The sequence below is a fragment of the Rissa tridactyla genome, chromosome 1 (genome assembly GCF_028500815.1).
Source record: "Rissa tridactyla isolate bRisTri1 chromosome 1, bRisTri1.patW.cur.20221130, whole genome shotgun sequence".
NCBI classification, from domain to species: domain Eukaryota; kingdom Metazoa; phylum Chordata; class Aves; order Charadriiformes; family Laridae; genus Rissa; species Rissa tridactyla.
In genome coordinates, this window is record NC_071466.1 from 195,390,347 (window position 1) to 195,534,525 (window position 144,179).

The 144,179-nt window shown below is 38.2% G+C and overlaps 1 protein-coding gene across 9 annotated transcripts; it reads right to left on the reverse strand.

Annotated features, from left to right (window-relative positions):
- Positions 1 to 15,871: 15,871 nt before the first annotated feature.
- On the reverse strand, positions 15,872 to 110,923 carry POT1 (protection of telomeres 1). 9 transcript variants are annotated; one of them, XR_008466382.1, is made up of 23 exons: positions 110,799 to 110,923; positions 109,444 to 109,528; positions 102,247 to 102,380; positions 97,867 to 97,939; positions 96,375 to 96,466; positions 89,970 to 90,080; positions 87,691 to 87,738; positions 86,720 to 86,834; positions 74,976 to 75,106; positions 65,880 to 66,170; positions 61,794 to 61,949; positions 55,711 to 55,871; positions 54,863 to 54,951; positions 53,706 to 53,750; positions 53,098 to 53,254; positions 49,874 to 50,079; positions 46,971 to 47,106; positions 45,164 to 45,258; positions 43,462 to 43,553; positions 40,021 to 40,126; positions 38,585 to 39,011; positions 36,596 to 36,717; positions 33,501 to 33,959 (listed from the first exon to the last, which is right to left on the reverse strand). XR_008466382.1 is itself a non-coding variant. In XM_054201154.1 (21 exons), exons 3-21 carry the CDS (start codon positions 102,367 to 102,369, stop codon positions 38,899 to 38,901), a joined length of 2,340 nt encoding a protein of 779 aa, XP_054057129.1. In that variant the 5' UTR covers positions 102,370 to 102,380; positions 109,444 to 109,528; positions 110,618 to 110,639; the 3' UTR covers positions 36,750 to 38,898. The 9 variants fall into 9 exon arrangements, 8 of the variants coding, with proteins under 8 accessions (XP_054057148.1, XP_054057164.1, XP_054057173.1 ...); XM_054201154.1 differs by lacking the exons at positions 33,501 to 33,959; positions 36,596 to 36,717; positions 110,799 to 110,923 and adding an exon at positions 110,618 to 110,639 and having other exon boundaries at positions 36,750 to 39,011; XM_054201145.1 differs by lacking the exons at positions 33,501 to 33,959; positions 36,596 to 36,717; positions 110,799 to 110,923 and adding an exon at positions 110,172 to 110,601 and having other exon boundaries at positions 36,750 to 39,011.
- Positions 110,924 to 144,179: the final 33,256 nt, after the last annotated feature.

Sequence of the window (144,179 nt, forward strand, 5' to 3'; positions counted from 1 at the left end):
GTCACTGATCCTTTAATGGTGAGAGAAGAACTGAATCGTGCACAGGTTTTCCAGTCTCAGCATTCCGCCTGCTTTGCAATAGAGAAAAGTGATTTCTAAACACAAAAAACTCCCATAAATTATTATCCTTTGCTTATATTTTGTCACATTTCTCTTCATTAAGTATTTAGCTTGTTACGAAGAGCGGCACATGCAAAAAACCTGGATTTTGTAGCTTGTGGCCATATAACCACCGTGCCTGGAACGGCAGAGCTTGTTGTATTTATGTAGAGGTGATGGAAGTCTTCTTCTGGGCTTTTGTCTTGCTAAAACATTTACATCAAAGGGAAACAGAGGAATGATATTTCCTAGAGCTTTCTTATCTCACTGAGATGTGGTTTTGTGTAGAGTTAGGTGTAAATGCACCCCACCATAATTTCCTAATTCTGCCAGTCTAAAAAGGCCCTATTTTGCTGTCTTTAAAAACAATTAATTTGCCATTACGGTAGTCCCCTGTTTAGTATTGCTGCCCTGTCAGGTGCTGAAAGTTACCGTCTGAAGGTTGCATTTTCCCAGTTTCTTTGATCTCAAATATTTAATTGAAATTTTGCTGCAGTCCATATAATTTTTGAGTTGTTTTTTTTTTTTTTGGGGGGGTGGGTGGAGGGGGTGTGTTGTTGGGTTCTGTTTAAGGGGGCAGTCCGTATGTCTTGTGTCTTTCAAATAATGTTGGTACTTCTTATGATAAGATCTTCCTTTAGGATAAAGCTCCCTGTCTGTCATATTCTGATACAGCCTCCAGTGCAGTCAGGCTTTCACAACTCATAGTGTGCTTCTCTTCTAAAGGAGTCGTACATGTTTTGACAGTCTTTCTACCAACTCATGCAGCAGCCTAGAAATAGTCTCACAAACCACAAACAGACATTTATAACACATTAAAAAAAAAAAAGAATTTTTCTCTGTTAGATGAGGGAACTAAAATTCAGAGATGTTTTTGCTGCCAAAATCTATAAAAGGAAAACCAATAAACATATTCCTATATGAAAAAATATAAAACGATGGAATTTGGAAGGTTTCCAAATACATTCATTTTTTTTTTTTGTTGGTCTTCTACGACATTTCAACTATGATAAAGAAATAAATAGGCTTTAAATGCCTGCAGTGTTGGTTTTTTGACTTGTCCAATGTTCGTTACGTGGGTAAGTGATGCTCTTAGCCTGACCACGTTACTGTGTTGTAGCAAGAAGGCCTTACTGCTGTCCTTTTCAGCTCTCCTCAGGGATCATATTCAACAGGTCATCAATGAAGAAGAAAAGGAGTAAATTTCCCAAAATAACTTATATTCTGTTGGGTTTTTAAACTACGGTGTTCTCGGCTACCTTACACTCCACTCTCCTTCCTTGTTTAGGCAAATGTAATAGGACAAGATTTTTCCTATAGAAAAGAGACTGATTTGTTTATGCTGTCTTTTTACATCTCACTGGGTTTTGATGTGTATTTTCTTGCCATAAAAATCTGAGTTCAGAGAGAACATAAACATTTCTGTGATGCGGTGTCATTGGAATTTTTATTTCAGACAGATCAAAATCCCCTAATCAATAGAAGGACTTTTGTTGTTGCTTATATGGTTGGGTCGGGCTCTGTAATAATAAATAAATGTTGAAAAGTTTGAAATTGAAATTCAAAAAGGAATTCAAATTTTAATGATAATATTGGGAATTTCCTGTAATTGATATTCTGATTCTGCATTTATTGATGTCCATTAGGAAAGCTTATGGTGGCTCCTGAGTATAGGTTGCTATTCCTGTCTAGTTTCCCATTTTAAATTATAATACTTTTCCTTTTAACCTTTCTTTTTTGCTGAAGTTTGAGTTCCGTTTTAAAGGGCAAGCATCAGTGCTCCCACCACATAGTCCAAATAGATTTGTTGTTTAAGTTGTCCTTGTTTTGAAAGGTAAGTACCAGCAAACCTCTATTACTATTAGTAATAAAGAAACAAGTGATCTATCTTACATGGAAAACTAAAATGTGGTTGATACTTGCATTACTGCTTTTCTGTCCTATTTTATCCAAAAAGCAGAAAATATGTAGAATATCCAACAACATTGATCATTGGAGAGAGATGTCATCAATACTTTTTTAAGGTGAATTACTTGGGTAGTAAGTTCTATTTATACAATGTGGAGCTCTGGGAAAGAGCGTCTATTATTAGTGAGTATCCTTGATAGACCATGGATTAAGACAATGAGGGTGAAGCCACGTGTGTCATGTCCCTCCACGTCAAATCGTTCTATTTCAGACTCTCATGTCAGCATCATCCCTTTTACCTGTGATCATCTTCACAAGTTTCTGTGCAGAAAGTGCTCAAACAGATAAGAGGTCTCAATGATCTACAGTACTAGAGGTGAGATGCAAAGACTGTTTGTTTTTAATTTGCCTGGCTATGAAATTCAGATAAAAGCTTTCCTTTTTAAAAGTTTATCCAAGATTTTCATTCTGTAATCAGTAAGAAATCTAGAAGGGCGATAAGAGTCTTATGGACACAGGTTAAACCTTTATACAATTTTAAAAAGGTAGCTGGTTTCAGCTTTCAACCGAACAGTGATTTTTCTAAAGTGTCCACCACGGTGAAATTCTTTTGATCACTGCATTTCAGAGATTTCTTAGATAATTGTTTGTTTGGTTGGTTTTTTTGGTGGTTTTTTTTTGGTTTTGTTGGGTTTTGGTTTTTGCTATCTATACGAAATATTTTTTCCTATATTTACCAGAGGCCTTTTGCTTGCCCCATGCAGAAAAATGGCCATGGGCCTTCTCCCTTTCTTGATCTCCAAGACTCCCTATGTCAGCTCATGTGGTTTGGAACTATAAACTCTAAAAAGCTCAAAATAGTATTCAGAGCTTCAAGTCACTCTGCCCTTGCGATGCAGATAATCACCAGGAACATTGCTCCAGTTAGTCATTTCTTGCCCTGGTTTGTTATTTAATGCAAAACTGAAGTTCAAGGGAAATTAAGACCTGAACTGTGGTGATTTCTAAGTTGTGGTCCATGAACTAAGGAAGATCTGGGAGGCCATAGCAAAGGTTTCACAGCTGGTGTGGAGAACCTGATGGATGAATGAAAGCTCCACCATTTCCAGTTGAAGCTGTACTGAGAAATTCCAAAGAGTTGGCAGTAGTTCATAGATCCAAAAGGTTTCGGAAGCGCTGCTGTCCTTGGGATGGCCCGGGTTGCCCAGCATAGCAGCACCTCCTCCAACCCCGCCTACAGTCCAGCCTGGACTGGGAGATAACATAAATCTCAGAGTGGCAGAGGCAGTCAAATGACATCTCAGTTGTTGGTTTTAAATAACCAGTGCAGCTATAAAAAGAAATTAAGAAAATGAAGGGAAGGGGAGCTGAGAAAGACTCTGAAGGACAAAGAGGGACAGAAGTCAAGGTGTTTGACAGAAAAAAAAAAGTCACGAGTGAGGAAGAAGGTATCCTCTTGAGAGAACATGAGTAAAAGAACAGCTTAAGGAATAAAATGGAGGAGGAGACCCTACGGCGTAGAGGCTGCCTCATCCCTTGAAAGCACGGAGCAGACAACTTCAGATTATTTGTCCCTAGCCCCTGTTGTTACCTCCCAGTGTCATGGTTGCCGTCTCTCCGTCTCTCGCTCCTGTGTGCATCTCAAAATTTTTCTCTAGTTCGGAATGCTAAAGTGTATTTCACAGAATCATGGAATCATTTAATTTTAAACACTTAAAACCCCACGTTTCCTCTATACACAGAGGATTTTCTCCCTTCTGGTGCCACATTAAACTACTAAATATGCAGACAAAACATACATTAGCTTTTGTGTCTGACGAAGTGCGCTCCAAACCCTCACACGTGGTGCTGCCCTTCGTTCCTGAGGGTAAGTGAAGGCCATTACTTTGCCTATACAAGATAACTGTTTTTCTGCTGTGGACCGTCCCTTCTCCAATGCAGTAGCTTGCTGCTGTCTTCTTGGTTTTAAAGTTGGACCTTAGTTTGTTCTTTTCTGCCACTTTAAAGTTACTCCAACTGTAATTTCACCTGCAGAGCTCATTTACATGCTGTTTTCCTTTTCTTCCAGCTTATTAATGAAGTTATTAAAACGAGAAACGACTTTATACCTTGCAGGAGACCCACCACATCCTTCCCCACAACTTCGTGCAATCCTCTGCCATTTCTCATCAGCCAGTGTTTGTGATCCTTCAACCTGTTTTCAATTTACATGGCAGCGCTCACGTCCAAAGCAATTTGAATTCATTTTGGGAGATTTAGTGAGACACTGTATTAAATCCTTTATTAAAATCATGCTGTGTATCTTTCATCCAGGATTTCTGCAGCTCTATCAAAAAAGCAATCACGTTTCCTTGGCACGACATGTTCCTTATGAACCCGTGCTGCTTATTGCTTACCGTTCCATTATCCTTTGAATGTTTAGAGGAGTGTTTTGGGGTTGGAGTTTTTTCCGCTTATTTTCTTTTTCCCCTCAGCAATTGTTCAGTTCTTTCGCATTACAGAATATGCTTGAAATTAGACTCCTTGTTTAAGAAACCACTCATCTTCCCTTTACTGATGTTTGAGGCTATACTTGCTATGCTATATGACTTCTCAGAAATAATTTTTGAGGGCTTAGTGTTTTCAGTGTGCACTCAGGGATGCCTTTAACCTGGACTAATTGGCTGGATACAACTGTTTTTCTTACCTGTGTGCTATCAATAGCAGTTTTTTATTTCATGTTTTCTGTCAAACCCGCTTTCAATAAGAACAAATAACAAATACATGTATCTGGGAATCATGAGTTTTGCCCACCTCTCTTCTACCAAAGCAGCCCTACTTTTGGGCTATGTTTGCATTTATTTTTTTAATAATATCTTCTAACAATCCCCTTTGGTATCATTAACTTGTTCTTGGCTTTATCCTGAAAGCCATTGAGCACTTTGACCGTGGTCTAATGAAATTGTAAGAATATATTTATTTTTCATCGCTGAAATCATCATGCAGCTTTTTTGGGGGGAATATTCGTACATACAGGTTAAGCACAAGGTTTAATGCTTTGCTGTTGCTCATGCAGGTCTCCTTCTACAGTTCATCTTTTCCCTGGATGCTAGCCCACTCTGTATATTTTGTTTGCTTTCTTCTTCATAAGTAAATACATCACCCTGGGGAGAAGAGTTATTTAAAACTGTATGATATATTTCATACACATTCTCCCTTTCATGTCATCTTTGTTCTCAGTAAAGCACAGACCCAGAGCGTGTTAAAGTTGGTAAGATTATTCCAATTCACTGCAATGAATTTGGATCGCACTCTTAGTTGTCAAATTGCATATTTTGTTTTTATTTGGGCTCCTCTTATCTATTGTTTTGTTGTGTCTTGTTTTTTCCTTCTCCTTTATTTTTTTCCTCTCTCCCACTTCAATATCCCATGATAAATTGATAGTTTCTGAAGGTTAACAATGAATAGGGAGATCTACTAACTGCATCTCAGCAGATGGAGGTTATATTTTGTATTTTTTCATGTTAAGCCCTTGTAAGGGATGTGTCTGTTACCTCTTTTAGATGTAGCTTGATCTTCTGCATTAGCATAATTTTCCATACTTGTTTTAAAGACTGAAATTCTTGCCTTCTATAACACAGTTCCAATTTGCCAGCATCTCTTAATGAGGACATGGTATAAAGTCATTGGTAATGTCAGCAGGTCATTGAGGAGAAGAGGCCGTCAGGGATGCCAGCTCTTCTGTCGCTGGTCTTATGAATCATAGACGTCCTGGACCACACAAGGCTTCTGAGGGCGTTGGTAAAAGCTGCTTGTGGTCATGTTATATTAGGCTGTGCTTTTCCTACCTAAATTGCATCAGCACTCATGTCTGTTTAGGTGGAAACCTCAGCTTGCTGCATGAGCTAGTATGATTCCATTAAAATGATCGGTGATTACCCTAATTTAAGCAAGCACCATTGTTACCAGAATGTCTCTGTCAAATGAAATATCACGAGGAGGCACTTGTTAGCCATGCCCATTAATACATTCCAGGATGCTTTTTACAAGACTGAGGATATCTTGACACTGAGAGCGCAGTCATTTCCCATACCAGAAATGTCTTCACTTGAGTGGTGGGTGAATGACTTGTACAGTGGGACAAATTTTTGGCTGTGGTTGTTCTTTGCTAAGTAAATTGTCTTTTAGCTACATTGATTCTAAAGCTTCTAAAAACTGCTTTGGGGTTCAGGGACGCTTGCAGAAATAGTGCTCTGGACTGTTATCCGCAGCCCTTTTTCCTCCTGAGGGATGTCACAGAGCCATCCTAGATGGTGTTCGGCAACCAGCAATTTTCTTAAATCAGGAAAATCTCACTTGCCTTGTTTTAGCTGCTTTTTAATAGTTGTACTTCATAGCGTAAAGGGACCAGAAGAAAAGGTCAAGGATCCAGTTTGGTCGCTGTAAAGAGCTTTAGAAATGTGTCATTGACCTGCCAAAGAACTTAATTCCATGGGATCCTGAACAACAGAGAACGCTATATGTTTTCCAGAAGGAAAATATATTATTGGCTGGAAGAGATGATTAAAAATGTTTTAAAAAAATTATAATTCAAAATCCACCAAGTAATCTGGAATCCCCTTTTAAATAACTCCGGTTTGAAAGAAAGCTAATGGCATTTATTTTTCTTTCTAGCTTTACTTACAGGCTGTAAATTAAGAATTATTATAGTCTAATCACGAAATGAATGTTATCTGTTTTGATATGCTTATTTCTTTGTTCTTAGCAGCCGCTGTCAAACTGTATTTCATTTGGGTGCTGGCAAAATGTTGGCTTACTGTAGAGCGAACGACAGACACGCTCCATGTGTAACACACGTGCACCGTGGAGTCTGAGCCTGGCTGAATGGCACCTCACTGTGAGCTAAGGCTTCTGTCACGTCCCCTCCAACATTACAACGGTAAGGGACAGAATTTGAAAAATACATTCAATTAATATTTTAAATAGGAAAGGGCTGTGCTTTTATGTTCGTGAAGATCCTTCCTTCTGTTTTTGAGACTGAGCCTCTCTGAAAAGCACTCACAGTTCAGCTCGAGTCACCCACTTGAGCTTTGCTTAAAACGAGGGGCTGCTCTTTTTAACCACTTGCAGGGAAGGCTTTAGCTGGAGCCGGGAAACGGAGCACAACCCGAGCTGCCAGCTTGTTAGCGTGAGAATCCCGCCTTCATTGAAGTCTTCGGATTAATGACTTCAGACAGACAGATGTGAGACTCCAGGGTCATGTGTGGGGGAAGGGGTTTCTTGTCGGAGGGCCCTGGAGTGTTCTTGGTGGCGAGTAGTTGCTTTATTCCCTGAAAAACACAGGGTGGTGAATGAGCAACTGTGAAGGAAGGCCGGGAAAATGGAAGGGAAAATATAAATATTGCAGGTATCTTTGTGCCGGGAAGGAATGTACAGCGGCAACTCCGAGTCCGTCCAAGAAAACCTCGTGCCTTCTTTACGTTCACTGTATAAATCTTAAGCCAAAATGAGTTCCCATCATCTAAGTATAGTAATGTTACCACTGCATCGTTGCTAATGGAAGTGATTTGAGTTTCCCATGAGCCAGCATTGCAGGAGAACAGATATTTCTTTGGGGTAGAAGATTTTATAAAACACCAGATCTGTCATGGCAAATCCATCAAGATTATCCCCTGCACACTAGCTTTCCTGCTATGCTATCAAAAGTAAATAATATCAAATAAAATCTGAACATCTTCATCAAGCACTTATAAATTAGGGGATCCCTCTGGGGCACAAGTCACAGTATGTGCTTTTTACAATAAAATATTTACATATTCTGTGACATCCGTATAGTAGAAGAGAGTATAATCTTGAATAGCATTTGGAATGCAACTGTGCACATAGAAGAGCAAACAGAAAGTTACACAGTATTTCATAGAGTGCTTATAAAATTATTATGGGAGTATAGAAATGCACAGCACTGATATCCTGAAATCCATGTAATAGGGTTTTTGTACAGATTTTTGATAGTCCAATTTAATACTAATTACATTTTTATAACACTGTATGTTGTAAACGCACATACGCACACGTACTGTTCCACACAAACACGTGCTCTGTCATACACTTACTAAAGTGTGTACGTCACACTTTCCATTTTATGTTGTATGTTAATGTTAAAACCAAGAAAGCACAGGCATATTTTCAGTCTAAATTCATAACACTGGGAATGGATAAATGGGAACAGATGTGATGTAGAAGGAATTTTATTCTGGAGGGCTGTCATAACAGATTTAAGCTATCCATCTGACTTCATATTCAATGGTAGAAACTTTCGACAGTGGGTGGTGTATGAGCACAGAGGCACACCAGTTTAGAGCGCAGCGAGTAGTTCTTAAATATAGCCAACGTAAAGCCCTGTGAAAGCTTTAGAAATAATATGCAGCAGCTGATGCAAAAAAATTGCTGGGTGGACATAATGTGTCACAATGGCCCATCACATTGAGATAATGTACAGCTGCAATGACGTCAGCTGCCCTATCAAGAGTCCTGTGACCGCATCTTGGAACAATGCAACTGAACAAAAATAATAAAAAAGGCTCTGTTAGCATATGCAGTGTGGCGATAGGTTGGGGACTTCTGAGCACCCTCTTGAAGTGTGTGACCTTTGCCAAGAACACGGATTTTCTCAGGTTTGGGGTTGAATAACTCTTGACGCATTCAGTTAACAGTATCTTTCAAAATTTCCCATGGAGCAGGCCCTGCAGCTACAAGGCCAGAAAAATATGTCTTGCATCATCAGCATAATGGTAATACTCTGTCCTGTGTTCAGTAATGATCTCACCAAGAGACTTCGTATTTACAGCATGGGAAATGGGAAAGGAAAAGAGCCTTGAAGGGTGCCACATTTCAAATTCCTTTACTGTGACACATAATTACCCAGCAGAGCCAGTTATCTCCCATTTTTTAGACAGCTGGAAAAGGAAGGATGCTCTTATGGGTAAGACCTTGGGAGATACAAGCTCGATAGCTGGCTCTAAGAGACTTTTTTTAGTGTGCCCTTGAGCAAGTGCTTCAACTGGCCGCTATTTGGTACCCCTTATTTACAAGACGATCACTATTTCTGTTCTTTTAATTGTCTTGATATTTCTAGGCCCTTGGGGATGTCACTGGGTTGCAGCAAAACATCTATAAAGTGTCAAACACATGATGTTCCAGTGCTATTTGGACCTGTGTGCACTACCAAGCTGCAAATAATGAACAGCGAATAAGACTTCTGGAGAACAGCTTTAGAAACACCAGCCATTTTCTCTGGTTGCTAAAATGAAATTTTATGGATTTAAAAATTCCAGGAAAATCTAAAAAATACGAAGATATTTTAGGGATATAACAGTAATGACACCTATAAATAATGCCGCCCTTAAATTTAATTCCAGAGTTTTTCTATCTTCCTAGAAACTGGCAAATCTGAGTAGGATTATTTGCTTCAGGCAGAATTTTCAGGCTATTTTCTTGGAAAGTTTCTGGGTAGACCGTGAAGGAAACAATCTATTGTTTGATCACTGTGAAATGCTGACACCTGTTTCCTTTGGAAGCTTTCAAGCAGAAGCTTGAAATGTTTTGCAAAAGGGCAGAGAAAGAGGAGGTTCCCTTTCACTGTTTCCTTGAAATGTTATTCCACTCGAGCTGGTTTTTCTCTCTGCGAGATGCCTGGTGCGCACCCTGTTTTGCCTGCAGATGCTCCAGCACTCTGACCCAGACACACACATGCCGGTGCCGATGTCTGTGCGCTGAACATTCACCACCCCGAGGGAACAGCACCAAATCAGGACTTTTCTCTGAAATTTCTCATCCCAGTTGCTGGTGCCATGAAGATGTATGTAGCTGCAGACACAGTGAGCAAAAGGAAGGAAATTCCTTCTTCTACCATTCATGTTGTTACTAATCTCCCTGTTCTAACCAGAGATCAGAAAAGAATTAGAAAAGAATTTCAGCATCAGGAAAGGAAGGAAGACAGGAGTTTTGCAGGGGAGGCACCTAGGGGGTAAGGAACGGAATAGAAGGGGACATGGGAGAGGGTGAAGTTGAGGGAGTGAAAACTCATGAGTCTGGAGGAGGGGGAAATGGGGCAGGAGACTGGGAGCTGACAGACAAAAGAGGAGATGGAGAAGGCCTGGATGGGGTGGGAAGAGGCTGGGCAAAACCCTCTAGAATCAGGAGCTGAGCTCAAGAATCCTGAATCTCAGCAACATTTTGCTGTCCAAAACATTTCTCTTAAATCCCCTTTTAATGGGAATCCTTTACAGAGGATATTGGCCTTCTATGGCTGCCACCCACCCATCAAAGGCCAGAGAACTGTGCCAGGAGCCCAGGATCTCCTGTCAAGGGTCTGTCAGGGGAATCCCCCCTCCCTATTCCAAGCATTTTAGTGTCTTAAAAATACTGTGGACAGTACTCAGAGAATTTAAAAGTTGCATGCTCAGAAAATATTTGAAAGAAGACTACTTCCACCACTCTTAACCACCTGCTGCCTGAGCATTATTGGGCTGCTTAATATATTTACAGAGTGGGGAGAAAAACTAACTTGGCTTATTTTGCCAGCAGCCTCCCATGTTTCTCAAACTCTCTGACGCAGAGATTTGAAAAGTCTCTTTCCAAACTGGATGCACACTAAAATGTGCTCTTCCAGCAAGAGCAAACTACCTAAATGATGACTGTCCATCCATGGGTTTACCTGGCCGTATGTCCCAACAGTCCATTTCTTAGGGGAAGTCACTTCTGGAGCTCAGAAGAAGAATCCTGACCTTTCTAAAAGAGACCCACTTTGGACATGAGGCTAGTTTCTAGCCCTCACATAGTCTTACAAAGCTTTGCCTGGCAGCAGCCACACGTGTTCATATATTTCAGAGTTCTGAAGAAACATTTGAAGTGAATGTGTCTTTTAAGCATGAGCAAGATGGAGCCAAGTTTAGCACTCCTAACTTTGGCCAAGTTTTGTTCAGGCAAGGGCAGAATTTCTGGGATTGTAAGTAATGATGGGATTGTAAGTTTTCAGGCTTGCTTGAACCAAAGCCTGTTCAACTGATTTTGCTTCAGCTTTCCAGACTTTCTCATGGAGACAGACCATGTGGATCTGAAGTGCCAAGGGAGCTTGAGAGAAAGCTCTGAGCAATGCAGGAGACAAGCTTGAACGAAAGCCACGTGTCATAGTTAACAAGAACTGTTACAACATACACGGGATGTTTAACACAAATGCAAAATGTAGTGGAGGGGCAAACACACCTGTCCTGAATGGAATACGTTCAGGAGGAAGGTATGGCGGTGTAGTTCATCACTTGCTACTCACAGACAGGGAAATCATCAGAAGATGGCAAAGAAGTGGGGCCAGGACACCACTTCTCTGTCACCAACACAGGAAAAGGGAGCTGGGACAGAGGGGACCCGACATGGAGGGGAAGTAAGAAGAGAAAAAAAAAATATGCTGCAGTCCTGTGCAAAACTTATACCAAACTACAGGAGACAAACAGGAGCTCCTGAGTCTTCCCCCACCCCACGCCTCTGTGGCATCCTCACTCTCTATTCAGCTCTCTGAATTGCACAAGAAAGACCCAAGTATTTTTGCTAAAAAGGTTTACACAGAAAATGCTCCACTGAGAAATGATTCCAGCCGAACATATCGGTTGCAGCCCTCCACAGATACAGAAGTATTCCAGAGGTGAATCACTTGGTTTGGATTATTTACTATCAGTGTGCCAGTGGCAAGAGCCTGGTCTGGGCTTTCGCTGCACAAGAGGGAAGAGAGGAGCAGGAAGAGTCCTTGCCCCCACAGCTTGTGGGCCATGAATACCTGCTGCAAGCGGGCCGCAAGAGACCCCCCCAGGGGCAACTGGCAGCTGTCTCGGAGCACAGCTGTCCCTAGAGGACCTCATCAGTGCAGCAGAGCTGCAGACACACTGCAGAAGCAGCCTGGGCTCTTCTCTCTTGCTGGTGTAAGGGCAGGACCTTGAGGCGCTGTAGGCTCATGGCAGGGCTGCATTTGGAGTCCTCCCCTGGCGCACACAAGCACGCACACACGCACAGGGACACATGCTGTCTTGGGTACCCTGCCTCTGACATACCCTGTCGGGGATTTACTCTGTGTGCCTGCTGGTAGTGACAGCAAAAGTATCAGTCACCAAAGACAGGGGAGGAAGGGATGCGGGTGAAATCGGAAGAGGTGATGCCAGTGAGCATCGCATCACCAGTAATGCGCAGGCTGTTCTGTGCAGCCTGCTGAAACCGCGAAGGCTCAATTAGCATCTTCTCCCAAAGGACTGGCAGCTCCTCTAGCCCCATGCCTGCTGCGTACAGTGAATACACGCTGAAATGGCTTGTAAGTCATGTGACATATAAGATCTTGCCCTTTCTGAGCAAAGTGCCTCTCCATCTCAGCCATATATGCTGCTAAAGATCTTTTTCTTGAGTCTCTGTGGTTGGTGTTCATGGAGTGAAAGAGCGGGGAGTGGTGTTGGCTGTCAGCACGAAGGAGAAGCAGCAGGACCTTGGCTGCTACAAGAGGCGTTTAAAAACCTGAATGCTGACACCTCTACAGCACTTCCCTGAAACTATATGCTGGATAAAATAATGGAAGCCCTGTTAGGATTTTGCAGACCAGCCGGTTAAGTGAGTGACCACCCTGTCAATCATTATTGTGTCTGAATACCACTTCTTGATGTGTTTCTATCCACGTGTTCTAGAGTGCCTTTTATATCAGACTGACATGGACTAACAGCTTGGTAGATTATCAGAGCAAGCAGACAACAATTGAGAAAATTATTGGTGCCTATTAATAAGAGAATGCTGACTATTATGCTAATTGTGTATTCACAAAAGAGCCAGAGGGCAAATATATTGTACCTTCACCACAAAACAAAGTGTTTCAGATGATGTTATTACTGATTACATTTTAATTCATACTTTTCAGAACACTTGCGCTTTTTTACTTTTCTGCTTGACAGTAAATGTCTAAAAATATATTTGGTGATGCTTCCTGGTACCAGCCGTGCAGGGTCTGCAGTAATTTGTTGTCCCAGAGAGTCATTCTCATGGTGGACAGCACAGCTCAGTGTGGCAGGACTTTTAGGAACGGTAATGTCGTTTCGTTAATATGTGCCCAATGCTTTATTATTTAAGGACTCTGCCGACCACACACAAACACACACACAGAGTTATGAATGCTGCATTGTCCCTGTAGAAATGTGTCTGTCGTATTTCTGCTAACTGTGACATTTTGTGTCACTCATGGGTGCCGGAACATGTCTCTGTATAAGGGAGACACCAACTTTCTAGTTTTTCTTGCTGGTTTCCCAGGCTGCTTATAATCAAAATAAGTGTAGGAGCACCTTTTTTCTCTCCTGTTACCAGATTATTGCTGTTTCTGACATCTTAACATAGAGGAAGACTAGAGAAAGCAATCTTGTCCTAAGCCGCCATGGTGGGGTACCAGTATAGCACCCTCTTCTCTAGAGCTGGGGACTAGAGAAACACCTTCAAAAAACCTCATTTTCCAGCAATGAGGCGACTTAATTAACAACTGTCTCCAGCAGTTATTTGTGTAGCTCATTTCTAAAATTCTCCAGCACAGATCTCCCAGCCTCTGTGGGAACAGCCTTGGAAAACGCAGGATTTTTGCTTTACACTGAGATGTCAAATAAACCTGTGTTGTATGGCTTAAAAGTTAAGACCAAGGAAGGAGAGCAGTCCCGAGAGAAAATAATACATTTGCAGAAAACTCTTTCCACCTTACACGCATTTTCCTCTGAGGCTACAATAAGTTGAAAAGAGATGACCTCTCTCTTAACAAGCAATCAAGGATGTTCAAGGGTTACTGGAAGATACTCCTACTTGCTGATCAAGCTGTTGAATTTTCTACCTGACATGATTTGGCATGATTGAAAATAGAAGTAACGAAAAGAAGTCTGACATAAAATTTCTATTAAAATGTGAAAGGGGGAGCAACACATTCTTCTCTTTCCCTGGGATCACAGCAATTAATTCACAAAGTTTTTTTAAATCCCACAGCAGCTTGGTCAGAATGAGAGTGAGTTTTTAGCCATTTCTGCTGAGATGTGCTTTAAAAAGAGAAATGATGTTTCATGGGATACTTTGGCAGTTCTAAAAAAATACACTCACCTCAATGCAAGACTGATGAGGTTTGAGTACCATTAGCAATAACCATCTCCAAATATCCTCTAAGGATGCTACCGTTATTACCATCGAAAACTCAGCAATCCTGCTGTAGCAGCATAAAAATTAAACTGATGAGCTGCAACTTCAGTATTTAACAATAAGATGTCAAGCGAACTATTCAAATATGCTGCCGTGTAGCAATTCATAGCTGTAACTAACGGAGAATGCAACAACAAGTATTAGAGAGATTAGTGAGAAGCATGCAGTGTGAATGCTGGGGAGGGCATAACGGATGGCAGAAGAAACGAAGCAGCAAAGATAGATAATTACTGAAGGGACAAGAGATTTTAGTAGGTCTGAAGTTGACAGGTAGTAAAGCGTTAAACGTCTGATCCAAAATGATTCAAGTTGATGACACTGTAGTAGCAGCAGGCAATTTTTTCTGTTACATTCTAACGGGTAAGGTGCTTGGCCAGGAAGATGCGCTTCCAGACCAGCACAGCTTTTTTCTTCTCTTGTGTAGTCAGGAATGTAGGAGTTACAGGAACAAAAAGGAAGGAAGAAAGAGCGGCTCCAGAAATGAGGGCTTAGACAATCATCTTTTGCATCACAGGTTAGTGACTAGTACCTTCCATGGGGAAATAAAAGCCAATGTTCATATCCCTCCTTGAAGTCATTCAGACACCTGTCTCCTGCCTACCTTGCGTCCCAGGGCTAGGACTTTCCTGGGAAGGAAGCGAACACGGCTCCCACCTCTGCTCCCCAGGGCATTTCTGCACTTTACATGACCTGCTCACTGAGGAGCAACCCCGAGCCGCCAGGTGAAAACCTGTGTGTAGAAGCCTGCTGGTGACCGAGCAGTAGTCAAGCAGTGTTCTGCCTCTCCATCCACTAGCAGGAGGAAGCGCTTCTTGAGCGCTATTGGCAACAGAAATCTTAATGTGAATGGAAAAGGAAAATTATTCCGGATGGACTGTATGAGATACTTTGTCAGCTGCACTCCAAAATGGGGAGCTGCAATCCTGGCAGTCCACAAACCTTAGGAATGACAGAGCTCTGCTGAGCTCCTGGTGTTCTCCTGAGGACCTGAAGGCTCCATTCAAAGATTCATGTATTTTTTTCTTGCTTCAACTCAGGCCAGTACCTCTTCACTCTGAATAGGCATTTTCCAGAGCCAGAAAAACACACAAAAACAAGACAAGGATTTGGCTGATCAGACACTTGATCTGACTCTTGTTTGTTGTTGATACTATTTTTCATTGCCTCCAGGCTATTTTTCCTGCTCTTACTCAGGCAAATAACTACGAGTGAAATCAGAGTCAAGCTGTTCAAGTTTAGCCAAAAGGACAAGTTTTTGCAATCATATTTAGTTATTTGTCCATCTCGTGGACCCCAAAACCGATGTATGCATACAATTATTTATCGTATTGCTGCTACTGCTTTGACCGACAGGAGGGAATAAATGGAGTTTCATGCCAAGATCAAAAAAAAAAGGGTCCAGACATACGTATTAGCTGGCTTTGAAGCTCCCAAAGCTCCTTTTTCTGAGCCAAGATAAAATACAATACAAAAGTGAAATGCAGAGTTTTTTGCAGTATATTTATCATAAAACTGAGTGAATTACAGTGATACTTGCAGAAAAATACTGTACCAAGAATGGCACATAAATATAACTTTTAAAATGCAAATATTGATCATGAATCTGTCTTATAAGAATATAACACTTTCTTTTTCTTTTACTCAGTAAAGGTCTTAAAATGTAAGGCTGTATCAAAATTATTTGTATATAGGTAATAAATAGTATTAGGTGGTGAACAATGTTTGGTTCCAAGGCAGAAGGAAGGAATGGCTATTTCTCGAGCCTGAAGAACCTCTCTGTGTAATAACGAGCACAATTCCCATGTTTTTCTTCAACATCAGTGTTTTCAATATAGACATAAATTGAACTTTAAAGATGATTTTGCAGGCAATTTATACCAGTGTTTGTAGTTGTTTCTGCAGGAGCAGAATTTGCACAGAAATAAAAAGTCTATTAACATCCGCAAGTACAATTTCCCAAGACAGAAAAAGGATAGAGAAGAGGAGGACACCATTCAAAATTATGATAATCACTGTCAAAATTGTTCTTTCTCTATATTCCATAACAACCATCAGTCAGTATGAAAGTGAATATGTTTTTTATTACAATTTTCTTTCCTCCAATTTGTGTCCAAGTAGGCTTGATAAGATAAACCGGTGGGCTTCTGGCACTCACATTCCCCTTTTGGAAGCTAAAGAGAAAGAAAAAGCAGATTAATTAAAAAAAAAGTAAAATGTTAACATTACAGAGCAAAAATGAGAACAGAGCAAGATACATTTCCGCCCTACTAGTTTCAACAGTGTGTCCATAATTAGAAATTGTAGTGGTTCTATGAACTTGAGTCACGTTTGGTTTTTTGCTTGACCTTTTGCAGGCAGAGGCAGGTGAGGGAATATCCAGTCCCCTATGAACATGTTATACTAATGAACACAATCTTGGGAAGGGAAGGCAGGGGTTGAGGAGATGCTATAAACCCTAAGAAGTTATTTTCCATTCTCTGGCCTCCCATCCAGAGGGTGTTCAGTGCTTTTCAGAAAGTGTTTAACCAACATAATCAATCCTATTGTGATTTTTCAATTTAGAGTGCAAGTGATTAACTGATGTTGCTAGTTAATGTAGCGGATATGTTTCTGTATATGTTTTACCTGTGTGGTTTAGGCTGTGTTGAAATAGCATCAATTTGCTGTGTTAACTGTTATGCAGCATAAATAGGGCCTTTACAGAAATTTGAATTGGGAACTAAACGAAAGGAGGCAGAGGTAATTCCAGCCGTCAGTATTTCCAAATTATTTTCTTTTAATGCATACTTCTCCCATTTTAAATACTAGCTTGGGGCTACATATGGGTAAAACAGGAAATGATTTTTGACTCAGATCTTAGTCGCCCAGGTACCACACAGGTGGACGAACTGATGTACGCACATACAGAGCGCAGAGTATTGCCGGCGTTCTCACTTGCACAGAAGGCTCTTGCTGTCTGCCCTGCAAGAAACGCCTGTAATTTGTCCAAAGACTTGTGTGCTACTGATACTACAAAGACATTACCAATATCCAAACAGCTTCTCCTTCAGCGCTTTGTGCTGAAACTTGTAGTTTAAGGGCCCTTAGTGTGGGGGACAGACCGGCTGAGAGTGCACAAAGCTGGGATGGAAATCCTTTGCCAGATGCCAACAAATAGCCAGGATTTGGTAGAAGAATTACATTTACTTTAACTTTATATTTTATTTACATTGTCAAAAAAAAGATTGTGGCATTAACACCATCAAATGTGTGCAGACACATTTACCTAGAGAAGGACCAGAAGGCTCAGCTAAATATTCCTTCCTCCCCAGATGAGGTGGGGATGTAGTTAAGCAAAGCAAGTGGCTGGAACGTGCTGCTAGGCTGAAGGTCTGTGGGAAAAATCGTTTCCTCTGTTCTTATCAGCTCCCTTTATCTGTTTCAATCTTGGAGACAGAACAAAACATGTTTCACGGGCATCCCTAGACAATCCTGCATAGCTACACTTGCTGTTTCTCTTTAGCACACTGAATGATTTTACACATCCACCTCCTAAAATATGTAGGGAATAGCTCCCTCCCCTGCAAAACAGAAGGTATTGCTGCAAGCCATAGAGGACCAAGCTCGTACCTATTCCTTAATTGTTAAAGGGAAAATCAGCCTCTTCAATTGGATTGCAGTGGTAAATTGCACTTGCTGATCCATTCGTACAGTAATTCCTATATTTAGAGTGTGCAATTTGTGAATTACAGTCAGACATCTAGGTTGTAAATTCATTTACAAATATAATAAGATTCTTTAAGAAACACAATAGAAACAGCTCATTAAGGAAATCCTTCACTAAGAATAAACAAACTTTGCATGTTAGACTTCTCTGATTGGAGGGCTTATACATTCTTCCAATAAAAAGAAGATAAAAGAAGCATCTGTTTCACAGTCAGCATGTTGACAGCATAATAGTGTAAGAATACGAATACTACAAGAACTGCAGATGCTGGGTCAGTCCATCTATCATAATATCTTGCCTCAAAAAGTATTTGATGTCCAGTGCTTCAAGAACAGTGTAAGACTAGCATATACAGAGAGCAATCTTTCCCTAAAAAAAACCCAAAGCCCCAAAACCCCCCACTTCACTGCAAGATCAGGGCTTGATGCTTTAGAGTTCATTTTGATGAATTCCAGTGTGTCATGTGTTTGCAAGAAAATGTATGAAGTAGTTGAACAGATTATGCATCCTCTGTAAGAGGTATAGCCTAAGAAGTAAATGAATGGGGTTACCAAAGATTAGAAGTGTTTTAGATAATATTTTCTGCTTGCATTTGCTTAACTGGTGTTTGGAAATATCCATACTAATTGGGACTCCTGGGTGCAAGAGCAATACAAATAAATATAATGTCAGCACTGATCAAAGTCCCTCTCTTCCCCTAGTGTTACGATTAGAAGTATGAAATTACAAGAAACATTCGAATGGATTTCAAAAAATTGAAACAATATCTACAACAAGAAACTTCTATGTTGTTATCCATCAAATTTGTAAAGGTATTTTAATGCTCAGCAAAAGGCACCAAGGCAGATTCAGACCAGCAGCTGAGAAGAGCCTGTTTCTAGAGGTTTGCTGGTCAGAATCTGGCAACTCTGTTTCTGTCTGACCCTTATGTCACAACATATTTCCATGTCTCTTTTTGTAAGGTACATCTGATTTTGGACTCTGCTGATGTTAATAAACGTAGCATTAAGAGTCCATTTCTCCTCCCACAGGCATTGATTACACTGTAAGTAGCACACAGCTAAATTCAGGTCCCCAGCATGTGGTCTGGGGTGGCCAGGAAAGAGGTAAGGTACTAGCCAACTGCTTACCTAGAACTATTCTAGCTCAGTTGTATTCTTGAGCCAGCCTTAGTCCCTCATACCAGCGACCTTCCCAGGATTACAAAATTAAATGAGAAGACTTTAATTTTGAGCGTACTCCACTGACATCTAGGGAAGTTTCACCATTAGCTTCAAATAACACCAGGATGAAGATCCTAAACAGCCAGAGCCCTGGGGTAAAAGGGCAGGTCTGTCCGTGTGGCACGAACAACTGCTCACCCCAGAATCAATAAAGGTCCCCGTCTGGTGTAGAGTGAGTGGAAGGAGTGAGACACTTGGATTTTAAAACTGAACAAAAAAGTTTCTCAGTTGACCTCAGTTAGAAATGAATATTATGTTTGTCAGATCCTAGTTATATTGCAGGCCCACAGTTGCAGAACAGATTATAAACCTTGCTATAGAGCACCTACTGAAGTGTCCATTATTTTTGCTCCCACTAACGTATTCCTTTTGATTCTGAAAGTATGATTGTAAAGAAGCATTTCTTTACCTTTAGAAATTTAAATGCTGGTTCTCATAACATCCTCCTCAGAGTTACACAAGTGGGAACTGAGTCTGCTGTATTGAAAACACTTAATAAATAGCAATTTAAGACCCTTTTGTTTTATTTTCTAAAGAGAATCTTCACAGTATTTATACACATCATTCTCAACGTATGCTTAATAACAAATAATGTGCAACCCACGAGTACTCAAAAAGTAGATGCAAACATATGCTATTTTAATAAGTAGCCACTAAAACTGTGTGTCAAATATGAATGTCATATTGTTTTCCAACATCTGATCTGCAAAATACCAGGGCATGCTTAGAGCAAAAGCAAACTGATAAGCTGCTTGGTTTTGACCACAATGTATGGTACCAGAGTCCTTGTGAAATCCTCACTCTTGCAATTGGTAAAACATACAAATTTACGGAGAAGCTGGCAGAAGGAAACTGAGTATTTTAAGAACAATTAAAACATGGTGATGAGCTAACAGGTTTCACCTCTATTCTCATTTCCATGAGAAGTGGCTAGGTGCAGGATATAAAGCACTTCAGGTCTCCACCTGTCACTGCTGACATGTAACATTCTCTGAATTTTCTTTGCTTCCTGATGAATCTTCCCAGATGACAAAGATGCAATAGGAATTAAGATCTGATCACAGTCATTACCAAATCATTACTGGAATAAGAGAAGTAAACCTGGCAGAATTTGTAACATGGAGTTCTTGATGCACTGTTCTTTGTTTCCTTTTCTTTTTTCTTCCAGCAAATATTTTTAAACCCTCAATTACTTTTTGGTGTTGTTGGTACAATTTTGCTGGGTTGCACAGCATATTTCTGGAGTCCAATTTGTCAGCTGCATTAAAGGGCATAACCTTTCTGAGATTGATTATGCTGTCCCGCTTTCTTTCAAACGACACACTGGCCCACAGCTGAGGACAGTAGGTAAATATATAAATATATATACAGTTTGCAGTGCTGCATATCTGGTCTTTCAAAGATATCCTTCTGGCAAAGACAAAATGGTGAGAACAGTTACTGATACAAGAAGCCAAACCCATTTTATAATTCAAAGGAAGACTTTTTTAAGAAGATTGAATAGATGGATGGCCATTTAGCTTATTAACTGTTGAATAAATACAAAATAGTCCTGTAAAAATTTTCATTAAGAACGCTATCTTCTTTTGCATTATAAGGCTAAATGGTAAACTATAATGGAATACGCTGACAGTTACGAGGAGCAGCTGAGGTCCCTTAGTTTGTTCAGCTTGGAGAAGAGAAGGGTGAGGGGTGACCTCATGGGAGTCTACAGCTTCCTCAAGGAGGACAGTGGAGGGGGAGGTGCTGATCTCCTCTCTCTGGGGAACAGCTTTAGGACATGAGTAAATGGAATGGAGCTGCCTCAGGGGAAGTTCAGATTGAACATTAGGAACAGATTCTTCACTGGGAGGGTGGTCGGTCACTGGGACAGGCTCCCCAGGGAAGAGATCACGCCACCAAGCCTGTCAAGAGTTCAAGGAGTGCCTGGACGATGCTCTTAGTCATATGGCTTATTTTTAGGTATTCCTGCAAGGAGCAGGAAGTTGGACTCATGGGTCCCTTCCAATTCAAGGTATTCTATGTTTGTAAGCAATGTGAGCTAAAGGAACAGTTGGTACACTCATCACAAATTTACAAGGGGAACTGTAAACTCTCAAACTTTTTCAGGTTTTCTCCAGATGTAATTGCAAGACAATTTCAAGTCAATTAACTGTAAAAATTTGATAAGATATAGCCCTGTCTCTCCCATCTGACAAAAGCTGAGGAAGAATATAAGAAACAGCGCTGATGAATAACATCCTTTGATGTGCCTTAGTGGTTTAGGGATGTGCTGTGTCAGAGAGTTCATATTTCTAATTAGTCAAGAGTAGCCTGGAAGTAGGAACTGCTAAGCAATTAACTGTGGGCATATATTCCATCAGGAGCTAAGCCCAGGCAAGCTTTTGGTGAAATCCAGCCCTTCTTGAAATTAAAAGCAAAACACACTTATTGATTTTGGCAGCATCAGCAATGTATTGACTGCATTATTTACCAGTTCATCAGCCATTTTGTCCTCGATCTGTTTGCTTTTCTCATCTTCAATGCATCCAGTGTGAAATTCTCCCATTTCATGCTAGAAAGGTGGCGTGACCAGTGGCTTTTCAATCCACAAGAGGAAAATGCTCAGAGTGTCAACTGATAGTGTAAAATCATGGTTGAATTCATCTAGTGTCTCCTGCAGTGAGGTGGTGTGGTTGCAGTGGGGTGACACCAACCTTGGCTGCGAAGAAATCTTCATTGCTTGTGGCCTTTCGAACTGAAAAAAGTTAAAACCAAAAGGAACATGGTGTACTTAAGAACAATGTCACCTCTGGTGCATGGCCTGAGAAACCGTTCCCTGTGACACTGAGTAACCTAAGGACCCTGAGCTGGGCATAAAAGGACTGGTGGGCTTGTGTCGTGACTGCATTCAACTACAAGTCCTCTTGTAGTTGTTTTGTTGATGGCAATATCCAGAAAGTTCCTAAAGGTTTGAAGGAAAAGTGAAATGTGTTATAGATTTTTCATAGTCTTTGCACTAGGAAAAGAGTTATGTGCAACATTAAGCTTAAATTGATTTTCAGTGTTTGAGCATTAGCCTGGAGAGTGGGTCTAATTAGCATCTACAGTTATTTAAATAACAGTATTGAATGCTTGGGTTGCAACAGTTCCCATCTTGGTTTAGAATTGTATTTTGTTATGGAAACTCTTGTTGTGCTTCTGAGAGGTGAATTTACTGGGGAACTTTAAACATCGAATAAAATTTGCTTTTGTTATTTAAACTGTGATAGTTTTGCCCAAGTACTCAGCTTAGAAACAAGCAATGAAAACAGAGGCTGAGCCACTGAAAAACTCGGCTGCCAAAAACCACATCTCATGGGAACCATAAATCTCTATTTATAAAGGGCTTAAATTTGCCATGATCCTTTGTCAATAAACTTGGTCTTTGGATGTCTTTTCCACCAGCTTTGAGCAAAGCAGGCAGAAAACTGGCCTGAGTGGTACCTGTAGATCATCAGGAAACAAATCCGCGGTAGTCTAAATCACTCCTTTCTTCATCATAGAAGCATAGAATGCGTTGGGTTGGAAGGGACATTTAAAGATCATCTAGTCCAATCCCCTGCAGTAAGCAGGGACATCTTTAACTAGATCAGATTGCTCAGAGCCTCATCAAGCCTGGCCTTGAATGTCTCCAGGGATGGGGCCTCCACCACCCCTCTGGGCAACCTGTTCCAGTGCCTCGCCACCCTCCTTGTAAAGAACTTCATCCTAATGTCTAATCTAAACCTGCCCTGCTCTCGTTTAAAACCTTCTGTAAAGAAGGCTTTTTTGGAACAGAAAAACTGTGAAGATGGGGCCTGGGAGGGCTGTGGGTCTCTATGTTCACCCAAGAAACCAGTCCCACGGGACCTGGCACATGTTAAATGAACCAGTCGAATCAAAGAAGAGAGACACCTGTCTCACCCTGCGTTGCACTCCTTGGCCACTTTCCTTTAGAAAAAAATTGTGCCTGGCTATTACATGCTCCTTTCCTTTCAGAGTAAGGAAACAAGACAGATTTATAACTAAATATGTATGACAGACTTCTCACCTACTCCTTTAGCTTCTGGCTACCCTCAGTTCCCATCAAGGGCACGTTAAGCACAGGAGTGATAGCACCTTGCAAATGTGCGTAAGAAAGAGTATTCAGGGGTTGCAATTCAACAGAAGCAGTGACAGAGCTTCGGTGCAGGGTAACACCAGGGATGTCACGCATTTTCCTTATGTTGTGGTTACATTTACTTTCTGTACGAGTCATATTTAGATTTTTTTTTTTTTCTCTCCACAAATCACTATGGAATTATAATGGTAGAAAAGTGTAATTTCAGCCTCTATATTTTGAGTGATGTTCCTCTAATTCCCAGTCACTTAATTAAGGTCTGACATGGCTCAGCTATTCTTTACACTTACAGTGGTTTGCCATCTGGGCTCCACTAATAAATAAGCACTTTAATGGCTGAACCACTTAATAAACTTTCTGTGAGAGAGGAGGGAAATCAAGTCAATTCTTTCATTATGAAAATACGCTGTGCCATCTAATTGTTCAAAAGCAGATGTCACTCAAATTCAATTAAGCTGTTTAATAACCTGTGTGCTTATTAATAACTTGACTGAAGGTCTGACACAGTTAAAGTAAATACAAATGGCTGGTAAGATTTTAGCTTCTCACGTTTCTGCTTTTTGCTACTTCCTCAAAATATCCGCTTCGGTCTGTGTTGTTTTCTTATGACACATGACAAATTTGCACTGTCTGCTCTGAAATCAGGGTTTATGCAAATTGTTAACAAACATATTTTTCTTATTTTCTCTTCTAAATGTGTAGTGTTGGTCTCACAAAGAATGTGTCAAATGACTCAAATGTGAGGCAATCATGAGTATTGTTGGTTAGATAGACAGCAAAGCTCCCCAAGAAAGATCTTTGGTGATTTAGCTTTTTTTTTTGTTAGTGACAGATTGGAAGAGCTATCAAGGCTGCTTTTTCTCTGTAAACAATTTCTTATAATATGCCAAGTTTTAGAACATGTTAATGAAATCTACATATAAGTTCCTCCTGTGTTATTAAGAAAAAGACATGCAATATTCACTGACTATTAAAAAGTTACTCAGCACTTCAGTTTTTACAGTGTGCTTCCCTCTTCCTTGTTTCCCTCATCCTCCTGACTTTTTTAATTAGCTGATTATTGCTTAGTCCTCATTACTTAGACAAAATCCAGAATGGATTACCTCCGTTACAAACTTAAACCCGTGTTGCAGATTTCCTGGCCACATATGGGTTGTGAGGTGGCTCACCCAGTCTTTCCCAACACAAATACGAAGTTGTGTTAATTAGATGTAGGTCATCCTGGCTACGCAGTGGTACTGACTTAAAGAAATTCCGCCGAGGCCGTGCCTCCCACAATAACGTGCACATGCTAACTGCTGGCGTGCTGCATAACTCGACCTCACAGCATTCACTGCCCAAGTCCTTTTCTTGACCTTGCCATGGGCAGCAAGGTCAGTTACAGCTGGTCAAAGCAAACATTTGTTGAAAAGGTCTAGGCATAGCTAACCCTGCCTGGGGGTGGGAGAAGGACTAGACGGCCTTTTAAAATATGATTTTCTACTGGATCCTATGCAAGTATCTATTTATTACAAGCAAATGAAGTTTTTCAGACGTGCTAATAATTCTGAAACGGTGACTCAAAACCAAAAAGAAATGCTGAAGTAAACCCTAATGCAGATGCTGTGGATGGATGGCTTCCTGCTAAGGGGCGAGAAGCCTGTCCTTCAGACATTCATCTCAGCTCAAGGCTCTCTTGATTTCCAGACTCCATGATGGGAAGCAGATAACCTGGGAGCCCTGGAGGCGCAGAGCCATCCACATTGTGATGCAGCCCTAGAGCAACAGACCCTGGAAAACAAGGCTCTTCAGCACCTGGTGCTGCCAGGCAGCTGGCAAGACCCCAGCTGGGCATTGTCTGTGTTCCAGCAGAAGGGTTTGAATGGGATGTGTTGCTGCAAAATATTTGCATTTAGACTTAGTTGTCAATTTCTATTTTACAAAGCAATTTTTAGCCTGCTTTTGCCACATCACAGCCCATGTTTTGCTGGGTCAACAACCCGCAGCAGCACTTCTGCTGTCCATTTCTCTATCCTTGAAGGAATATGGGGCTACCTGGAAAGCACTGCTCCACCTTCTAACTCTGAAATGTGGCCATGTGTTTCACAAAACAGCCAAAGGTACTTTTTTTTTTAACTAGCTGTAAACAGTTTGGACTGGAACTCACCTCATTTGTGCTTTCCCATGTTCGTAAGTCATCCATTTGTGTTAGAAGTAGGTAAATTTATTTCCCTATCAATGTACTAAAAGCAAACTTGTAATTGTGAGGACTCTACAGTTCAGACATGGCTAAAACTTGAGATGTAGAAAATGTTTTAAGTTCCTCTGGTGGAAAATACAGATGTTTTTTTAATTCAGAAACAAGAAAGGGCACAGCCAAACCTAACTCACTTGACAAATAAGTACCAGAGATTTACTAGAAACTCTTCTGAACAGCTAGAAAATGCAACAAAATTAAGACCAATAAATCCAGTGACTCCATCACTGTATAACATTTTCCTTCACCTTCTCACCTCTACGGCTACAGTCATCGGCTGCAATTCACAAGCTTTTTTGGAAGGTCAATCACAAGCACATAAAATATAATGTTATTCTCTTTTCTTCCATCTCTTCTTTTTTCTCAATTTTGTACAGTTTATACTTCAGTCAGCTTGTCTGGTGTTTAGCCAATACAATCCCATTGTATTATTCCAGGATACAGATGCTCCTTAAGAAAGTTGTTTTTCTTTCCTTGGTTATGTTCTCCTTATGTGTACTCACTTCACTCATCTGGGTGAAGTCTCTCACTTATATGGATTCATCTGGGTGAAATCTTGCTCTGCCTACTTCAGAGTTCAATGTCACAAGGGTCTTTTCCCAGGGCAAGGCTACTCACATCTTAAAAAAGATGATGCTCTTTGCACTAAGTGCTGTAATTATTCAGCAGAAGAATCAGACTTTCACTTGGGGTATTTCAGAGGAAAATGTAAATGTGTCCTACCAGTGCTCAGAGCTGAATGAAATCCATGTTGGCATGGTTAGTACAGTTCTGAGCTTGGTCAGATCGTTCACAGAATCACAGAATGGTAGGGTTGGAAGGGACCTCTGGAGATCATCTAGTCCAACCCCCCTGCCAGAGCAGGGACACCTACACAGGTTGCATAGGAATGCGTCCAGGCGGGTTTTGAATGTCTGCAGAGATGGAGACTCCATCACCTCTCTGGGCAGCCTGTTCTAGTGCTCTGCCACCCTCAAAGTAAAGAAGTTCCTCCTCATGTTTAGGTGGAACTTCCTATGTTCAAGTCTGTGCCTTGTGCCAAGTTATCTCTTGTCCTGTCGCTGGGCACCACCGAAAAAAGCCTGGCCCCATCCTCCTGACACCCACCCTTTAAGTATTGATAAGCATTGATAAGATCCCCCCTCAGTCGTCTTTTTTCCAGACTAAGACGATTCAAATCCCTCAGCCTTTCTTCAGAAGAGCGGCGTTCCAGTCCCCTAATCATCTTTGTAGCCCTTTGCTGCAACCCAGCTTTTCACTGTACTAACATCCTCCTGTGGCTTTTGGCCAGCTCAGAGTAAGGGGGGTGTATAGCCTGTGAAGCACTGTAAAACACACTGTTTTTTCAGTCTGAAGAGAAGGGCTGATATTATCTAAGAATATTATTTCTGAAAATCACTCTGAAATTAAGAGACAATTTTGAAACTTTAATAGATCTCTCAACTTCATCCAATAAAAAAAGATGTTAAGAACCTACCAAGAGTTAAAACAGAAAAGAAGTACAAATACTTTGTGGAACACTACCCAAGGATTGCCCTGTCTACTTAGTCTTTCTAGACATATTTAAACGTCACTACAGGCTCATCAGCAAATCCAGCTTAAGAAGTTACCTCCACCATTTCTGTTATTTATTCCCACTCCTTCTTAGTTCTGGTAACCCAACTTTTTGTGTGACTGTTTCCACAGCTGCACTTGTGGAATAACATAGAATAAAGTGATTGCTTTCTAAAATTTCTTTTTAAGGAAATTTTGGTTTAGAGCAAGACATTTAAAAATTGTTTGGAGAGCTGCCATGCTCAAATCCAGAGGATATGAAAAACTTTTGGAGAGGAGATGTAGGAGAACACAGCTGGACACAAATATAAATCTGGAAGTGGATTTGCTGCCAATAAAATAGCAGCTTGTGTGGAGAGAAAGCTTCTTCTCCCTAACTAGTCATTCACTGTAATTTAAAAATTGGAAATTCTCAGTTAAACTCTCTTTCTATAAGGTTTTGATGGGGAAATTCTCAAAGTTCAGAAACGATTTGTAGAACAGGACACCAAGGAAGAGCTACCAGGCTCTTAATGGCCTCTAGAAGCAAGAAATAATACATCAGTTTCTGCTGATGAATGAACCCAAGACTTATTAAAGATGAAACCTCTTTCTCTGCATATTGTCAGGATAACCCTACCTAAATAAAAGTAGGTAAGGAAAAAAAGTCACATTTTCTATTCAACAATGAAGGAAAGTGCACAGATCTTCTAAGTGCTATTTTGCCTTTCACTGTTCAGCAAAGGAGAGAAGAGGAAGAGGTAGAAAGAAATAAGTTTCAATATGAAAAAGCTAGAAGTCAGAGGATAAGGACTAGGCTCAATAAAGAACTTCAGCCCCTCAAGATTAGCCCGATATAAACACTTGCATTCCCACAATCTCAACTCAAAATGACTCGTGGAGCGCTCGCAGCCAGCTGATGAGAATCAGGTTATAGGTGACCTCCTGCTCTCCTCGTGTGGGACAAAGAGGGTCCGCATCTCTGTTCTCTGGACTGTTTCTGGGTTTTATGTAGTAGTTGTCCAATAGAGATGCATGCATAGTACTAAACTTCTTATTGAACTTAACTGTAAAATATTTGTGTTCCTGTCTGCAGATCAACATCTGAATACAAGTGTTTTCTCGGAAATTCAGTATCAGGATGTTGAGGGACTCTCTAGCACAGCTTTGCTTTTGGCCTACGTGAGAACTCTGTTTTTGTGTGGACCAAATTTTCCCTTTATATTGGTGATAATTTTCAGAAGACAGTTCTTAAGGTATATTGTATGTATCTTATGATATTGTAGAAATTAATTCAGCAATTTCAGTGCTGAATCTCTTGTGAACATCTGTCATCATCAGGAGAAACACCTTAGCTGGTTGTGATGTCATGATGTCCAACCTGCCTTGGCAAAAGCACGGTCTAGGCAAGAAGGCCCAGCACCCTGTCCAGCTGAATCTTAAAAGTGTCCAATGTTGGAGAATCCTCCACTTCCCTGCAGAGGTTATTCCAATGGCTGATTGTTCTCATTGTGAAAAATTTTCCTCTTGTGTCCAATCGGAATCTCCCCTGGAGTAACTGGTACCCATTATCCCTCGTCTTTTCCATGTGACTCCTTGTAAAAAGTGAGTCTCCATCTTCTCTGTAGCCACCTTTTGAATACTGGGACGTGGTGATAAGGTCTCCCCTAAGCCTTCTTTTTTTCAAGGCTGAACAAACCCAGTTCTCTCAGCCTTTCCTCATTATGGCAGGTTTCTCAGTCCTTTGATCATCTTGGTGGCCCTTCTCTGGACTCTCTCCAGCCTGTCCTCATCTTTTCTGTATAGCAGGGACCAAAACTGAACACATCATGAAAGCTTTTCTGCGTGTTTGTTTTTAAGGCCAAATGTCTATTTAGCAATCAGCTGGAGCAGTCTGAAGCCAACAGTAAATCTTTGCTATAAAGTGCAATATGTTTAGGTCTTCATTCCATTATCTAGAAAGAGTCATACATTGAGGAATCCGATTGATGTAGTCCAACCTAACTGTAGTGTAACTGCTTTGAAATTGCCATAATTACACAAGGGATTAATAAGGCTCATTGAGTTTAAGAAAGCAGAGAGAGGACTCATCCCCATATTTCCAGAGATAAAATGTTGAAGATAGTGATCACTCATCAGCAATCAAAGAAGGGCTATGGCAATTTCAACTCAAACTCTAAGAGCGCTGGCATAAAAAATGTGTTTAACTTGCTTGAAAATGAAAACCAGCACTGGATACCTTGGGCAAGCTTTCAAAAATTGATTCCTGCCTCACTTGGATGTGCAAAAAGATGAAGTTGTAAAGATCCAGTTCTTAGCTACTTTTCATAGTCACATAGCATTATGCACATATCTAGACTCTGGTGTATAATTTCAGAAGTTAGGAGCTTTTTCTCTTTCTTTTAGAAGTATTAAGTGATGAACTTTAATCAAACTTGTTTTTCTCCATATACAATAGTTTTCCTGCTAAGTTTTAACACAGAGGAACGATCTATTTCATATTTTGTGCATGATTCCCTGTTGCTTTGGGACTGTTTCCTTAGGAAAAGGAGTAATTCACTAGTGTTTCAGAGCTCTGAATGAAAGCCTCTAACAAAATCACTGGGCAAAACCCTTGCCAGCTTTCCAAAAGACAACCTGAACAGCTCTCAAAAAGTGCTTTTGAAAACCTAGTTACTTTCTCAAGTGGGAGATGAGCCGTATTTGAAACCTTGACCTGTAGCAAAGCTAAGAAAGGAAACTAAATCTCTTGTACTCGGTGGACTTTAAATGGAATGACATCCCTTCTGGGAAAATGGGCATGAGCTGGCCTGAGGCTGCTATGCAAGTTTGTTAATTATACTGTTATCTTGACATCCTTTCTTTCACATCCCCCCCATTCATCTCTTTCATTTATGTGTTCCATCTGATCGTAAGTATGCACAATCTACAACAAGGACAGTCTCCATACGCCTGTCTGTGAGGGGCACAACACATAGGATTCCCAACTCTGGCTGTGGTCCCCGGCTTGACTGGCTTAAAAATAATGTGTATGAGTCAGACGATTTCTGTCTATGGAGATCAAATAGCAAACGCTTCAGGTGCACTTCTAACAAGATAACGTGATTGCTCAGGCTGAGGTCTTACTCTTTTAAGTAAATTATAGTGAAATATGGTTGCTATTGTGATTGTCTAAAGGCAATTTTTCTGACTAATCCTTCTTCCCTTTCAGCTCGTTGTGTCAGAATTTATTTTTTCATTCCTGTTCTGTGTTTGAATCTCACTTGGTGGTCTCAGCTTTTCATTCAGAGCTGGACGTTGTTTACTTCAGATATTAGCAATTACTTCAGATACTGGGGAATAGTTTCACCTGACCGCTTGTTCCATTCATCTGTCCTGAATGAATACCTGAATTTACTGGTACACCTTGAAGCTTCTTCAGTGTCGCAATGCTCTTTGTGTCTCAAGTGGCTGCAAAAGATAATCGCTGAATAAAGGGACTGAACTGTCCGGATGATAGCCACTGCCTCACAAAAAACTGTGTAGGTTTTAACTTTGGATTTTGCCTAAGTGGCTACCCAAATGAATGAGCCTATGGCAAAACAAAACAAAACAAATAAATAAACGTCACAGTCTTGTTGGATGGTACTGCAGAAGGACTCACAAAAGGCTTACTGGGGTTGTACCTATGCTTGTCTTTTCTCTGTTTTCAGCCATCATCCTCAATTTGTGTATCTTTAAAGTGGGTTTCCCTTTGAAAGCATCTTGCTGCAACCAGAACAATAAGCGTAAACAAGAAAAGCTTAAACATCCTCTAGATATATGCCAAAGAGATTCCCATTACAGAATGAAGGGAAGAATAAAAGCCTCACGCTAGAGATTTTGTCATGATGATCTTATTTACATGAAAAGCACTTATTATACAATATATGCAAATAATAATAAAATCCATATTAAAAGAAATCTGTGGAGAATTTCCCAATTCTTTCTTTTACATGTTTTCTTTCCGTGAGTACATACACCTTTGGGGCTGAAGTCGTTCCAGTACCATTAAAAGAAGAGATGTGATAATCATTTGCTCAATTATTTGAAGCCCTTTCCGTCCACTTGCGTGTCGCTTAGGACTAGATGAGTTAATGGTTAATAGTGCCACTGCCTGAAGTACAGCTGGGTAGAAGTGGCAACAGAATGTTTAATTTCTAAGGTGTTGATTTAGCCTTAAAAATATCACTCTGGTTCCACACTGTACAAGACAGATGGGTTATTTGTACAATTAGGCCTTAAGCGTTAAGTTCTTCTCTTGATTAAAATGCCCAAGTCCTCTATTGCCAACTACCATTTAACTTGTGTGCATCTAGTACAGGGAAGAATATACCCCTAAGTGTTTAGTAATGTGTTTTTCAGACAGCTGGGGAAAAAAGGGTAGAACACCGCACATTTCTGTCCCACATTATTTCTGCTTTTAATTTGGGAAAGCGAGCCATTTATGGATCATAACCAAACTTATTTGTGTTTACCAAAACCTCCCATCTCATCAAGAGCCTGGCCCTGCTCCATCAGCGAACAGGCTAGAATTTTTGGATTAAACTTCTTTCCGCATTATTTATTATGCTGTCAATTTTAACGCTGTTCTCTTTAACTAAAATCATCAACATCTCAGCCACCAACAGCAAGACATCAGTGTCCTTATGTGCATGAGCCACTCCTGGGTCTACAGATTTCAGACATTTCCTGGACATGGGTGTCTCTGCCCAGACACCGGCAGCTGGGGCTGCGGGCGCCTCTGTGAGGAGCGGCCGGGGCTGCCCCGAGCCGGACACAGCCATTTCCAGCTGACTCCAACCCACCCACCCCAGGGCACCGCTGAGCCCTGCGGCCACGGTGGTGGCGCCTCAGAGAAAAGAGATTTAGGAACAACAATGAGGAATGTTGTGGTTTGGGCTGGGCATCTTCCCTAAGTCAAGTCTGTTTTGCCCATAAGTGATCTCCCTGTCTTTATCTTCACCCACGAGCTTTTCCGTTGTTTTTCCTTCCCTGTCCTGCTGACGAGGGGGAGTGGGAGAGCAGCTAGAAATTAGAGAAAAGGTGACAGCTGGGAAGTTCAGCTGTTGTAGAATCAGAGAAGCCCCTCCTTGTGGGTCACAGCATGCTGCACGGCACTGCAGTCCATGGTGGGGTTTGCCCACTATTCACTGTCACGCTTTGGTGGAGACTCATCAGCCACCGACAGCTGCCAAGCCTGGAATCGGGACTCGGCTCCGATGAGTCCCTTGGGCAGTGCGCTCCAATACTCTTATCTCAATAAAGGTATGGTTCCAAAAGAGTGCATATATTATTTGAAGTGCACAAGATAATGCACTATCCATATGATTGAATATGTATTGAATACATGCAAATCGGTTACTTAGGCATTTATTATGTATAGATGGAGAAAGGTGTAAGCCAGATTAACAATGCCAATGTATAAAGCAGCTGCATGACATCCACAGTAAAGAGGCATACACGTGGGTAATCACGGATTACTCTGTTGGTAAGCACTCCCAGGCTATTCAGAGTGCACCTGTATATGCGAGACGGCAGTGAGCACGCAGTTCTCTAACTCCTTGTACAACAGTCTTCCAGCCGCCTCACCACAGATAGAAAAGACTACATGGAGGAGTTATTCATTAATATTAGTGACATTTCTTGTCACCTGATATGTTCAGGATAGCCTCCTAGATCCCAAAGCAATGACAGTCTCCAAGCCATGGTGTTTCCATGCTGACATAGATGGCTAGACTTCAGCTCCAGTAAAATAAGATGGAAAATCCAAGAGTTGGTTGGACTGGATTGGGAACCTCTGTACTGAACGAAGAAGAAATGCCTAAAGAATGAAACACTCAAGGAAGACAAGTTGATCTCTAATAAGGAAAAAAGCACTTCTCAATAGAGTCCCTCTTCTGAGGTCACTGCTCTATTTGAGCAACTAGTTTCATTACACTTTTCATCAGATTAAGTTTTTATTTATTATTTGGTTCAAGTTTCATACCAGAATTCTTCCCAAAGCTGAATTAACCAAAAGGCGAACATATCACTGTCACATTTTCTCTTGTGTCAGTTTCAACTGGAACTGATTTCCAATTCTGATTTGCTTTGCTGCACGGGCTCTTGACAGGAGTATTTGGTACAGCTCTACGCTTTCCTGACACATATTTGCCAATGACCTCAATATTTAAAATGGGGCTTGAGTACCTTTGCCATAGCCACTAAGAAATGAGTTAAGAATTCCCTGCCCCATCGCATCCGATCAGCCACCTCTTTACCAAGACTGAAAAGTAGGCCAAGGACACTCACATTTTCCCAGGCCTTACAGAAGACCCAAACGAGCTTTGAAAACTATTGCTATTTTTACGATGCCTTGGTAAGCTTGCTGTGAAAAAGTACACTTACAAGGTATCATGGTGTAATATAGTCCTTGCCAGAAAAAGCGATCTGATATGAGCAGGCCCTGGCACTCCGTGAAGTGCAAGAATGCATCTAGCTAATGATGAATATTGCAATTTTGCCAAGGTTGGTTTTTTTCCACACATTCAGTTTTTAAAGGAAAAACAAACTGACCTCTCAGTTCGGATAGAAACAATTTCAAATAACTGGATCCAGAGGAATTAAACTTGTTTAAAAACATAATGGTGAATTAGTAGCCTAGTTAATCACATATGTACAGATTGGAGTAATATTCAAAAGATTATTAATTACCAAATCATATAGACCATGGCAGTCAACAGATTTGCATCGTGATTTTCAAGTTACAGTACCTGATTTTTAGAAGTGCATTGTTAGATATTTAAGGGGTATGCCTCATTCCTAACTCTTCTTTCACGTGTAACTTCTGACCTTTCCCATCCTTTCAAATGAGGCTTTTTCAGCTTTCTTTTCTGCTTCTTTTTCCTGCGAGAAGGACCCAACCAGCAGCACTTTGTTAAAATGCATTGACTGACCTGTAAGGAAAAAGCAATCCCTCCCTGTTCTCCTTGCCCTCGACAAAACACAGCAAGTAGTGGAAGTGTAAAGTGGTCGTCTCTCCTTAAGACAACCATAGCTTTATGGGCAGCGAGAGCTTACGCACATCACTATGTCCCAGTGTACCTATGCATGATGAGAAACCAAAGGGCAGCATGTCAAGATGACCTTAGAAATCTCTTTATACTGTGGGTTTATGTCAAACTCAATCACTGCAACTGCTTCAGTTTTTTATGGGATTTTGCACCTTTAGCATAGTAAGTGGTGATAGGAAAAGAGTATCCTTCAAGACGGAGTATATGAATGTATGCCAGAATAACAGCATTAAACACTGCTGTCTGGTGCAAGCCCCTTACCCATCCCCCTGCTAAAAACAATAAAGCCCCTCTGGGAATACACATCCCGCCTGTGACTGATCATATTTGTCATTTGAAACATTGCTTTAGAGGGGTTTTGAGTTGCTTAAGGTGTTGTTTGTAGACAGAAGAAGAAGGAATAAAGTCTGTACTTAAATCTGTCTGATCAGCAGATTTCAGTGTTCAGTTTTGCTGCTCTTTTACCCACAAAATTCAAGCAGCATTTCTAAACTGCCACCATTCAGAAAATTGCTTTCAGCAAAGTAACACCTCCATAATTCAAAGCTACTTGATAGCCAGTCTTCAAAATTACAGTTAAATATGGACTTAGTTATAAAGGTGTAGCTTTTACTTCACAAAACTGTATTTTTTTTCCAGTGGTAGTCCACAGGCTGTACACACACAGGAAAAGGTACAGAAAAAAATTTATGCTCAAAGGTTTGCGTGAAACAGAACAGTTATGAGACAAAAAAAAAATCATGTTTTCCTCTCTGGAGTGTATTTCCACATTAAGCATATTTCCTCCTAGTTTACTTGCAAAAATCCAAATTAAAACAAGTATCTACTAAATGTAGATTTATTCCTAGATTTTCAATTTGCTCAGTGTATGCAGAAAAATGATAATATTGCAGCAGTTTTATGGAGGTACCTCTATATGCATGTATCGGAGTTGTTGCAGAAAACAAGAAGGAAAACCACACTGTAGCACTGTTCTGGAGTGAAGTCCATCCATAGCTTTACCACAAACATGAACTCATTAATTATAACATAATTCTGCTCTACATTTTTCAAGCACTGCAAATCTGGTAATCCGTCATCAGATGGATGTTTCCATAGATCTTACTGGGAACTTCATGTATAGGAAATGCTGTGAATATGAACTGCAGCAAACTGTCTCATACAGACCCTCTACTATCACTTCTTGCCTTTGCTACTGTTCTCTGAAACTGCTTTTTCCTTCTCATCCGATGAATTTCCTTGTTATCAATTCTTATTATTCAGTGTTCAGTACACCTGGAATAATATTTATTTGAAGTAAATTCTTATTTTTTCCTCTCCTCCACTGGAAAATTTCCTGCAGTGCTTCCATTTCATCAGAAGAACTTGAACATATATATTTGCTTAATGTTTTTCACAATTCCATTGCAATATTCAGCCTTGCCCCTTATCACAGTGCCCCAATTACTGCCAGTTTCACGTATTAATGCAGTGTCTTTGGCCAAAAAGTGACCTAACATGAATAAGATCTTGTGATGTAAAACATTGTGGTATTGAAAAGCTTAGCACTCATCCCTGTTAACACAATAAAGTCTTCCTTCTGTTGCAAACCTCAGCTTGTCAGCCTGTGGGCTCTACTGTCTTTTTTGCAATCCCACTTCCTGCTGCTCAGTAGCCAAAAGATTAGTGTTAAGCAAAGCATTTCAAACTCTTGTCTGTAAATCTCTGGATCCCATAACAGCAAAAGCTGATGAGAAAGTTCAATCACTACCGAACAGCAGGTCATCTACCAGGAATGCCTCCGTGTTTCTGCAATATACTTTATTTATTTACATTCTGTCTTTCCAGTTGGAGTTTCAAGAGAGCATGAGGCACCCAAGAGCTTAGATTCAATTGACTTTAGAGAGACTTCCAATTGTGTTTAAAACCCCTTAAAACAAGGACTTCAAAGAGATGAATCATACAGGCATTCCTGAAAATACTATTCCACATCTATTTTCTTTCTGAAAATGCTTGTTAATTTTTTTTACAATTTTTTTTTGTAAAAAATTACAATTTTACCATTTTTATGCATTCACCTGTGTAACTGGAAAGGATGTGCTCGTGTTCCCTTATTGTTCTGTTATAGCTTTTGTATTTTCCCTCACAGTTTCTCCTTTACAAGCAGATATTCTTTGCCCTTGCCTGTGGTGACATTGCTGCGTGCTATCTACTTCACATTCCCTGCATATTTGCCATTTAGTCCACATTTCTAATAAGATGCTGATGTTTTGATGCACTTACCCCATATGCTGGCATGTGCGTGGCTGGCAGAAGATGAGACACCAGGAGTTTTCATTGGTTCTGAGTGTACCGATGTTACACTGATCTATCATAGGTTCAACTTTTGAGTGCCTTTATATACATTATGATCTAATTCAGTAATTTTTGTGAACTATGAGAATAGAGGTTTGACTTTTTATTGATGTTTTAGAAACTTAAAACACATACCTGGTTAAGAAACTGACCAAGGGAAACATGACTTCTGTTTCTGTTTAAGGAGGTTGCTGGTGATGGCTAAAAGTCATTGCTGCCTGGGATGCTCAGCTTTCAGAAACTGCGGTCCCTCAGTGCTGTAAGATCAGAACACAGCTATCTCAAGATTTCCATCCACCAGTCAGCTATTCACAGGCCTCAGCATTGACCAGAATGAGTAATTAAAGGTCAGAGTCCCATTTCAGTGACTTCCATTGCTCCATATAAAGGCTACCAATGAGACACAAACATTTTCAACTATCTGCACACTAATTCCTTTCTACACAGTGATATTGTCAAATACATAATTTTTCACTACTAATTAAAATTATTTCTATTAATTATATTTAGAAAGAGAATTAAGCATGTATATTTCAATCTAATGAACTATACAAACATTCATGTGGAGCACTTTCTTGAATGAAGGCTATTGATGATGAAGTTTTCAGTCTTATGAACAAGGAACTAAAGTCAAGTACAAGAAAACCTCAGTATTTGGAAAAATCTTTATTAAACATTTTAATAGAATATTCAGTGGTAAAAAAAATCAAGTGATGTGTATGTAGAGTTTACTGGCAAGGATCTCAGACAAGGGATGTGGGGAAATGGATTTAGTTTACACCGAAGTTCAAAACATATTCTTATTTATTACTTTACAAAGACTTATTTAGAAAAAATCCTTATCAATCAGAGCTGTTAACGGGAATCTAAAAATAAAAACATTTCCTTTCTAACGTTTCCATACAGCATATACATGAAATGTAAAATAGATTGCCTTCAATTTAACTCCTAAATTCTGAAATAGTATGTATATGGCCAGTGTCTAAAATTTTATAATATCCATTTAATAATTTGTTATAACTATTGTTTGCTTATGTGTTTATTCACAGATTCAGGCAGGCTCTCATAAGGCAGTACTGCTCTGTGGTAAACTGCTCTTTCAATTCCAAAGTTGGGTGTTTTTCTACTTTTTAAAGGAAATATTCAGAAACCACTTTTAATATTGGTTCCTCCTATACACCAATCAATAAAGAACATAATTTCCTGGTTTATGACATATAAACCCAGTATAATTTTTTATAGTAACAGAAAATCATCAGAAGATATTTAGATGAAATTTTAAATGACAAATTGCATAATCTACTAAACAGCCCTGAAAAAATAAAAAAATAAAATGTCATCTACTATAAGTATTCCATCTCACTTCTGAGCTCCTTTAAAAAACAGCTGTTGTAAATATTAAGTAATTTTGTTCTGATGGAAAGCATTTGATTTGACAGGAATTTCTGCATTAATTATCATTGGCGAAACATGTCCTGAATTTGTTCTTTGGAATTCTGAATGCAAAGTAAAAACACCAAGTAATTTTTCTAGTCCAGCAGTATTTTGAAACTATGATATCACTAGATCAGTGCCATATCTCTAAATTTAGTCATCAAATCTCATTATGTAAGACAGAAAAGACAGATCTGGGCACTGTAATTTGACAGTAAATTTAGCCAGATATGTGAAAGCCTTTGAAGACACAGACCCAGCTAATAACCATGCTAACCACTTTGGTACCCTATAGGGCCACCTTAAAAATCATTATTATCTAGCGAATGTCAATATTAATTTTACAATTTTACACTACCTTACTTCCATGGCTTGACTTTAATTTTAGTGATAATTCTTACACGGTGACATTCATAACTCCAACAAAATCTATGGTAACTGGTACACATAGCAGTTACCTTAGAATGAATAACAGGAAGAGTTCTGTCTACGTATCAGTGCAAAGGTAAAGAAGTGTCTAAAATGGACAACCTCTCTGTCAAGCTGGCTTACTGAGAACAGCAACATACGCTAGTCTGAGAGAAAGTTTACTGAAGAGCTCCCTTTCCCTATCTCTGCTGCCATTGTTTATTTTAATACAGAAATGAACAAAGCACCATCATTCTGACTACATTTCTAAGTAAAACTCACCAGTTTTAGAGTAACCTCATCGCTGCCTTTTTGAAGGACAGATGGATATTAGATTGCTTCCATCAGCCTGAGTCAAGCAGCCTCCAGTGAAAAGCTCAGCACCACTGCTTGCACTCAGGTCACAAGGCTGTATGCCAGGAAAGTAGTAAGTACATTAAAGCATAATTACCATTCACATTAATATACAAACTAAAACTTCATACATACAGGTTGAATTCCTAAGAAAGGAACAAAGATTTTTTTCTACGGTCTCTGATTCCAAAAACCCTCAAAACTGGATTCTTACTGGATTACTTCCTGTTAGCAACACATCACTATACAACATCTTCAGCAACTGTAGTGTCAAAAATTTGGTAATAGACTTGATCTTTCATCGCATCTCTGACATTATAGGACCTGATGAAGCATTCCAGCCATGGCAAGTCATCTACAAACAAAATCCAAATTATTATTTAATACTAATTTCTAACTTTCATAGGAGAGAAGTATATGTTGAGCTAGATCTTATATACAACAGTTAATAGGACGAAAAATTAATTACTAATTTTGAAATTACAATTTGTATCTTAAAATTTCCCACACCATCTGAAATGGTGTTCAGTGACAATCTTCCAAGCCTCTCCCCCTCCCCGGCACCCCCCCGCCCGAACACTTGCTAACAGTAGTTGTACCACAGTACAGCACATATAAAGACTTTCCAATAATAAAATCTCATCCCCATATGTCTCAATGAGACAATTTCATCAGTCTCAAAGAAAACATTCTTTATATCCTTTACAACAGAGCCAGTTTTTATAAGTATGGTAAAGACTCCAGCATGGCTGTGGTAGTCAGTGACAGCCAGGTACTTTGAGGGAGCACACTCCAGAGGCTGGAGCTGCAGCAGACATATAGCTGGATGTGTGTGGTTTGGGCAGAGCTACTTTCTGCCACAACAGAAATACTGCATAAAAACCTCTGTGACTGGATTTGGATTAAGTTTTTGCTCAATTTCCATGGATGTTTCCTGTAGCAAGGGATGCTCTGAATCAGCATGTGCATTCAGAAGCAGAATCTCACCCAAAGCATGTGCCATACGCTGATTTCCCTTTCAGTTTTCCCTAATGTGCTGTGACATTCAGTGCAAGGGTGTTCTAGTTAACTTCCATATGAATACAAATGACATGTCACCGCCTGCACAGACATGACTGTATTCACACATCACTGCATGCTACATGAAAATCTACTGAACCATTACTTTTCTTTCTCAAAAGAGAGTTCTGCCATTAAAGAAATATATCAAAACAAATTAATTGGAACTCTTCTTACAGACTCCTGCATTTTTCTGTTTTGAGTTTTGCCCATGCAGAACTTAGTTTTAAGACTTTGCATGAGCAATAGCAGATTGAAAGACTCATTTCCTTCCCAGCCCCCTTTTCAAATAATGGCAAGCTGACCTAATTTTCTTCCTGGAGGACAGAGTGTATTCATGGTCATCTGCATCTTTTGCTGAAGAAAATTATTAGTTAAGATTTCAGAGGCAGGAATTTGGAAAAACTTCTCCTGGAAGAGAACAGAAAAGTCTGAGGTGTTGGAAGAGGGGTAAGACACCATTAGCCAGAACCCTGACTGCATGTTCTTTTATCCTTAAAAGGACTTAAAATTATTCAGATAGGTAACACAACAAAAGAACACAACAAAAAAAATATTTCTAAAATTGTTCAGATCCAGAAGAAACCCAAACATTCTGAAAAAAAAAAAGTCTGCATTTCAGTACCCCGGAGTCTTCAGGGACTACAGCCACCCACAAAGCACACATGTAGGTCTGTATATATAACTGGCATATATTCCTCATAAACCTCCATAACTTTATGGCCGGAGAGGATGGTCAGTCCTTCTCAACAGTCCCTCACTGCAGTGAGCAGAACATTTCGAGAGAAACAAAGTCCTCTGAAAACAAGGGGGCACTGCAACCTGGGTTCATACAAGTGGAACCCCACTTTGAGTTTCATTTTCTGCTAGTTTCAGAAATGATGGAGAAAGGCTTATGCTGTGAGATACATTTCTGAATGGAGGCATAAAATAAAGAATGGAACACTGAAACATTAAATAAACCTTTTTTATGTATTTTTAAACTGTATACAGTAAGCATGACTGACAAAACTCCCATTTTATTCTTTCCAAGTTTGTTACCCGATTTTTTCTCTCTAAAGACTCATCATCAGGTTTTTGGTGGCAATTTCTCCTTTTTGTTAAAAGACACAAATACAGAACAATGTCCCTTTGCATAATTTTTTGTATGACATGTTTAATGGAAGCGATCAGAAGATCAGATAATCTGGCAGCAAAATTGACACGGATAACTACTTTTTCCTCTCACTCTTCCAATTCTTCTTGTCACTATGAAACTTTTGGATTTTTTTCCTTCTATTACTTTTCCTATAAAGAGTAAAGGAAAGAAAAGAACAGAGTGTTCCTACAGAAGTGCGACTAGAAGCTAGTGTAAAGTTGCACTTCAAAGTAGCCCAGTTCCTTCTCAGGTGGTGCTGAAGGACCCGAGTTTAGACTTGGAAGGTATTGGCTTGTCTTTGAAGTACCACCAGCAGGAATGCCAGCAGCTGGCACTTCAGAAGAAATTGTGCTTTTTTTCCTGAAGCTAAACTGTAGTGCTGAGCAGTATCTGATAAGAATCTGAGCTACCCTGAAATAGAGATTTTTGGAATTCTGCATCAAGAGATGGTTTAAAACCTTTTCCCCCACCCTCCTTTTGCAGTTTAGTTTCTCCATATAAAAAGGAAAAAGGACAGCAGAAGGAAAAGATGAGTAGCTGAAACAGGGATTGCAGTCTTTGACCTCCTTTGCTGCTAAAAAACACAACTAAATTTTTTCCAATATTTTTACTTAGAGTCGTAAAATTAATCAAGGAAGAGTATTCCTTTCAAAGTCCCATTCAAAGTAATTTAGTACAATGGTGGAAAATATGCAGATATATACACATTAAATAGTATTGCTGGGGAGGGAGAAATCCAACTGAATTCTTTCTCCGTCCCATTTTGGACAAAGTTATAACTCTGAGGTACCACTACACTGACTATTTTCCACTTGGGTAGACAGATTACTCCAAATGTCTACTAAGATCCTGATATTCCCAGCTACGAATTTCTGGGAAATATGAGACGAAAACACACAGAGGGACAAAAGGTACAATGTAATACTAATCTATTTTAGATTATAATTCTCTTCTTTACCAAATTCTTTTAACTTTTTTATTATTTCCCCTTTTCAAAATGGTTGACGTGCCATCTCAAAACTTAGGGTAGTAACTAAAATTGGTGTATGCATGTGTGTGTAAAAAACAAAACAAAACAAAAAAAATCTTTGACCTTAAGTTGGAGATGTAGGAAGCAAAGACCAGCTCTTGTCAGTCAGAAATCCTCCACTTTCAGCATCACAAAAAAATTATAACTCAAACCATCCTCATGCATCAAACTACTAATCTAACAATAAAGCTCATGAATTAGAGTAAAAAGGATATCAATAAAAAAATCCTGAAGAGTAATTGGTAGTTTACTGTCAAAATGAGAGATGTTCAAAGTAGATTCTGCAGGGGATTGTCCTAAGTCTGGTGATTTTGAGAATTTTCAACAGCGACATGCTTTATGGAATAGCAAATAGGCCCACTATGTTTACAGACAAAACCAAGCTGGGGCAACTGCAAGTATACAGGAGTAAAGAATGAGAATTAATTTTTGACAAACTTGAAAGCTATCAGGACAAAAAAAACCCACCTCCCCACACTTTCCACCAGATACATGTATAAAATACTGCTTTTAAGCAAACCAAATCAACTGCTCAAACAAAGAATGAGGAATAATTTCTTAAAGATGAGGTTCTACTCCAAGATGAAGAGATTATACCAGGAATCAGTAAACAAGAAATCACGTGATCGCGACACTGAGAGAAACATTATCTGGCATACATATAGAAGCATTATCTGGCAATGCCTCATGCTAGGGTACTGTTTTAGCGCTTCGAGGAAGATCTGGGCCACCTGGGAAGAATCCAGAACAACAGTGAGGATGGCTAGAGTTTTCAAAGAACTCTGATATGGAAGAAAAAAAAACTTGAATATGAAAACAACTCTTATATGGAAGAAGACAGAATGAACGGTGTTTTTTTAGCCTTCAGAAGGTAAAATAATTTTACAGCGTGTAGTGACAGGGAACCCATCCGTTCTTCAGTGACTCAGGTGGCAGGAATAGTCTTAAGTCGCTTCAGAGAAAACTGAAGATAGGTTAATTCTAAGGTTAGCAAAGTAGCTGAATAAACTGCTTCTGGAACCAAAGACAAATACCTGTTCAGCTATAGCTAAGTCCTGCCTATGTAGAGAGGAAAAAGGCGGCTTCTTCTAACTCATGCTCATATGAAACAAAAATCAAGAATTACTGAATGGATAGATTCTATCGAGACTTAAAAAAAAGAGATAATGAGCTTTCGAGCTAATCCAGAAGTTACTTGGATAAATCCTGAAACACTCCCATCATTCACACAGCATTCAGGCTGCATAATTTAACATTGCTGATAAAAGAGAAATTCAGCCAAGGAAATGTATAAAAGTCTATGGAAATACCAAATAATCTATCTACAAGCTTCTATTTTGTCTTTACATTTTCATATTCTATACTCTGATATTTTACTGAAAAATTACTAAAAATTACATTCTGTGCATCTTCATTAATGGACAATATTAATAACATTACAGCACTTGTAACTGTCCCTGCAAAACACCACAGGCAACGTAGAATGAATATTCCTGTACTTACTTTTGCTATTTTAAAAACAAATACAAACCAAGCCCACATAATCTGTATAGTCTACCTTTATCTACATTTACTTACATAATCAAAAAGGTACGCATTTAGTGCTCCTGTTCCATCAATCAGTGTAAACTTCATAATGAAAACATACTGGAGAGGCTCAATACCTAAAACTGTAGAAAAAAATATTGATCTGTTTCTCAGAGCGGATATTCAAGACAAACCATAATAACTGAAGCTGACAATATCCCTCCTTTAATAGTAACTGACTTTTAATATTGTAATTAAAAGTATAAATTGACAGGCCAAAAAACAGAGCCTCTGAATAGCAAAATGTAGTTCATATTTTGAGAGCGCATTGCAATTTGCCTAGAAACACTTTAATAAGTAAGTCTATAAAAATGCATAAAGATTTTTACGTACTTATTCTCGTAAAAGAAATGCTAGTAATTGCTTAGATCTTAGGTCCTACCTTGGTAGGATCCTCCTACTCCTCTTATTTTATCCATGGAAGATTAAAGGAGACTTGCTCTTAATTCAGTGAAAATAAGATAGCATTTCACCTGAAAACACATCTTCTGAGGAAAATAATTTGTTTCATATGAGGTACTCAAAGCTACCAGGCAAAGTCTTATTCAGAAAAACTTTGCCGGCAGTTCTGAAAATATTCCAGCATAAGTAAATGACTACAATCATTCTCTCACTGGCAGTAGTACTGTTATGCTGCAAATATAAAATATCTTAAACATACAAAGTTAATGCAACTCTGCATTAGTCTTTTCTGGGTACATTTATTTAAATTGGCTAGTCATTCTATGTTCAACTGATCTGATATACTTGCAGGTTATCATTTAGTCTGAAAATATAGATGATAAAAGAATAATATACATAATTTAAATGCCAAAAAGCATTTAATGGATATTGTTTTCATTTTGAGAATTAAATGTCAATCGCAGGTGTTGTAACACTGCCAGTTATATATCACTTTACATTTATTTAATAAAATATAATCATGACAGTTTATTTAAGAGAATCACTGTATTGCTCAATAGTGTTTTTCTTTTATAAAGTCTTTACCAAGCTTAGATACTGCTAGATATTCCACCTTAATATATTAGAACATGAATTAATAAACATGAAAATATTCTTTTTCCTCAATGTGTTGTGAAGTTTTAAGCTCCATTTTACCTCCAGCATTTGAATGTGTTGACTACATAAAGTAACACAAGGAAAACACAAAGCATGGCACACACATATATGTTATGGTATAATTCCATTCATTTGAATATTATTTCATGCAGACTCTCTCAAATATGCTTAGCATTGATAAAGCTTGCAGAAGATAAAAGTCTAACTTGTACTAGTCATTAAATAAGACTCCCTTTAGTTCAGGTCAGGAAAACTGTATCTTCAAAGGGAAAAGCAAGACCAACTTCTAGGGCTGCAAGCAAGTACACAGTTTAAAAATGACATCCGCAACAAAAAATTAATCACATCAGTACTATGATAGGTGTTACTAGTGACACCTATGGTAGAAAAAACTATTCAACATATAAAATCCTTTAATTCATACTGTAATGGTTTCAAAAGGAAATATGTTTTTTCAACTGGTAAAAGGTGAATAAATTTTACAGCTCTATACTCAAGCATAACCACAAATTACTGTGGTTATGCATTCTGCATATTTCTGCACAAAATTGCAAGCCAGAAATCAAACTATTTCATATAAACACTTCAGAATCAAGGCACAAAACTATTTCAGGACAATATGATGTCAGCTGACCTTGTGCTATTTCAGTCGGTTCCCATGATGGTCGTTGTTCTGCTGCAATGGAACTTAGACCCTTGATAGGTTTTGGAGTTGAACACTGCTTGCACCTAGCATTTAAAACAAGATACTGAGACTAACCAAACACTGATTTATTTATACTAGAAGCTTTCTGCACAGAATTAAAATAAAAATCTGATTTCCTTACTCAGTGGGAGTGCAAAAATATATTTTAGAATTACATGCAAAACGTCATAAAAATCAATAGCACTAGTTCTGCTCAAGTGATATAAAGCCAAGCTAATTAAGTTACTTTTTTTCCTTTAAAAAAACACCCAAACTCCAATAAAGTAACTTAGCTGTGAATTTTGGTTTTATATGCAAGTGTGTGCTTGGTTTTTTTTTTTTATATATATATATATATATATATATGAATATACATGCATAGGCACACACACATAAATATTTACACAGGTATTCAAGCTCATTCCTAGAGCAAAAATAATTTTGCTTTCCATTCTACTATACAGAATGTTTTTAACCTTTGATAAGTATTGGTGAAAAGTCGCTAAGTACTGATAAAAAAAGCACGTGGAACAAAGCTCTGAAATGTCAACATCCTTGTGAGGTTCCTTCCTAAATATCTATAAACAATCATGGAATACGCTACAGAGAGTTTGGCTTTTACAATAGAGCCATTTAAACAGAGAACTATGTCTGAAGGTGAGTTGTGTGTAGCTGGGTAAATATCTGGAAAGGTCAAAACAATATATAACAAAGAGAAATAATTATGTGCATTCACTGTATCAGGCCCTTACAGGAAGCTTTAGGGTTCATGTGAAACATCCAATATTTCTGCACAGAATTTGTCTTACTGCATATGGGACTGAAGCAGTGCAACACAGCCCTCTGCTTGAAGGCTTATTAGTACTGCTGAGAAGGAGGACTCAATAGCTTGCATGAGGTAGACTGGTATTTCTGAGCCCAGTAACTACATGCTGCTGTGCCGTACCGGGAGATCATACTGCTAGCCCTCCTTCAGCAGGAACCTGGTATTGCATGGCACAGCCCAGATACCACACCTAGATGGGTGTACCGTGTTGCATAGCCCTGGAACTGTGGAATTCAGAAACCTGTTGAAGTTGCCCCTACAGCGACTGACATCTACAAATAGGTAAGACATTTCGAAGTGTCGTGGATCTCAAAAAATGGCAAATGGTGAGGAAAGGCTGTCCAAACCCCTGTATTTCTTCCAAAACCCAAGCTTTCCCAACACTGGGAATGAGAGAGAGAATGAGACATGGATTGACAGCGTGAAATTATTTTCTAGGTCTCTATTTAAATATTATCCATAAAAAAAACACAAAACACAAGTCCACAGTTTCAAAGCAACATATGTTTTGACTTCGATCTAATGAGTAAGACCAGAAAATGGTATTTTTCTAGCCCAAAAATGGAAGATCTGGACTAAAAGTGTAAGATTTAGGCACTTTGCAGCCTAAAGAGACTCATGCGCATTTACATCTCTGTAGTATACTGCCCTAACCACACACCACACGCAAGACTGAACCTGGGGTGCTGTGTAATTAAGGGCATAAGATTTATAGAGCAAGATAAGGTCCAACTGCAGTTGAGTCCTTTGATACAAGGTACTAGTATGACATTTCATCCTGATCTCAGTACTGCTGATCATGTTACATATTTTGCATCAAAGAATCTTTGTACAAGTTACCCGTTGAGCACTGTGGTTTGAACTACCGACGATAATGATCTCTACCTATTACTGCAACTACTAAAATATCAACAAATGCTTTTAACCTACCCATAATATTTTATGTTCCCTTGTAAAAGAAAAGGAGCTGAAAGATCTAATAATTCAAGATTCTCTTCTGTGGATCTCACAGGAATAACACATTTAAATCTTTTTGTAAGCTTCCAGACTTCTTTCAGTGTTCCACCTGTCAAAAACAGAAAAAAATGTGTTTTTAAACTGCAATCAAGAATAAATTGAACAACTTGCATTTCTTGGCTGATTAGATGTTGATTTCAGGACTTTCAATAAAAATTGAGACCCATTATGGAAAACTGAAAAAATGATCCATAACCTTCTCATTCTTACTCAGCAATAGACTCAAAGTATCAAAGATGGACATTTATCAGCGCAGATGCCTTAATATCTTCCTCAGAGTTATCACTGTAATCATGAAGTTGTATTGTGTTAGCATGACTTTAATAGAATTTCCACTATGATTTTACTAGCAATTTTCTCGGGGGAAAAAAGAAAAAGAATAAACACACTTTTTGCAATTGCTCCTCAGTTAAATGTTTTTTCAGCTTTTAAGTGGCAAAAATCCATTAATTTTTAACCAGCAGTTTATGAAAACGTAGCTATTCAACTACGTTATAATTGACATGAGGTGGGAAATGCAGAACCATCAAACTTGACGCTAATTTGAGTGCGACTAAATTGGGGCCATGCTAGGAACACCACAGCAGAAATTTAATCTATTACAGCTTTCCAATTCCAGTGACAGGAAAAAGTTCTTTCAAATTTATTATAAATCACGAGATAGCCTGTCTTCAGTCTCTGTAATATGGACTGCAGAACTGATTACGGAATCTTTCTGACATTTCAACAATTCAGTGGAAATGTGGAAAATGTATTGATTTAACACACAGAGAACAGTTATTGGGAAATAGTTTGATATAAATATATGATTTAATCAGCTCGTGAACAACAATTACAAGAAATTGATCAAATTGTTTTAAAATAAATATATTCAACAACTGTGTTGTTTATCATAACCATAATTAAGATATTTCAAAGACTTCATGACAAGTGATGCTTGCATATATTTGTTACTTGTATTGCAGAGGTAACTAAAGAAGAAAATAAAATCAATAAAATTGCATAATTACTGGTGATGTAAAAATGCACAACATGAAACCTCCTAAATTAACTTAACTTCTAATAAAAAAAATAAAGAAAGCAGAGACACAGATATTTGAAATGGCTTCCCAAAAAGTTAGAAAAGAAAGGTTTTCCAAGTACAGTGCCACAGATAGAGACTCTCGTATACATCTGAACTCTCACTCAAGAAATTAACATACAAAATTCAAGGTAGTTTTAACTGACATTGCTAAAAGGTCTCCAGAATTTCAACTTTGCTGCAATACCAAGTTACATCAAACAAATGTATTCTGGCTTCTAAGAGACTGGAACAAAACACAGAGAATTACCAGCGGTTGACAATGATATGAATCACAGTGATTTCATGTACAAATAATGAGGATACGCAAGGAGCAGTAATCTACTTGTTAACTGTAACATTTCACTCTTCAGTTCAACTATCTGTAGCAATGGTTATGGATTCCCTTCGCTCCAAGCTTACGTAAAATCCTGTCCATTATCCAACTATTTCATCAATTCCAGGCCAAAAGATGCCAAATACTCAAAAAGAAGTCCTTGCTTCAGCTTAATGATTATAGGGAAGAATAGAGTACTGTGTTGTAGAAGAGAAAATTGCTTGTGTTTAACAAATGAGTAGAATCTAGACCATGTCTGTCTAATAATTATCATAATGTGTTTGGCCTTTGAGGGTGGGTCTGTATCTGGAAAAGCGTTGGTAAGATTTCTAGGAAGACTCCAAAATCTCCACCTCGAAAAATTTAAAGATAAAAATGAGAATAGCATGTAGCTTTGGCAAGGTTCATGACTGAATTTCTGGGAAAAAAGTGCTAAAACACTGATTATGCCTTTTCCTTGTGCTTCAACATGAAGCACATATATCCACATACACATATACTTAGCTACTGACATTTTAATATCTGAAAACGATTTACCCAGTTATATCATTCAGTTAATTTTGGGAAAATAGAGCAGCAATAGATTCTTTTTCCTTTTGTTTTCACAAAGATAAGGTTAGATTGCAAGAAAAAAAAAATCCAACTTGGAATATGTCAGAATTAAAGCTGCTATCAGAACTAGTTGAATATAAAACACAGCAGAAAACAGAAGGGGTTTTGTCATTGACCCTTACGCAAAGGACCACCTCAGTTACATTTGCTTATTCACACGCTTACTTGAGCACAATTGAGGACTTTGTTTTAAATTCAGAATGGTACTATATGTAATTATTTATTACTTTTATTCTATTCAGAGCATTCCTTATTAGTATTCATGCTAAATTGCTTTGTTTAAAGTTCAGTGGCTATTTCTCTTGCCTGAGAAAATCTGATAAAAAACAAACCAAACAAAAAAAACCTCACACTGAGAACCTTTATTAATCTGAAACAACACTGACATCCAGAGGCTGACAAAGTTAATTGTAGGCTTGTATTATCAGAAGCCTTCCAAAACTTTTCCATATCAAGACTAAAAACAGGGTTTTTTTTAGAAGATTCAGTAAGTTTTCAAATCAGAACTGAAAAATCAGCAAGCACAGCTAGGAAAGAAAAACATATTCAGATGTTAACTTTAGCAGAATCAACAATAAATTTAATGGTATAGTTTTAAAATAGATACAAGTACCTTATAAGACCTTCACAGATGACTTTTTCCTGTTTGCACAACAGTAACAAAGTTCCAGTTGAGTTTTTCTTTTCTTTGAAGATGCATTTATGATCGTCACTACTTACACTGAATACAGCTTCAATGTATCTTAACTTTGGTGATACTCAGAAAAGGCATTGTGTCGTAAGTGGTATATTTTCAATTTATCTTACCTTCTATCATAAGCAAAGTATCTTCAGGCTGTTGAAGCATTTCATCATGCTTTACAAAATGGATAGCTATTTTCCTTTGTTTCTGGTCTGGTGTGGTCCACATTACAGAATCATACCAGGACGTATTGTGCAATTCTGGGTTTGGGGTAGTAACTTCAGAGCCTTGTAAAATTAAGTCAAAATCATCTCCATCTGGAACTTCTCGCCTAAAATAATTTCCAAAATGAATAAGCAAAATCTAACAGCTTCTCCTTAAGCAATCTAGGAACAAGGAAGGCAGTACTCCGAATAAATATTAAAATATAGTCATGAGGGTGTTACATCAGTTTAAACATTTAGACTTATATAGCAAATTATGACACGATAATTAATTTCCATGTTAATAAATATATTAAGTAATCTAATCTTACTTAGGACCAAAAGTAGCCTAGTGGCTTCATCCACACATATGTAAATCCATGGAAAAACAAATATATCAGCCTTATGTGATTTCACTGGGGCCTTAAATGGGCCACACAATTGCATACCACTTCAGTAGAGTGAAAAGACTGTATAAACTCCGATAATTTCAAGTTTTATGTTCTAGCTTATTTTACTTTGCATATTTCGAGGGGGAAAAAAAATAAAAAAGGGCAGGAGCAGAATAGCTTCACATATGTACTGTAAAGGGAAGATCTGCAACTCTGCACCACACACTTTCCTTCCTGTCCTGCTCGAGCACTAGAGTGCACCACTCGTGCATTTCCAGTTGTCATCCACAGAGAAGAAATGCAGGCCATTCAAATTTTACCAATATTACCAAAAAGCCAGTGGTTGGCACACAAAGGAAAAAATGCATTAGAATGTTCTCTCCTAAGTAAGACAGATCTGCTGGCTTCAGGTGGAATATGAACTGTGACCAAAAAAAAATAAATACAAAAGCTTGGGCTATTTCATAAGACACTGAAAGAAAACAGGTACCAAGCTTCCGAGTGGAGCTAAAGAATAAATACCATCAACTCCTGCAGATTATGCTGACGGTTTCACTTTCAAACCCCAAAGCAGCTGCTTCCACCAATGAATAGAACAATTCCTGGCTAGGAAACCAAAGTTTGTTATTTTTCTGCTGTATTCTGTTATTCTTCTGACTGTAGAATTGGCACACAAGAGGTCTTCCTGAACCTGAACTTTCATTTCATGAATACAGTGCTGTTCACATGAACTCTTTCCACCCGTGTTCCTGTAGTACTATTTTAAATGCAAAAGCAATGGACCCTACACAACAGGTCACCTTTCCAGATACACCCATTAAACTCTTCCAGCCTTCCTGCCTGTAGATTTTCCACAGAGGTGGGAATGGAATGAAGTGGTTTTGAACTAAACTAAACGCAAGGATTTAAATGTCTGTACTGTGGGTACGTATATAAAACTAGACCAATGTGTTTCCACATTTTGCTACATAGAGAGAAGCTTTTAGTTGAAGTCTAAAAACCAAAAATACATCTCTCATAAGGGTATTATACCCAAAGCATTATATGCATCTTACTGCATAAAGTGATAAAGGATCAATCTTGCACTGAACTTTGTCCAGTCAGGCTCTTCAACATATGCTAGAACATGAAACAACTTCTGACACAACAGAAGATGTAAGAGGAAAGGATTCCCCTAAATCACGTTTCCTTCCTGGGCCGCTTAGCTCACCCGAGAGAAGATAAATTTCTGGAAAAGTACTGCAAGTAGTCCCATCATTGCAGCAGGATGGTGGTAGTAGTAGTAGTAGTAAATATACTAACTGAAGCCTCACAAATCTATCTAGTTAAAAGTCTGCCCTAATTCTGTGGCAAAGAAAAGGCAGCGATATGTGAAATGGGAGGAAACTCCAATGAACAAAAATGAAGACACTAACAACTGTCTTGTTACAAGGCATATTGTTACAAGACATCTACAAGACATCTACAAGACATCTACAAGACATCTACAAGACATCTACAAGACAGACATCTACAAGACATATACAAGACATATACAAGACATACAAGTGTCAAGAATATATAAAAATCTGTGGTAGTCATGGAAAATTGTGGGATGAGGATAAAGTTCATAAGGAATAAACAAAATTCTAACAATTGCATCTGCTTATTACTATACAGAGTTGGCAAATATATCAAAAAAGTGACAAAAATGGCACAGATAGTTGGCAATTATCTCCTTTTAATACTTGGCAATAAAGATCATGTACTTGTATGCTGTGAAGATGATGAAGCGCTTCCTCTTACATTAGCAACCAAGAGAATGTTGCAACAACATCTGATAAGGACTAATATTGTTCAAGCTGCGAGCCGCAAGCGTGCTACTTTGCATCCAAAAGCTGTAAGACAAGGATAGTAGGGGCATTTTCTTTTCTCAGTGATGTTTGTATTGAATAAATCTTGATTGCACAAAAAATTTCAAAAGGCTAGGAGAATGCTAATGTGCCACGACTTTAAGAAGGCAATAGTTTACAACTGTAACAACAAAGCTGTTTGCTTAGGACTGATGGTAGGCTAAGTTAGGCAAAAAAAGTGTACAGGATTCATATGATCATGAATAGCACAGTAATGCATGTCACAGTATTTTAATCAAAAATAGGCCGTTTCAAACAAACTTTCTTTCATTTTACGATGAATATACATCAGAAATAGCATATGATTCTTTGACTGAGCGTTATTTGATACAATGACAAACGACATTAGAAGGGAAATAACAATGATAAAATGGTCAGTGAACTAACTCAGTTCAGAAAAAGGACAAAAATACCAAGGTGAATGGTGTTTCCCTGACAGTTTTGGATCAAGAACAGATGCCTTCTCTAGAAGATACACTTTAGTCAAAGATATTTTATTCATTCACTTGGAGACTATCACATCTTTTTACATATCCTATTTTAAAACTGCAAGACAAACACAGGTACTTAAAGACAACTTCAGTATGGGAAAAAATGCACTGCCAAATATGAAAATAGAGAAAAATGATTGTTTTGAAACCACTCAAAGGATTCTGTAAATAGACCTCATCTGACGATATAAAATTTTCCTACCTATTTTCAGTGCGTTTCCAATCTTTGCTCAAAATATGAAATATATTTATATTTACCTCATTTTACACAAAAAAAGAGGATGAAAATACACTGAAAATCTACGCATCCCAAACCAGGACACCAAAACATAGAACAATTCCTAATTACTTCTGTTGTGTGAAACACTTACAAAGAGTTGCATTTGGAACAATGAAGTTTAACAGACTGATAGAGCTTCTGGGGTTTATAAGTTCTCAGCTTTGCTCTAATGCGATACTGTTGAGGAGCTGTGCTGTTCAGAATGGTTCTCAGTTCTGTGTTATTCAAATCCTGATGATCTGTTAATACTGAAAAATAAAACATGCAAAAAAAAAAAAAAGGCCACGTGTACCTATTAAACACCATAATATTTGGAATATGGGAAGAGGCCACTGCAGGTATGCATTTTCCCTTAATTCTCACCTTCTGTTCCCTCCCCAGTTGCAGCCTCAGTTTTATCAATACAACATGTTACTACAGTTTTTAAGATAAATCATAACAGGTTGTGGGAGCATGGTGTACTTCAGGGTATACAAATTCAACGTGTAGAAAAAAACAAAAAGAAGTAAAATATATAAACATGCCATATTAATTTAAAAATGGAATAAAACCAATGTAACATTTATATATTTATACTCTTAGAATAGCTCTTACTATAATAGGTAAAAGATATTATTTCAACTTTTGAGCTGATGTCTCAAAAATACTCTTGCTCTTTAGTAAAAATAAAATTCACTTTGAGGTCAAAATGTTTCTTACCTGTAACAGATAACTGCTGACATCTCTGTAAGTGTGATTCAAGATCTAAAATCAAGAAGAATTTCCTAATTATTTTCCTTCCTTCCTTTCTTCTTTATCATGTGCACACAAAAATAGATAGATAGGCAGAGAGATACACGAAACAAAAAGCTAAACAAAGGAAAACGGAAATACTAATAATGCATGAAAACAATATACCAAAAGGAAAAAGCAAAGTAAACAGGAGACAAACATCAGATATCAAGAGTACATATATTTGATCAGAAACTACTGCATATATTAAATAGCAATGCCCATCAAAATGAACACTTTTCAAACATATACTGTGAATAATAGCGCTCACATAAACTGTATTCATCCCTCTGTACTCTTTCTGGACAGGAACATAAATACATTATTCTAAAAAAAATATGGACTGTGTGGTCCCGCCTCTGAACAACCTCCACCACACATATACAGTAGAACTGTGTAAAATTCTTTCTGAATTTGCAGTGTTTTGATCTACACATGAAGTATTTATTTATTCTTGATTTTTGTACCCTTTTAGAAATATCCTGTCACAGTATGTTACTAATGGCTAAGTAATATAGGATTTTAAAAGCTAGAAGCAAAGATACAGACTGTGTCCAACTATCTTTAGAGTTTAATTCACTTTTAGTTATTCTTATTCTGGGTTAAAAACGCCATTAGAAGAATAATATTGGATCTGTAAAACTGTCTATAAGACACTACCTTTCCATGGCGCAGCACCTTCCAACTCTGTCACTGACACAGCTTTCCATCAAACAGGGCTCCTCAGCGAGCAGCTGTTTAGTAGTGTTTTCAGTGCCTGTCTCTGAGGAATCCCCCTTTAGAAGGAGGGAGTTATGTCACTCTGCTTTATGATCTAATATAGTATGATTAGAACACCATCTATGTTTAATAATTTATTCAGTACCTCCTATGAAAAGTATTTTTCCATGTGTGTATGAAAGGCTTCTGCTGTGAGAGAGGAGGAGAGGGTAATGTCAATTTCCAGTCTAATAATCTAAAAGAATTCTCTGAAGCTTTGTATGGGAAAGTAACATTATACATTTAGAGAAGCAATAACTGTAACCTTATCTTGACCATATATATATGTTAGAAGAAAGAGCAAACCAGCTTTCCGTTGCTCTTACCTGTAACATTGTTAAAAGTGCCATCTAATTCCACTGAAGACATGCTTTCCATATTCTGACTTTCTGCCAGATCCACAGATTCTAAGAATCTAAAAATAAATGGCTAAATATTTTATAACCTAGAGAATTCTTTCATACGTATATAAACACATATATATATGACTATACATATACTTATATGAAACCTACTGTTTACCAATAGACAGGTATAATGTTCAGACATAAATTTTCCAGCAGAGACATAAAACTTAATTGAGCCAGAAGTTGCAGGAGTGCATATTAATGATGCAGAGGAGACACACTTTTCCAAACCACTTCTGGAAGTTTAAACATGGAATAGTGCCAAAAGAAATCTGTATCACCGGAAACAGAATTCCTGATAAAGGAATGTGGACTTTGGTTACTTAGTCTTTCCTTATGTATATAATACAGTTCAGTAAAGCATTTCTATTATATGCTTCACTTTTAACATCTTTTAAGTCTCACCTTTTCCAAGTAACACATACGCGCATGCTTAAAAGGTGCTCAAATTTACCTGCTTAATCATAGCTTTTATCTTTAAAAGATTACATGCCACTATGAAACAGAATAAGTATGTTAATGTAGCCAGGCCTTATTATTACAGCACTCTAAAACCACCTTAATCCTTACTGTATTTCCAATTTGAAAAATTAGTCTTTATATCTCTATCCCCCAAAATACTTAGTCTTCACCTTATAGCGCTAAAGATATGTTCTGTTCCAGAGTTTCTGGTTCTTACATGCATTTACAATTCTAAACTGTACAGTTGTTATATTAGACTAGATTTTTCCAGAATAATCTAGAAAAAAAAAATGCACAGAACTTACGTTTTTAGTTCCTTAACATCTGGGTTACTTTCTGGTAAGACTCCTATTCCTCGACCGTAACACGTGCCACCATGAAGATGAAATTCTATATGTGAGACATCTTCATTGTCAGCACTTGCTTGTTTTGTATGAATACTGTAAATTCTCAGAAAACTTCCAATCTTAAAGAAAAAAAAAAAATATTTGCTAACACAAAAATAGCTATTTACTTGGAAAATCCTAGGCCTCAGGAAGCTCCTTTCCTGTTTTCACTGTATCACAGAACAGCTGAAGTTGTCAGGGACCTCTGGAGACTGCCTAGTCCAACCCCTGTGCCCAAAGCACAGTTAATTAGAGCAGGTTTCTTATGGCTGTCTCCAGCTGCATTTAGAATATTTTCAAAGATGGAGAGTCCAAAACCTCTCTGGGTGACCTGCTTATTTTGGTTTATCAGACAACAGTACTGGCAGCAAAGGCTGATTCAGAACCAGCATAAGCCTTCTTACAAAATCTGATTCTCAAGCAGACTTAAAAACATAGATCAAACGAGGCAATATTTTTGTTTCCTGAGGGCACAATTTGTCTTCTATATTCACAACACAGCCCTCCATAGACTGACGCGCTGTGATTTGTCCATGTATGATTGCACTCAGCAGTTGACCTCATGTCCACCATAATGCATGGCATATTATTTGTTTCTGTATACAGACAAATACATCTGTTTAACCCAGATTTCTTTCTAATATCTTGTTCTTACATTACACATAACATTTTTCCAGCACCAGGACAAAAGGCAACACATGTTATAAACTGAATGATTTTGGCACTGTTCCTAACTGTTAAATTTTCTCCGCAGGTAGATGGAGAATATGCTTCTTGTTTTGCCTAGAATTATTTTGTGTTCTCTGAAACTGTTTTGTCAAGTTACACAAATAGGCTAACTAATACAGTACCTATTAAAAAAGAAGTTATGGAGTGCTGAACATCGAACACTTCTTTATAACTTTGCTTTTATTTCAAAATACCCTCCCATTATCCACCTCCCCCACAAAAAAAAACCCAAATCCAAACCAAGGTTCTAAATGTAGATAATCTGGAGACTTAGTTACATAGTTAATTCCCTTTGATATGTTTTGAAGGCCTTTGAATCAAAGTAAATAGCACCCGAATATTTTTTTAAGGTATAACCTAGGATCCAGCTGATAGCTGGCACGCTACACACATTCAATAACCTGGATTTACATTTGCTCTAAGTATCTTTTAAATAGCCATATATAAATGAAAAACTATTTTAAATTTAGTTCAATTAATGCTAATACTACAGCAGCCGGTCTGTTACGTCTTCAGCTTCAACTCCTGCTTTAGAGTAACTTTAACCAGTAGAAACCCAAAAAGTATTCCTATAAGACTGGATTGGCCAGGTCTAAGTATGACACGTATCCACGTATGTATATATGCATAAAAAAAGATAGAGTGGCATCTTGATTCTGAATTCTCTTCTGTATCAAGGAACAGACTATGACTATATAATGCTGGTATCAAACTGCTCTTTTAAACAGTAATAATACGTAATAAAGGTAGCATGTTTTCAAATCCAGGCGTGAGGGACATAAAAAGTGCACTTCAGCCTGCACCTGTTTTTGCTTCTGGCATGGAGCTCTTACTAGAGTTTTAATTGATCTGCACTATTAGGGGGCTGCTCATTTTGTTCATTCAAAGTATATCAACAGGAGAGCACATGCATTTAGATGGAGTTAAGAGGCTTTTCTGGCAGCTATTTATGTCTTTTTCTTTCCAGATGCTAAATTTCACTTTATTACATTGAATATCCAAAAATGCAAGGGACAGTCACATTATAAAACTAATCTAATGACTATGACAAATGCTTTTGCAGAAAGTTTTTTTAGAAGTTCTTAGCTAAGTTCTGCTTATCAAATAACCTTCTGTCAAGATGATAGTGCCAAACTACTATTTTTTTTTTCAAGAGTAATTTGTTTATAAGCAGGAAAAAGTCTATTATAATAGAAGAATTTCTTCTTTTCAAAAACAATGTATGAAAAAAGTAAGTATTTACCATATGTACAAACATAAAACATTAAACATGGGAGAGGAGAGCCCAGAAGCCAAGGACACAAAGTACGGGTTTTGTCTTCTAAACTTGTGTGCTGAAATTCATGCAAAAGTCAAGTGAATTACATGTTTTAGTGCAGCACTCAACTTCCCAAGATTTGATCACGCTAAAAATCTATCTTCCTATATATGCATTTTATTAGATCCCTTTTATGAAAATGTCATTTTATTCTACGTATTCTATATCACTTAGAACGATACTAAAGAGATGCACTGGCAAACACTGAAAAAGTGCGGAAGGTTATGAACGTCAGCACAGCCCACCACATCTGAGCGTGCAAGACGGGGTGCAATTTCCGTGAATTCCTTTGGGAGGCAGCATTGCTCACTGTTAGCAGCGGCGAGCACATGGGGGGGTCACGGCTGAAAATGTTACTCTATTTCTGTTGATCACCGAATGCCTGCAGACCGAGTGTCTTGACTGAGAAGAAATTATAATCTACATTAGAGTAAACACCATGATTTACAGAGCCATCACTAAAATCTAGTACAAAACCAACTCCTTACTTGACTACAGCAGTTGTTTATGAGCTACCTACCTCATTTAAAGCAAGTTCATTTAAAATGAAATTAAAGCAGGAAGAACACATTTCTTGCAGTAATATAAAACATACTAATACCCTATTTGCATTCTAATTCAAATATGACTATTTTAAAAATACATATTAAGACTAAAAAGAATTAAAATGAAGAAGTCACATATGCAGTTTCCTGTAACTAGCTAATTAAAACAACTTTTACCGTACAAAATCTCATCATTATTTCAAAACATATAGTGTTGTGTTCACATTCAAGACACCGATGAATTTGGAACGGTCATTTACCACGGCAGTTAAATATTCACATTTGGCCAGAAAGACACTCATGACAAGAGGCTGTCTTTATCTACAGGAATCACTAACAAAATGATCTGTACTAATTTTTATGCCTATTTTATGGCTGATGATATTCAGTGAGATTTCTTTGTCATCATTTTATCCTATCAACAGTCTAATTTTACTGAGTAAACTGTGCACAACGTTTTGCAAATGAGAGGAAGCATATACACAGCACTTGGGTGTGGTCCTTTGCAATAAAAAATACCAACTTAAATCCATTAAAAGGTTTGGAGGACTTTGGGGTGAGATGGGGGGTGTTTTCGTTTGGTTTTTGTTTCCCCATTTAATGAGTACAAAGACAGAAGTGGGGAAAATACCACTGACAGGTCAAAGGAGGGCTGCTCAGGCATGAAAATCATGAAGCTAGATATTAACAGCCATCTAACTCATTTAGGCTGCAGCTTGGAAATGTGACTCAGCCACTAGAAAAGCAAGCAAGACTTCTTAGTCCAAACTACTATCAAAAAAGAGATGACATTGTATACAGTGGGAGGAACAGCTGAAAATATTCGAATTCCTGAGTTGTACAGCAAGGTCTGAGCGAATCCTGAGAACCTCTGGAAAAACTGAAATAAGAAAGGCTGAAAAACAATGAACTACAACCTACGGGGAGCAACTGTGCTCCGGAGAGTTAGTTGCAGGTTGGGGTTCCTGGAATAACGAGAAAGCCTTATGCACCCCAGGCAGTCAGAGGAAGAGTAAAATTTGGGAAAAAGCAGTGAACGCCATTGTCTTTGCTTAGTTGTAGCTGTTGCTTGTGTCTTTATGCCCCAGAAAATAACCTGCCTTAGAGATGAGATTTCTGAAAATTGTTTGTGTTCTGATAAGGCAGCAAATGCTGAAAAGCTACAGTCTTACCCAGCAGTGTAAATATAGGGGACAAAAAGTCTACTTACGGTACCAACTGCAGCACACCTTCAATATTACTAAAGTTCTCTCCATTGAAAATTGTAAACATTATTTGACTGTCGCAGAAAATGGAATAAAATACTCATATCTTCAATGTTCTCTGGACAGACAATCCAACCAAGGAGCTTTTAACAAACTCTTGCAGGAATATCCCTGACACTGTGCTCCAAGATTCGCTAAAAATTCACTGTAATACATTACCCACTTTCTCTAGACTGTAGTACTTACTCAGACCTTCCTTGTCTGAACATGCACGCACAGATACAATTTTAAAACAAGAACAAATATTTCAGGTTTGGTTTTTTTTTTTTTCTTCAATCTGCCCTTCTTCGTATCAAGGCTGCATAAAACAGATTGTTCCTACATAAACATCATTTCAGAGCTGCAACTGTCATTGCAAATGGTACGCGACAACACGGGAGAGAGTAACCTAACAATTCTGTAACAATTTACATTAAAAAAGGCAATTCTAAGCTACTGTCAAATGCAGAAGAGATGGCTGAAAAACAGTGCACTTCTATTGCTATTGTTTCTGAAACCATAAAGTGGCAAAACATCTAGTATAGTTTTGGTCCGCACTGTTCTCGAGTTCACACTTAGGAAGGTGCACATGCATACACTAAACACTCTCCAGTTTTACACTTCTACATAAATGATTTTTTAAAAAAAATCTTTGCCTAACAAGACCTTAAACTAAATAAATATTATACAGATTAACACAGAGTATTTCTATAATACTTTCTTATGATTTAAAATTATTTCCATTAGTATTTAAAAAAACCCCTTTTATCAAATCTTCCATTTTAGGAAGAATCTGCCAAAATTTCATTATCTTTAGATTATTTTGTGAAATAAAATCAATTGCACGTATTGCAACCTGAACTTAATAAATCTTTCTTAAGTTTAATTGTTAGAATATCAGCACTTTTTCTTCAATAACTCCACTAAGACAATCCACTGAGAAGCGGTGTTCAAAAATGACCTAACTTAAAACTTCTACAGCTTGCATGAGTGAAACTACTGCAACTTTGGACACAGCCAGAAGGAGAAAAACAGCCCGTGTTGCTCAGTAGGTCAAACCAGGTTTCTTAACAGTTCCCTCAGGTATTAGAGCTTCTGCTTCACAGTGCAGCATCCAACAAAGGCACAGATGTTTTAGAGATAAGAAAGAAAGGGCTCACAGGAAGGAAAAAAATGGAGAGAGCTGATGGAAGACATCCCACGTACCACATATTCAACAAGAATTCCTGAATATAAATGGGAGAGTAATAAAGGGAGTATCATCAGCTACTCAAGAAAATATGTTTTATCAATATTAAAATATTGTTTCCCTTAATTTTAAAAACATATTGCTTCACTGGAACATCAGCAGTTATTTAATTCAATAGATTACACTAGTTAGGTGGAGAAAAATTCTGGAAGAGAACCTGTAAGTAATGAAATACTTCTGCAAATTTTGTTATGAATTCTTCCACAAAGGCAAGTTATTTTGCTATCTGTCATTTACTTATGAACAGGCATTAATATATCAAATTGATTTCATGTCTGCTCATAGCCCCAACCTAACAAATGACTATCACTTATCTTTATTTTCTGGTAAAAACTTTCTTAAAAACGATGCTTGGGTATAGAGGGCAAGGCATAAAATGAAAGATGTATTCTTTGCTAATTTACTATATTCAGAAGCAAGATGGCAGTATTGCTGAAGATCAAATGTTTAATTATGTTGTTGTTTTCTCTATCTAAGCATAATCAACATTAGTGACCCACTAAATGAAGACTGCACTGTAAACTGCAGGAGTTTATAGAACAGAAAATCTTTTATTGACTTTAGAATTACGGGCCTTTAATGGGACTACAAGTTTAACCCCACCTTGTATTATTTAAAAAATAATTCTAAAGTATAGAATACATTGTCTGAGTGTATTATTTTCCCAGGATTCCAGTGCCTGGAAAGAACTGCTTAATTGGAAGAATTTTTTTCATGGCAATTTTAGGATAATGATGCTGTTTTTCACATGCTGATGGAGTTTTGCATTCAAATAAAAGGTATAGGAAATACAGTGAAAGATAACGAGGAACATCTGAAACTAACAGCAGAACTGAATTAATACATTCTCTGAAGTTGAGTTCTAAGCAGAAAATAGGCTACAAAATGAGAATTAGAAATACGAAAATGTGCATTACCTTAAGTGATTTTGCCAGCTGTACATGGTTATCATAGACTAGAATGTCCACCGTTAGATTTCGCAGCTGATGAAGAACAACTTTTTCTCCTTCCAGGTCTCTTGCTTCCACAGGCACCTTCCATGTTGGATAGGGACATTTTGTGCCATCCCATACCTGCAATGGAAATGAACTACTTCAATACGCTCAATACCTTAGATTGAGATTTTAAATAACTTTTTTTTTTTTAAACAAATTTGTTGTTTGATTAAAAATTGATAACAATAAGAAATCTTAATTGGAGTCTCAGTCTTAAAGTCCTTAAATTATCTAAGTTAGTTTTCATGGGATTTTTTAATTATTATTATTACCCAGAGAGTATAAAATAACCTCTATAGAGAATATGATCAAGTGTTAAGACCTGTGATTTGTTAATATTAAAAAAAAAAAAAATCAGCACCAGCAAAACGTCAACTGTTGATCCAGCAGTTAAAATTCACCATATGCAGAACTGTCTATATTTAATATTTTAATCCTGCTATAGGTTTTTTTTTTTAACTACTCCAGCTACAGTATGTGAAGACTGATATACTCCCTTAATTACTGATGGTCTTCTACATCAGTACACACTGTTAGTTATCTAGAACACATTAGAAAAACATCAGTATTTAACAAATAATGAGGATTCTAAATTTTTTTTGGCTAAAGGTAAGTTCTTGGTACACTTATGTATTGAAATATCAATAGAGATATTTTTAAGCTATCAAAGTAATTTTGAAAAAGTAAGATTACCAACAGATTTACCACTTCAGAACCAAAATCTTACTTGATTTACTACTTAAATAAAACAATAAAATTTCAGTGATACAGTGATAGCTGCTCACGATATATTCTGTAAACTACGGTTTCCTGAGTTCCTGAAGATATACTCTTCTCAAAAACAACAGAAATAATGGTCTGAAATACTGGCACAGAAAAAGAAAAATTTAGAGGCATTTGGACTGTAAGACTGAAATGCTGCATTTGATAGGATTTCAAGCATATAGGTTCAACAAAAGCTAGTTTTCTGTTATTTTGTGATGCCAAGGCATTTTGTCCCATGAGGTAGGCACTGCAGAGGGGGAGAAAAAAAAAATCACCAAAGCTTAATTTTTAAAGGGTTTCTACCCCTTATGGTTAACTGCTGTGGATCAAAGGACCCACAGGAAAAGATCCAAGAATCAGCAAAGCCATGTGTAAATACACTGAGAATAACTCATGGCTGAAATACTCATCCAAAATCAAGAGAGAAAAGGGAAAACTGTTCACAGTGAACATGATCCATAACATCAAATTAATGTTCCCAAATGAGAGTGTATTCTGAAGGACCCAGATAATGAGATGGGACGTGCTGCCACAGGTTAAAAAAAAAAAAAAGCCTATTACCTTCTGATCCTGTATCATGAAATACTTAAAACTACCTTTGAAAGAGAGGTTGAACTGATTGCTTGAATTATCAAACCTTTTCCAGAACTGAGCTTGAGGAACACCGATTTAGTGCATATATATTATGAATTTAGTCACTTTGACAAAATAAAGAACCTGAAGTTTGTTGAGTTTCCCATTATTTTTCAACTGGCTTTACTTGGGACACTGTAGTAGTTCTACACTTAGGAGACGGAACTGACAAACGGATTGAAATAACCTGAATGCTAGCTGTCAGATACAAGGATGACTAACTTAGCTTCAAAACGTCCTTCACCAGAGAAACTAACAGGGCTAGCATAAGGGTACCTTTTAGAGGAATTTGTAAGCCAGTAAGCTTTCTTTACAAGAAAAAAAAAATCCTTAGAAAAGGAGTTGGTTTTGTCTTTTACTGCACAAATATGAAAACAGATCAAGCTCGCTACCTCAGGAGCTTGCCAGCTTCACTTTACTCAAATTATGGATGAAAACCCAGAAGTCCTGGTTTCAAAAAAACAACACTAGTCAAACAGCCAACACTGATTAAATTAATTCTGGATAAGAAACAGCAAATGGTTCCATTACTAGTCATGAACAACTGGAAATAAGGAATAATTAGTGACAATCTTTGATTACCACGGTCAGCAAAACACTGAAACGCGAAAGACATAATGAAACCTGTTTCTCTTCAGCAGACTGTGCTAATTGTATGACATAGCTTAATAGAAAAATTAACTGACAGACAGAAGGCAATAAAAGAATAATAGGAAAACTCTCATGAAAGGCATAAATAACAGAATAATTTATAGTATACTGTGAGTTTTTTAGTCTCCAACAGTTTGAATAACAAAATTCTCAGAAAAAGGTAAGCACTAACAAGTTAGCGATATTGTCTTTATGCCATGTCAGCCTCAGGCGCTGTGCATATCCCAATTAATTTATCAAGTGTAATATTAAAAGTTGTGCTATGGGTGATGCACAAAATCACTGAAATTCATTTTAGCTGTCTTTGAAGCAATCCTCACTAGCTACATGAGCTCAATGCTTAAAATAATAATTATATTTTATACTATAATCAACCACTAATATAACTGATATACTTGGAATGACATGATAACTTTAAATCATCATTATAAAATTTATAACCACAATAATATAATAATAATATTTAATGATCACTCCATTTGAGCTAGTATTGAATGTTGGGGGTTGGTTTGTTTGTTTGTTTAGCGAATAAACAAAATAATCAGAGAGATCTCTACAATTTTTTAAAAAGGCTTCTCTTCTATCATGACCAACATTTGATGAGAAAGGGATTTTGCCCTGCTTGAAAATTGGAGGAAATTAGCAACAACATACCAATGTTAATTTACCATTTTTAAGCTTCTCTGATGTATTTTAATACAGATTTAAGTATTTAATATTTTATACTACTAAAAAAATACTGTCAAAGGAATTACATACCAGAAAAATTGATCCACTGTTATTTGATTTCAAACTTTTACCTTCCCAAATCTATGCTAAGTTTCCTCCCTCCAAGTCATTATCTTCACTATACAAAACTGACAAAATCAACTTCAGATCTTAAAACACAGAAAAGCGTGTAAAGAAATATAAGAAAGCACTTGTCTCTGTCCTTGTAAAGGGTCCTTCAATGCTGAACATATACTTCTTAATGAACAGTCTTCTTACAGTCCACAAAGTTCTGAAATTTTTCTGGGTCTCATTTGACATCTATTTCGCAAGGGATAATTAAATGAAAGTATTTGTAACAGCTGCAAAGCATATTATAGGACTACACTTCAGGTTTGTTTCTGTGTAGTGCATGTATTGTTCTGCACCAGAAAAATCTTTGCTGCTTTAATGAAGTAATAATGCAGTGTGTTGTTTCTAAATGTTGTTACAATACAGCTTAATACAGTAAGACCAATTTTAGGAAGTCATAAAATAAAAAATAACAGTCTGTTTATCACTCACATTTTAACCACCAACTTAGAAAAAGAAATACAGAGGAGTTTCAGAATAGCATGATTCAAACATCTGGAGCTAAAAAAGTATAATTATGCAGACCTCCATTTTATTTAGCTGATGTTAAGGATCACCTTTGGAAAGTACTCTCCTGTCACATGGCACTTTGCATTTTGTACTTTTAGTAAGCCCTGATCCCAAAAGCGCTTATGTATCACTATATAACTAAAAGAAGCTACTTAAAATCCATCAAGACAGAAAACATAATCCATTCATTCATTTTCCAAATAGTGCTACTTACTGCATTAATTATAACCAGCAGATGTAGAAAAATTAGCAATAATTGCTTCTAACTAGAAAACAAGGTCAAAATTTAAAACTACAAGATTTCTTAAAGTTGAGAAATATTGTCAGTATTTAACTACAAATGTTTGTGAAATGATGATCCATACCAATGCCATCTTACAAAAGCTCTCTAAACTTTAAAGAGAACTGGGATTTCTGTTTTGTTTTCATCGAAATAAAATGGTCAAGGATCATAAACTTGCTTAACCTCAAAATATGTATTACATTATAACATTACATTATTACACATGTATAACATTATTTAAATAAATGAATATGCCGGTTTTATTGAAAACTGAATCACAATGTCTTAATAAATAAATAAAATTATTTAAAAAAAAATAAATCTACCTTTAGAAGAAAAGAAGATCCATCCACTTTTGCTTTTCCCACCAGCTGGCAAGTGAGGTCAAAGTACAGCATTGGCTGAACACCAGACAATTTTGCTCCTGGTCCAGAGATGGAAAGATTACTGGCTGCCCAAACACGTAATTCTTCTATTGTTTTCTGTTCTTCATCCATGAAAGTGTACACTTTGCTAGAGGTTCGAGGAACTACTGGCGCTCCTACAGTTCCATCAAATGTCAAGGATGCAAATCCCGCACTGGTAATTCCCTGCATCTGTCCATTGTATTCCCTGACCTGTAACAAAATATGAAGAAAAAAAATAAATGGTTGCACTGCATCGAAATATACATACATTTCTGTTTTATCATGCCCATGAAGAATAAACCATTGATTATTTTTGTTCCTAGTGCTATTAGAATGGAGTCAAAACAAAAACAAAATTAGGAAATTAACATTAACAAGGAAACAAAGTGAATAAGCAAAAAAGAATCTAACACAAACTTTTTTAAAGAGGCAGACTAATACCTACCTGTAAATATAGGTCATTGGTGCAAAGTATTTTATTCACAAATCTCAAAATGTTTGTGTGGGGAACACATCAGGATTGCTTTTACAAATGGGGAAACTGAGGCACAAGAGAAAGTCATTTTTAGGGGTCACAGAGCAGAGCGATGGTGGAGCAAAGGTATTACAGACTCCTGTTTCCTGCCTCTTGCAATAGCCCCATTTCCTGATACTAAGAAACTGAAAAAGAAAACATCAGTTCTAGGAGCTATTTTTTTTTTTTCTATAAAGTAAACAGTGACCAGCTTTCACCCCTTGAATTATGAACACAGCTTTCACAATTACTCTTATGTCTACTGCCCTGCAAATGGCAGGTTCCCTGTATCCTGCTGATTTAGCTATGTATCTGCTACCACATAAAACACAGTGTTCAATGTCTGAAGCATTCCTTCAAGGATCTAGTCTGGTCTTATTGTTCCCTGCACCTTTTTATATATATCAAAGCACTGCATGACTCATTATCCAGAAATCTCAAACTGCCTGTTTTGATCCATCCATTTTTAATTAAAATATGCCTACCAAAAAAGCAACAAGACTTCTGAATACAGCTTTTGGAGACAATATAGTTTAGGATTCCCAGTGCTCAATTTTCAAATGGTTGAAAATCCTACTGATTTAAAATTGCAGAATCTGAAAGATGTGACAGAAGTCCTAAATAGCAACATTTTTTACCTGAACACCGCCAGTGATTTAGGCCTAAATTTTATAATAACACTGAAATTTGAAAAGCACACCAATCAAGTATTCCTTGGAAATTCATAAACAAAGCAGTTTAATCTTGGTGACAGAAACTCCTTTAATCCCTGCTACTTTGACATAAAGTATAAATGCATTAAGGATCATCTCTAGGATAAACTTTCCTCTACTTAAGCATTCTCCAGAACATCAATTCATGATGTAGTTTTTCTTCACTGTAACACTGAAAACCTTTAGTCTTTTAACCTTTAGGTTTAGATCTTAATAACATAAGAGAGGCCAATGAATCATAGAATCATAGAATGGTTTGGGTTGGAAGGGACCTTAAAGATCATCTAGTTCCAATCCCCCTGCCATGGGCAGGGACACCTCCCACTAGATCAGGTTGCTCAAAGCCTCATCCAACCCGGTCTTGAACAATTCCAGGGATGGGGCATCCATAACCTCCCTGGGCAACCTGTTCCAGTGCCTCACCACCCTCACAGTAAAGAATTTCTTCTAGCATCCAATCTAAATCTACCCCCCTTCAGTCTGAAACCATTGCCCCTTGTCCTATCATTACACTCCCTGATAAAGAGTCCCTCCCCATGCTTCCTGTAAGTCCCCTTTAGGTACTGGAAGGCTGCTATAAGGTCTCCCCGAGCCTTCTCTTCTCCAGGTTGAAGAGTCCCAATAATAAATAATAATAAATATTATAAATAAATAAATCAGGAGAATACATAGTTTCATGATCAACTCGTGCCCATTACCCATGATATGGAAAAAAAAGTTCCACTATAACACTAAGACATTATCCAATACACAGATTTACTTTAGTTGCTGCCACCGGCATCATATTCCATACCTTCTCAAAATAGATAACATCCAGAGGGGAGGAAAAGTCTCTTTCATCACTTTGCTCATTCATCCGCTATCAAAAGATATTTCAAGCATGTTTTTAAGTATCTTGTCTGACATGTCAAATGTTCCTCAAAGTGTTCTGATTTCCAATTTACCTACTTACTTCTTCACTAATTCTTTTAAATCATCATCAAAATACCTTGACTTCTTTCTTGCTAAAAATTCTGTCCTAGACCTCTAGCCTATTTATGAAGGCTCTAAATCTTCCAGGAAAGCAGTTCAAGAAACTACTTTGTGTCCCTGGGTTTCCACTAGTATTTCACCATGGACTATTTTCTCCATTTCCCAAATCCTTTATGTCATGTTTTGAGCACTTATGAGGCTGTGCTTGAGCATACTGTATTTCTGACATCTCCTAGTATCCTCATTTAGTGGATTTAAAGTCATCCTTAATGTAGGGAAAGGCAGATATAAAATAACAAAAGCAACAAAATACATGAGAAGGTAAACCTCAAGTATCATGAAAAGAAAATTACCAATGGATGATCTTGAAGCAAAATCAAACGTCCTTAGGCATAGGTATGTGGAGAAGCCACTGAGTGGTCTCATAGGTAAACAGCATTCAACAGCATTATTTAGCAAACAGCAGAACAAACAGGAAAAGTAAATGTAGAATGTGTTACAGAACAAAATATTTCATAGCTGGAAAATTATTTATGTCAGACCAACAGAAAAAATGACGGCCAACAGAAATTCTCTGGGCTTGTCCTTTAAAAACAAATCATTGCTAAAGTGATAAGGAATCACTGGAGCGTAAAATGAACAAAATCCATGGGCAAATGTCATTTCGTTATGGCTCTCTAAGTAGATCTCAGACCAAGTTAAACTGTGATACTGTGAACTAATTATATTTTCTTCACACAAATGATTTTGAAATTGGATTAAATTTAGGGAAAAGAGCTAATCTGAGATTTTTGTATACATGACAGTTCCCCCTCAGTAGATTTTTGTGTCATTTCTAGAGGCCTTTTGGAATTTTAAAAAGAATCGGTGGGGGGAAAGGATGGGTAAGCAGGGCAGATGGCTACCATTTAAAAAATTCCCTGAGAATTTTAAATAAATTCAATAAATAATGGTAGCTAAACAAAAACAGAGCAGAAAGCATGTATTTGTCTTGTTCTAAGCAAGCAAGTAAATTCCTGCAGGAGTCTTTGGCATAGTTTTTATAAACTAAAGAACAAAAGAAATGTCACCTCAACAGACTGCATGGACAATAAACTCTAGTGATTTCTATGGGGTACAACTCTATCCTGAATATGCTCAGTGAGAAGAAGCTAATCTTGAAATATTTATAAATAGATTTACAGTAACCTAAACCACCTGAATTAATTATTAATTTTTTTTTTAACAGAAGCTGGTGTTACCCGCTTCACGCAATGGAAGAGAAAAGTGCAATAGTAAGTAGGGTATGCTGGAATAATAGCATCTCCAAGGTAGTTTTCCATCAAAACTGACTGCTAAATTGCAGAAGCAAAGGACTATTACAAAACCACTGCAGTCACAGATCGTCTTAGCGTACCAAAAAAATGCCTTGTAAACCAATATATGCTAAGGTAATGTACGTGCTCTTATACTAAGAATGAAGATTTCCTAAAAAAAAATTAGCTATTGATTTGTGGAAATAGCAGGATTCAAGATAATATTTTGAAACAGGAGTACATTAAGCTTAAAACCTGATTATTACTTATACATATAAAGTTATTTCAAGACATCAAGTTGTGTTGTGGTTTGGTGATTTTTTTTATTTGAATTATTGCACCATGTAAAAAGCACTGTCCAAACTTCTATTCCAATTTGAGTATACGTTCAGCTCAAGACGTCATTGTAAGGTATCTTTTACCAAACCAGAAGTCAAAAACTTATGATCTCTGTGATTCATGGTTGGCAACAAAATAGTAGAAGATCAATGTTCACATGCTGCTACCCAGTCTTCCCTTAACTGCAGAAATGTAGTATATGTGAGATCCTAGTGAAGAGTTCAAAATTGTCTACAGGCAATGTATCTGTGAGAATTGTAGTTACTGTGGTGAACAATGTATTCCCCTCAATTAAACACATGCATACAACCACATGCCACTCTGTGTGACCCAAACAGGGTTCAGTTGACATAGAAGCAAGATACCTTATGCAAATAAGCAGTGACCAAAAAATCTCCTCCTTCTCAAACAGAGAATCTGATCTGAATATTATGAAGGTAGAGACAGGGTTACAGATGACTGCACTGAAAAGGGATACTGTCCAAGTACTAGAAGGGTATGGCCCAGTCACAGAACTACAGCAATTTTGGTTGGCAGGGACCTCAGGATATCATGAAGTCCCACCTCATCGTCAGGTCAGGGCTGTTGTTAGCACTGTGTCACACCAGGCTTTGGCTGGTTGAGCCTTGAAAAATTCCAGGCATATGATTCCAGAACCTCCCCAGGCAAACTCTTTAAATAATGCACTTCTTTTAGTCAACTACTATCCTTGGAAACACTCCCTTTGCCATACTAAGACCTACTATTGCTAGATCCATAAAGTTCCCCAGCACAGATTACTATATATTTTGAATGTACTGAATGTTTAAAAAGATCTGTAGGAATTTGGGAAAAATGCCTACACATGGATTATATTTCAAGTGAAACTCCACCAAAAGCCAAGACAGAAACTTGGGATATGTGCAAAAAAAAGAACAAAATATACTAACCACAAACTCTTCTGATTTGTTCTTATACACGATGGCTATGAAAAAGGATTTCTTTCTAGAAAATGGATAAAAAAATTTACCTTATGCTAGGGGATGGGGGTTCCAAGTCACAAAGGGATGCTCTTCAATTCTCCCCATTCACTCAGCATCACAAAGTTTTAGAGACAGATGACTGCCCTTTAACTTCAAAAATGGTCTAGAATAGCTGGGGCAGAGACTTGATGGAAAAACACAAACGAATAAAATATAGGTTTTCCATTGTGTCAAGACAAAAAATTAGTTCACTTAGGTATCCAGCTTATTTCCTTGGGTTCTTTCTTTTCTATTTTTGACTGCACAGCTACCCAACACAGAATAGAATGGCATCTAAGAGCCACTGGTCCAAGACAGCGTGGGTTTCAGACCTGTCTGAACTGAACCACAGAGATTTTAAAACATGGAAACACCCCAGCAACTGGAGCCTATGTACAGAAGAAGTCAAGGCACGAAAGTGAGAGAGGAGAATAATGTCAAGATTACTGTGACAAAAAGCTAGAGAATTAATGCTTTGTAATTGCTACAGAGATTGAGTTATGCTGAGGAAGTCATATAAGTAAGGTCTAGAATGAGACGTTGTTCCTTTGGTCTTCATCCTCCAAGTATTCCACATGAGTGACAGAGCTCTATAATGCTGTGTATTCTGGAAAAAGACCCTCCAAAACACATCCTAGACCGTGATTGTATCAGACAACTAGAGTATGCTGAACAAAATGAACACCTAAATAAGAACATGCTTCGTTTTTCTCCAATTCCCAAACATTAAAATGTAAATCAAATACCAATTCATTTCACTGTGAGGGAGGAAATAAATTCTTGTTTGTGAATCACTCAGAGGTAGTAAGGAATACTAGAAAAAAAATAATGAGGAAATTAACAGTTCTGTTGTCATGGCAAAGTTTGAGTAATACAAGAAAGGCAGAGCATACGCCAAAACTCCCAAGTCAAGTGAGGATAAGATACTGCAGATTTAGTAAGTACCAGCGGGTTGCGTCTTCCCTCTCTTTAATGGCTTTAATATTAGGCATTAGTCTAAGATATTAAGAACATCCACAGTTGTGGTTTGGCCTCAGATGGCAACAAAGAACCACGTGCCACTCTCTCGAGTTTTCCCTATATGGGAAAGAATCAGAAGAAAAAGGCAAAACTCGTGGGTTGAGACAAAGGCAATTTAACAGAACAGCAGAAGGAACAAGAAAACAACAACAATAACACGGACAGAGGAATATACAAACACAATTACGGAACCAGAACCGCTGCTCACCAACCAGACCAGGATGCCCCAGCCGGCTCTACGCAGCAACTTCCTGCCCCCCTCCCCCGGCAGCCCAGAGTGGGCAGGCTCAGACACCAGATGGAATACCTGTGTCCCTGCAGAGCCTGGGGAGAATTAACCCTATCCCTGCCGGAACCAGGACAACAGTGAACCATAAAAAAAAGTTCCAAGAAAACTCCCCTTGAGACAACTGCTTCTTGGCCATAAAGACAGAGGGAGCCCAGACAATTACATCACAGGCCTAACTTTTATGTTGGGGGGTGGGGGGATTTCCTACACAGTCTTCTCTGCAGAGCACTGACTGTGCTTGAAGGCCCAAATACAGTGCTGCAATCCACTAAGTACTATAATTTATGAGAAAACATCATAAGAAGTCATAAAAATGCACTTCAAGAAATATTAACAGACATGTAATTAAGACTGGATAATCTTTCAATTCAGTTACTAAGACACTTAAAATTTTCATTCTCTGCAACACATACTGAGCAAATAAAATGATTCTCTACCCAGAGTAATCCCAACAGAATCCTCTCCATTAAGTTCTTATTAGCTCTGAATCACCAGACCTTTCCAACACCTATGTTACTGTTACCAAAGACAGGCCTCTGCTTTTTTTTCTAAAATAGTTGTTTCTTACTAACCTTCTTACTGTGTAAAAATAGTTTGTCACTGAGCTGATGTTACAGATAGTGATAATGAGGAGACAACCAGAAGTAGTTAATCATGTCAAGGTTCTTCTACACGTGAAATATGTACCCCTATACCAATTGGGACAGAGTTATGGCTACTTCAAAGACCATCCTTCTTATCTTCAAGAAGTTGGCAAACTTACAGCAAACTTTTACTGTCCTGAGATGACTCAATACCTTAAAAGGATAATGTGATGAAGGGTCTCCTTACCCAAACGACCACCAAGACACTCACGCTTGCGCAGAAGTGTTTTTCCGACACAGCAAAATTTGATATGCATGTGCAAAAAGGCTATTTGGTCATCCTAATGGATATGTAAGCCTAGGTGGAGTTATGTATTAGGTAGGTGGAATTATGAGAATATTTTGTATATAAATAATGGGTGAATATCCCCAGTAAAGTGTGCTAGATTTGTGGGTTTTCCCCCTAGCACCCGACATCAAATAAAGTAATATCTCCTCTCTAAACTACTTTTGGTTTTGAGGGCTTTTATTTCAAGTAACATTACTAGGAGGAGAAGTTACTAGTTGATAAGGATTTTAGAATGATCTCCTCAAAAATTTGAGAATGGTGACGTTCCTTACATGTACTAGTTGATAAGGATTTTAGAATGATCTCCTCAAAAATTTGAGAATGGTGACGTTCCTTACATGTACTGTATCAGTAGGTTTATATTAAAGGTAAATAACGCAGCTAAGACACTATTAGATTTGCATAAAAGAGGGTGCATGCATAACTTCTCTGAAAGTGGTCTTCTTTTGTTTTTTAACCTGTACTTCCCATGTCTCAAAAAAATCCACTATTAACCTACCACAGACATACAACTTTTCAGTTCTTTTCTTTTAATCAAGCTCCTTTGTACCTTCTCTTTTTTCACACATATATTATGTAACATGTATTTTGATTTCAGAAGCAGTAAACATGTTTCTACCTCCACTGAATTTCAGAAATTAGTATATCTGTGTAACACTCACCCACACTGGATTCAGAGAGAACTTAAAATATAGGATAAGACTTTCCCATTCGAAGTCAAATCGATGAACATCCAAGACTAACACCACATCTCAGGTACTGATTAGCAACACAAGCTTCAAAATCTAAATACTACTAATTCTATACATAAAGATGACCTTAAGGAAGCTTTATATTAATGCAGAATAGGCTAGCTAATTTCTGTCTCAGTTGTAAGTATTTATAATGTATATATAATATACATGAATAACAAATTGTTTCTGAATCTCAGTGACACAAATCTCAATTACTGTATACATCTTACCACTTTTTGCATTTATTGTCATGTTGGGTTATTTTTCTTTGTTCTCCTGCTACAGCATATCAAACCATACATGCTTAGTACTACTGACCTTTGTCTCTTTCATCATTCTTTTGTACAATCCTAAGTTTCCTAGATTTCTCAAGAATGTTCTAATATGCAAACTGTTTTTTTTTTAACTGGCCTCTTTCAGGACATTTACTCATTTTTGCTACAATTATCTTAAGCAAAATTAAATTATATAATTATATATGATTATCTTGCAAATTAATATGTAACATGGTAAAAACAAACCTTTGGTACTATTCTGCACCTCTTTAAGTACGGTCTAGCATTACAGGACTTCTGTTCAGTCTCAGTACTGTGGTTCCTCTTCCCTATAGAGTTGCAGCAGGCATAAGAAAAACACCCAGCCGAAGCAGTACCAAAGCTATAAATACTGAGTCCTTCATGGCCTTTGATACAGATAAATACAGGGTAAGCCAGGATAAACATCAAAGAAGCAGCTAGAGCATGTTGCACACTAACAACCCCAGATAGATTACATTTGAGTAACTCTCCAGCAGATCTAAACTGCTCCACAACAGAAGCTCTGAAGTAATCCCTCAATTCTATTAATTTGAAGAGGAATAAATTGTGCGCATTTATGTCAGTTAAATTCTGTTCACCTAGAAGTATTACCACATGATTTCCAACTAGTTTAACAAATATTCAAAAAAAAGAATGCTGTTCTGAAGTTGTCACAACAACATCTAACACATTTTAAAGAGAGGTATCAGGTCAGTGCTCTGATGTTTAAAAAATTTGATAGTTTATTTCCAGTTTTGGTCCATAGCACAACCACAGTTCTTTTATCACTCAGTTGCTTTATCCAATGTCTCCAAGTGTTAATTTCAGCACATGAAGAATTAAATGATTCCTACAATCCTCTCACTGCAAAAAAGCAAGCACGTAACCCCGCCACATTCTAGTACGTACCTTTATTCTATGAAATCGAACAATATCTCCAACTTTGTAAATTTTTGGTAGGGAATCTAGATTTCCATTAAAAAGAGTGCACGTTAACTTGACATTTGATGGGTCCACAAGTGTTACAACTGAGCAATAATCTGTAAAATATAAAAGTGTTTGAATGAGTAATAGGCATTATGGAGTTATTAATATACAGATATTGAACTTGAGATGAACAACCATATGGCCAATTTTTTTCTGCCATTATCTAACTCTTCCAAAGTCAATTTAGCTACAGTAGCATAACAACTGAAGTGTGTCCCATCTTGCTAATAATTAGCCCAAATAACTGAAAATGAAAGGGGTGACCAAACAGAGGTCTGTGAGCCAGGAACACACAAAACTTTTTCTTCTGTCTGCAGCAGGTATGCTATATTTTCAGGTTTCAGTTACTTCCTCTATAAAATGAGAAGGATACGTACAATCTTGTACAACCCTTTTCAAAGATTTATTTTTGCACTGTCTTCTGCACAGGTAATGAGTTCTACAAGATCTAAAAGCAAATTAAAGCATAAGTTACTTATTTTTCACTTCAACAAAATACGCAGGATCTATACTGCAAGGATAGAGTCACACAGTAGTAGTCATGAAGTATAGCAGGAATCTGAAATGTGCCCTTTTCAAGTTAAACTTCAGTAATAGAATTTCACTTCTATTAATGATCTAAAAAGTAAATTCAAAACAAGACAGATATATGACAGAGAAAACCAGCCTGGATTAGGCCAGTATTTGCAGATGCCATAAATGAAACCTGTAGTTTCCATTTCAGCTTACAGAAGCATGTGTGCTCAGATATTTTACAAACATAAAATTGAGTAAGACTACACTTGCTCTTTCATAGCATGGTAGCTGGTTAAGCTGCCTGAGAACTTTTCAAACACCCAATATCAATTTGGCTGTATGTTTAGAACCTCAAACATCCACATGTCTTGTCCTAGTTGCTTTTAATCAAGAAGACACAGTGCTTTTGTCTTGGATACTTATTATGGTAGCATTTACTGAAACTTACAGTTCAGGGCTGAATTACAATGACAAATACAATTACAAGCTGATGACAACCTTAATACATTTATGTACACAAAACTTTGGCTTTTACAAATAGTTAGGGATTGTAGTCCGTTGGTAAGCCCACACCACAGCAGGTACGGTCATGAAGGGACTGGGGCTCATGGATAACCCATGCCAGAGCAGGTACTCCCCCAAAGGGGCTGCAGCCCATGGAGGAACCCACACTGGAGCAGAGGACACCACTAAGAAGGAACATACAGAGTAAAAAAAGAGTAAGCAACACATACCAGCAGAAAGAAACTGCTACGTACTGACCCCAAACTCCTGTGCCACCATCTGCTCCCCTGAGAGACACAGTGACCTGCAGCAGTAATGAAGGGAGTGGAGACTAGAAAGGGGGAAAGGAGAGGTGTCTGGAGTGAAGCTCAGCCTGGGAAAAGGTGGGGGAAAGGTGTCTTCCCTACGCATTTAAATGTTTCTCCTCTTTGTTTCTCAATATCTGAATCAGTTATTAAATGTTTATGTTAGCTGGCAATTAATTAAATTCCCCAAGTCAAATCTGTTTTGCTTGTGACAGATATTTTTTTAACTCCCAAAAATAAACCACCAAACAAAAAATCCAAACAAACAAAAAACCCCAACTTCCCTTAGCTATAAGTCTACAAGTTAGAGATAATGGCACTAAACCAGAGTTTACATACCTGGAAACTGAACAAACATGTTATAATGCTAAAACAAAGTGCATAAAATCTGCATCTTACATTTTTACAAAAAGACAGACACATAAATAAATAATTCCTAGACAGCTTTGAAAAAAACAATACTACCAGTCTAGTAGAACCATCAGATTTGCATTATATAAAAACTGTAAGAAGGCAGTCTAAAGAAGAAAATTATCATATGTAAACTCAGTGAAGAGACTCCCCAAACATGAAGACAGGTAGATTAGACTGGATTAAAATACATGCTTGTATGTGCACTGCCTGTGCTTTTAAAAGAAATATTTTGCCGTTTCCAGCAAATATACCCTTAAATCTTACTATGATTTAAACTTAAAAGTTTAAATTATCTCATGACTTGAGCGACTGAAGTATTGAAAGAACAAATCCAATGAAGGCTTACTAAGAAAAAAAAAACTTGTTTTCCTACAGATACAAAAATCTCTAGTATTTCCATAAAACAGATACTCTTCTTCCTCACCAAGATTTTTCCACAAACTCAGTAATGATAAATTTTTAACTATTGCGCTCAAAAGTTGCTAAGCAGTATTCTTTTGTACACTCCCACCAAAGGCACAAGGCCAAGTGTCATGTATCACCTAATCTGACATTCTCTGCCAGGATAAACAGACATGAATAAAGTATAGCCAAGGGCTGACACAAAATTGCAAGTATTTACTACTGTATTTCTGTGGGTATGAATTCTAGAGGTTAACTTAACAGGTCTGCTGCAAAGCGATATGAGCAAAATGAGCAATTAATAAGAAAAAACCATATGGTTCATAGATTTACAATCCTTTGAGAATACAGAATAACACATTACAGTGCATTGATGTAATCCAACATAGGAACTGAGAGTGAACAAAAGCATTCCAGATTAAAACTGTTTGATGCTGTGATGCTATAACCTAGTTAGCTTCATACGTATGCAGCTGCCTATTTAAGGGGGAAAAAGTTAACACACTCCCTCTATTTTCTGTGCAATTAGCATGCTCAAAAGACTAATAATCATCCTGCTTGAAGTGGTATAAAATATTATACTTGCTTTATATTGACAGAAAACACCTTATACATAATATAGGTTGTCTCTATAGTTTTAGAGTTCCATTCTTAAGTATGACCTCAAAACATCACTTCTACAATAAACCTAATTAAAATTAAGCTCTTCAAGAACAAAGCATAAAGACTGATTTTTTATTTTAAAAGAAATTTTCATCCAGCAAGTCCTTTTTGAAGGTTAAAAATAAAGTCACCTGTCTTTCGTTCTCCAGCTGGAATGCGAAAGTTGCTTTCTGCTTTCCATAGCAGGATTATAGTTTAGTGATTGAATTCACTTTTCTGCACAAATAATGAGAGTCAGACTCTAAAGAGAATTGCTGAATTTAAATAACGTCCCAGTGTTACAGGAAACTATATAATAAATGTCATTGCTCAAACGTCTGATTTTTCACAATATACTTTTCAGTGAAGCAAAATCCCTCAGTTACCAAGCTACCAAAAAACCCCAAAAAACCCAAACAAACCCAGAAAACCAAAAAAAGGAAGTTAAGGAAGTTCACATATTGGTGTCAATTTTCCTTTACTAGATAAATTTACTCCACTGATAACTTCTCTTAAGAAGGGAAATTTTACCTCTGGTAATTTTTACTTGTAATAATCTGTCTTAAAAGTGTAACACCATAGATGTCAACAAATTTATACTAGAAAAGAAAGTTTTTACTTTCATACTAGATTGACTCAGTAAAAGCATTGGTTTTAGGCTGATACTACACAGAACTCCAAATTGCACCTATGGGGTTTTTTAATACACTTAATTATTATGAACAAGTACTCCTACTCAAGCTTAACATCATGCGAGGGACCACCAGCAATGGATAGCTATCTGTAAGGATGCTTGTAACACCTCAGAATTGCTAACAAGGAGATAAAAGCAATGTTTGTTTTAAAGAGGAAATACAGTGATGCATCTGTCTTGTATGCTCCTGATACCCTCTCAGACTAGTCCTTAATGTTCTTTAAAAATACTTTAACTTATGATTTGGGTTTTTATTTCGTCCCATAAAAAAACCCACAACTACATGGTGAAGCAGCTTTTTAGAAAAGAAATTTAGGCAAAGGAATTAATGACTATTGCAAGAACTATCTTAAAATCAATAAAATACCAAGTCAAGATCAGTGAAAGGTTACATTAACTACATGGAGAATGTTGATCTCCAAGCTTCTAGGTCCTGATTTTAAAGTTTGAAACATGAATGTTTTGTAGCCCTGTACAATTGTAACAGTCATTAAAAAGTTAAAGTTTCTTCCACTGTAATGATGGTTTAGGTTCATTCTTCAGATTAGAGCTTTCTTTTTATAAATGCTTTAGCATTTTGGACCTTTTATGGACTGTTACATCAGTCATTAACATGGTCAGAAAGTCAGCATCTCTCTACAGTGTAAAGATACATTAAAAAAACCAACAAAACCCCCAAAACACACAGCTTCACTTACAAATTTATTTTTCTGTCATTGTAAGAAAACCAGAACGTCTACAAAAGCCTTGCAGATTCATAGTTACTGAAGTTGTAGGAAGGCATTCAGTACTTACTGATTAAACATGCTTATTTTTGTTTTACCGAGGACTTCAGTAGTTCCTAACAAATATGCTTGTCTATTTTTTTTTAAGGTAGAAATCATTGATCTAATTACTAATCCCTTTTTGGGCAATCGCGTATCTATTCCTGACTAACATTTAAGTGGAAAACCCGCTATCCTGGATCAATAACTTCCCCCTGCAAAGAGATAAAAAGGTCGTTGACAATGTTATTGGCAATGAAGGACTCTGATTAGAGATTGCCTTCTGTTTCTTATATTTCAATAGACACAAAAAAGAGAGTGAGATTATTGGAGCAAATTATTCTCTCCTCAAAACTACATGAACCATTAATGCTGTTTCCAAGAATTACTGAGGCCATTCAATGCACAAGTGTCTTTGGACTAAAACCAAGCAGTTGAACCAGCTAATTTACCAATATATTCAGCAAAACATAAGAAGAAAAATAATACAAATGTACACACACTCCCCATATATCTGTGTGTGTATGTACATACAAACACAGACACTGCAGAACCCCAAAACAAAACCTCTAAAGAATGAAACTGAAGATATTTTACTACACCTTGTTATTTCTAGCATGGCAATGCACTTAAGGGATACAAACATTCAGTAACTACCAGAAGCATCTGGCTAAACAGATGCTTTGATGCCAGCATTTGTAAATTGTAGATCAAAGTAACTGTCTGGAGATTTCTTTCTATTAACTATTTATCCAACTGTTTAATTTTTCATTTACTTTTTAAATTTTTTTAAACTTTTATTTATTTTCAATATTAGATAATAGGAAACAGCAAGTATTTTAAAAAGAAGCACACTCAAACCACTGTGAACAGAAGGTAAAAGAATATTACTCTCATCTTTAGGCTCCAGAAATTAAATCACTATCTTCTCCTCTGCAACAGTTTTTATTCTGTTCTGCAAAATTTAAATACATGCTCAATATTCTGATTTGGAAAAAAACAAACCAAAACACAATATTTTAAAGAACAAAACTACTGCAGATTTAACCCTGAGTCTGCTTCCTCACAAACAGAGCATCAGATACCACAACAGTCTGTGACTAGTTTTCTTTGTACTCTAAAGTTGGTTTGCTACTATTTACTAAAAATTTACTGTTTTCATTCAAGTTGCCCACATGTAATTTATTTTCAGCTACGTAGTTTTAAACAAATTCTGGGTTAAGAATTTTGATGAATTTGGCACCAGATCAAATAAAAAATGAAAATAAAATAAAACTTAGGCCTTCAAAATACCTTTGAGAATCTGATTTATTGTTCTTAAGCTGTATTTTGGGCATGTAGAACTGCTGACCTGGAACTGTGCAAGGTTTTTAGAAGCGTACTTTCTGAAAATGCTACCTTTCATTAATTTTTACAGTTACCATCCACATGCATGTCTAGTTAGGCTAAAATGAGACTTTATTTCAATATGTGACATATGAATATACTAAGAGAACAAGCTAGGTGGGGGTTTCCCCAGGAAAATGGGACATAACTCTTATGACTTATTGTTTACTAGCTGCAAGGATTCTTCTTGCCATAATTCTCTCCTGCATTATAGAAAACACTGATTAATATCTGCAGAAAGAAAGAGAAAGAGCTGGGGAAGCAGTAGTGTCACATTGTAATGTCCCAAAAGTTTTCATGGTCAAGCACACAATCTCTGTAATTGGACACTACAAAGGCAGAGGTTCTTTTTTTTTTTTCTTCTATATTTACTGTTTTTACTGAAGCTGAATACTTGAGATGTCCTTGGGCTTAAGAGAGGAGAGAATCACCTTCGTTAAAAAATTTTAAATATCTAAGACTCTTAAACTATTGGGGAAGGAAAGCTAGAATGTAATTTTAAACACTTCTAACAGACCTTCCAGACAGAAAGCCTGTTGTGCCAAACAGGACCTGAAGTACTTTCTTGGAAGTACTCAGTTTTCAAAACACATAAAATTCCATGTACAGACATTCCTGACTGCACAACCTGAGCTGAAGCATGCTCAGTTAAAACCACATTCTATGGAATAACTAATAATTTATAATCATACTGAAAACTCATTTCATTCATCGGTGTTGTAACATTCATCTAATGCGATAATGGTAATCGATACGATGAACATTTAATTATAGATTATATAAACTGACAAGGCTAAATTAGATACCACTTGCTTTCAGTGGGAACAGAGTGCAAAGCTTCAGCCTTAAACTTTAACACATGGAAGAAGGAGCAATATCTCATACCTAGGGGCACATCTATATAGTGAATAAAGACCCATATGGAGTAAGCACTGTGGCTCCACTGCCCATGCTTCCAGCCTAAAGCTATGATTCTATTAACACAGTGTCAGAAAGATAATGCATTAGTGCAGAATTGTGTGAGATCTAATGCAACTACAGAATTTTCTGACAAGAGCCATTTCATGCCTTGGCAATTCAGAGCAATAATTGAGCATTTTGCACCCTCTCAAGCAGACATAACCCTGGGTTACGTAAAAAAGCCAAAAACCAACACTGACATCCTTAACTGAGTAGTGAATATTTTTACAGTAAAGCCCAAATGAATTAAAACTTCTTTAGAGATTTTAATGATAAAACAGCAAGTGAATCACAACTCTCTTCATAAATCAGAAGCTTTCCAAATCGTGACACTGATCTCCACTGACATTGCTGAGTTTGGGCTGGTTTTTTTTTATATTACCAACTGAAAATACACAGGGAAGATACATTAGGAAGTTATTAATGACATCTAGGCAAGGACTAGTTGTTAAGTAAACCATCATTTTCCCTATTAAATTCTACTACTTATGAAACTGAAGTGATTATCTTGTCAAAGAAATCAGTTGCAAAAATCTGTACTAGTTGTTTCAGAGACATACTACTTTGATAATCAGTGCACCTAGCTTTATTGTTACATATCTGGAAAGAATGGCTGTCAATAATTTCCAGCTATCAATGCTTGTCTAATTAAGATATTCAAAGTCCCCAGGTCTCCAAAGTCTTGTTAAAGCAGCTGGACAAATGACAAATCTAGACAACATGTGATCTTTCAAGAACTGCCCTTCTGTAATTTACTCAAAGAATAAAAGTAGTCCTCTCTACATTTGATTCATTTCCTTCTTATCCTTTTTGTTGCCAGCAATGTGAAGAAAGGAAACAAAACCTTTAAAAGATTTGTGGGGTTTGTTTTATTTCTTTGCTTTTAAGACTGAGTTTTAAACCTACAATATTTTTCAAGAGGAAAGTACCTTTCACCACTGGCAATATCCTGAATTATTATAGATAAAGCTAATCTTTTCAGTTCCTTATAAACATATAGCTAAGAAATCTATTACAATTTCAGGCTGAGAATATCAGTGACCACCCAATTTCTGAAATATATATATATATATGTATTCCATATATCTATATACTACATAGCTATTGTAAGACTGATAGCATTTGAACAGGACTAGCATAAGCAAGCAATCACCAGACAGCATGACAAAGATTTTGAGACACTCACTACAGTGAAAAAGATGTTTGTCAGCCTGCGCAGAGAAGACCAAATAGAGTAAATCAATATTGAAATAAATTATCAATCTTTTTCATTAAAACCAAAATACTGTTCTCTGCTCTGTATAGTTCTAGATTATACTTGTATCTTTACAATGAAGCCTTTTACAGATTTTAGTGGCACGTCAAGCAGGAAGGAGTATTGGTGATGAGATCTCCCACCCAAAAGAAGTTTTGTGAATCTATTTGGTCCTTCCATTTGAGAAAGCATAAATACTATGTGTTATTATTGTTCTTCTTTTTAAGCTAGAGATTTTTCATTCCCTGAGATTATCTTCAAAGGAAACTTGTTTTCCAAGACCACTTCTCCACATTTATCCTCATTTTATTATGACCCAAAGAAGAGGAAAGTCTGAAAAACTTGGACAGTGCCAGGTGCTCACCTAGTCGCTCTCTGACTCCCGTTTCTCAACAGGAGGAGGGAGACAATGAGGTGGAAAAGCTCATGGGTTGAGATAGAAACAGGGAGATGACCTACCAGTTACCATCATGGGCAAACCAGACTCGACTTGGGGAAGATTAATTTAATGTATCGACAATAAAAATAGAGTAGGATAGTGAGAAACAAAGACTAAAACACCTTTCCCCCCACCCCTTTTTCTCAGGCTCAACTTCACTTCTTCATTCCCAACATCTCTACCTCACCCTGCTTCCCTGGAGCAGTGGAGGGGGACGGGCAATGGGGCCTATGGTCAGTCTGTAACAGTTCCTCTTCTCTCCTGCTCCTTCCTTCTCACACTTTTTCCCTGCTCCAGCGTGGATCATTGCATGGGCTGCAGTCCTCTGGGATAACCCTGCTCAAGTGTGAGTCCTGCATGGGTTGCAGCGTGGATCGGTCTGCTCCACCGTGGCCTCTCCGTGGGCTGCGGGGGAATCTCCGCTTCGGCGCCTGGAGCGCCTCCTCCTCCTCCTCCTCCTTCCCTCACCTCGGTGTCACAGGCCTGTTTCTCACACTTTTTTACTCACTCCTCATGGCTGTGCAGCCTTTCTCAAGGCTGTTTTGCCCTTTCTCAAATACATTTTCCCTGAGGCTCCACCATCTTGTCTGCGGGGCTCAGCCGTGCCCTGGGGTGGGTGGGTCGGAACCGGCTGGAACCGGCTGTGTCCGGCTCGGGGCAGCCCCGGCCGCTCCTCACAGAGGCCCCCGCAGCCCCCGCTGCCGGCGCCTCGCCAGAGACACCCAGGAGACTCCGCTTTCCCCTTTTCCAACCCTTTTTCAAATCTGGCAGCCCCGAGCCCTTCTCCTTAAGCCCCCAGGCAACCTACCACCACCCATGCACTAATGTCTGGGAACCCATCTCCGACCTTTGAAGTCTTTCTTTGAATTAATACTTTTAAAGTATTAAGTATTATTTAAGTATTAACTGTAGGTAAATCACACCACAGTTCCATAAGTATTCTGCTTTAGGGTCAGAATAATTTTTATTACAATTACTTCTAAGCTAGCAGTATAACTTGATTTGCTATACCCACAGCAAACATGCATACACTTAATTTAGTATTTTATGGAAGTTTGCATTTCTTATTAGATGCCAGAACACTTTTCCGTTTCCAGTCTAAACGCACTGAGTTCCTGCGGATATTTGCACTTACTATTATTTCTTATTTACAACTAGGAATATCGGTTGTGTTGTAACTTTCATAATGTAAAGCAATTGGAATTTGTACTTTTCCACGTTTACTGGACTACAATATTATCAGAATACATTTTTTTTCTGAAAAAACAGTGACATCCAACTTTTCCACAGCCTTCTCTAACAACATTTGCTTTTTCCTATACAAAACAATGTTTTGTCTTAAAGATTTGCAATTTCTTGTTTAGCAAAGTAACTTTACTGTATCAATGACTACGTAGAATATGATAATACTCATTTTAATTTACTCTCACGAGGAAAAAAACCCAGCATGCACTATATTTACTAAAAAAACAGATGGACTGTTACTGGCTCAGTTCCCAACTTAATGACTACATCTGCTTTTAAATGTAAATGCTTAAATTAGATTATCCTGTATTCTTCAGACTTGATTTTTGTTTATGTTTCAGAGTTATTTTGGGAAACACTGAGTTCTCAACATTGACTAAAAATGTAGAAAGGTTTTCTAGGAGCAAGCCTTGTCACCACCTATAATAAACACCAATGGGAATACATTTTGACAACTAAGTGCCTGGGAAGCACCGAACCGCATTCCTGTGGACACCAGGGCACTGAGCCCTGCTGCTGCGGATACGTGGCTGCTTCTGTTGACACGGTCAACAGTATGTAAAAATGCTGCTAAATTCCCAAAAGCCATTCATTAGCTTGTGGACCTAATATAATCTTGAATATACAATATATATATTCAGTCTGATATATTCTTGAAAAATCATATGTTGCTCTGCATAACGTAACTATCTATGACTGCTGACTGGGCTGGTGGCTGCCTTGACGCTCGATAGCCCAGAGAGGAGCCCACATGTGTCTTGTTTTTCCTATGGGCAAGTGTTAGACCACACTTTAACTACAAGTACAGTGAAGCCACACTTTAGCTACAAGTCAGAGCAAAAAAAATTTCCTTTCCATAGGGTCTTTCATACCAGTGTGTCTATTTATCTAGAGGAATACTAGATGCACCAAATGGAAGTAATTAAGCATGCGCACAATACATATTATATCAATATAGTTCAGATGAACATACTGAAACTAGCATGCACACGTTTGCACAGACCTCAAGGACGTTTCTCCCTCTCATACACTCTAAACTGATTCAAAGGCTGAAGACTGCTTGGTCTTCAAAAAGTGGAGCCATTAGTTGAACCTTAGTTGGACTTGGAACTTTCTTTGGGTATGTCACCGTGTCTGCACAGCTTTCAACTATTTCACTTATGTTTTAAGCTATCTAACTGTAAGGAAACCTCACTCTGGAAGCCAAGGTACTGCAGGTGTAGGACTGTCTTCTCACAAAGGCATTTAATGCCTTATCTTGAGGGCATCACCTTCAGACTGCTGCTAGCCGCTTTTGAGCAAGTAAGATCAAACAGATCAGTTCGCAAAAGGTTGCAAAATCTGTTGCAGACAAGCCACTAACTCTTTGTTCTGATTTAATGCTCTCTTCTTAAATTTCTGTATTTAGAAGCCAAATTCATGGCTATTGACATTATTCAAGAAACTTGCATGCATAATTAAGACCATAAAAATCAACAGTCACCGTCATAATCTATTCTTTTTTGTTCAATTTAGAAGGGGAAAAACCCTGCAGCCTTAAAATGCACAGTAAATTTATAAGAAGCAGAAAATACTTTGATTAATTCTGAATCAAATAAGAAATTCTACTGCTTAATTGAATTCAGCAGGGATATCACCTAGCTGTGTACTTACTGAGCACCTAGCAAAATGGTACAATCTTCTAGCAAAACTTGCACAGTCGGTAAGTGTTCACCTCACAGAGAGAAAAAATGATTCAGTACTTGCACAGCTTCTACAAGTAAGAAATATGCTAGCACCGCATTTATAGCGTATCGTAACACTTATTGTCAAAATCTCAAGGAAGAATTGCACATAATTACACAACAATCCTTTCCCACAAGGACAGGTGCCGGGCTTTTGTAATTTATTTTTTTTTCTACGGGTCCTTTTCCCTGTTTTATACTGATAGGATTAGCTTGATAAATATTTTCTTTATTTGCTATTCCCACCAGTCTGCCTAAACCAACTCAGATATCCCTTACCTACTTGTTTGATGTTAGCTGAGAACCATGGTCAAGGAATCACTTGAATTTGTTGTTCTGGTTGATTTTTAACAAACATAGTAAGAACACTTCTGTTTAGAGTAGGAAGTTTTAAATCTCTTGAATATATTACATACCAGTTCCTTTGCTTACATACGGAGTCTTGAAGAATTTCACAATGCCATACAAATTCACTATAGTTCCATCTTTGAGATGATTCAGAGGAGTATACACATATTTCGGTGCAACGGACTGGAAAGGCATGATAAAATTAGGGAATAAGAAAAAATTATTCAAACATTCACCCAGAATTTTGTCTTTTAACACCATCCACCCTCAAGTATGATTTATTTAATCTTAAAAAAAAATGTGTAAGTCTTCCCATTAAAATAGCACACTTGTTGGAAGATTAAAGAAATTACGGACTAGCTTCTACTTTTTAAGGACTACTCTCATCTTAAGGTTACGTTATATGCTGATTAGTCTCTTTTAAAGAATACAAGTTCTGCCAAACTGACTGAAAACTGTGGGTTTCAATTACTGTATCAGGGGAAACAGTTGAAACTCTTCATAAAATTAACATGAAGTCAAGCTGTATCATCTTTGGTACTAAATCTTTAACCTTATGATAAAGAACAATAAAATTTCACACACCAATTTCTATGCCTTTAATATACTATTTCCTATACAACTTTAATTTAGACACATAAAGGCTTGTTCCAAACAGTAATCAAAATAAATATTAAGACCACTACATGAAGTCTGATTTTAAATCAAAGGAAGGTTCATATTTCCATTTTTTTAAAGCAGAAGCATTAGATCTTCTTTGGAATGGAAGTTACCTTTCTAGTTCATATTTCCTAAACCAACATGCAGCCTATTTTGAGATCAAGATGGGAACTATGCTGCAACTATAGAAAAAGTACTACTTTTTCAAATTTTATTCTGTTTTCCAGGCATACTATTTGCAAAATGAAAAGCTAAACAAATGACTGCTGGGATGAGAGTATGGAATAAAAATAAACAGGAAAGAAAAAGAATCCCACACATTCTTATTTACATGCAGTTAGTTTCAAGCATTTTAAAAACATCCCAAATATAAACTCACCACAGATGCAGTTTCTGAAGCAGCAGTTGTTCTTGGTGCAGTATAAATCTGAGGAGAGAAAAAATAGCAAACTCTCTAATTACAAAATTGAAGGCATTGCAAATATAGCAAGATTTGACAACGCTAAAGCAAATATAACGCTATAAGCAAATGCAGAGCAGCACTATAGGCACTTTTGCTATGTGAATCACCTCTGAAACTCGTAAAATTTTATCCTACAGGAAAAAATAAAATAATATTTACTCTAATTTCATTCAGACAAAGCTATTTAAAATAATACATAAATTTTCTAAAATAGAAACGCACTTGGTTGAATATAAGTCAGGTCACATTGTAGCAGAGTCAGCATTTGAAAGTCAGAGGCCACAACTTTAAAACTGTACTTTGTAATAGTGACTTGCTTCACAGAGAACCTAAATAGGTTTAGGTTGCATACATGTCAATGCTTAGAGCAGGTCTACTCTCAGCGACTCTCCTTTGGGGAAAAATCAAAAATTAAAAAAAAAAAAAATGGTCAAGGAAAATTCACCAGGATGGGATAAATTCTATTTAAAGGTCGTTCCTAAGCTTTTAGAGCCATGCTTATAGGCCAGATTTAACTTCAGTTTAAGGTCTTGTAAAGAACTAATCGTGGTGATCTGATGTAAGGCCAAGACATCCCCACCCTATAATGAGAAACGCAGGGCTCAGTTGCCATCCAGATGCAACACCAGAGCCTGTCTGCCGGACACAGGGTCCCATGTCACAGCTGCACACGGCCTCAGCAGCGCAGACCCCTGCCAGTGATCTGGTTTGGCTCTCCACCCTCAACTGCATTCCTGAAGCTAGTTTTACTGCCATTTATTTATTTTAAATAGTCAAGTGAACAATTAAAATTGAGAAAGCGAGGCACGCAAAAAAATTGGATCACTTGTACAATTTTAAGCATTCGATGAGTGTGTCGGTAAATTAAGTGCCTCAAGCTCCATTCTGTGGTCAATGATGAGACAGATGCCTCCTCAGCACAACCTACATGTTCAGTGAGCTGCACATCTTTCTTGGGATTTGACTGCATGTCATGAGGTTCTGCCAATACTCAACTGTGTGCCTCAGGTAGTGCCTAAAATTTAGGTACATTTGGTTTAGATACATTTGCCCAGACTCAGGGCACAGTTTTTCTATTATTTTCAATGAAAACATACTTTTTCTACCCATATATCATCATTACACTATATCACCATATAATGTAATGCTATATTGCTCTCCAGTGATCGTGCCTTTTCCTTTTCATTGACTACAGCACGGAGTTTGCAGCACTGTCACTGAGAGCTTAGTACAATGCTATCCTTGTTCTTTTCAACAGTAGTAGACAATTAAAGTCATCAACAACGTGCCACACTTTCTCACCAGAAGCCCTGTTGGGATAACTTTCATAAGAAATATTAGAAATATCTCACTGAAGTGTCTCCAGCAAGTTTTTTGAAACCTTAGTTTCATTCTACACCCAGTCCCTCTCCCCCTCAACTGCAGCTTTCCAAATGTAGAATAATATCCAAATTTTCTGTAATTTTTATAAGTCCTATAACTTTAAAAATACTAATGCTTAGGCTTAAAAAGGGTAGCAAACATTTATTGAAGCAAAGACACAGTGGTCACAACAAAGGTGCACTGCTGATATATTACCACAGACAAACAGAAGCAGGAGCAGAACACACCCGTATCTCTGCTCCCATATCTCAACAGATGGAAGCATTTAAGATGAACAGTATCGATGTGAGAATAGTACAAAAGAACAAGTATTCCCCTCAGAAAAAAGGGGTGTAATTCTCTTTCAAAAATCTAGAATCTAGGAATCCATGTATTTCAAAGGCAAAGTGTAATGATGTGAGTTAAAGCAGTGCAAACTCGTAGCCCAGAGAAAACTAAAAATGATAGACCTAAGACCACTCTTGCACCTTCTACCTTGTCTGCATTAGTGCATTGGGTTATGCACAAGAACACCTTGAACAGCTCTAGGGATCTATCTAAAGCCAACTAAGGTCAAATTTCTGCACTCAACAAGCAGAAGTTTATCTGGGAGGCCTGAGATAATTTGGGTCTTGCATGGATAGGGGTATTATAAAGTTGTATGCACACATACACACGCACACAAATATGTTCTGATTGTTTCCCAATGGACATGCTAAAATAACCTGTAGTACTTCAGATTCTAATAGATTTTGTTTTTCCTACTGTAAAGCAAAATGTTAATGTTGGTATTTGGAGAAAAGAAGATGAAAAAAAGTTGGGTACCCACGTACATAAATGGTTGATCCAGCTTCTTCAGACACCTCCAAGTGGCAACCATGTCTACCATCCTCTCTCGCTGTAGGCGATTTTGCCAACTTAAATCCTGCAACTACGAAGGTGTCCTATGGGGACAGAATGATAAACAGGTGATTACGCAGGCTGTACCACGTACTCTATTTTAAGAGTATGTGATGTGAAATTTCACCCTAAAGTCTCAAGACATTCAAGAAACAAAAATCCTGAACAAATTCTAAACACTGCCTTTAAGTTTCTCTGTTTAGTTCTTCTACCCACAGAATTCATATTTCCAACCAATGCCAGCAAGGATTTTTTTTCAAATTCTGCTAAAATTTTCACGCTCTTGATGCTACTGTGACTGAGTGCTAATTTTGACAAGGGCTAGAGGGGAAGCGTCACACTGAATAAAGCAAAAGAATCATTCCCCTTCAAATATACTGAAGAGTGGCTCCTTTCTGGGTAAGATCAATAAGCTAGAAAAGGAATCACACATCAGCTCAGAAGTGACAAAACACACTTTTCTCAGAGCTTATTTCTTATTGGGTTACAGCTGCACTTTGAAGAGACCTTCCTTGTAGATATTTTCTGTTTTGGTTGGATTGACATCTTCCAATTTCTTCCTTAAGGGTCACACAGGTAGGGGAATCAATAGGTAGGTTTTTGGTAGCAAAAGAGACATTACAAACTTTTGTGGCATCACTCCTGAGATTCTGGAATGGGAAAAATTACATTTGCAACTGCATTTTCACTTTGGTATAAAGTTCCTCAGACACCCCAAAGCGAACAAGAAAAGGATGATTTAAAGTCCCTGCAGCAACTTGCCTTTTTAGTAGCAACCTTACCAAAAAAAAAATATAAAAAAGGGAGAAGATCGAAAATACATTTAGGAGAAAGAGATGATAAGAAAAGTATCTGACAAAACAAAGATAATGCTGGGAACTCTGAAACAATGTAAAGCTCCTTTATAGTCAGCTCCGTCGGCAGCAGAACTGTAGAGCAAGGCTGTACCAGTGTGACCCATTCCAATAAACAGACTTGGAACCCTATTTCTATTTGACCTTCTACCAAAAGCACTTCCATAAGCTTTTACTGAAAGACTTTTGTTCATGTGTTTATTTGATTACAACAAATAAAAGAGTTTTCTGATTAAAGTTGACAGTTTTAGCCAAATATTGCACTATGATGGCTCTTTTTTGCTATTTCAGCAATCTGACAATGCTACTCTAAATGATTTAAGATCCAAAACCTTAATGTTTTGAGCAAGAAAAAAAAAGGCTGCTAGCTTAAGTGACAGTGATACATTTAGTTATTAAAGGACTTGCAAAAAAAAAATTACTGCAGAAAACAAGTTTAATCGGACAGTTTAATACACAACGAAACTATTTAGGGCATGGTGATTTTCATGTAGTGTCATAAATGGGAATACAATGTATATTTTGACTAAAAGAAAATATGTAAGTCACCTAAGTGTAAGCCATACTCAAGGCTAAATAAGTTAAAATGGGTCAAAACAATTAGACAACTCAATATTCCTTGCATCCTGCTAACATAGATTAAAGCTGTTCCACTCTTTCCAGATACACGCACAGTCAAACACAAGCTTCAGGAAGCTCAGCTGTTTAGCAGAAACCATGTGTTAGCATCTGTCTTTCCTTTCACTGTTGCTGACGCTATTCGTGGTGTTCGTTCAACAGCGGAATCAACCTTCAGCTAAAAAGCTATGCCTTGCTATACATTATTCCCATTTCAGCATTTTATTAGATTGCAGGCTGCACAAGATCCTGTGACTTGGTTGCTGAGTCAGGCTTGGAGCTCTGTACAGCTGACTTGGCTTGTCTTGTTCTCCTGTATCAGAAGGAACTTTAGAATTACACAGACTCAAGCCTTTACACAGGCTGATAATAAATGGAAACTTTTTTTGTGAATAATATTAGATCACTCTCATGTAAGATACAATGAGTACCATGACATTCAAAAAACACCTGTGAAAGGACTACGCAATTTCAATGAGGAAAAAAGGCAGCACTAATGTCAGAATCTACTTTTACAGGTAGAAAGAACAGGTATATTCAAATTCATGGCCCACCGTGACAGGTTGTGACTAGAAGTTTCTAAACATGCAAAAAAATTTACATAAGGTTTGCACAGTGCTTTGAAATTTATTGCTATATTAGTTTTCAAAATAGATTAGTTTCCATTTCACCTTTAGCTAAGAGTAATTACTAGAAGTTCCCTTATAATTGACTTGGGAATCAAAGCCATTTACATAAATTGGTGGATTTTCATGTCAACAGAAGAGTATTATATTGCACATACACATATATATATTTATATATACACACACACAAACTATCAAATTCAACCAACATTTTTAAACAGCAAAAAGCAATTCTACTACTCTCATTCAAAGGAAGTGAGAAATAAAAGAAATACAAAAGTTTTGCTAATGGTTATTCTGTTACAGAAGCAGAAGACTCTCAGGAGACAAGAACAACATGGTTATTCACATTTTTGGGAGGAGCCTGCTCCTCCCCCCAGACTAATTAGCTAAAGCTGTTATAGTATGGGAAGTACGATACGGAGATTTAAAAAACTGTGAAGTGTGAAACTGTAAGCAGCAAACAAAAAGTACTGGACCTTACTGAAGTAATTCTTTAAAGGCTAAAACTTTGGTTTTAAAAAAATTAAATCTACTTCATAGCTGCCCAATTGCAACTAGTTTCAGAAATCATTCTGTTCCTTCAGATTCTTCCAAAATTAAAATCTCATTTGGTACATGTGGAAAGTACCATGAAAGTTCAGTTCACTGGGGAAGACCGAACACTGGCTTTAGTGCACTCTGGCTGTCTAAGAGTTGTTGCCTGTGGTTTGTGGTTTCCTGCTCAGCTCTTTAGTACTGATCTTTCCAACTTCTAATTGCCACTCAGGGCCTTGTTCAAGATTTGTATTTTTATCAGGACAATAAAACTGACTTGTTCTTTAAATTTAAAAAGATTTCGCAGCTTTTATATTTAGCAAATTAGTTCAGGAACATCCTATCCTGGACTCTCTGTCAAAATTCTGTGGAATTGAGAAATCTGTATAAATACTATCACTTCTTATTTTATACATATCTGATGGTTGTGAAAGATTTTTCTGCCCTAAACAGACTGCACTGATTTTCCTGATCGTAGCATATGACAAACATTATAACAAGGCTTTGATTCACAGCAGAATCCAATGTAAAATTGAATACTCTGAGCTGCACACTGTACCACCCGGCCCAAAGCCCCTCCCTGGTGTTCTCTCAAGCTCACACGTATCAAAGGGCTGAAAAGGGCCATTCACCAATTTTCAGGTCAAATTAACGGCACAATCTCTAAACATGTTCTACTAAAGGATCTAGGTAATTTTTATTCCTCATGGCTAAATTCATTTGAAATAATTCTGTCTGTGAAATCCTTCATTCACAATCACAAGGTGTTACTGACTCTTCCTTCACATAACCTACAGTGCTGGTTGGAGGATACAGTAGATGTAAACAGAGGAAGATGTCCTATCAAATTATTTTTTTTGCCCTCTCACCCAGACATTTATTTAATAGACTGCACACTACAGATAATGTATACTTCCCAAGACCTACCACCATATCATCTGTCAGAGCAAGCACCTTTTGCTGGAAAATGTTTCTTAAGACTCATTGGTTTCTTCAAAAACAAAGTTTTAACACGTTCAGTTCATGACACAAGCTTGACTGTCTGCTGATGGAAGCCATATGGTAACTGATGCCAGAAAAAAATCCTCAAATTACAAGGAATCACATTGCTAAGCAGGACTTCTGAAGTATTTTACAGATTCATTAAAAATACAGCAAGTATTCTTCCTATTTATTTAATATTATTTATCATTATTAATATTGGTTTAATATTTAATAAAACAAATTATGTGACTGGAAATAAGGCAAGGTAAGAGTGACAAAGAGAGAGAAGGGTCTACAAAGATATATGCTAGCATCTTTCATTTCTATGGCACGTGATCCTGCAATTTATTTTTTTTCACATGCTGCAGTAGCTCGTAAATAACTTCAAATAAATTTCTTCAACTATTCCCTAAACATTTATAAAGCAGTTATTATATTTAGCCTTGCTTTTTACAGAGATAAATTTCACTTTCACGTCAGTCTGTCCTACATGTTCTGTAACTTCGAAACCTCTTTACTGACTTCAACTAAAATTTGAAAAGTGATAAAAATCTCAGAGCAGTTACATCTCTGTTGAAAAAAGAGAAACACTAAACTTTTTCTTGGACGAGATACTTTTTTTTACCCATCTGAAGAGGCAGACGGCGTATGTCACCTGCCGTTTGAGGATTGTCTACATGATAAAAGCAATAATGAAACATTCAGTTTTTTCTCTCTAATCTATACATATTCATCAAATTACTATTAATTTAGTCAGATTAACAATGTTGAAAACTTAGGGATTCAAAGGTTTTCAGTGGCTGAATATTTATAAGCACATAATTATATAAAAACTATAATATAGGTCACTATATGTTATATAAATGCCTCAGCTCTAATTATAGGTGTAATTCCTTAAATTAGCAGCTTTGGTCCCATACATCTCATGAACTGATGCATGCATCTTTGAAGCTGATAAAATTCAGGGTGTAAGCCACTATCCAGAAACAGCAAGATCACTCTCAAGCAATACAAATAGATCTTTCCCACTCAAAAAAAAGAAAAAAAAAAAAAAGAGTTGGTAACCAAGCAAAGTCATTATTTAACCTTAGACAGAATTACATAAAAAGAATACGCGTGTCTCTGAACTGAAATTAAAATTAAATGTTCCATAAATTCAGAGCAACTTGGTCTTTAAGTGATATTTTGATGTCGTACCCTAAGGTCTGCTATAATTTTTACCTTTTTTCAACATACAGATCAACAGAGTTCAGGCGTACTAGTCCACTTGAGCTGAAAAAACCCTGAGAAAGTTCTAATTAAGCCATTGCTATTTCCACATTGAGAAAGCCCTTAACTTTTGTGCGTAACAAATATTTCTAACAACGTGAAAACAAAGACCTACTTTCTTCACTAAATAACTTTCGATCATTTTGATGGAGAGATTTTTTACCAGGGCCTGTAGTGACAGGACAAGGGACAACGATCTTAAACTGAAAGAGGGTTGATAAGGGTACATAAGCAAGAAATTCTTTACTGTGAGGGTGGTGAGACACTGGAACAGGTTGCCCAGAAGTTGTGGATGCCTCATCACTGAAGTGTTCAAAGTCAGGTTGGATGGGGCTTTGGAGCAACCTGATGTAGTGAAAGGTGTCCCTGCCCATGGCAGGGGGGCTGGAACTGGATGATCTTTAAAGGTCCCTTCCAGACCCAACCATTCTGTGATTTAGTGTGAATTTATATCACAAATGAAAAAGCACTAACATGAGGTCATAATGTATTGCATACTTAATTTTAATATGATATCTGTCTAATATTGAAATGTCGGCAAACTGATAGGCAATCTAATTAAAAAAATTATTAAGTTGAGGTAATTACTTTATGGGTTTTTTTTCCTTCTTTAGTTGCAACACTGCTTCACAAATTTGTAGGCTGACTTGCCAATGTCCTTTACCCTAGAGCTAAGCAAACAACCTTCTATCTCTGATGAAGCAAGACACCAGCACCCAGCCAATAAAGAAAACTGTGTATGTAGTTTTAACTTTTTTTAAAAAAAAAAAAGCTTTTATCTTTAGCTTTTTTATATTATCATATCATAGAATACCAGGTTGGAAGGGACCTCAGGGATCATCTAGTCCAACCTGCCTTGCAAAAGCACGGTCTAGACAAGATGGCCCACCCTGTCCAGCTGAATCTTACGTGTCCGATGTCAGGGAATCCAACACTTCCCTGGGGAGATTATTCCAATGGCTGATTGTTCTCATTGTGAAAAATTTTCCTTGTGTGTCCAATCAGAATGTCCCCTGGAGTAACTGGTACCCATTACCCCTCGTCTTTTCCATGTGACTCCTTGTAAAAAGGGAGTCTCCACCTTCTTTGTTGCCACCCTTTAAATAATGGAACATGGTGATAAGGTCCCCACTAAGCCTTCTTTTCTAGCAAATGGCAATAGACATTCAAACTGTGGACGTAAATCAATGACTTCTCTGTCATCCATATTCATGATCCTTTACTTGCTAGGTAAACAGCACTGACAAAAAGAATTGCTTTATTTCAATATTATTGTTAGAAAGAATTTACATAAGCAAATACTTTTTGGCTTTTTCTAGTTCATATTTATAGATTTGAACTGACTGAACAGACTATTTCTAATTTTGGTAGTAGCTATACAAAGACAAGCTAAGAAGTCAACATACATCTACGGAAAACGATTCCTAAAATAAAAAAATATATATTTTACCCCATTGCGTATAATGTTTGCACAATCCTCTGCCATTTTTCCATATATTAAAATATTGATGCTGTTGATCCGTGAACACCACTTATCCAAATCTAGAGGAAAAAAAGCAGAAATGATTCCAATCACCATACCTTCTCCAAAACAAGGCAGCAATAGGAAGAGTTAATCTACAAAGTCTAACACTTTTCATTCCAATTAATCTACAAACAGAAAATCCTTTCAAATAGTCATACAACTGCTTTTATGTGCTAACTACAGACATATCAAGCAGAATATTCTTCGTAAGAGGACCATTTAAAATGTGCACACATTGTACATCAGCGTACATTGAACAGAAATTACAAAGACTGCCAACTGGACAACTCGGTGTATAGGATTAGAGAGGAAATATTATCCAGTCACATTTGAGTTTTTACATTAACACTGATCATCTTGTAGAACTATATAAACTGGAGATATTCCAGGACATAGACATATCAATAAATAGCCTTCTAGGAGGACTGAAGCAGAAATTATGTTGTTATTTTTACATTTCTCTACCTTCTACTGTTTCAGAAACAACGCTAATGATTTAGATGTGCAAACTTATTTTTTGAGGCTGTGTAGAATGTGCAGAAGCTCTCAGCCCTCCTGAACAGCCAGGTGAAATTAGCAAGCCTCAAGGAAGTTTTGCGTCCCTCTTTCGGAACTCTGAAGCCGGCAAGAAAACTGACTCAGGTCCCATCAGCTTCATCCACTTCTGCTAACACCAGTCACAAGCAGTATCAGCAGGCAGGATCTGAACCCCCAGCCTGCTGTTCCATCAGAGTCACAGAATTTATAGAATCAGGAAAGCTCAGAGAGAGCAAGTGATGATTCTCTAAACAGTGTAAGGAAGGAGCTGAGAAGGAAATGGAGAGGGAGCGATGAGCTTTGGACTTAAAAGGGACATTATTTTTAGTATCATTTATTACATGATGACCTTAGGTCTTTCAATGTGTTAACGTGTCCACTGATATTCAAATACCTGAGCAGTCAGGTGAAATTCCATTTTTTAACTGCTTAGATTAAACCAGAATGAAATACAAATATTTTGCTGCTAATAAACATACTGACCTGTATTAAATATGCACTTACATAGTATATACTATGTATATTATAAGGTAACTATTAAGTGTGCATTTTTCTTAGTCCTTCTCTATGATGAGCAGTTTAAAAATAGACTATTAGAGTTGTACATATACCTAATGCATGTCCAGGACAGTATTTTAAAAGATTCTGCAACAAGAAGTCCACTGAAATATAAAGACGGTATTGTTTCCATAACGTACCTGGCATAAGTTTAAAATAATCTATTTTTGTAGAGAATGAATGCCTTTAGAGAGTATTTTAAAGAAAACATTTCACTGAACATTAAAAAAACAGGTACTGGTGATGTAATAACACAACGTCAAATAAAATGTGTCAAGACATTCAACAAAATAAATTTAAAATGTACACTCATATATAGTACCTTGAAGAACAACCTTGAAAAAGGCTGTCCCATCTCCGAGTTTCGTTAATGGATAGGAAAGAATAACTATACCCTAAAAAGTAAAAAAAAGAAAAAAAAAGAGCGTGAACTGAGATTATATGCCTCTAAATTACTGAAACACTGATAATAGCTGAAACAGGTGTAAGCTAAAACTGGTAGAACTGATGCGATGAATGCAAATTACCATGTGAAATCTTAAAATTCATAGAAATCACTAAAGACAGCATTGCAGACCAATATTCTTGGGATATAACAAAGGAAATATTACATGTTAATACTGCTTAGATGCTACTGACGAGATTATAAGATTAGACTAAACAATGAAATAGTACCTATGGAAGTACCTTTTATTATTTACAATAATATCACAAAGTCTACAGTTTTGGCACAAAACCTGAAAGGTGAATAAACAGGTAGGGTGATTCAAATCTTAAAATATACAGCAATTTCTCCAAAAATGTTGGCAAAGGATTACAACATAAATATCAAAACAAAATAACAGTCAAAAGATAAAAGATATACCTGAAGAGAAATAATCTGGGGAAAAATAAAAAAAAAAAAACAACGTACTGCTGGGCGAACAGTATTACGTTTTGAATCTGTAGAGACCAATTAATTTGTCAATAATACAAATGCTCTGTAAGATGGAAAGGTTCTATTAATTATGTCAAAAATATTCTCTTTACAGTAAAGTTGAAGTTACAATGAAGCAAAAATCACAGACCAGCAACTTCGGTGGTGTTAACATCTCTTTGGAACAAATGCGTTATGTTAAAAAGACGGTATTTCATCAAAAAAGGTTCTCTTTCAACAGTAGTAAAATGTCAGTCAAATGCATTCTTCCACAGTATGGCAGGTAAAGCACTGTATCCTTCTCAAGGATAAAACCACAGAAATTGGTTCAATAAAGAAAAATACAAAAATTTGAAAACAGATTCTATGAAGCGTTTAAGAGAACTACACAAACAGCACAGGAAATAAAGTATTTCTTGTAAAGAGACAACAGGGGTAATCTGTCTATAAATGCACAAAAGCAGCATTAAGAGGACAGTCAGGTAAATCAGGTAAAAAAAATGATTTTAGAGTAAACACAGTCAGCCTGACTTAAAAGTTAGTAAACGCTTCTTAAATCAAATTAGGATAAAATACACAGCAGTGAACTGTTGCTGTAGAAGCTTTTCAGAGCAAAATTAGTCCTACTACATGTTGACTGAGGAGGAATCCAAATCAAACCCAACAATTTACTTTACTATCTGTTTTATAAAGAAATATTGACTCCACAAATCATCCTTTTCCAATCCATAGTATATTTTATTTTTACTACACTTAAAAAAAAAAGCCACGTTGAATTAGATTTAACATGTACCATATTGCTTTATTGCTTTCGAGACAATAGTAATGCCTCATTTAACACCAAAATGAAGGTCAAAAATCTATGACCGCATGTTTTTAACAGTTAAGTTCCTACTTTTCACAGGGAAGGCAAATGAGTTTTGTAAGGAGACTTAAGTATCGAATATTTATTTTAACAATCAGCATCTGTAAAGTAATTCTGAGATTTGTCTATGAATACTTACAGAAAGGTTTGACACTTGTTTTCAAAATTACAGCTTTGTTTAAAATGTGAAGTATTATATATAATTGTTCTTGCTGAGATTGCCTTGAACTGTACTCACAGGGAAATAAAATACTACAGAATTTTTCTTTGCAATGAAACAAAGTCACCTCAGGAACATCCTGTATTTACATATATATTTTTTTCTTACTAAAGAAATTTCAATCCGCACAAGCATGCTATTTAAAAGCAGAATACATTGATGAGAGAGGGACTGCTTTCTGACCATTTTTACTTTCTATTTTAACTTTTACATCCAAGTATCTTCCAGTGAGTTTTCAAATTTTTCTGGGACCACATCCTTTGCTGTAATAGTCTGGCCCAACCAACGACACTGTAGTTGTCTTCCTCCGCAGAAATACTACCCACTGCTTTCTCAACATGCCTGAAACTCTTAGGCTCCAAACTTCAACAAAACCTACCGTAGCAAAACCTGTTCAAATTCACTCTTTCCCCCCAAATCCTGCACTGCTTATTGAGCTCATAGACAAACTTCTTCCAAAAACCTCTCCATTCCATATGCCACTAGACTGACTCTTAAACTGACTACAGGCAGTTCCTCTACTGAACCTGCCTCGTTCCTTGCCACAGCCTTGTTCTTCAGACTGATCCAACAGCTGATTTGGCATCTGATTTTCAGGTTTGCTTCACCTTTGCCACAGTAAAATCCAGAGGATGATGAATTAATGGCAGAAGGCATCAGGTTCAGTTAATGGACATCATGACTGAGGATGTATGGACACTGCTTGTGCTGTGTTCCCACAAATTTAAATTAAAATTTTTATTGTTCAGAGGGATGCCAGAAAGCAAAAAAGTTTCTGAAGAACGAAAGGATTGAGGCACAACAGCCAGAGAGAAGCATACTGGATGTTTTTTGTTGCTTTTTCTCAGAATACACTTCATAAAAACCTTCCTCTCCCCTTCCCCCCTCCTCAAAGCAGGACCTGATCCCTGTTTTGGAAGGTCTAGTGTGACAGTGTATTGTGCCACCACTAAGATAACCTAACATTAGTGCATTCTAAGGTTTGCTTCAAGCTCAGCCTGCAGAACTGGATTTTCCTATGAATTCAATGGTGCATTAGCACTAGCTTTATCAGCTCTCCAGTTGTACTGTTTTTATGCCAAGCTGTTTTAGTCACCTACTAATCCGTGTCGGCAGCAGCATGAAATTCTCTTAACATAAGGCAGGAGTATGAGAAACAGATTCTATACACTTTCTCTTTCAGTAATCAGCCATAACATTGCATGTATGCTTTAAATCATGGTCTGGTAATAATTGTTCTGGTTTCCTAATGGAAACATTTATTTTGGCAGAAACATTTTCTAATTTATAATCTGTTTTTGTCTCTTTCAGCATTTCCTTTGTGAACAAGAATCCCTGTTCCTCCATGTCAAGGGTGCTTGCGGACATAGGTCTTAAAAGCTGGAAAGCCTTTTTGCCCTACAGGTGAATGGTGACAGAAAACTACACCCTGAGGAATAAAAATCCTGTTTACTAGCAGCATTGGTTATTGATGTTTCCATTTGTTCCTTTACAAGACCTAAGGGAGTCTGGATCATTCTCAATCAAATCACCTTCTATCCCACTACTGCTGCCTGCTTCCAAAAAGGGCAGTTTTGCTCCTTCGCTTTACCTAATTGCACTACTCCTGGCATCTCTTTGACACCATAATGAACCAGTCAAGAGAGTGAGAGCAGCAGCAAACTACCCTCTGTCCATCAATATGGATAGTCTTCTGGCAGTTTTTTTCTCATCAACTGACTCCATCACAGGGTCAGATAAGCAGTAGAGCTAGAACTGGGAATACACACATGAGGATACAAAAATGGTTTTTGGATACAGAAAATCATCAGGCCAGTTCAGCTCACATTTTTAATTTTTTTGTGCTATTTTTTAAAGATTCAAGCCACCTACGCTCTTCTACAGAATTAGATTGCTTTTTTTTCTTGTTTTTTGCCTTTTTTTTTTGGTAACAGACTGAAGGCAAGCTTGGCATGATGTTGATTTCCTGCCCCTTAAGTGTCAGGGATGATTAAAAGGCTTTTCAGAACCATTCACAAAAAAAGTTTAAAAGGTTAAAAAAGAAAACCCTCAAGAATTGACACTGCATTTTACAGAATATACTTGTTTTAGGGATGAAAAAAAAATTCTACGTTTCACTAGTACGCTAGGATTGTACTGACAATATGAAGTATATTTGGGACTACAGTGAAATATAAATGCACACTTGGTAATGATAAAAAACCTAACTGTATCTTGATGCAGGTAGTTACTACAGAGTCCTCTTTTCATAAAACTGGATATCGCATTGCCTCATACAAGAAAGGAAAACTGCTTTAGAAATCATTACTCTGAAATCTGATCTTTAACAGGATGGTGGTGCTTATTACTATTTTTTTTAAAAACAAAATACCACTTAACCTCCCCCAATCTCTCCATTTTCAGCACAGCCTTCAGCATATTAATGTGTTTTTTAAATGGGTCTACAGTTTAGAAACTAAGAAAATATAAAATTTAAATCTGACAAGAGGAAGGGGCAGAACTGTGAATCAATGAAGTCAACAGCAACATGCAACAAAGTTCGACAGGGTCATAATTTTGTGTTGCTTAAGGGTATGCAATAGATGCACACAAAGACGTACAGCTCTAGCAAGTCACCAACTGAGCTGGAATATGGACGTCCCTTACAAATATACCAGGAGGTATTTCAAAATAAGCCAAAATTCTTTTATTAGTAAGTTACCTGAAAATATTTGTTGGTATGATCAAAGCCTTCTTGCAAATGTTTCAGTTCCTCCTTCTGCAAATGGCTTGGTAGTGGAGTCTCAGATTTTCCTTTAATGATCTTCAGCAATTGAACAGGCATGGCTGCTTTATCTAAACAAAAATGATAAACAGACACCTGAAGCTACTCATCTTGTTCAAATAAAGAGTTACTAGAAGTTGCAATTTACTCAGAAGGTGAGTATTTATCTATCTGTTTCATAATAAGGAAGTTTAATTATGTAACACTAAAAATCTTCAGAGGGATTGGCCTCATCTCTTAGTACCACAAATAGCAAGGAGAGAAAGTAACATTTCCTTGGCAACAGACAGACATCCAAATTACTTTATTTTGCAAACGTTCCAAAACACTGCAAATGTCAACAAAATATTACTTTATATATGAATGCAAAGGGTAATATAAATAATGTGAATATTTTTTGTACAGAAATGCACATTAAAAACCAAAGAGAGACTTTGAATGACAGGTCGTGGATAAACAGTCTCTATATCCAGCTGTTTCCCTATAAGACAATCTGACTGCATCAGACCGAAGTGATCCTTTTAACTTATAATGAATAAAAAACGCTTATGTACAGATTAAAAAATTTGATTGATGTATTAAGTAAAGAAAAAATAATAAAGAAAATAAAATGGGCATCTACAAACGCTAAACACTGGAAAAAAGCAAAGAAACGTATGACTTGTCTACTGCTTGTTCTCAGTGTGCTAAATGGGGGAGAGGAGGATTAGTCTATTATAGTGGTTAAACATATAAGAAATATAAGAAAGTCATCTAGCAGTAAGTAGTTATTGTTATATTTTCTCATTACATGGTCATCTTGTTCTTCTTGGGGTATCTGCATTTTTGCTCTACAATTTTTATTTCAAGAGGGTATCTACAGAAAAGTCACAGCATTATCAATCTTTTGTTTTCATTAAGTTTTAATAAACTAAGCAAAAAATGCTTTCTAATTTCTGAAAACCTGGGTAGCAGTATTGTAGCCACAGTCCTAATTTCAGACAGAGTTTTAGCAATCCTTATATGACAGTGAAGAACAACAACAAAAAAATAAAATACACATTTCCTATACTTTAGTTTTGACACAAAACTTGGTATTCTACTAAGTAAAACTTAAAATATGTTTTCATTTCAGTTAGGATGTACTTTTTCAGTGCTAGACAGACTGAAATCTTACAAAACATTCACTTACAGTTAAACGTAAATGGGAAGCCATTGCCAAATGGAAAGACCACTGGATCATAAGTTATAAACATAAGTCAATGCATATAGGTGCAGACACTCAGCAATATTACAGACATTCTTTAAAAAAATACCAGGTTCTTCAGAAAATCAAAATTCCATCTTATTGTCACTCCAGTATCCAAAGATACCCAACTTCACTTATTGCTCATGACTATTTCTGTAGTTCTGAATGAGTCCATCCTTCCTCCTTCCCCATTTTTCCAGAAATTCCCCAGTGCTGTTACTCTTGACTGACAGATAATACCAAGAATTCACATTCGCTAATGAGAATTCTATAAAATACTTTTGTTCAAGTGTATTTCAGCCAAAATGAGTATAAGCAGGATGAGTTCTCCTAGCTTCCAATTTATGTACGTCTCTCTTACCATTTGTCACAGACTGCAGCTCTTACTTTGTCATATACGGAAGTGAGAAGTTGTCCATAATATACAATAATTTTAAACCTACAATTCTTAGAAGACTAGTTAACCTTTCACTAGCAATATCAGCTTTTTTTTCTTAACACATTTAAGAGTTAAAAAAGCTGTAATAGCAAAACAGCCTCTGGTTTCTTAAGCTATTATATCCAGGCAATAAAGTATGCATTTAAAAGCAAAATACATTCTAGCGAGTCTGATAAATACCATATCTCAAATAAGAAAAATATTAGCTCCTGACTTGAAGGTCTAATTTTAAATTGTAGCTTAGACTTTGAAAACCAGTCCTCATCTACTCCAAAATACTAAGCAGCCCCAAGAACTTGGGTGACTCAGTAACTGGAAAGTTAACAAGGCCACACTTCCATGCATCTTCCCTGCTTACAGTATATATTCCCCTACTTTACAACCTAAGTCAACACGCAACTTGCTTCTCTGTAACTCCCTCCCCAGTGTGCATGAAATAAGGAGGCCTTACAACATTCAGAAGACACAGAGGCTCCAGGAGGCACCGTTACTCAAAACGCCATGCAGTTTGCACAACAGACATAGTTTACCAAATACGGATGAATAAATTTAAGAACTTGACTACTAAGAAGAGACAACTCAAAAAGTTTATTACATGGGATACAAGCAGAAATTATATAGAGACAGGTAACTGGACAAGAATTAGTAACAGTTACAAATTAACAACGTTCCCCTCAGTAATTATCTGCGTACAATGTTAACCTGTCCCAACTGCAAAGTAGAACATGTTGGCTTACATCTCAAACAAATAAATGACAAACTTACACCCAATTACTTAAACTTTTGAGTCTTTTGCCTCACAGAGAATTTTACTCTTCTGAAAGGAACCCAGAAGACACAAACAATGAAGATCAACGACCTGGACCGGACAGCAGGGAGCTTCAACACATCATAAAATGTTAACAAAATGTCACTCTTTTACTGGGGTAAAACTGAAGTATTATCAAATGTCAGTTACCTGATACGAAACACCAGATACTAAATTCTTACAAGAGTTCACAGATCTCTAATTGGAATCTCGATACCCTTTTCCTTCATAACACCTGATGGCCAAAGTGCTAGAAAGACATAGTAACATCCACAAAACTCAACAGTAATGGTGTTGACCAATTTTGGTTTCAATGCTGGTGGTTTTGCGGGGTTTTTTTGGGGGGAGGGGAGAGGGGCACAGCACATTAATCAAAAGTCAACACGTGTGACACCTTTTTCAGTCCTGCTGTAACCTCACAGGTGAGCTGTAGGAAGCACTGGACAAGAATTCTACCTTCTCACTGTCTGTGCTATTGTGGTGGCTTGACCCTGGCCAGCCCATAGGCACCCACAGAGACACTCACTCATGTCCCCCCAGCTGAAATACTGCTGTGTTATCAACACTGGTTTAGTCACAAATCCAAAACACAGTACCATGCATGCTGCTATGAAGACAGTTCACTTTATCCCAGACAGACCCAATATATATATCTCTAAAATGTATCCAATAGGATACAGTGACACCCTATGGAAAGGATGTGTACTGGAGCAGTTTGTGAAGAACTGTGGCCCGTCAGAAGAACCCACGTTGGAGAAGTTCATGAAGGACTGTCTCTCATGGGTGGCACCCCATGCTGGAGCAGGGGAAGAACATGAGGAAGGAGTGGCAGAGATGAAGTGTTATGAATTGACAACAACCCCCATTCTATGTCCCTCTGTGCTGCTCAGGGGAAGAAGGTGGAGAAGCCAGGACTGAAGCTGAGCCCAGGAAGATGGGATGGCGGGGGAGAAAGGTGGTTTTAGATTTGTTCTGATTTCTCATTATCCTACTCTGATTTGATCAGCAATAAATTAAATTAATTTCCCCAAGTTTGAGTCTCTTGCCCATGATGGTAATTGACGAGTGCTCTTCTTGTCCCTACCCACGAGCTTTTCGTTGTATTTTCCCTCCCTGTCCTGTCAAGGAGAGGGAGTGACAGAGGGGCTTGATGGGCACCCGGGGGCCAGGCAAGGTCAACCCAGCCCAGCACAGAGCTGGGAGGTACAACAACCAACAGGTTTCAATTTCTACTTGAGCTGAAGAAGAGGCAAAAGCCTGGTGCAGATGTTCCTCTGTCTCTGTTGACTGCTTTAACTAGTGAAGTATTAGGAGTTAGAATTTCTATAAAATATCACTAACTGATGCTAAAAATTATGTCTTTATCTGTATGTTTTCAACATGAACCAGGACAGTATTGTCATTGGCTTACTAGGATTTCAAGCCTCTAGTGAAAAGAGCAACTATAAGTCTTACAAAGCTTTTCAGTTGAAAGTATCCACTTCACACCATATTCTCGCAGGCTGAGAAGCTGATCTATTCCACCTAGAAACAGTCAACTTCAAAGTTAATCAGCAATATTGATCTTCATCCAGCAACACTATAATGAGCTAGGAAGATGTAGAACATAACGGATTAACACTTTTTTTTTTTTCAATATATATTTCTCTCTGTTACGGTACTTGAGCAATTAAATAGACTTTTCTGGGCTTTTTTTCCTCCCACAAGGATGTCTAACAGCAAAATGCAGTTTGTTAAAATTCAAACATCATTGTTAAAACAAAACAAAGAAAGGAACTGAGGTTTAAAAATTCATCGCTCTCTGATGATTGCCCTCAAATTCTGCAACTCCCTTGCTTTCATTTAAAAAGAGCCTTTGCCATTTATTTTAATGGGACAAATATTCCACGTGTGACTTCATGGTTACAAAGGAAAATTTCTAAATGGGAGCCATGCGTAAGCTGATGCAGTGGGACCTGCCCATATTATTTACTTACTGGATACTCCTGCAATTTAGGATATTTATGTAAATAACATTCAAGTAGAAAACAAGATGTTTATTTTTTTCCCTGATCTTAAAGTTCGGTACATATAAAACTAAGGTCATGCATTTTAACTGCTAACCACTAAAGTTCCCAGATTCTTGTTCTCTGCAATTAAAAAATAAAGACATGAGTATCCAGCTCTAAGAGCTATAAAAATAAATTTTCAAAACCAAACTGATACAGCACTGGCTTCCCAAATCTACATGAAGATATCTTTAGTGCCGCCCTTGGTGCTCACAGCTCTCCTGAATAGCAACTAAGTGAAAATAAGTCTGTCAAGTATCTTTGTTGTTCCCAAAAGGCTGACTGCATAACATTAACAAGAATCCCTCCAAACTTGAGTCCGCTGCTCAAGAAGTCTGTAAGTGGCGTAAACAGAGCTATTCACAAAGATGGGTGGTTAAAAAAAACAAGCTGCAAGAAAGGCAGACAGCACCATAGGACAGTCTTGGAAGGGAAGTCCCCAGGAGGGATGCACAACACACACACAGAAGAAGGAAGGAGGCAGTGAACTACAGTTCACTGAAGGCTGAACTTCAACCTTCCAATAGCTGAAAGGGACAAAAATACGAAGAGAGAGTGACCAAAAAAACTTAATAATTTTAACAAGCAAAGAATTATATGAAAGGATGTACACTGTATGAGAACCCAGAAGTAATATCCTGAAGAAGTGATATATATCACTCGCTTAAGCAAGTGAAATATAACACTGATGATGGCTATGGGCTGAACTTTTATGTGCTGCTCTGCCCTAGCCTTGACTGTCTACCTGCTAATTTTCTAGACCATAAATTTCTGACAGTGGAACACTCGTACTTCAATCCACTAGTTCTGTTTTAAGTGCATACAAAACATTAACATGTATTCCAAAAGCATAAAAAACATCTTAAATCACAGTGCACCAGAAAACAATTGCCTAGTAGAAATGGCTCTGAGCAAGAGTTAACCTTCAACAGAAATATGCAGTAATTTATTTTTTTTTTTCTTCTGCAACGAGGACATTATTCCATCAAAATACTGCAGTCACAGAATGTCTCTATCTCTAAGGCCAGAAGCAGGAGAAAAATTCTTATAATACGTCTGAAGGACTACCTCATCCTTCTCACTATCAGCTTGAGAGTTTTAACACCCACAGACCTGAATTAGGCAGCTAGGTATGGTCTGGGGTGCACGAACAAGAAACAAGAGAAGCTTTCAGACTCACAGTCTTTTCATCAGTTCACACAGAAAGCAAAATAATTAGCATTTCCTTTTAGGTGCAGCACACAACAGGTACAGGTTCTGAGAGCCTGGTAACTTCAGTGTTTAAGACAAAGTATACACTCAGAGGCTTATGCACTTATAAAATCAAACAGTGGCTCTAGAAAAGGTTTAAAGACTGTAATTTTTGAGCTTTGCACTGCAAAATAGGGTGTCAGGAAGAACCTGGATATTTAAGCCTTTTTGTGAAAGGCTTACTAGCCATGACAGAAGGATCAAGTCGACCTCCTGACAGAACCAGGATATTCTGAACATATAAGTTGCTGAGTTCTTTTGGGCAAGAAGAATCTCTAGGATTCAGTGAAGATCAATTGAACTTTCACAGATGATAACAAATCAGAATATCCTTTCACCAGTAATGGAATGATGTCCCATAGACCTCATATATTTAAGGACATGAGGAACAAGTAATATAAGGAAAACAGGGTAATGACAGTCAGAATTAATGTCTTGTTTTTTTCCTCCCAGATCAAGAGAAACAAGCATTTTCTAGAAGAAGGCGGAGATAACAAAGCAAGACTTTCCCCCATTGCCCTTATTTGATGAATAAGTCCATCTTCTATGCCTAGTCATCTAAAATATTACAATTCTGCTATTCTCTTCAGTAAAAATTCATCAAGACATATTTAAAAGAAGAAAAAAAAACCCTGAGCCCCTAATAGCATCATAAATTATAAGATGCAAGACACGCTTTATCACTTTTAGTTCATATTGACAAAAATTTAGAAAATAAATGAAATATTATAGACAATACAACTCCACTGTAATAACTACAAGCCCATAATCCTAAAAAAAAAAACAAGAATGAAAACTAAGCATATTAATATTCTCTATCTTAACTCCAGAATTAACTTCATGGAGGAGGAATTCAAAGTTGGATCTGTTTTTGTTACAGTGTATCGTCATAGTACCTCAATCCAGTGCACAGAAGACCAAGTAATCAACACCTCTTTGCCTGGATTACTCAAATCCCCCAACAATTTGAGCTTTTGCTCAAGCCAAAGACACACACTACTGGGTCCTGATTCTAGCTGTCACTACAATAAATGGACTATCCCCCTGTAGCCTACTCTAGAACAAAAATTTTTTTCAATAACTAATGAGAGAGTAGCTTTGGAACAGAAAAGCAAAGGAAACACAAGATGCGAAAGGTAAATTGGAAAGACTACTCCCTTCTCTACAACCAAGAAATACTTTAGGGATACATGAAAATCACATAAAGGGGATTCATATTATTTTGGGAAAAGGAAGCTGCAGCAGTCAGAGGCATGCCTATGTATCAAAGCAGGTGCTTCTTGCAGAGAGACATGTAAACTCTTTCTCCAAATCAGACAATAAAACAGATGATCGTGTAGATCTCTGGAGGAAGCCTCACCAAAGTTTCATAAAGAATGAAGGAATAGCCAAGAGCATCAGCATCTTATTGATGTGGTCAGTCAAATGGTAGATTTCTGAAGCCCCTGTGAACACAAATACTAGTCAGCGCAATATTCGGGCAAATTGTGCAAAAGTTAAAGCAATTATTAAATAGGTAATGCCTCACTTTAAATGTGCGCACATATGTAGACACAGCCATATACTATATAGTTTCTGCAAAATTTTCGCATAAAAGTGAACACTTACACCATTAAACAAAGGAGACTGTGCAGAAATACCATGAACTCAACCTGCAACCAGTCTCAAGAGAAATCTTTTGTTATACAGCAGTGTTAATGAAATCAAGAAGGCCATTCATGAAGAACAAAGTCTGTAGTCTGGAACTTCTGTAGCAGTCTACCTTGTGATTTCCCTGAGAATTCTCAAGAGAAAACATCACGTCAGCTAACCAAAACAGAAGGAAAAACCAAGTCAGCAGTGTGGCACATCTTATTCCCTCAGTTGCAAGGCTTCAGCTTGCTGCTGCTATAGATCTTCAGGCACTTATCTTCTGGAAATAAGTCCTAGGCCATTCTTACTCTTAATAACATGGCTGATACATACTTACTTTCACTAGAACGCAACAAGAATTCTCCAAAAAAAACCAAACCAAAATCTCCTTTATTAATTTCAGATTAAAATTTACTAATCTGATACTGTGCAAAAGAGGCCACAATCGAATGTTACCCGAGGAAAACGAATTCTTCCACTGACGTTCATCTCAACAACATTTCAGCTCTAGAAAAGAGGCCGGTCAGCAAAACAGACCTCAGGAAGAGAGGGCTAAAAAGCAGATCCCTTCAGGATGTGAATGGTTATTAGAGCCAATCCAGCAACTGCAAGAAGTTCTTTAAAACCAAGAGCTTAGGTGTATTAGCATAGGCATATTGCAGCAAAAAAATTATTTTCAGTACAGCCAGCGTCAGGGAAAAGAAGGGAAAAGAAGGGAAAAGAAGGGAAAAGAAGGGAAAAGAAGGGAAAAGAAGGGAAAAGAAGGGAAAAGAAGGGAAAAGAAAAAAGAACTTCTAATCGGCAAAGCCCTGTGTGTGTCAAAGCGGGGACACAGCAAAGGCCGTGTGCGGGGTCGCTCAGGGAGGGAAGGTAACTGTAGGTCTCACAGAAGCCTCACACACCGCCACGGGCTCTGCCCCGCCGGGGCGGCGGCCCAGCGCCCAGGTCGCGGCGGCAGGGTCTCCGGGCTGCGACAGACCCCCCCCCCCCTTCCACAGCCGGCCCTCCCGCCCGCTCCCCTCAGCCCTGCGGAGGTAGCAGGACGGCCCGTTCCGCCTTACTCCTGCACCACCCCGCCAGTACCTGTCTGCCAGCGCCGCCAACCCACTTCCGCCCGCACCGAGCGTGCGCGGGCGGCCCGCGCATGCGCACCGGCGGCGGAGGAGGCCACCCCTCCCGTTGGCCCGCCGGGGGCGGAGCGAGCATGTGCTGTGCGGTGGCGGGAAGAGCCGTGTGCCCGCGGCGGCCGGGTGGGCATAGGGCGGGCAAGGCTGGCGGAGGGGACGGCGGCAGCGGAGGGAAAAGCGGGGGAAACGAGGTGTCCCCTCGGCCGAGGCCCGCCGCCCCGCGGCGAGGCCTGTCAGCGGCCATCTAGGTGCCAGCCCGCTGTGCCGGCCTTCCCCCGCCTCCGCTCGGGCTGCCGGCGGGTTGGGGACGTTCCCGCCGAGGCAGCGCCCTCTGCCAGCCCTCATGGGAAGGGGTGGCCAGTACCCTCAGGGACCGGTCCGATGGTGGATGCCGCCCCCCGGTTCAGGCGCAGTTTAGCGTTGTCACCTGCAGAGGGATGAAAAATACGGGGGAAAAACCCCCGCCGCTTGCTGGTGGTGTTTCAGTGGCAGGAGGCATCAGGCCAGGCTTTGAAAAGCCTGACAGTTCGTCACTGTCAGAGACACAGGGTCCCGCGGGCTCGCTGATGTTTGGATGCTGCAGGTTGATGCATGCCAAGATCCCATTTGCGTTGGTTGCCAATTTGAAACTGCAGCATACATGGCTCAACATCGCAACAGCGAGGCTTCTTCCTTCAGAGACTTTGGCTTTATCTCTCCCGTACCTCAGAGATGTGTCATCTGCCAGCCTGTGCTCGCCTGTGCCAGCCTCTGCTGTCCTGGATATCTGGGACAGCTTTCCTTGGCAACTTTAAAAAAGCCCCACTGGAAATCATTATTTGCTTTGTTGGCCTTTAACTCTTTTCCTTCACAACCCTCCCTCTATTTTGGAACTGTTATAGTTAAGTCTCTGAAATGTTTTACTTACACTTTGAATTCAAATTCAGTTCAAGAATTGGAACTTAAATGCATCCATGTTCAAGAAGCCTCTGGAGAAGAATTCATTGGCATTTATGTTTTGTAGTCATTTTCATTGTTGACAGCCTTTTCTGGAGCAGTTTTCTTTGATCATCAGTGTTTTCAATTAATTTTAGTCCTATACCTTACATCGGGCATTAATGTGGCATGCTTATTTATAAGCAAAAACATGACTAAGACCTTATTATACAGGCATGATGAAAATAGCCCACAGTCAGAGCTAAGATGGAGCTGTGAATTTGAGCACACCTCATTACCTGGAGGACTAACGATCTGGCCATCTGAAGAGGCAGCTACAGCAGAGCAGATAGGTTGAGAAAGATGAGCATCACTTGGCCACGTCCTTTGTTTCCATCAAAAGGTTTGGAGAAATCATCTTATTTTCAGACTATTCAGTTCTGTCATGTGAGTATTTCTGGTGGTATATTTTAAGTCCTGTCTTATGACCTCTATTTTTAAATGTACATTTTGAAAACAACAGTATTGATCACAGTTAAAACTTTATTATCAAAAAAAGTTGATAAAACAGTGAATGACACAATCATGAATGAAACATTTTTAGAGCCTTTTGTCAGTGAGTCAGAAAAACTGTAAAATTTGAAAGAGTGCGAAGTGAGGGAATTCTGCTTTAACCCACTGATGCACTTCTCTGTTCTGTTCTGTTTCTTTTTTTCATGTCTGTAAAAGATCTGCTTAGCAATTATAATTGTTGAAGTGAAATCATGGAAAGCTTATACATTATAGATGAATTAAATTAAAATCATTTGGAAACAGCAAGTTGCACTCCTGAGTAATTTAAATGGTTACTTGATCTTCTCTTCTTACTTCTGTCATCTTTTGCTGCTTCAGTTCCCAGCTACCTTTTCTAAATTTGCTATTGAATTCTTTTATAAAGTCAACTGAAACCTAGAGGAATTTGAGTTTTGTATGTGCTACCCTGTATATAATTAAAAGAGAAGAATAAAGGAGATGTATATAAGCAGAATTTTGATAAAAAAGATAGATCCCACTTCAAATGTCCCCCTGCTTCCTTCTTCTTCCTCCAGCTTTATATGCTGAGCATGACATCACATGGTATGGAATATCCCTTTGGTCAGTTGGGGTCTGTGTCCCTCTGCCTGTGTCCCCTCCCAACTTTTTGTGCACCCCCAGACTACTCACTGGCAGGGCGGTGTGAGGAGCAGAAAAGGCCCTGACTGCCCAGCAACAACCAAAAGCACCAGTGTGCTACCAACACCATTCTCATCCCCAATCCAAAACACAGCACTAACCCAGCTGCCAGAAAGAAAGTCAACGCCATCCCAGCTGAAACCATAACAGTGTCATAGTAGAAAACAGCACCTCTACATAGGGGAAAAAAATCGCCACAAAACCACCAAAAACCAGAATTCTGTCCTTGGCAGTGGTGTGCTGCGTGACGTCCAATAAATCATGTTTAAAGCTTTCACTACTAAATGAAAGTTCATAGATAAACAACAACATGGTAGCCATGTTTCTTGAACTTGTGTTTTGAAATGGGAGGTTGCAAAGAGGTAATTAATTGATGTCCGTGTTCCTAACCAGTTTAGGAATTCTTGAAACTTCCAAATACAGCTGAAATTTGGATCCTGCTGAAAGTAACGAAAACTTTCCATTCACTTCAGCAAGACCAAAACTTCCTCCTGTGCAGCGAAAATATATGTAACTTAAGACATCGAATCAAAGCTTTCAGAAATAGAAGCCTTATACATTAAATCACTACCTAGTCACAGGAGCTACTGAAGACTGTTCTCTTAATGAGGCGGGAAACTGAATAGGTGTTTGGGAAACTAGCCTCAAGCTCATGTTTTTTCAAATTTTTGAAGCCATTTGAACATGCCGGGCAAGATTTTCAAATGCATTTTGCAAAACTGTCATTACAATGGCAGTCAAGTCTATAAGCAATATTGAAAAATCTGTTTGACCTTATTTTCCCCCAATATGTTAGTAAACAATAGCCAGAGAATTGTCCTACAGGAATACAGACTATTTCCATTAGCAGCTGTCTTGGTATAATGTTTTCTAAGTTCAGCACGAGACATCTTGTAGGCTGTTGGTACAATGTTAAATGTGAAGTATATACTCAGATTCTAAATAATGCAGCGCTCAAAAAGGATCGGCTTTCATTTCATTTGACAGCTATTGTAAAACTACTTCCAAATACCTCCACAGCTGAAGGCAACCCTTTTCTACTCCTTTAATTTTGCTTTGATGACAGCACTTGATTTTTTAGTAGATTTTTATGGATACAGGCCAAATTCAGTCAGTTACGGGGCAGAGATCGGTTGCAGTACATCTGAAATGATGTGTTGCTTGTTACGAGTTGATAGGCTAATAGAAGTTAAAAACCCAGATTTATTAAAATTACTGAAATGATTACAGTATAAATGTTTAATCATTTCTAGATGATTTCCAAGAATGCATTTTTACTAATTGCAGCTTTATAAACATAGTTCATGTGCAATGAATCAGTAAGAAATCATATGATTATAGCATGCTTCTCACTACAGAGTGCTTGCCTAAATTATTTTCCTTCTGTCAAGGACAGCCAGGTCCATGGGGTTTTGTTGTCACTGGTGGCAAATCTGAAATGCAGAGGACAGAATTAGAGTCTTTTGAAATAAATATATATGAAGTAACAAAATGAGTAATTCTTCATTATTTGTATTATATTAGTGTTCTATGTAATTGAAGCTCACTTACATGGATATAGCTTATGTGGATGTAAAAATAAATAGAACATACATTTAATGTAATGGGTACATTATGACAATTTAAGAAGCAAGATTTGCAGAGGAGGATAAAACTTTTATTAGACCAAAGTATGTACATTAAAGTTGTACAAGTTATACGATAGCAGTGGAACACTTTCACAGACTATTGCTGGTATTTCAGCAGCTCACTCACAGAGCAGATTCATGACTGGCTCCCTGACCAGAAGAAGCCAGCATTAAATAACTCACTAATGGAGTAGGGGGTGAAGAAAGACTCGTTCTAGGCAGGAGGCAATTTTGTCCTATATTTAGGGGATAAGGAAAAGAAGTGGGAGAGGATCCAGGGAAAAGCAAGAGACTGAATGTAGGCAGAGGTGTGAAGAAGGTCTCCACTATTGTGATTCTGGAGACATCTTTGCTTGTGGCAATTCTGTGGTTCAGCAATTCTAAAATATGTCTGAAAATGTCCAAGTTTTGTTTGTAAAAGAAGGTGATATATGATACATGAAGTCTCTCACAAAGGAATAGTTCTTGTATTACTGGGGTTTTGAGCATTAGTAAGACAGATGTTAATAGACTATAAAGAGTTATTACAGTGTAAATTTTGGAACCTGACCCAAAGCTGTTTGAAGTCAATGTTAGTCTTTCCATTGGTTTCAAGGGTTTCCTATTCATCGAACGATCACAGATACTGTAGATTAGGTTTTTGTTTGCCAGTATTAAGTCTACTTCTTTGTTTAAAATGAGACATTTTTCTTTTCTAAATTTATTGCACTCATTAAATATGCTTGCTCTGTGGTTGTGTTCTTAGCTAATTTGCTTAGCAATAGGATTTTATTTTCTAACGAGGCAGCTACCCAAAAGCCTTCTGTAGAAATGAACAATAATGAATATTAGTTATCTCTTTCCGTAGTAGTTTTTCTGTGTTTTAAATGAAATACTCCATAGCCCTAAGCATGTTGGAATATTGTTCTTTATTCAAAAACCTCAGCTGCCTGACTAGGTATAGAAGTTTGTGCTTCCTGCACTGATGATTATAAGCTTATACTGGCTAAGAAGGCTACTGCAAAAATTAATCTAATTTATATATTTTCCCAAGGAGCTGATGTGTTCGTGTGAGACATGTCCTGGGAGTAAGATAATGAAAAGAAACCCCCACACTTCAGAAGCACTGGATCTTTTCTTTTGTTGCAAACACAGGAACAAAACCAGGAACATCTTAAGACATTTCCGCAAGAAAAGTACAACATTCATAGGTACAAGGTAATTAAAAGCAAAATGGCATCACTGAGGTGTTTAATCTTTTAAGTGCTTGTACTTAATGTCGGAGCATTTGTTTGCATGTCCATTCATTGCAAGTGAATTTCGGTAAGTGCTTCAGTTGTAGACAACGGCAGACAGGAACCTAGGCATATATTTTCAAGGAAGTCATTAAAAGAGCTTATTAAAGGGTGCAATTGTGTGAGCACAGATAAATAGAACTATTTCTATAAGAGCTATTTAAGTATTACTTGTAAAATAGTAAAGTGTTTCTTGCTCTGTTATTTTCATTAACTGAAGCAACTGCTTTTCTGTCATATACACTAAAACCTGAGAATTTTTTTTCTGATTTTTTAAATAGCATTCCTTATTAACCAGTTTATTTGGAAAATTCAACTTCAATTTCAGGAATGAAAGTCTAACTATGGTTATTATCACAGGCATCATTGTCCCCCCTGTGGAAATCAACAGATGCCATCATGAACTGGAATCCTTTTGTGTTTAACAATGCGATGGCGAACAAAAAAGCCATTCTCCACCCTGCTAGGTTTACAGTCAAAATACACTGAGACAATTAGAACTGGAGTTAATTTATAATGTAGTGAGGTACTTACTTTGAAACCAAAAAATACAATGGGAAGCAAGAGGAGACTTGGGAAGAAATGTCACTGGGAAGCCTATTCCTATTAAGTTACTTAGCTTTCACTAGTGTGATAATGGTGTCAGTTTGCTAGACATCATTGCATTCTCCAGCCTGGAGAAAACTTCAATACATAAAATGAATTATAATTTAAGAAAACCCAGACTTTTTGATATATATCAAATACCCTAAAAGTACAAAAAGTGTTTGTTCTTTTTCTTGAAAAATCTTTGTCACTTAGGGCTCAATTCTGATAATTCTATCTTCATGGACTGTAGTGGGATTATTCAAAATGTATTTCTCTCTGTTTTTCTCCTGCTTTTTTACATTCTCACTTTGGCTTTGCATCCGTGTATTTTTTTTTTAATCATATATTTCTTATGTCTTTTGGTAAGATGAAAGTAGAAGGAAAATTAAATGAAAATCAAAACTAAGTAAATAAAGGAAGGGAAAGACCTGTGGCTTAAATAGAATGACTTTATCACTGGTTACATTCACCTCCTGTCCTGAGATATCCCAAATGTTTGTATCCTTAATTCAGGTTTTAACTCAAAGGGCCTTATGTGGTTTTGGATACCCCGAAGCTAAAGCGTTGGGCATCCAGTGCTCTTAACCTCTTTAGCTTCAGTGAAGCCGAACAGAAGTTGTCCTACCATGAATGACAGACCACCTTATTTTAAAACTTTTATAACTTTGAAGATGTTCGTCTTTAGTCTTCCAAACATTTACATTGGTTTATTTTCTTAGGCTGGATGATTATTTTTTGAAGCTTCTGTATTACAGAAAAACAGAAACAGCATTTTCCGAAACACGGTAAGCAAACAGGTTTTTTACATTTGGAAACAGCCAAAATATTCAGACTGAGTCAAAATATGCTACTTGGTTTTTTGACCATGACTAAAATGAAAAAGTGTCCCTCGGCAACTGGATAAGGGGGAAGGAAGCAGAGGAAAAACTTCTGACCTCTGTGATAGTATCTGATATAAGAGTTTAGTAATGATTTTGCACTCATCTTTACTTCTAGAGTTTCCTTAACTCAAGAGTGCTTGTGATTTCATTCATTACTGGCCACGTTTTTTGAGTGCACCTGTGCGGTACTTGATTTCTTACATTCTTGTGGATTCCTATGGGAGTTAAAGCCACATGGAATTTTGCAGAAATAAGGATTCTTCAGCTGTGTTAAGACCTTATTTAAAAGACTACTGAGCTCTTGAGAGGTACTGCATGAGCTCAATTTCCATAAAAGTGTCAGAACAGATATTCAGGACCTCCAGAATTATGAGAATATGCTGGCAACCTTGGCAGTGGAGTTGTTGCCTTGCTCTCTAAAATATAGCACAACTGGGGAGCGTGGTAATCTGAAGAAAGACTCCTAAATAATGTCAAATACTGAAGATGTCAGTTCTTTGTTGTACTACAAAAGCATTTTGTCAAATTGAAGAAAATGGTTTTAAAACATAAGATGCAGTCAACAGGGACAAGCAAAAGATACTGCACTTAAGCAAAAATCGTCAACTGCATAAATGCATGAGGGTAGACAACAGGCTAAGTGGCAGTTCTTTAGAGAAAAAAGGAACGAATCTCAAGCTGATTATGAGTCAGCCATGTCATTCTGTTCTGAAAAAGAACAAATGACATAGATAACCTGTAAGATACATAAAATAACCTTTCTGTTCAAGAGCTCTGATAAGCTGAAGTAATGTGTTCAGTTTCTGTCATAAAAATTCAAGAAAAACATAGGTCAGTTGGAGAGGTTCTGAAGGACATCAGCAAAAATGATGAAAGGCCTAGGAAACATGACCTCCAAAGATGGATGGAAAGACCTGGGGTTATTTAGCCTGAAGTCAAGAGTGTGTTTTTCTCATGTGGAGTCATGTGGTATATAAAAATCAGAAACAAAGAAGAAATAATTATTTTTGTGTGTCCATGGTACATAGGAGAAGAAGTAATAAGCTAAAATTCCAAAATTACTTATTCATGTTAGACAATAGGACAGACTTTCTGACCAAAAAAAAAAAAATATTGTTGAGACGTGGAATAATTTTCCTGAAATCTGCATAACTGAATGGATTTTTTTGGACCAGGTTAATAAAATATTTAGTTTAACTAGCTGATCTGTCTCAGAGTAAATGAATGGATAAGATACATTCTGAAGGTCATTTCAACTCTGTTCTGTAAGATTTGGTATGAAACTTTTACTTACTTTAAATTTATTCACTTCTTAAAGCTCTATTTTTCTGTTAGATGGCATTATTCTAAGCTGTTTATGTGAACCCAAAGATATCACTAGCCAAGGATGGAAGTCAGTTCATATGCAGACTGTGAAATGAATATTTACATTTTGTTGCTTTTTTGTGGCTTAGTATATGTTTGTTGTATTTGGTTGGATGTGGTTAATACATGCTTAAAAGCGATCATTTAGTTTTATTATACACAATCTTGCATGATTGTTCATTGCCATGTTTTCATGCCGCATTAGTTCTTTGTTCTTTTTTGAATATTGACAGTGTCATTCCGTTTTGTGGTTTGTGTGTATTAATATTATTGGTTTAATTGTTGTCTTTTAGATAACTCATAAAAATCTAAGAATTGCTAAGTGGTTTCAAAAATAAATTTTTAATTTTATTTGATAATTTGATTAGTAGCAAAAAGGAATAAACATTGTAAACAGTGTTTTCTGATATATCATAATTACGTGTGCGTTCAACTGAATTGACTAAAACGAGGTGCTCAACCAAGCATCTAATTATTTTGAAAAATTGCAGTTGGATGCTGCATTTGCACTGAATATAGACAAAGGTTCCTGATACTGATTTCCGCATCTTTAAGAAAGCAGTCAAGCATGAAGGAGCATAATAGTACACCAAATTTGGAGCTTGCAACTCTTGCTAATACAAATAGTCTTTTCTTAGAGGAGAAGGTCAGTTTATTGGCATATGATTATTAATGTTGATATTATTTATAGCTGTAGAGAGGATGTCCAAGATGGCATTTCCTAGAAAAACAGGACATTTTTCCAAGAAGACACATTAGGAAGAGTCATGTAGATCATGTTTGTCTTAACCTTGGTGAATACGAGTATTTCTTTTCTAGTTTCATGTGAATCTTTTGTGTGATTCTGTTCACAGGGCAACATTACAATTGATCAAACTCTATGTATCTGAATACGTCTTCTCAAATGTGAAGCTATCTCTGAATTATTTACAGTAGTGAGGATTGCAGGAGTTTTAGCTTCTCTGTGGCTTAGACAGGTGGATTTTGCTAAATGAACTTCATTTCTTTTTAAGAGTAGGGACTACTGAAAAGGGCAGCAGCTTTACCAAAAAGATAATTACCAAAAAAGTCTGTGGTGGGTTGGTCCTGGCTGGCAGCCAAGCACCCACCCAGCTGCTCTCTCACTCTCCCCACCTCCAGCATGACAGAGGAGAAAACAGACCAGGAGCGAGAGCTCATGGGTCGAAAGACAAGGAGGTCACCTGGTGACCAGTTACTGTGGCAGGCAGAATAGACTCGACTTGGGGAAATTAATTTATTTCAAATTAATATAAATATTTAATTACTTTTTCAGGCATTAAGAAACAGAAAACAAACCAAGGAAAAAGCATTAAAACATTTAGGGAAAACACACCACTTCTTTTCCCCGGCTCGACTTCACATCAGACACGTCTCCTCCCACCTTGTTATGGCCACAGGTTACACTGAGTGCCTTCAGTGAAGCAAGGAATAGCAGTGGTGGAGGGCTGGTGGTGATGTTTGCAGTCAGGACATAGTGGTTTCTGTTTGTTGCTCCTTCTTTGCTCTTTTCCTCGGCTCTGGCATGGGTCTTCCATGGGCTGTGTCCCTTTGGGAATGTCTGCTCTGCCATGGAGCACCTCCTGCCCCTCTGACCTCACTGTTCTTTTGCTGTTTCCCTCTGATTCCCTCCTCCTGTCTCTGTTCCCTCATTCTCTCCATGTTCTTTCTTCCTCTCTATGGAGTTTTCTGTCCTTTCTTAAATACATTTTCACAGAGGCAACACTGACTTCACTTTGGCCAGCGGTGAGTCCAGAGCCATCTGGAACTGACTGTGTCCATCACAGGACAGCCCCTGACCTTCTTCCATAGAGGCCACCCCTGCCCACTATCAAAACCTTGCCACATCGACACAGAAACTTTTATCCATGTTGCTTTTTCAGACAGAAAATCCAGATCCCATCATCACTCTTTAAGAACCAAATAGAATCATCCGGAATTTGAATTTATGCATGCTCTCATCAACTTTCTTCATTCTTTTTTTCTCAGCCTGCCTCACGGCTTTTAGTTTAAACAAATAATATATGAAATGTTTATTTTATAGCGATTAGTCTCACTTACGTGATATTCAACAGATATTGCTATGCATTGACAAAGATAATTTATCATTTATATTGATATACAGCTCTAAATTTCTCTCAGGGTGGGCAACTTTTATTCTTATTTATTAGGTTTGTTACTGTAGCAAGTAGGAGCTTTATCAGGCGCTAACATCACATTGTCCTGAAGAGAACAACAGCAGCTGACAGTAAGTGCTTTAAACCAGCAGAAGACAAGAGAAGGCCAGCGAGGTAATAAGGTCAGCCTGATGAGAGGTAGTTTTAGCACAGCAGCAGATTAAGCGTTGCCAAGGTCAGCAGTCCAATTTCTTAGTGAGTCATCTGTCCATTTTCCTGTTGGTCTGATAGAAGCAGGTCTCCACGTGCGAGAAAAAGTCAAGAGGGAAAAAAAAGCCAGAAGGCATGAACTGTGGTGGACAAGATTTTAAAAAAAGGATCATAATGAAGTGTGTAGGTCATTACCTTCATTGGAGAAATATCCAATAACCATTCCAGAGGATTCAGATATCCTGTAGCTAGTGTATTTGGCTAAATGATGGTAGAAATCACAAACAGAGATAATTTAAAAAGGAAAAAAAAAAAGGCGAAAAAGGACTGCAGTAGTGATTAAAGGTAATTACTTTTGTCCTGGTTCCGGTGGGGATAGGGTTAACTTTTCCTGGTATTCCATGCCATGTGAGCCACGCCCACCCTGAGCTGCCGGGGGAGGGGGCAGGAAGTTGCTGCTTAAAAGCGGGCTGGGGTGGCCCGGGTCCGGCCGGTGAGCGGCGAGCGGCGGGGGAGCGGCGGTTCCGTAATCGCGTTTGTATATTCCCCTATCCGTGTTGTTGTTGTTGTTGTTTGCCTGTTCCCTTTGCTGTTCTATTAAACTGCCTTTGTCTCAACCCAAGAGTCTTGCCTTTTCTTACGATTCTTCCTGTGTTTGGAAGGCACGAACGAGCGGCACGTGGTTCTTTGTTGCCGTCTGAGGCTAAACCACGACAGTCCTTTTTGGCGCCCAACGTGGGGCTCGAAGGGTTGAGATAACGACAGAATCCAACTAGAACGTGGAAAAAACGGTTTTGTTTTTTTTTTTTGTATGCATTTATTTTATTAGGTAAGTAGTCACTGGTCATCATGTTGCTTGGTTTGTTCTCATGGCTGTGTTACATAAATTCCTATATGGCTTATGTACTCCCTGCGATGCTGTTTACCATGTCTGGAACAGGGATGAGGATTATCATTCTGCTGTCCTGTGCGATATCTGTTTATGATATGATAACATCACTGTTCAGACGGCTATTTTGGGGTGTTTATGCGGTTTTGCTGTCCTGTCCGTACATTGGACACCGTCTCTCAGAATTTGTTAATAATTTCCCCAGCCCTTTTGCCTCCCTTTTCTCCTTCGGGTCAGGTATGACAGCTTTTGAGAATTTTGAATATCCTTGGGATACTCAAACTAGCGTGTTCGTAGTGCTATGTCTCCTGAATACGTTCCAGGTCTTGTTTTGGGTTAAGCGACTATTTAAGACTACCACCCGGAGATCTGCTCCGAGGCTGGATAGTCAGGGGTGGCATGGCATGTGGGAGAGCATGGGCAGGTACCTAGAGAACTACTCACCTCCAATGGTCTGGGACTTCACCCCTGAACAATTACAGGACCCTGATCAAGTGGTAGAATATTTGGAGGGAAAATGCTGTGGCTATTCTAGAGAGGCACAACTCACCGCGCTGTGCTGGGCCCTGGCCAGTATCTACCAGGCACTGCTCAGAATTATGCAGCACCCTCAAGGGGAAGAGATGGAAACCAGACCTGCGGCGGCCCCTGCGGCGGCCCCTGCGGCGGCCCCTGCGGCGGCCCCTGCGGCGGCCCCTGCGGCGGCCCCTGCGGCTGCTGCAATCCTTGCGACGGACACTGCGGCTACTGCAATCCTTGCGACAGACACTGCGGCTACTGCAACCCCCGTGGTAGCCACTGCCACTGAACCAGGGAACCAACCCATGCCAGTATCAGTTGCCCCCATACAGAAGAAGAAGTACACAAAGAAATCAGTTCGCTTAGTAAGAGATGATGATGAACCAGGGCCATCACCAGAGGAGGAGGTGACGCGTGTAGAAGAGGCCCCACCATATAATAAACTGCCAGAAAATGAGAAGAAATATGCCCTGTTCACTGATGGGTCCTGCCGTATTGTGGGAAAGCATCGAAAGTGGAAGGCTGCTGTGTGGAGTCCTACACGACGGGTTGCAGAAGCCAGTGAGGGACAGGGTGAATCGAGCCAGTTTGCAGAGGTGAAGGCTATTCAGCTGGCTTTGGACATTGCTGAGCGAGAAAAATGGCCAGTACTTTATCTCTACACTGACTCATGGATGGTGGCAAATGCTCTGTGGGGATGGTTACAGCAGTGGAAGCAGGGCAACTGGCAGCGCAGAGGCAAACCCATCTGGGCTGCTGACCTATGGCAAGATATTGCTGCCCGGATAGAGAATCTGGTTGTGAAAGTACGCCATGTAGATGCCCACGTACCAAAGAATCGGGCCACGGAGGAACATCAGAACAACCAGCAGGTGGATCGGGCCGCTAGGATTGAAGTGGCTCAGGTGGATCTGGACTGGCAACATAAGGGTGAACTATTCATAGCTCGGTGGGCCCATGACTCCTCAGGCCATCAAGGGAGAGATGCGACATATAGATGGGCTCGTGACCGAGGGGTGGACTTGACCATGGACACTATTGCACAGGTCATCCATGAATGTGAGACATGCGCTGCGATCAAACAAGCCAAGCGTTTGAAGCCTCTTTGGTATAGAGGGCGATGGCTGAAATACAAATATGGGGAGGCCTGGCAGATTGATTATATCACGCTGCCACAAACCCGTCAAGGCAAGCGCTATGTGCTCACAATGGTGGAAGCAACCACTGGATGGCTGGAAACATACCCTGTGCCCCATGCCACTGCCCGGAACACTATCCTGGGCCTTGAAAAGCAAGTCCTGTGGCGACATGGTACCCCAGAGAGAATTGAGTCGGACAATGGGACTCATTTCCGAAACAGCCTCATAGACACCTGGGCCAAAGAGCATGGTATCGAGTGGGTGTATCACATCCCCTATCACGCCCCAGCCTCTGGGAAGATAGAACGATACAATGGACTGCTAAAAACTACACTGAGAGCAATGGGTGGTGGGACTTTCAAACACTGGGATACGCATTTAGCAAAAGCTACCTGGCTAGTTAACACCAGGGGATCTAACAATCGGGCTGGCCCTGCCCAATCAAAACTTCCACGTACTGTAGAAGGGGATAAAGTCCCCGTAGTGCACATGAAGAATATGCTAGGGAAGACAGTCTGGGTTAGTCCTGCCTCAGGCAAAGGCAAACCCATCCGTGGGATTGCTTTTGCCCAAGGACCTGGGTGCACTTGGTGGGTGATGCGGAAGGATGGGGAAGTCTGATGTGTACCTCATGGAGATCTGATTTTGGGCGAGAATAGCCAATGAATCAGATGGTGTGCTGTTAATTGCTAAGTAACACTGTCACTGTATGTCCTCATTGCTATCAGTTGTACTACAAGTAAGGCACAGGGGTGATGGGATAAGAACTGATCTCAGCAGCCGGCGCCCAGCAGTTTCCTCAAGATCTACATCTTCAGCCTACAGACTGCGTGCATGAGCCACACCAGGTGCACCAGTCACAAGCTCCGAAAAAATACAGCATGCAACAGACCAGCACCACCCAGCATCTCACCTGCCCTGAGAGACTGTTCTAACAGATGGAGCCCAAAGCCGTGGATTAAAAGAACTCAACGGACACTTTGGAGGGATGACCCATAAACTAAGGGTATTATATGTGTGTATATATATATATATATAACAGGGGAAAGTAGTGGCAATTCATTGGAACCTGCTGGGCATGGCATAGATGGTATGGAATAAGGGGTGGATAATGTCCTGGTTCCGGTGGGGATAGGGTTAACTTTTCCTGGTATTCCATGCCATGTGAGCCACGCCCACCCTGAGCTGCCGGGGGAGGGGGCAGGAAGTTGCTGCTTAAAAGCGGGCTGGGGTGGCCCGGGTCCGGCCGGTGAGCGGCGAGCGGCGGGGGAGCGGCGGTTCCGTAATCGCGTTTGTATATTCCCCTATCCGTGTTGTTGTTGTTGTTGTTGTTGTTTGCCTGTTCCCTTTGCTGTTCTATTAAACTGCCTTTGTCTCAACCCAAGAGTCTTGCCTTTTCTTACGATTCTTCCTGTGTTTGGAAGGCACGAACGAGCGGCACGTGGTTCTTTGTTGCCGTCTGAGGCTAAACCACGACAACTTTGTACATCTCTTAAGCTCTGAAAATGCCATCGCTGCCTATTAACTCTGCCTTTTTTCTCATCTACGCTTCTTCATAGTAGTTTCATAAAACTCTTGGGATCAGAAGAAGAAAACAAGGAGATGAAGGTTTCTGTACTCTCTGGGCCAGTGCCTCTGCCCTCTATGGAGAGGGTTTTCTACAGAGTTTTCTTAGGACAGTGGTACTGCAATTTGTCATATCTCACAAATGTGAAGATGCAGAGATGACAATCATGAAGTTCATAGGCAAGATAATAGTAAGACATTGATTAATTGGTAGTCTGTTTACTACCATAATCTCACTCTAAACTTAATAATCACCGAAATACAGAGTGATTTCCTACATGATGTGCTTGCAAAACAAGGTATCACGCACTGTTCAGAATACTAAAAATCTTCCTTTCTTATATAGATGTCAGGAATCAGATTGTTCTGGAAATCTTTATCAGGTGGAAATTTTATCAGTCACGCCTCCAATGATAACATACGACAGAGCATAGCTTTCACTGATATCAACAGGTGTTGCATGTAACCATCTGAGAATTTATGTGGACTCTATATAGAGTGACATTCCAGAAATTAGTAGATATTTATGTAAAGTCATGAACAATCCTTATATGAATTATTTAACTGTCATAGGCATATCTACAAAAAAAACCAAACCAAAACAAAAACCATGAAAAAACAGGTGATATGAAGAACTGAAATGGAAAACAAGATAGAAAAGGAACAGGACAAGAAAAAAGAAGGCTATAAAACCAATAAAAGATACATTTAACATTTTACTATCTGTCCAGAAATCTATAACTTGCTGTAAATCTATACCATCTCCCTTAGGGCAAAAACTAAGATGATTGAGAATTCCAAGAAAGGGGAAACTAACATTTAGGTCTTAGATTTATTGATAAATGACTAAGGAGAAAGTATCCCTAAAGTAGACTTTAAAATTTTGTAAGGCTCTTATAAAAGCCAAAGGATGTCAGCTATTGGTGGGTCTTGTGAAAAATCAGAGCTTATCAGGTGGGGCTGTGAGTCTGCCATAATGCTTTTCCTTTAAATCAATGTGGTGATAATGGTACTCTTTTTAAATACTGCTGAAAATTGTTCACAATTTTCCACAAAAAGGGGAAACATCCTCAGAAAGTAAGAATGAGTAGCTGCCATTGGCTGTTATAACTGTAAGAACAGGAAAACAGTCTGGAAAAATAAAAATTGATCTGAAAGAATAGAAAACGTAATCATCTGTTGGCTGTTACAGGTTAAAAATAAAAATTAACTGCACCTGTTGGATGCTCAAAGTGGTGGTTGTCCTATGCTCTCTTATGTCTCTATGATTTAAAAATGAGTTAATGTTTACCCAAAATGGAGCCTCTCACTGAGAACTACTCATACTGTACATATTTTTTTCTTCCCTAAACAGGCTGAATTTTCCACACAAACTTTCTATGAGATCTTGGACTCTTGATGGGGATGCCTGGCTGACTCCAGACTCTGTGACATGGATCATCTTTGCAGTGAGACTCCATCTGTTGTTCTGTTGGTCCCCCTCTAGGACCACACTTCTGAGGTCGGTTCAGTTTGTCCTCCCACCTCTGGGATGGTTGGTTCCCCCTCTGGAGTGGTCTGCCTCCTTCTGAAATCTGTCTAATTTTCTTGATACAGGTATTATATAGCCATAAAAGTAATTTTCATAAGTATACGAATATGAATGTTACATTGTTGATAAATTTTCTTCAGTAATGATGTTTCTAGTAACCAGTAATAGTATATACCTACTTGGTTATTGCTGTTATTGGCTGTTGCTATTATATTGATTTTTGCTATACAATTAATTCTTGCTATACAATTAATTCTTGATATACCATTGATTGCTGCTATTACTGTTTGTTACTATTATTGATTAGTGCCATACCATGGACTGATACTGTATTACTGATTGCTGATAATAATTTGTAATAGCTCAATACTCATGTATATATTTTTTTCTTTATTAATCGTAGGTATACTGGCTAGTGGTGATTTTTGTGGTACTTGTGGTAATCTGTGATAAAGTAAAGTAGAGAAATTTAGAGGACAAAGCCTCCATGTCCTTGTCTATTATGGAACCCTAAGAACTCATGGTCACAATCTATACATACCTGAAGACTGGGTAACCCTTTAGGTTGTGACAGATGACTGGCTTGGAGGATGAGGGGAGAAGAGTTTTTTCTCAAGTTGGTAAGGCTATCGGCTCTATTTCTTATAACAGCTTGTCTCCGAGGCCAAGGTGATTAAGTACAGGCTAGATAAGTGGATAGTGAAGTAGGCTAAAGACTGGCTGAGGCGCTGGGCTCAAAGGGTTGCAGTCATCAGGACAAAGCTCTGCTGGAGGATAGTTAATAGTGGTGTGCCCCAGGAGTTGATACTGGGGCCAATACATCTTCATTAATGGCCTAGACAATGGGACAGAGTGCACCCTCAGCGAGTTTGAATATGATGCAGAACTGGGAGGAGCAGCTGATGGTTGTACTACCTACGTGTGATCACCGGTGATCTTTGAAGGAGTCTGTGGAAGAGCCTGTCTCTCACCACTGGCTGTGAAAGGAAGTGTATAGTTTAATCTCTTGTGCCTGAAGTTACACTTCCTGATGTGCACCTTTCAAGCAGCCAGCTTGCAGAGCCCTAGCACATAAAATCAATCTGACAAGAAGGATATTTTCTATCATATGACAACTGGTTCCCCAGAAGTGGCATGCAGAGCTGAAAAGACATGAGTTTCCTCACCATTGTCACCGTTTCACTCCTGACTAGTGCTACCTGGTGCTTCTCCAACCAGTGTCCTGACAGCTTGTCAAAAGACTCCTTGGAAATAGCTTTCACATGATTTACTGCATCAAACCAGCTGTCTTTACATTCCAGTTCAGGCTTGACAAATTTGTCAGTTTCTCCAGTCCTCTCACAGTTCATAAAGTCAACATTTCCATGAAGAAACCACTTCTGAGAGACCTGCAAGGAAACCCCTGGTGATTGCTTCAAGTGTGACTAATTTAGAAATAGTGTAAGATATTTTTAAATCCCTCAAAAGAAGGGAGCTCGGAAGGTAGGGGAGGGATTCGTTAAAAATCATCTAACAACATCTCAGAGTTTGCTGTGCAGCAAAGATTTATTTCAGAAAAATCTCACTGGTCTAGGGAAACTTTAGGAAGTATTTTGTCCATATTTGTAAGCTCTTAGAGTATGTGTTATAAAAATGATGAGGACATAACCTTAAAGCACTCGGACGAGCAAAAAACCCACTTATTTTCCTGGCTGGATAAACAACTTGAGTCCTGCATTCCTCAAATATTGTTATCCTTTTGAAGTAGTATTTGCGAAGAAGTTTTCCACTTAACAGTTTTTGCTGGTTTTGTTTGCCTCTTGCAGAGAAGAGCAGAGTATTAAGCTGTTACAATACATATGGCAGTAAAACAAGAAAAGGTGGGCTATATCATAATAGTTCTCTCTCCTACTTCCTTTTCACACATGTGATTTGTGTTATTTTATTGAAATTGATTTTTGCCGTGTTTTAACAAATGCCCCAAGTTAAAAGAAAAACGACTATCTAAATTACTAGGGGAAAAAAAGCGTGAGGAGGAAAAATAAAAATGCAAAATTATAAAACAATTGTGACTGTATGGAGTTCTAAGCTGGAATTAAGTTTCATTCACATCATTGTACTTCATCAAATGATATAGCCTATTCACTGTAGCATTGCATGATGTGATGTCGAAATTTTGAGGGATTCAATTTTTTTACTGTTTTCTGTACCAATTCAATCTCTTGATAGATTAGTTCAGCTTTTTGGTAACTGCATTGGCTTTTCCTGAATAACAATAGCAGGCTCTGAACAAAGACAAAGCAGATTTGTTGCTTAGCAGAGCGACATAGATGGCGTTGCTTCAGAGGACAAGAAGTGGTCTTTCAGTGCTGGCCAAAGCAGCAGGGCTCTTTCGGTTGTTGGCAGAAGTATGAGCTCGAGATTACTTGAATATGTGGGCAGAGATGTGTAATTGATATTCACAAAACCACAAAAGTCCTTGGAGGATTTATGGCAGAAACAGGACTAGAAATGTGACTTTTGATCTTTTATACAATTGCTTCGGCCTCACACGCTCAGTGCTGAGCAGTGTGCTTGGCTCTGCTGTGGCTGTTATATGTCAGAGAGCCCAGGGTAATAACAAAACCCTTTTGTTCCTGCCGCGTGCATGCAAACATTACCTGAGGTAGTTTGGTTTGTGCTACCACACCTGACATTTTCTCTGTCAGCGGAGAGAACTACCAAATTTGACAAATTGAAACACTTTTGCACAAAACACTTTTCTGGAAATAAATTTGACTGTTTCACCTGTCAGGTGTGTAAATTCCCAAAAGCTGATGTTCTCTCCTTGAAGTGAAAAATGCTTCAAAATGTGAGTGTGGTTTTTGACTTTTCTTTGGGTCCAAGACATTTGCTCCGGTCTGCAGTTTGTGAAGCAGTTTGTTCACAAAGCCTTCAAAAGATTCTTGTACTTTAAGACAGTGTTTACGCCGTTAATCATCTGAAAAAAGCTACAGGAGGTGATCATGGCTGGGCTTGGCCAACAAGAGCCATAGTTTTCTCCTCTCTGTTTTCTGTTACCAAGAAGGAGTGTTTGGTATTCTCCTGTAATAAGGTTCCTCAGCTTGAGGTCATGATCTGTACACCTAAAATACCTCCCAGAGGCTGATAGACAGGTCATCTGCAAGTAGACAGAGCAGCTACATAGTTCAAGGAAGTTTGGATTTGGTTGGAGCTGCATGGGAACCATTTTATTTGTCTAGTCTAGCTATGCTCCTTCCACACAATTTTTTTCCTAACTTTACACCAACAGAGTTTATCCAGACAGGAGGAATTCCCTGTTGCTGTATGTTATTGTGGAGCCTTTTAGTAGCTACTGGTCATCATCTCTATATACTCCAGCTTCGTCCATGTAAGATGCTGTTCTACTGAATGGTGGAAGTGTCAGCTGAACCAGCTTGAGAGTGCTCTGTGATCATGACACAGTGAGTAAGAGGATTTTCTTGAAGAACGGCAGAGCTATGAACCACATCAGAAAATACGTGACAAAAGAAACGTGTGCACTTCAGACATCTAGTGTCTTGCTTCTGTGCTGTGTTCTGTAGGTTATTTCCTTGAAAATTCCCGTTGCCAGGGGACTGTTAGCTCTAATTTGGGGCAGAAGAGCAATGTGTGAGACCAATAGTGAATAACTAAACGGAGCATTAGATTAACCCAGTGTAAGGACATGATGTAAAATTGAATCAGTGTGAACCTGTCTCTAGAGAACAGACATAAGGCTTGAAACTGTAAGGTACATAGGAAGCCACAGGAAGTGTTGTCACATTATATGGCTATTACAGCAGTGGGTTTTTTTATGTTTATGTATATCTAAAATTTTATATGTATAATATATATTTCATGCCAGCCGAATACTGGACACGAACTACCAGCTCTTTTGCAATGTGTAGTGTTGTTTCTGAGTGTCAGGACACAACTGCCTACACTAGTAAGCTTTTAGCTTTTTAGCTGGTGTTTTTGGCATGATTTTTTCATGAGCCACAAGTAACTAACTTACCCAGAGAATTCCAGGGCATGATGCTGGAGTTGGAAAGTTCCAGTGAAGGCAGCCAATAGTTTGCATGCAACCATCCGATTTCCCCGGATAACAGCCATTACTAGTGTGGAAACAGGCTTTTCTGTGCCAGCTAGTTTCAAAACCCAGGAATACTCTCAGTAAATTTAATTTACTGGCATAATTCTCAGGTGTCTCATCTTTCTTTTCCCTTCATTTTTACTTGATCTTCATAAAACTCCCTCTGATCTCTTACAACCCAGATTTATTGAGACTGCATTCTGAAAAAGTAAGTTGGGTCTTTCATACTTAGGAAACTGGCTGAAAGGTCAATTAAGAAAATAACTTAAGGTTTCTTTTACTGCTTCAAGTTACCGTGTTATATCTCAGATGTTCAAACTTTTCTCTGCAACTACATAGGTGTTGGAATTTAATATTTTTGCCCCTCATGAACCACCATACACTGAAGCTTTGAAAAAAAAATTGTCGATAGACTTTACTGTAAAAGCAATATGCAACAAAACATCATAAAATGCAGTAAGTGCATAAAATTAACTGCCAAAGTGCTTAAAGGCATACACTGTTTCATGTACTACATTATTTTAAACTCTCTGTTGTCATAGATGCATGCATTTAATACTACTGACATAACATCCTTGTGAAATCAGTGGGACATCTCACAATGGCTAAGTACAAACATTGGTAATTGCAACAGCATCACATATAGGTAAAAAAAAAATTAAAATAAAATAATCTGTAGTCAGATGTCAAATGGAGCAGACTTAGTAAAAAATTCAGCAATTTTCATGACCACAAAATAAAAAAAACCCAACAAAACCAAGGGTCAGCTCTCTTAAAAGGAAGTAGTGACTTTAGCTTCTCTCTTCCAGTGAAAGTTCATATAATAAAGAAAAAACTATCCCCTCAGAATTTTACCTCAGGTTTTTAAAATCTAATTTATGGATTCTTATGCTGTGAAATTCTGATTTCCCTCAAGGGAGAACATCAGGATTTTATTAGGGAACAGTGGTAAGTTATTACAAGCCCTTCTGGCTAGCCTAGTGTGGGGTTTTTTTTCTTTCTTTTTTTTTTTTGCTATACCACATTTCCTGACAGAAAAAATAATCGGCAGGTGTTCAGAGAGGTATGGATCCAGCTTACAACATCCAAAGTTAAAGCTGGCAACCGAAATAGAAGCAGCTACCCTTTCTGTGTGGGATGTTTACTTTTTAAAAATTCTATATAGCTCTTTTAAATAATACTCAGACACTAAGCTAAGACTAATGAGTAACTGTTTGAGCCCAAACAGCTTCCCTTGAGTTCTGGTGAACTAAGCTTAAATACAGATTTCTGTTTCTATGATTCTGATAAGCTGGGAGCCAGTTCAACTTTTCTTATGTATAAGAGTAGCTTGAGGTTATCCAAATTTACACAGCAAATCCACTATTCCTGCACTCAAACTGTTTTGCCAATACTAAGGCTGCTCTAGTGACCTCCTTCTACTGTTGGCAGTACTGTTGTAGCCACAGTAGTATAAAGATAAATTAAGTATAAGATAAATAGAGAGTGCCAATAGTCAAATAGTTGAAAAAACTGGCAGAGCTGGAGGAAAGAGGATCCTTTTAAATGTTATTCCATTGTTGGGAAAGTGTTAGCATCTCTCTGGCACAGACTGGAGAAAAGTTGGGGGAAGCGATAGAGAAGGAAGCAAAATTGATAAACAGAAAAATGTCACTACATAGCTTGAACTGTCTTGAATTTTTGTCAGGTGGAGATTCTCTCTACCACGCTTACTTGCAACACTTTGGTGCTGTATCAAGTGAATATAGTGGATATCAGTGATATCAGTGGATATCAAGTGAAGCTGTTAATTCTGATCAGACCATTTATTCAACTTGAGAAACTTTTGAGATGGGGCTCAGTGGTATTTCTGAGAAAACTGTGATGATCTGATAATCCATCCCTGCCCCACAGGATGGGACCTTGTTTACTTATCAATTGTGTAACAATCTGTCCTCTTCCACTCAAGGATTCAGTCAAGAATAAGAATTGATCCATTTTTGTTGATAAAATAAATAGCTTGATACTGCTAGTCATAAAATTAGGCATTTCTTTTTTAAAATCTGTCAGGAACATTTGATTGTAAGACCTACTAGTGTTGACAATTGCTCATCCTGACTACAGGGTATGCAAAGAAATAGCTTGGAGTAGCCTTCGGAAAAAAACAGTGATGGCAAAACCACCTATTACTTCAAACGCCAAGCTTAGTCATTTATTAATTGTTTCGTAGAACAGAAAGCAAGGAACTAGAATCAGAGAGCAAGGAAGTCTCTTTTAATCTATACTTTTAGGTTTTATTAATTTTAAATTTAACTAACACTAATCATGGGTGAAACAGGCAGGATGGGCGATGCTGTTGCATCAGGAGGGAAACGTGAAATATATGGTTTGTGTACTTTCTACTTTCCCAGAAACCAGTTGGTATAATAATCCAAGCACTATTTTTTATGATACCAGGATCAATACTGAAAATGGGAGAAGTAATAAGCAGCTTTAATTCTTCCCATAAAGTCAGAACACCATCTACCAAATAATAAATAGGCTCAACCATTGCTCTCTTTTCTGGAATGCTACTTATCCACAAGGACCTATTTAATTATTTCTTTGGTTTTATGGGTCTGTCTACAGTCATTTACTTTTCCTTCACAGTCGGTTACCCAAGGTAATTCTAACTCTAATGAGACTGGGATGTTTTGCTACAGAAGTAGGAGGACAGCTCAGAGGCCCTGCTGAGAGCATTTTCTTCTTGCTAAAAGTGAAAACCTCTTCTGCTGAGGCTCTTGAATCCCTTTGTGAAATAGCCTTAGTGCCCTGAAACACTTCACCTGGGACCCCCACCCACCCAGTGTGTCCATGGCCAGGAGCCCCATTTCACCTCAGGCTGGGCCCCCAGTCTTTGCCTCATCTGCCTCTCTCCAGCCCTGCCCACTGCCATTCCTGAGCTGTTGATTAGATTTTCTGGACTGATATTAGACATGACTCTACCTCAGCTTTGCCTGGGCTGTGGGTGGGACCCATTCTGATGGGCATCCCCGCTCAGATTCTGTGGGTCTGTGCCCTGCTGGTGAGGACACTGGTGCCTGTGCTGTGGTTAACCTCAGCTGTAGTTTGCCCTCCCTGTAGATCAGCCTGCCTCTTGCTGCTCCCCAGCAACTGTTTTGGCAAGGAATGGGGCTTAGTCTTGGGGACCTTTGTCAGTTCAGTGGCTATTCCAGTCTTGCAAAGCTAAATTCAACGGGTTGCATGGCCTACAACACCGTGGAAGATCTGCTCATACCCGCAGAGCACCTGGGTTCTCAGTGCACAGTTCAGCCACACCATGAGGGCTGAGGGATCTAGGCTGGAACTCTTCCCAAATACTACTTATGTCATTTCATTTTAAGATTAAAACCCTGATGAATTCTACTCCAATGTAGGAGTAAGTTATTCCTGTGGTTCATCATTACAAAATTATTTATCTTAACCACCAAATGCCTCAAAAAAGGCACCTATATCAAGTTAGCACCCACTAATATCCATGATAAATACCTGTTGTTTCAATGGGAACATAAACTAAAGTTTTGTGTGCTCTTGAAGACTTCATCTGTACTAGTAGTCACGTAATCTCTTAGTTTAAGTGATCAGTCAGATGGTAGTGTTAGCACAGAAGGGGCTGAAACAGAGTTTTTTGAATGATCTGCCCTGGATCTGAAGAAGAACCTTAATTTTGATGGGATAAGTGCAAGGGTGAATGCGTATGTGTATCCTTTAACCAGACTGTCTATGTGCAGCAATTTCTGTAGCATGAGAAAGAAAAAAAATAGCTGAGCATAAAAGCTAAACATGGAGTCATCATTCAACAGACCTATTTTTTTAAAATAAAATAAAATAAAACAGGCAGAGCTAATAGGAGGAGCAAGCAAACTTTAAGACAAGTGTCATATTGCATTTGTTTATTGCAAGGTGAGAATGAATATGTAAATTTTGCACATTGTCCTTTTGCTTTGATTATATTTTTGTGTTTCAGACCTTTCTGTTTAAGTATTTTGACGTCACTTCCAGCTCAGCTTCATTCCTGTTTGCTGTTAGCTTAAATATCTTCCTTTGAGGCAATAAACGGAAAAGTTCTAAAGTGAATCAATGATCCTAGTGAGGCTGCATGGGAAAATGATTAATCACAACTAATAATTATATTTGGAGAGAAGTAGCTCTCCTCAGACTAGGGGCTGGAAACGTTGCATGGTACTAACGTTGTTTGATTGTTGCTTTTTTTCTTAATTACCTCTGAAAAAATAGGCATATCTTTCATGTTGTCAGGAAGCTTTCTCATCATATGCGTATTGCACATAGGGGCCCACTTCACACAAAACGTGAGAATACAAAATTAGCATTTTGAACTCCTTTCTTTAACCATTTTCTTACAGCCCCTGCCTTAAAATATTGCAGCTCTGGTTTGGAAATGTAGTAGTAACATGTCAGAAGAAAATATATAAAAGCTTCCATAATCTGGCTTACAAGGGCTAACTAAGGCTTTAAATGTTATTTAAACATATATTCTTGCTACTTAATTTGACTTTTATTTTTATACTTTAGAACATTACCAATAATGCTGTCAGTCATTTTTATATGAGTAAATGACATAGATTTGATTTTTTTTCTTTCCTTTGTTTTGTTCCTGATTCTCTTCTGTGAGTTTCAGCAATCAGCCTAAAATTTTCAGTCCAAATTGTCAGAGGGATCATGTTAAAAGGCGGCTGTGTTAGATTATTGGATTTTTTTTGTTGAAAGAAATAGAAACTCTGACTGAACTCTATAACATTGACTGAAAACATCTTGAAAAATCAAATCACTGCAGTCTATTCCTTTCTTCTTTGGTTGTTGGAAAGAATAAACAAAACAGACGCACAAGCATTTCACAGTCTGACGAGGCAAAAAGGGTGTTTGAACAAGGAGAATGTTTCAGACGTGCCCTAATCCAATTTAAAAGTTTCAGTTTCCTAAAACCGTTGTTTCAGTCTCCTATTTCTGTTCTTTAAATATCCTTCCCAACCCATCTCATCCCAGCCCTAGGGAGATGAGAATGGCTAGCTAGAAGGATTAGATTGTTTAAATTCTTATTGTTGTATGTCAGCATATTTTTTCCTTTAGTAATGTCAGAAGTTATTTTCTGTAATTAGAAGAATTACTCAGAAGAGGAGAAAATTTTGAAGACAACCATAATTTTAAATGTTTTGTTATTAACCAGTTATAATTGCCCAGTTTAAGTACCTGAGTACAAGAGAAACATCAACATACTGGAGAGAATCCAGTGGAGGGCCATTAAGGTATTTATGGGCCTGAATATAGGTAGGCATATAACATAGGAGGAGGCGCTGCGAAGGTGAATTTGTTTAGGCTGAATTTGCGAAGCTGAATTTGTTTTGACTAGAGCTGGACTCTTCTTCGAGGTGCACAAAAGAGTCTTTGCAGTAAGAGCAGTTAAGCGCAGGAACAGGTTGCACAGAGAGGCCGCAGAATCTCAACGGGGCAAGCCCTTGAGCAACCTGCTCCAAACTTGGGAGTTAGCTCTGTGCCAGGGAGCAGCATGAGCAGGCTGCTCGGCAGGAGTTGCTGTCTGATCACGCAGGGATGAGGCTGAGGAAGCCCAGGCTGACCTGGAATTGAATCTGGCAAGGAATACGAAGGACAAAAAGAAAGGATTATGCAAGTACAGTTCCATAGAACCCAAATAAGGAGAGCAGTTCTGGTGAAGGTAACCAGATTCATTGAGTGATCATAGAATCATAGAATGTGTTGGGTTGGAAGGGACCTTTAAAGGTCACCTAGTCCAATGCCCTGCAGTAAGCAGGGACATCTTCAACTAGATCAGGTTGCTCAGAGCCTCATCAAGCCTGTCCTTGAATGTCTCCAGGGATGAGGGCTCCACCACATCTCTGGGCAACCTGTTCCAGTCTCTCACCACTCTCACTGTAAAGAACTTCTTCCTAATGTCTAATCTAAACCTACCCTGCTCTAGTTTAAAACCATTGCCCCTCGTCCTAGCGCAAGGACGCTAGATGCCCTTGCAAACAGCCCCTCCCCAGCTTTCTTATAGGCCCCCTTCAGGTACTGGAAGGCTGCTATAAGGTCTCCCTGGAGCCTTCTCTTCTCCAGGCTAAACAACCCCAGCTCTCTCAGCCTGTCTTCATAGGAGAGGTGTTCCAGCCCTTTGATCATCTTTGTGGCCCTCCTCTGGACCTGCTCCAACAGGTCCATGTCCTTCTTGTGCTGAGGGCTCCAGAGCGGGATGCAGTACTCCAGGTGGGGTCTCACGGGAGCAGAGTAGAGGGGGAGAATCACCTCTCTGGATCTGCTGGCCACAGTTCTTTTGATGCAGCCCAGGATGCGATTGGCCTTCCGGGCTGCAAGCGCACATTGTTGGCTCATGTCCAGCTTTTCATCCACTAGTACCACCAAGTCCTTTTCCACAGGGCTGCTCTCTATCACATCATCCCCCAGATGTGATCACCAGATAAGTCTGTAGTGACAAAACATGTTTGAGGTCAAGCCAGAAAGTCAAGCCAACAAGGCCAGGATCAACAAGATACAAGGCTGTGCACAACATGCACACGTTATAGCTCAAGGAAGGGTGAAAAGCAAGGGCCTGAGGTTAAATGCAGCTTGTGAGCTCATGCGCATGGAGTGCATGGTTAGAAAAGCCACATGAGGCTTCTCATTGGTTTTTTTCACAACTTGGTTGTCTTCACAGAAGTCTGAACCAGGGTTTCACAGCTGACTTTGACACAGGCAGCTGATCCTTGGGCAAAGAGGTTACAGACGACAACAGTAACAGAGTAGTTGGGGCAATTAGAGCCTTCTGGTGCACATATGTAGCTGCTTGAAGGAGGTGATTGGACTAGATGATGTCCAAAGATCCTTTCCAACCTGAATTATGTTACGATTGCATGACTAATAAGTCAAATCCTGTTTCTTCTTCTTCAAGTAGGTTATTTATTTTTGTCAAACTACATTCACAGTGTGTCCTTGTTGATGACAGTTTAATTGCTGGAAGATCAGAAGTTGAAAAACAATGCACCATTTCTGAGTGGTAAATTCTCCTCAACTCTGGGAAGTGGAATCTGGGGTCTAGCAGATATGCCTCACAGACAATATACCGAGGCCATGTAATCCATTTGCTACTACCTCCAATGCAAGATCAATTAGAGCTAAAGCATTTCTGACAGCGGCTTGATTGACCACTTAAAAACCTCTAGTGACAAAGACACCTGAGATTACACGGGCAGTATTTCATCATCTTTGTTGTTATGAAATGTTTCCTTGCTGTCTACCCTAAATGTGTCTTGCTGCAACTGAAGCCCGTTATTCCTCACCACTGTAGAAATGGAAAACAAATTACTTCCTTTCTCTTCTCAACAGTTTTATGTATTTAAAGACTGCAAGTGTGTCCATTCCTTTTTTTTTTTTTTAGTTATTTTTAATCTAAGCAACCCTATGTCCTTCAGACTTTTTGCACGTGTAGCATGTTTCTAGATATTCTCATTATTCTCCTCTCATCTCTTTTTCTGGTCTGCATCTCTTTTTGAAGTGCAGTGCTCAAACCAGAACATCACAGTACGGCTGAATTCTTTTCATGACTGAACAAACTGGAAGGCTTAATTCACATATTTTGGAAGTTATACTTCTGTTTACTTGAAAAAGAGGTGCTAGAAATTGACAGTGAAGTAGCAGAAGCTTTTAAACAATACATTCGTACTAATGGAACTGCAGAAAGTCAGAAACTCAGCATGAACCAGTGTTCATGTGGTGAAAGTGTGTGCTTCCAAAAATAGGTATGTATTCTATTTCTTGCTTTCTCACACACATAGATGTGCACATACCATTCATTTCTGTTGTATTTGGAGTTAGAATTCATCACATTCTCTTTTGGTACATTTGTAATGTAGATATCCACAGCAGGTATCCCATTATCACTAAAGAAAACACAAGAATTATTCATCTGATTTATTTGAAGATACCTTCTCTAACGTGAGCCATTTCACAATCTAGAATTCCCACTTTTTCACCACTGATTATAAAAGGAGTCTAAATTACTAGATTATGTATAGACAGTGAAGGAATTTACACATGGTCAGATGCTTCCCGTCTCCTATGCTTCTGACTATTTCCAGTACACCAGTAACTAACAATAATACTTGTCCATAAAGGTCAAGGTAATCAATAAGCTTATTTTCCCTAAAGGCAGTATTTATTTGACTCACAGGCCATTTAGTAGTCATGCTGCAATGCTGTTACTAGATGCTGTTTATTTTTAATAGCTTATGTAAGCTAGTATTACTGCTGCTGTCCTAGGCCTCTTTCTCAAGCCTACAATTCAAAAGATTATGTAAACTGATTATTAATTTCCTATTGACACTGCGATGTATTTCATGTATCCAAAAAGACATAGGTGCAATTCTCTTTACATCCATATATTGCACAACACCTTTCAGTCCTAAAACTGCTCCGTAAAATGTAACTAAGCAGTCCTAAGAAGATGAAACAGCGTTCTGCTTTAAATCCTTTTTCCCTGGTGTTAGAAATGTCTGGACAATTAGTGAAACATGGCTTTGAGCTTAGAGATTAGTTATTTCATGCTTCTTTATTGGACAAAAAGGTATGTTTTGAAATGATAGACAGCTTTTCTGTTCACATTTCTATCTGTATCATGGCCATTTCCAAAATGAAGAGGCTTTTAATCGATAGCTTGCATCCTCTCACCCTCAGCATAGCTGTTGCTGGTTTGCCAGCTTGCAGCCTTTCTCAGTAGTTCTGTCAATACTTTTCCTACCAAGTCTGTTAAGAACCAGCTGACTCTAAACGGCACAAAGTCGGAGGGGTTAATATTCTCTCTTGCATTCAGTAACAATGTGTACCTTACCATCTAGTACAACTGAAAGGCATAGGAGCTGTCAATAAAATACTGTCACCTTATACTTACTAGTTTGTAAGAGCTCAAGTTTCTAAAAAATCACTCTGCATGGAGGTGGTTTTTTTCCAAGCATAATATCATTTATATCTTTTTAATTTAGTCCTCTTCAGTAACTACTGTATTTCATCATTTAACTCAGAAATTGGATGCCTTAGGGCTTGACTTTATCATGCACTAATAAAATGAAGAGAAACAGACCTTTAAAAATAATTGCCAAAATAGAGTCTGTCAGCAAGCATTAGACTCAGCTGTGGCACTGGCTTGAAAAGGTTATTTTGCTTTAGAATACATTAAACATTTATTAGCTTCACCTCAGGTAAACATGCAGTTGTTTACATATCTGCAAATTTGTATAGACACACTTGTAAATGAATTTAGAAAGGAGCACCACATTCATAAATGTATACCTTCCTTATCTATGGTTTGAAAAAGAAATAATCAAAGTGTTCCATTAGCAATTGGCCAGGGGTAGAAAGCCAGGGTATTTGGGGAGCAGGACACATTTCCTCAATCTGTTTTTGACTTTTCTAATAAAATGTGCTACTACTCATTTGATTTGTTTTGTCTTCCTTCTGCCTCAAACTCTTCATCTCCACAAGCAGTGCAGACTGGCTTAGGGGAACAGTATATGAAAGTAAAATGAATTCTGGCTTTTCTCATACTTACCACTAAGAGAAGATGACCTAAACCGATAAGAAATGTTTCTGCTGTGGTCAAAAGAGATTTGTGAAACTGAAGGTCTCAACAAACACTGTTTTTAAAAAGCTTGGTGAGCCCAAGTAATGTTCAGAGAGTTTTCCTTGGCACCTGGGATGGCTTTTTGGTGGCATGTGGACATGTTACTGGAACATGCAATGCAGTTATTAAGAAAGCTTGTTCCCCAGGACTCATCACTTCATTTGGTGACATAAGGTTCCTTATGCACAGAAGCAATCCAGTCTGGGCAAGCCTAGCTCCTGGCCAGAGTCCCTGGATTAACCAGTGGACAGAGAGCCTGAGAGCATGGCAAATGCACAAAAAAGTGAATGAGAAAGCAATGAATGCACAAATGCAGTATAAGAAATCTGGGTTCCAGCCTGAGTTCTCAGGACTGTTTCGATCTTCTGCATAATGTAAATGAATAAATAGTCATACGATTTGAGACAGCATCACTATTTAAAGTTGATTGTGGACATTGAAACAAATTCCTCCATACTATTTTCCAGTGCTTGACTCAGTTTTATCTGCTCTATCACTCTTCCCTGTAACATTATTTACTTAGTGTTTCCTCAGCACTTTTATTTCTAGCTATCTTTAATAATAGATATCTTTCAGAAACTGTGTTTTATTATTCTTGCCTGTCTGCTGCTTGTAAAATATAAGGTTTTTATGTCCTATGGCAGTAATTCAGCTGTTTCTGTTTTGTTCCTTGCGACAGTGCACAAGCTTTCTGAGCTTTTTACTGCCTTCACCGAATTTTCCAAGTAGATTAGGTTTCATTCAATCAATGATTGTTTTCCTAGCACCTTTTTCCTATAAATCTTACCATTTTCCGCCTCTTACAGTCCTTCTCTTTCCTGTGTTTTGATTGCCTGATTTTCCTTTTCCTTTGTACTGAAATCAGGCATGGACACTACATGATTTTTTACAATGTTCTTCAGTAATTTAGCAATTGAAAGCTTGTCTTATCTGTGTATTTTCTCAGCTACTTACAGAGATTTCATCAGTTGAGAGAATTAATCCTTAAATACATTCTCCCAGTGCTAAGACATCCCCAGCTTTTCGCATGATTGAACCACCTTTTCATTTGCATTATCCTGTCCTTACTTCTCTAGAAAAAAACCTTCTTGGCCTGCACTTCTGTAAGCCTCTTCTGCAGACCTGGGTGACATTGCATGCACCCTTCCCCTGGGACGCTGGCAGTCATTCACTGCAGCGAAAAGGGCAGTCAGGACACCTGCTGTAGTTACCTTCCTATTCAGCCCTTCATCTACAACTCATATCCTCGGTCATGGCAAGCAACAAGTAATTTTAGAAACATTACAGTGACAGGCTGATCAATTATTTCTAAATATGAAATTTCACTCACATAGATACGCTTCTACCAAGCGTCAGTGTTCTTCCTGATCTTCTCCTATCCAGATTTCTTTCCATCTACAGATCTCCAGCACGAAATCCTTTTGGTTCTTGTACATTGAGTGGTTTTTTTTAACCTTTTTTTCTTTACCTTTTCCATATACTAGTATAACTGTCATTTAGGATTGACAAGCTGACCATCAGCTGTGGTGAAATACAGGAGGTTTCATACACATTCCCAGCTTTCAAGACACAGCCCCCAGCCCTGCAAAGTCCAGGTTCTGGTTTTCACTGGCAGGCTTTTCATTTAAGTGCTCTAATATATTTAAGGAATGTACAAATTAATATTAATAACAATTAAAAAGAATAATAATAATATCTTACATCCACCCCTGCATTTGTATCTTCTAAGTAGTATGTTATTCTTTAAATAACAAGTATCTGAAAGGTAGCAAGAGCTTACAGCAATTTCTTGAAATCAAATAGAAAATCTATTTTTTTAATACATTTTTCTGTTTTAATATTAAGGCACATAGAGAAAATGTCTGTGTTGCCCAGAGGTCATAGCTTTACCTTTTCATTAGGTTCTGTTACAATGATCAGTTTCTCTGTTTGCTGCAAAAGACTGGAGCGGACATCACATTATAAATGTACCTGTTCTAATACAGCGACAAAACCCTTTCATATTTAGATGCTCATCATGTCTACAGACTGAAAGTTACGCAGCACGTAAACACTGCAAAAAAACATGCTTCTGTCCTTTAAATGGTAATCTCTATTAAACTCATTGGCACCTGCATCACATGGCTATAAGTAAACAATGCAACTTTGTAGAAAATACTGCCACCATAACATTATAATAAGCAGAGTCTCCTCTGCTAAAGCAGTTTAAAATGGTGGCATTGTTCTAATTGCAGGACGCTTCAGCTATTAGAAAGAGTTATGAAGTGTGCTCAGCCTCCTCTGACTTATGTAGAGAGGGACTGCCACTGGGGTGTCTTTCTGTTCGTATTTGTTAGTACACAGGTATGCCATATCCATCAAAACCATATTAAGACCTCTCATTCCTCAGCAGGTATAAGTTGAAGTTGGTATCACTTTGTTCATGTCAGTTGTATCCCTTTTAAAACGGTTGTAAATATGACCTATGATAGGATTTTGAGTCCAACTCTGCAGGATTTTAGTTTGTTAAAGTGATTTACCCTATGCACACATAATTTGATCAAATTAATGTTTTTGAAAGTGTACTTTGAGGGAAACCTATTAATATAAGCATTCGCACTGTGCTCATCGGTGTGGTACGTCTGCTCCTTGCATAACAAGCAGGAAATAAAAGGAAAAGGAAATAATTAATCAAAGAAGCTGCTTTCAGCTTCTTTATGCCATCTTGTTTGCTCTCACTATCCCAAGTCAACGGGAAAACATTTACTGTGTGTTATTTTTCTATGAAAGGGAAGAATAAATACAGTGCATACCAGTTTTGCACTATATAGTATTATACCCCTTTGACGTGTCTCAGACAAACTAAATGGAAATTACACTTTTGTAGCTCAGGGCAGATACAATTTCAGAAGATAAGGAGGCACCTTTTGACAGCACGAGGCTTGAAATATGCATAAGCATCCTTTTGAGAGTCTTCAGCCTTCTGGAATTAACATAGTAAGTATTTTAGCAGGTACATCAGATTAAAAGAGTAAGAAAAGATTTTCAGCCCTTGGTGTAGTCTCTCACAGCAGCGAGCCTTTTACGCATAGTGTGCAAGCAGGCACAGAAGTGGACAGTGATGCTCTAACCCGTGGATTTAGCAGTTCTAGAATTTTAAAAAACACCTGCTTTTTGCAAAATCTCATCCCGAGAGTTTCAAAGCCTCTGTTCTTGGTCCTCTCCTTCCTCAGTGTTGCCATAGCCATGACTCTGTGATGCACTAAAAGCTAACCTGGGGATTTCCAGACGTGTGATCATGAATCAATACAACTTGATCTTAACTGTCTGCTGTAACAACTCTAAATACTACGTAGATCAGGCACAGAAAGCAATACCTAACACACATTGCCCAGTGGGTAACAAGAAAACATAACAGGAAAAGAAATTATTCATAGCATGTGTCATCATCTCTGCACTGCAGAACTGTGTTGACTGGTGCATTCATGCCAATAACATGACAAACATTTCACATTTCATAGCTGAGAAGCAGACTTGTGACGTGGCTGTCATGTACAAAAAAGTACTGTATCTGCTGCCTTCCTTTTTTGGCAGGAAATCTCATAGTGACAGCGCAAACAAATTGACAGAGGGACTGGCATAAAAATAGCATCATGATCTCTGGGGTGGTTTTGGAAAACACTGTCTGAGATAATTCCAAAAAAATATTTCGGCTTACAAATCACATCTTTAATCTTCTGGTATAAATG

What these genes read in the sequence shown, in the direction of transcription:
- POT1 (XM_054201162.1), bottom strand. Translation starts at nt 102,369, where the DNA reads ATGCCTGTTCAATTGCTGAAGATCATTAAAGGAAAATCTGAGACTCCA. An exon ending in TTTCAAGGTTGTTCTTCAAG is followed by an intron (nt 96,467 to 97,866) that starts GTACTATATATG and finishes TTTTTCCTCTAG; the next exon opens with ATTTGGATAAGTGGTGTTCA. An exon ending in GGGAACATAAAATATTATGG is followed by an intron (nt 45,259 to 46,970) that starts GTAGGTTAAAAG and finishes TTTAAATGCTAG; the next exon opens with GTGCAAGCAGTGTTCAACTC.